The sequence below is a fragment of the Oryctolagus cuniculus genome, chromosome 15 (assembly GCF_964237555.1).
Source record: "Oryctolagus cuniculus chromosome 15, mOryCun1.1, whole genome shotgun sequence".
NCBI classification, from domain to species: Eukaryota; Metazoa; Chordata; class Mammalia; order Lagomorpha; family Leporidae; genus Oryctolagus; species Oryctolagus cuniculus.
In genome coordinates this window covers 8,011,010-8,151,095 of record NC_091446.1, presented here as the reverse complement: position 1 = coordinate 8,151,095, position 140,086 = coordinate 8,011,010, and the positions used below count along the sequence as shown (strand labels likewise).

The following is a 140,086-nucleotide window of genomic DNA, read 5'->3' as shown; positions in this document are numbered from 1 at the left end:
CCGTCTCCTGAAGGTGCGTCCATGGGGTGGGGGCTTCGGGGGGGGAGAATCTCCCGTCTCCTGAAGGTGCGTCCATGGGGTGGGGGCTGGGGGGGGGGACTTATTCTTTCCTGATAGAATCTCCTGTCTCCTGAAGGTGCGTCCATGGGGTGGGGGCTTGGGGGGGTGGGGGGTACTTGTTCTTATTTTGTTGGGTTTTTTTTAGTGAAATGGTCTCAGTCCAGCTCTGGAGGGCTGACCTTAGTAAACATGCTTAGAGGGCGGATTGTCTGTGCTCTCCTAGCTCACTGTTCAACTAAGGAAACTGCTGATTCCACGCGATTCGGATTTCCTGGAGGATTTTGTTAGGAGGAAGCACATAGCAAGGAGACTTGTGGGCTACTAGAAAGTCGGAATGAGGGACAAGAGGCTCCTCGGGGCTGGGCTGTGGTCTGCGAAGGCCATTCCCGGCTGAGCCTGGATCAGGTGTGGCTGGACGCTGGTGGATTCTCCCTAGAGCCGGCGCTGGCAGGACCCGGCTGTCAGCGGGAGACTGATAACCTGCTTTCCCCAAACGCAAGTCAGTTAGAAAAGGTCTGCGTATTCCCAGTGTTCTTAACATTTTGGGGGAAAAAATGAAGTTCCTTAGTCTCATTTAAAAAAAAAAAACATTTGTTTATTTGAGAGGCAGATTTGGGGGTGGGGGGGCCTTCCATCCACTGGTTTACTCCGCAAATGGCCGCAGTGGCCAGAGCTGGGCTGATCAGGAGCCAGGAGCTTCTTCTGGGTCTCCCACGCGGGTGCAGGGGCCCGAGCACTTGGCCCATCTTCCACTGCTTTCCCAGGCCATTAGCAAGGAGCTGGATGGGAATTGGAGCAGCCTGGACTGGAACCGGCTCCCACATGGGTGCTGGCACTACAGACAGAGGCTTAACCTACTACACCAAGGCACCAGCCCCCATAGGCTCATTAAGTATTTTCCTTAAGATGTATTTACTTGAAAGGCAGCGTGACAGAGATCTTCCAATTTCGGCTCATTCCCCAAATGGCTGCAATGGCCAGTGCTGGGGCAGACTAAAGCCCGACCTCCATCCGGGTCTCCCACGTTACCTGTCGGGGCCCGAGCACGTGAGCCATCTTCTGCTTTCCCAGGCTCGTTAGCGGGGAGCCGGGTGGGCAGCAGAGCCGTGAACGGGCACTCAGGGTATTCTGACCTCGTGGTGCCAGCTTAGCCCACAGTGCTGCCTCCTGCCAATTCCCAATTAGGTGACGAGTGATTTCTATTCCTATCAGGAAATAAACGCAAGCCCATTTGATACTTGGGGTGCGCGCCACTGCCCCGCACGCCACTGCCCGTGGAAGGTGAAGGTTTTCCCCGTGTCTGTGCCACTGCTTCCTCCTTCCTGCACCCACATTGCCATCCCTTGTCATCCACAAATGAACCCCTTTACCCGCCCCTGGGAGGCAGAGTCACGGTCTACACAGGGAAGGAAGGCTCTGTGGGACCCTTGGGACGCACCCTGGGCTGCTTGTGGCTGCGCGACAGGGCGGCTGCGTTCACTGTTGCCTGCCTCTCTCTGCCAGGTCGGGAAAAGATGTTTGACCTCAAGACCAAGGTGATGATCGGCATTGGCAGCAGCCTGCTGCTGGCCGCCGTGGTGCTGATAGGGGTTGTCATCGGCCTTTACATCAAAGTGTCCGACGCGCTGAAGTGAGTCACATGGGTGGGAGTGGACAGCGCCCCCTCACGGGGGCCCTGGGCTCGCTGCTTGGCCAGGGTCGCTGCTTGCAGCTGTGACCTCCCCCTGGCTGAGCTCACCAAGAGCAGTCGGGAGAGGCCAACGCAGGGCGGGTGGGGTCTCGGGCTGCCTCCCCCCTGACTTGGGCTCCTGAGCTCGACCATAGAGTGTCCCCCGCCGGGGGCCATGCGTCAGCGCTGCTTTGCTGTCACCAGACCTCACTGGGTCTCTGTCAGGTGATGAGCTCGGGCCATGGCCGAGCCTCCCCCGTCCTGGGCGCTGGAGCCTGAACCCTCCCTGGGGGATGCTGTGGGCGTGAGCCTCTGCTGCCTGTTCACGCAGGGGGTGGGCGAACTGACCTCTCGCCCCAGCTGGGAGCTCCCAGGGCTTCCTTGCTCACGGCCAGCGGTCCTGAGGACGGTGAGGTGGGCCCATAAGGACAGACGTCCTATAGAGGACAGCCGGAGAGGCGGTAGGTCAGCTGAGAGATGTCCAGCGTTAGGGGAGAGGAGCTTGCAGGCATGGGCGACGTTGGTTGTCGGAGCAGCCGTGTCCCGCTGCAGGGAGCCGGGTGGTGAACCCCGGAGCCCGGGCAGAGCCGTCTGCAGCACCTTCCCCTCATCCCTGCTCGCACAGCGGGCTGCCCCTGGCTGGCAACCCGCTCTCCCTTGCTTTCGGAACCTGAGTTTACCTGCACAGCATCGTAGGAGGGGAGGGGACCGAGGGAACTTGGCACAGAGGCAGAGAGCTTTAACCTAGGGCTGGTGGCGCCTGCTTGGCGGGCTGAAGCCCTGAATTCCCTGCCACCCTGAGAATTGTCGGAGAGGCTGGGGAGGAAAGAAAAATTCTGACCCCGACTTTGTGTTTGTCGTTTCCCTAGAGCTGCAAAGGAACCTGCTGTTTGTGGAACCAAGCATTCAACCAAGGTCTTCCCGGGAAAAACCAACCCCACGGATTCCTGTCGTGCGCTCCCATGCTGTGATGACTGTAACGTGTATGCGAATTTCGACCCCCTGCCACCTTGCTCCTGTGCAACCAACGAGGGACTCTGACTCGGGAAATGTGGGCACTAAAATCTTCATGAGCAGTATTTCCCTCTTATTAGAATGTCCTACTATCCAATCAGGTTCTGTAGTATTTACATTACACGATTTCTGTACAATGTTATTTTATGTGCTTTTGAGTAAATGTATGGTATTAAAGAGAACCTGTGTCTAGTGTCGCATTCGCTGTCAACATCCCTGTTCAAGAGTACGCGTTACCCACGAGGACCTGGAGCAAGGTGTTGGGGCCATTACGCTGCCAGGAAGAAGGAGAGCCCGCGAGGACAGTCCCTGTTGGTCTTGGGGCGTTTGCAGTCTGAGCCCTGGCCAACGGTGCCAGGCTGGGGTGGAGCGCCGGGCTCCTGCCCCCCACCCAGCTCCTCCCTGCAGACAGTGCTGCGTTGTCCTGAAGGGGGCGCCATGGGTTGGGCGAGACGGAGGTCAGGCAGGCAGGACATCTCTGGTGAAAATGGTCTGCCCTGGTCCTGATGGGGCTGAGCTCAGCGTCCTCAAGAGAACTCAGAAGACCTGCGATCCCTCCTGGTCACGCCTGCCTTCGCCCTGACGTGACCTGTGCTGACCTGGCCACTCGTGTCTGCAGTGTCCCGGGGACCTCCAGCCCAAGGCCAAAGCCCAGGCTCCCTTGACCACAGTGGGGGCAGTGCTTCTGCTCTGCAGCCCCCTGTGTCCTGGCTCCTTCCGCGGAGCCTCTCGGAGCACACACTGGTCAGCAGGGACAGTGGACTCCTCCTCCCCCTCCCGCTCAGGTGAGCACCTGGCGGGATGCCTGAGTGACCCGGCTGGACCCAGAGTGCCTGTGCCACCCCTGCCTCCCCAACCCTGCAGTCCTGGGACTCGAATGGCTTCCATTCTTGGAGGACTGTGGAGGCCTAAGGAGTCAGCGTCGTCACTGTCCAGGCAAAGGCTCAGTCCCGCGAACAATTTCCCAGGGCCTGCGTGGGCCAGCTGCTGGGGGTCCCCGTGCCAAGCTTTAGCTGGGCCCGGCTGCAGACCCTCCTGGAAGGGGTCAGGGACACAGACCGGCTGTTGGGGATTGTTGGTCACAGTCCAGTCTCCTGGCTGCTAGGTTCTCATGGAAGTTCGCGCCTGGGTGGCTGGAGCGGACACGTCTCCCTGCACATGGCCAGGATCTTATCTGCCCGGGTGGATATGAAACTTGGATCTGCATAAAAACCGGAGGTCCCCACGCCTCTCAGGAGTGGAGGCTGTGAGAAGGCTCTGGCTCTTTCCGTTTTTCCTAAAAGCAGATGGGTTTAAACTGCCCCAGTATACTCACACATCAATGATAGCAAGACCACAATGAAAGTACCGGAGTTGGTTTCCTAATTTAATGCAGGCTCAAATTCAGCTTCAGAGAAGGTTGCTGTCTTGTAAAAGAACAGATGCAAAGGCTTAGCCCATGTTAATCTTAACTGAAGACTGTTTCTCTAAAAAATCTTTGGGGGGCCAGCACGGTGGTGCAGTAGGTTAATCCTCTGCCTGCAGTGCCGGCATCCCATATGGGCGCTGGTTCGAATCCCACTTGCTCCTCTTCCAATCTAGCTCTCTTGTGGCCTGGGAAAGCAGTGGAAGATGGCCAAAGTCCTTGGGACCCTGGACCCGCATGGGAGACTCGGAAGAAGCTCCTTGCAGGACACTCGGCATCACCTCCTCGACATTGTTACAACTGAACCCAGAAGTTCCCTGGGCCCCCGGCCATAGGAAGCTCCCGAAATCCCCAGGAAGGAATAAATCACTAGTGATGGAAAAGCCCCTAAGCCGGCATCAGTGGGCCTCAGGTTTTTCTCCTCGACTGCAATCCTCAGCTAATACCTGACCTACTCGCCACTGCTCCTCTGCAGTGAACTTTATTTTTAAAAAAGATTTATTTAGGGGTCAGTGCTGTGGCATAGCAGGTTAAGCCGCGGCTGCGGCACGCGCATCCCATGTGAGTGCCAGTTCGAGTCCCTGATGCCCCACTTCTGATCCAGCTCCCTGCTGATGAACCTGGGGAAATCAGCACAGGGTGGCCCCAGTGCTTGAGGCCCTGCTACCCTTGTGGGAGACTGGATGAAGCTCCTGGCTCCTGGCTTTGGCCTGGCTCAGCCCTGGCCATTGTGACCATCTGGGGTTTGAACTAGCAGATGGAAGATCTCTCTCTGTCTCTTCCTCTGTGTAACTCTGACTTCCAAATAAATAAATAAACCTTAAAATAAGCAAGATTGTCCTGTCTTAAGAAAGCTTGCATTGCTCCATTTTAGAACAAGTTCTTGAATGGGATCCTGGTTTATGTTATTACTACTTTAGGCACTAAAGTACATCACTTCTAAGTCAGTTACCTGGTAATAATTTGCCTATAATACAAGGAAATAGTTAGGTATTGGTTTCAATAATAAAAACAGTACATTCCAAACCAAAAGCCACATAGCTCATGGTAAATTATCAACGTATATTATGCTTAAAGTGTGACCTTTATCACTGACTGACGGAAATAAAATTAATCTCATGTATGTTTCGTGAAAACAAAACACTTTAAAAGTGAAATCTTATTTAGGCTGATAAAAGCTTTGTTAGAAAGCCTTAAACCTGATATTCTATCATGTGTTCTTACATCATGAAATAACTATTTTCTACTTGAATTTCCTTTTTTTTTTTTTTTTTTTGACAGAGTGGACAGTGAGAGAGAGAGAGACAGAGAGAAAGGTCTTCCCTTTGCCGTTGGTTCACCCTCCAATGGCCGCCACGGCCGGTGCACCGCACTGATCCGAAGGCAGGAGCCAGGTACTTATCCTGGTCTCCTATGCGGGTACAAGGCCCAAGCACTTGGGCCATCCTCCACTGCACTCCCAGGCCATAGCAGAGAGCTGGCCTGGAAGAGGGGCAACTGGGACAGAATCCGGCACCCTGACCAGGACTAGAACCCGGTGTGCCGGCGCCGCAAGGCGGAGGATTAGCCTATTGAGCCACGGTGCCGGCTTGAATTTCCTCTTGAACATTTTATATGTGTGTGTTTTAAAAACACCTGTCTTATAACATTAATTTTTTTTTTTTACCTGGACTGGCGTGGTGTAGCAGGTAAAGCCGTCGCCTGTGACGCTGGCATCCCATCTGAACACCGGGTCAAGTCCCGGCTGCCCCACTTCTGATCCAGCTCCCTGCTAACGGCCTGGGAAGTGCTTGGGCCTCTGCACTCACAAGGGAGACCCAGAAGAGGCTCCTGGCTCCTGGCTTTGGTCTGTCCCAGCCCTGGTTCTTGTGGCTAGCAAATAAAAGTAAATCTAAAAAACCTTTTTCAAAAACCTTTCCCAGCATATTTCTGGGTTGCAGTGCTACATTTCAATACATATATACAATTGTATATACATATATACACATATATATACATATATATACATGTATACACATTGTATATACATATATATACAATGTGTCCTGATCAAACCAGGGTCATCAACACCTCCCCTTCCTTGACCTTGCTTTACGACTGCAGCCTTGACACCCTTTTTTCTATCTGCTCATAAAACAGGTTACTGTGAACTACTGTCACCCCACAAAGCTGTGTAGAACTAGGACCTTACTCCTTTGATCCATTATCCAGATTCCTTCTCACCCTCCTGCCCCTCCCAGCCTCTGGTCATCACTTCGAGTACATTCACGAGACATGAAATTGTATCAGAGAGACACCTGCTCCACCATGTTTATTCCAGCACTGTTCACAACAGCCGAGATACGGAATCAATTAGATAACTGTACACAACCAGATGAATGGATAAAGGAAATGTGGTACATACACAGGGAGATATTATGCATCCATAGAAAAGAATGAAATCCTGTCACTTTCAGCAAAACAGATAGAATCGGGAGCCATCATGTTAAGTGAAATTGATGCCATTAAAATTAAGCCAGGGCTGTTCACCACTGGACAGCAGGTTCCCCAGAGGGAAGAGCGGATGCAAGGAAACAGGTGCATTTGAAAGGCCAGCAAACTTGGAGAGAAGCAGACACTTTTAGTCTCAAAAGTACTTTTCCCAATTTGCGAGCTGGCAGGAGGGTTTTTAAAAGGAGAAGAGGGGACTGGGAGAGGCTAGGGAAGATGACGGTTCAGCTGATTCGTCAAGCAGGTTCTCAGGGGTAGTGTCCGTACTCCTCTTGATGCCAACAGGTGGAGGCTCCTTTCACATAAGTCTGGCTGTTGGGCTGGCACTGGGGTACAGTGGGTTGAGCCACAACCTGAGTTGCTAGCACCTCATATCGGGGCAGTGATCTGAATTCTGATTGCTCTGCTTCCGATCCAGCTCCCTGACAACGCGCCTGGGAAAGCAGCAGCAGACGGCCAAGCGCTTGGGCCCCTGCACCCACGTGGGACACCAGGATGGGGTTGCAGGCCAAAGCCAGGAGCCAGGAGCTTCATCTGGGTCTTCCACGTGGGTGCAGGGGCCCGCAGACTTGGGCCATCTTCCACGGCCCTCCCACGCACATCGGTAGGAAGCTGTATTGGAAGTGGAGCAGCCAGGAATCGAACCGGTGCTTGCTCCCATGGGATGCTGGCGCCACAGATAGAGGTCCAGCCCCTGGAATTCTTAAGCAATCCCCATTGATCTGTTGAGCCAACCTTCTGATTAATGACAACATCAGCAGTTAGCTTTTGTTAATTAGGATGTAAAAAGCTGCAGGGGTCCGGGGAGTCGAGGTTAGAACCTAAAAGGGGAAGGAGGATGTATTCATGATGGGTTCAGAATGTCCCAGACACAGACACACACTTCACGTTCCTCCTCTGGCTGCTAAACAACCTGAACGCAGCACAGCGCAGCGCAGCGGCTCCTCTTGAAGGTCAACCCGCTTCGAGATCAGTGGTTTCCAAAGACACAGCCAGCCTTACGTCTGTAGAAGAAATGCCTCATTCCTTCCAGAAGCAGACTGGGAGCTGTCAGGGCTGGGCCAGAAGTGGGGCAGCCAGGACAGGAGCCGGCGCCCCTACGGGCTGAGGCACTGCAGGCAGCGGCTCTACCCCACAGCACAGCCCCGATCTCGCTTCTTTTCAGAAAGTAGGGAACGTAAATTCCAGAGCGGAGGGTCAGCTTGCTCAAGGGACGACTCTACCTTGGCTCCTTTGAGTCGTTTTCTCCTCCTGATCCGAGCCTCCGGCTGGAATGCGTGGCGCTTGTTAGGTTTTTAAGGATAAGCCACAAGGAAATAAAACTCTTTACAGCAATGTATTAGGTGGAAATGATTCCGGTATAAAGAAGTTCTGTGATCCCTGACTTTATTATTTGTATGAGTAGGATTCTGGCTCGTAACACATTATTTCTATGGCAAAACCCAAACAATAATAAATGAGCCCTCAAGCCATGGAGGAAATGTAGTGCGCGCTAAGTGAGGGGAGTCAGCCTGCAAAGGGGTGTTCAGTGGGTCGGGCTGCGCAGGCGTTCGCAGTGGGTAGGGCCGTGCGCGGGTGTTTGTGGTGGGAAGGGCTGCGCGCGTGCGGGCATTCAGTAGGTCTGGCCGGGCTTCAGTGGGCTGGGCTGGGCGCCAGCGTTCAGTGGGCCGGGCTGTGCCCGGGTGGCGGCAAAGCTCATACAGGGACTCTGCACTGTTCTCTCAATTTTACTGTGAACCTAAAACTGCTCTTTCTTTAAAGAAACAAAAATGAGGGGGCGCAGCGGGTTAAGGCCCCAGCCTACTGCACTGGCATCCGATATGGACACTGGTTCGAGTCCCCACTGCTCCTCTTCCAATCCAGCACCCTGCTAATGCACCTGGGAAAGCAGCGGAAGATGGCCCAAGAGCTTGGGGCCCTGCACCTGCGTGGGAGACCTGGACAAAGCTCCTGGCTCTGGCTGTTGCAGCCATTTGGGGAGTGAACCAGCGGATGGAAGACCTCTCTCTCTGTCTCTACCTCTCTCTGTAACTCTTTCAAATAAATAAAATAAATCTTTAAAAAATAAAGAAAACAAAATTAAATTCCTATTTAATTTATATTTAATAAATTTATTATTTAATAATTATTCAATTTTATAAGCACATTCACTACAAAGGGTTATATGATGGAGTTGCAAATTTGAAAATTTGTGAGTGGATGTAATTATAGAAATTCCACAGTAGAAAACCATCTTCTTCCAACTTCAAGGAGGAAATTTTCCCAATTGACCAAACGCGTTTTACAACCATGGAAAACACCGTTAAAAATTGGGAAAAGCCTTGCTATAATACTTGAATTTCACACCTTTTCTATTTCACACCGGGGGACCAAACTAAACCGGCCACTTGAAATAGATACACTTTGGGGGACATTTTTGTCTCTGCTTTTTAGCACAAACACTAAACTAATCAACGTTCCGTCTGGTGTGCCGGCACCGTTCTGAGTATTCAATGCACGCAGTCCTCAGAGCCCGTAGGGAAACCACAGTTACCAAACCTGACAGTGCCAAACATTTCTTTGAGAAACGACTGTGCTTCCCCGCTGTGGCATGTAAGCATCGGGACACAGCAAAAGAACTCGGACTGGGTTGACGGTCTGCATTCACAGCCGTGCCTGTGGCTCGGGGAACAGGCCGCACCACAGAAGCCGTGGGGTCAGCTGACGGGGTGAGCCCTCAGCGAGACCGCCTGCTCCGGGACAAAGGATCGCCATACAGCTGTGTGCGTCACGACTGCCCAGGAACAGTGGCTCGTCAAGGGTGACCACAGTGGCTTCACGCCGATCACCTTTATGGGACAGAAATGAACAAGCAGTATGCAAATGAGGCCTGGTTTTGAAAACAAATTTGCCAGAAAATAATGTGTATGACATGCTTTTCTAAAAAATAAAACATTTTAAGCAAGAATTACCCTACAAGTGAGGCGTACGTGCATTTATTTTTCGACAAATATCTCACCTTCAACACACATGCAAGTCACGAGTTCTGAAAATGGAGTCTTCCAGGCAACTTCCTGGAATCCTACAGCTCCTCCCGCAGAGCCCGGCCGTCCCACTGTGAACACGGAGAGGAGTCCAACCTGCCGCCTCCGAGATACGACTGTGTCCATTCTGCATAACAACCCAAACCGCACGGAATTCCAACAAGGAGCAGTCCTAGGAGGGAGTGGATTCTGACTTTCACTTTCCTTTCCACAGCGACACTGCGAAGTAAGTATTAATGGCCCCGGCAGGAACTGAGTTTGCTTGTTAAACAAACTGCATCTTGGGGCCGGCGCTTGGCTCACTTGGTTAATCCTCCGTCTGCGGCACAGGCATCCCATATGGGCGCCGGGTTCTAGTCCTGGTTGCTCCTCTTCCAGTCCAGCTCTCTGCTGTGGCCCGAGAAGGCAGTGGAGGATGGCCCAAGTGCTTGGGCCCTGCACCTGCATGGGAGACCAGGAGGAAGCACCTGGATCCTGGCTTCGGGTCGGTGCAGCTCCGGCCGTAGCGGCCATTTTGGGGGGTGAACCAACAGAAGGAAGACCTTTCTCTCTGTCTCTCTCTCTCTCTGTCTAACTCTATCTGTCAAATAAAAAAAAAATGCATCTTATTCATTATCTCAGATATACAATACAAATTAAAGATTCCAACTCTTACATATCCAATTTTCCAAAAAACAATAAGAAAAAAATCAAATACTTTCAAGCTCTATTTTTCAGGTGCCTAAGACTATAAAGTAAGGTCTTTATATAAATAAGAAATTCACTTTAATCAAACACATATAGCCGGCACCGCGGCTCACTAGGCTAATCCTCCGCCTTGCAGCGCCAGCACACCAGGTTCTAGTCCCGGTCGGGGCGCCGGATTCTGTCCAGGTTGCCCCTCTTCCAGGCCAGCTCTCTGCTGTGGCCAGGGAGTGCAGTGGAGGATGGCCCAAGTGCTTGGGCCCTGCACCCCATGGGAGACCAGGAGAAGCACCTGGCTCCTGCCATCGGATCAGCGTGTTGCGCTGGCCGCTGCGCGCCAGCCGCGGCGGCCATTGGAGGGTGAACCAACGGCAAAAGGAAGACCTTTCTCTCTGTCTCTCTCTCTCACTGTCCACTCTGCCTGTCAAAAAAATAAAAAAAATAAAAATAAAAACACATATACAATGCAAACTAATGAATTACAGTAGAAATCCTTAAACACATTAAACACTTAAACATCAGAGGCATGTATAAATTCCTGTAAGAGTGAGAAATATCACACACAAACCTCCTTCATGACCGCATCGTGTGAACTCCTAGTGTACACAACTGGATTTGCAGTGACGGGCGCGGCGCAGATGGACACTGAGGTCACTTTAGGCAAGACGGCGATCCTTCAGAGGACTCTGAACACCTGCCTCTCAGGGCGCTGGGTCTGGCTTTGCAATAAATACGCAATAAATACCCCCGGGACACGGCGTGTAGGACAGCGCTCATCGCTCTCCATTGGAAAGTCTTTCCCCAGAGTCGCAGCGCGGCAGAGGCAGCCGGGCGGGCGGGGCGCTGGGGCTCTGCAGCAGCTCCACCACCACGGCCAGCTGGCGGTCCACGTGCTCCTGCAGTCTGCGCACCCGCTCGTCAATGTAGTCCATGAGTTTCTTTTCCATCAGCTCCATGTTTTTGGAAAGAATCTTCTCCAAGTAGGAGCAAACAGGCTGTGTTTCCATTCTAAAAATAAAATAAAATGAATCAATTTTCCCTAAAAGTGTGTGAAAAACCCGAGGCCATACGGACAAGCAGTCAACACACACGGCTGAGATGTGCCTGCACAACTGTTCTGTCTCCGTGTGACACCTGTCCAGGTTCCACCATGCACACACACACAACACGTAGTCTCCAACGTATTCTGATTTCCTCAATCGTTACCTCTTAGAATATGACTGAAATGAGAATATAAAAGTGAAGGTGAACCCTTACAGAACCGTCTTTACAAAGGGTCTTCCTGATTTTGAGCTCCAAACGAAAACCGGTCTTGGGCATTTTTGAGAACTCAGCATGTGTAGTACTTCCCCAAGGAACCGTACGATCTGAAGTTTCTCTTTTCTCATATAAACATCCTTACTAAAAGGGCAAATTGGAATGACAACCAGAGGCAGACCAGTTCCTAAGTTCACTAGGAGCGCGGGAACAGTGCACCTCAGAACGTGGCTCTCAGACAGTGAAGTCTAGAGGGTTGTTGTCTGGATACCATGGTGCTGCTTGACTCTTCCACACCCACTCCCATGACTCCCATGACTGAGTGGCTCTCCCAGGAGGCTCCGCCCTGTGCCGTGGACTGCTCTGCCCGCTGGCACAGTCTGCACTGTGTACTTTTCTCTAGGGTTTCCTAAGGTAGCAGGGTTAGTGCAGAGACATACACCTTCCGAGGGATTAACTGTTTGTTTTCAGTACCTCTGTGTTCTGTATTTCATTGCACATGTTGTAGTACAACAAGTATGTGCATCCAGCCAAAAGCTAACACGGATTTGCACAAAACAAAACCGTTCTCATTAACCTTTTCGTTAGAATATTAGGTTGTTCATAAACCATCATGTATGTTAATATGTAATGGACTGTGTTATTTTTAAACCAATATTTTTATGTTGTCTATATAAACAGAAGTGTTTGCAGTCCCCAGTTATTTTCTGTTAAATATTTCATTTATTTTAGATGTAGAGTTAGAGACAGAGAGGTCTTCCATCCGCTGGTCCACTCCCCAAATGGCCACTCAGCTGAAGCTGGACCGATTCCTAGGAGCCAGGAGGTTCTTCTAGGTCTCCCACACAGGTGCAGGGGCCCAAGGACTCGGACCATCTTCCATTGCTTTTCCAGGCCATTAGCAGGCAGCTGGATCGGAAGTGGAGCAGCCGGGACACGAACTGGAGCCTGTACGGGATGCCAGCACCGCAGGCGGAGGCTTAGCTGCCACGCTGTACCACCAGCCCCAGCCCCGTCGTTTTGAAGAATGTGAAGACTATCAAGACCAGGCCACTGAGGTTAGTGCAACATGTGTGGACAGCTCAGTGTCCACACGTATACACGGAAACACAAACACCATCACAGTTAAGTGCAAGAACTAATCCCTCGTGACAGAAATCTCCTTCCTGCTACCCCTTTATTATCACAAACAGTTCCCCAACACCCTCTCCCCCCAAAACTGGGCAGCACTAGTCTCTCCGTCTCTGCAGCTTCTGTCCTTCGAGAACATTAGGTAAATGGAATCACACGGTGGGTGGCCCTGGAGGTCCTCTGCACACTGGGAGGAATTTCCTCGACAGCTGAGGCCGTCCGGGGGGTGGGGGTGGGGGGCCCTCAGACAGAAGCAGCCCCCAGCTGTGGCTGGAAAGCCTGTCTCCAAAGTGGCTGGCATCTCCCCCACTTTTTGTGCTGCGTGTGTAAGTCACATTGTCGCTCCCCCTCTTCATGGAGGAACGACACTAAGCCCTGCCTAGGCTTCATATCCGAGTCACGGCACCATTATGTCGCTCCCCCTCTTCGTGGAGGAATGACACAGGACCCTGCGCTGTTCTTTTGTCTGCTCGGCCCTTCCCGGGTTGGCTACCGACCCTTCCACCTCCGTGGAAGGGCGGTTCCCCCTGCCACTTTCCCCACTTCCGCAGGGGAGCGGCACACCGCCGGCCGGCTCTCTCGGGGGCTGCACAGGTGTTCCTTCAGATAGATGTTCCCCCTTAGATGTTCCTCGTGCATGTTGTCTCTCTCCTCCTTTATAGTCCTCTTCCACCAATCCCAACTCTGCTACCCACATGCCGAGTACGCTGCTCTCCTCCAATCAGGAGCAGGTCCTACAGTTTATTGGTTGAACTGGAGGCAGCTGTGTAGAAGCTGTTTCTCCCTTCTCAGCGCCATATTGTGGGAGAGCAGATGCATAGAATAAGTCTTAATTCCAGTAACTTAGTCTAGTCCGAGTTGCTCCCCACACACATCTTCAGGGTGGGGGCAATCTTTCACCCAGAGCGGTCAGAGGAGGGGCTGGCTGTCTCTAAGAGACCCCCCCCCCCATCTGCATGAGTCCCAAGCCAACCAGCTTACATATGTGAAACCCCCGTCCAATGGGCACCCCCAATAGGATGACCCGATGAACAGACAGTAACACCTTAAACACCCGGACCCTTCCTCGGGCACTCCACCTGGTCTCCTCTCGGACCAGACACTTTTCTATCAAATAAAAGCTTCTGCCTTGGGGCCGGCACTGTGGCGTAGCAGGTAAAGCTGCCGCCTGCAGTGCCTGCATCCCATATGGGCGCCAGTTCGAGTCCTGGCTGCTCCACTTCCGATCCAGCTGTCTGCTGTGGCCTGGGAAGGCAGTAGGGGATGGCCCAAGTCCTTGGGCCCCTGCACCCACGTGGGAGACCCAGGAGAAGCTCCTGGCTTCAGATGGGTGCAGCTCCGGCCGTTGCGGCCAACTGGAGAGTGAACTAGTGGATGGAAGACCTCTCTCTCTCTCTCTCTCTCTCTCTGCCTCTCCTTCTCTCTTTGTATAACTCTTTCAGATAAATAAATAATTCTTTTTTTTTGACAGGCAGAGTTAAGACAGTGAGAGAGAGAGAGACAGAAAGGTCTTCCTTTTTCTGTTGGTTCACCCACCAAGTGGCTGCTACAGCCGGCCCACTACGGACGGCACGCTGCGCCGATTCGAAGCCAGGAGCCAGGTGCTTCCTCCTGGTCTCCCATGTGGGTGCAGGGCCCAAGCACTTGGGCCACCTTCCGCTGCCTTCCCAACATTGGCAGGAAGCTAGATCAGCAGTGGAGCAGCCGGGGCTCGAACCACTGCCCATATGGGATGACAGCGTCGCACTCAGCGGTTTCACTCGCCTTGCACAACACCAACACCAGGTTTTCAATTTTTATGGGGTCCAACATATCAATTTTTCATTGTATAGGTCGTGCTTTTGGTGTTATATCTACGAACGCTGGTCCTGGTCCTAAGTATCTAGTAAGAGTCTCTTCCATGCATTAGTAGAGAGGTTTTACAGTCCAGTATTTACATTCTAGTCTGTAACCCATTTAGAGTTAAGGATGTGAGGTTTAGGCCTGTGGATGCCCAATTACTCTGGCATCACACATGAAGACTCTAATCCTTCCTCATCCAATCACGTTTGTCAAAAACCAGGAGGTGTGCTTGTGCAGGGCTATTTGTGTGCCCTCTGTGCTGCTGATCTCCAAGTCTGTACCTCTGCCAGTGCCGCAGCCACGAATACTGTAGCTGTGTCTGAAAACCACGCAGTAGGGCTGCTGTTTGACCTGGAGGTGAAGATGCCTGCGTCCCTTTTTGGAGCACGCACCTGCTGGTTGCAGTTTGCACCCAATCGCAGCCTCCTGTAGAGGTGGCAGGTAAGAGCCAAGTACTCAGTTCCCGACATCCATGTGAGGCCAGGAGTGGTTCCTGGTTCCTCGCTTCAGCTTGTCCCAGCCCTGGCTGTTGCAGGCATTTAGGGAATGAACTAGAGGAACAGATAATCTCTCCTGCCTTTCAAATAAATGAAAAAAACCTATATACTCATATCAATGTGGGGGAATTGAAATTTCTATTATGTTGGGTCTTTCATTTCATGAGCACAGTTTGTTTCTGCACTGTTCGAATGTCTTCTTCGATTTCATTCATCAGTGTTTTATAATTCTCAGTCCATAAATCCTGTAGTAAATTTATATACTTTAATAATTTATGCACTTCATAATTATTTCTATAGGCTTGCATATTTTACACATATTTTTATGTACTTCAGTTTCTTTAGGGTAGTCTTGTTCTGGTATCAAATACCGGCTTCATAAAGTGAGGTCGAGAGTAGAGGTTTGGCACAGTGGTGAAAAAGCCCCTTAGGATTCCTATGTTCCATACTGGAGTAGCTGGGTTGAAGGCCGGCTTCCTGCTAACGCGCACCCAGGAGGCGGGGGATGGCTATGGTAGCCGGGTCCCTGCCATCCGGGCGGGAGACCCAGATTGAGCCCCCAGCCCCTGTTGTCTGCTCCATCCTCACAGACACCTGGGGGCGCAACCAGTAGACAGCAGAGCTCTGTCTTTGCCTTTCAAGTAAAATGAATAATAATGAACAAATAAATAAAATAAACTGGGAAGTCTTCCCTCCTATATTTTGGAAGTATGGAAAACTGGCGCTTTTAAATGTTTGGTGGAATTCTCCAGTGAAGTCGTCTGGGCCTGGATATTTCTTGGTCACAAGCTTTCTAGATACAAATCGAGTGTTTTCAGTGGTTACGACTACTCCAGCACTCTTTCACGTTGGCTGTTTGATAACTGGTAATTCTCCAGAAATCAATTCATTTCCTCTAATCTGTCAAACTTACGAGCATAAAATTGCTTGGAATAACCCCTTATCTTTATTTTTTTTTTAATTTACTTATTTGAAAGCAGAGAACAGACTCAGAGAGACAGCTTCCATCAGTTTCTCCCCCAAGTGCCCACAGTAGCCAGGGCTGATTCAGGGCAAACCCAGGAGCCCAGAATTCAATCCAGGTTCCCTGCGTGGCCGGCCCAGTCCCCGCCAGTCCCCCGCCGAGTCCCCGCTGCCTCCCAGGGTGCACATAAAGAGAGAGGCGGATTGGAAACGGAGCTGGACTCAAACGCCACACTGCGACATGTGCGGACATCCCAGCGGCACTCGGCCACGGTGCCTGACCCTGACCCACCCCCACTTACCAGCCTTTCGGGGGCCTCGTGCTCAGCGAGCGGGCGGGGATATCTGCGCATGCCCGATGCTGCTAATCTGCATCTCCTCTTTTCTCTTGGCAGTCTTGCTGGGAGACTACCGGTGTTTTAATTTTCACTTTCCCAGCGAGTTTTTAAGTCAAGTCAAGTCACGATTCAGGTTCCTGGGGTCTCACCTTCTACAGGCCCCTCTCAGAGGACAGAGCTGAGCCCGGGGCGGGTCCACTTCAGATCCTCGCAGGAAACGTGCCTCTGTCTCACGGTCAGCCCAGGTGCAGACCCAGGATACGTGGAGCAGGACAAACGGGCCAGGACCATGTGCACAGGGAGATCAGGGAGATGCCACGCCCTCCCCCCCCCCCCCGCCCCCGTCGAGGCCACGCCTCCTCGCAGCAACAGGAGTCCAGGAGTCCTGTGGGTAGTTCTTGCTCTGGTTCTGGCTGTCAAATGGGCAGCTGTGCAGTTCTCGATCTCCATCCTGTGTCTTCTGCCACGGTGCCGACGCCCAAGGTGCCCCTGAAGCACCGTGCAGCTCAGTGTGACCTCAGCAAACACATCAGTGTGAGACACAAAAGGGCACCAGTTAGGGCCGGCGCTGTGGTGCAGCAGTACAGCCTCCCCCTGTGGCGCCGGCATCCCATATGGGTGCCGGTTCTAGACCTGGCGGCTCCACTTCCCCTCTGGGGCTCCGTTCTGCACCCGTCCAGGGCTGCCGCGTTTTCTCCACCGTGCACCTGTGCGCTTCCCGCGGTGTCACCGGGCGCCAGTGCAGTCCCGACAGGCACAGGTGTGCATGCTGACTTGGCGGGGGCTCCCGCGGGCGCTGGGGACTGCAGCGCGCCCACATGCTGGTACCCAGGGCTCCCCAGGACCGCCTGCAGCTGCTCCCCGACGGGAATCCGGTTCTGACAAGGCAAGGAGGAAAGGCGAGCAGTGAGACTTGTGCGGCTGCTCTGGGCGACTCCCCGGGGAGGCACTGCCCGCTTGACTGGCTCAGGAAGCCAGGCACACAGCAACAGTGATCCCAGCACTCAGTGGGGGAGGCCAAGGCCAAAGGGACCCGGCCACGGCAATCAGCTTCTAAGGGACAGGGCGGGGACCGGACCTCAGGCCACCCACCCCCACGGTCAGGGCTCCTTAATCCCTTCACTGCAGTGTCTTCTAAAAATATATCCCTGGGGCCAGTGCTGTGGCGCAGTGGGTAAAGCTGCTGCCTGCAACGCCAGTATCCCATATGGGCTCCGGTTCTAGTCCCAGCTGCTCCAATTCCAAACCAGCTCTCTGCTATGGCCTGGGAAAGCAACAGAAGATGGCCCGAGTCCTTGAGGCCCTGCACCCACATGGGAGATCCAGAAGAAGCTCTTGGCTCCTGGCTTCAGCCTGGCCATTGTGGCCATTTGGGAAGTAAACCAGCAGAAGGAAGATCCTTTCTTTCTCTCTCTCTCTCTCTCTCTCTCTCTCTCTCCCCCTCCCTCCCTCCTTCCCTCTGTGTCATTCTGTCTTTTAAATAAAAAATAAAGCTTAAAAACAAATATAATACGGGGATGTAGATGGTGAGAAATGCATTAGGGACAGACAAGGATGGAAAGGGAGTAATGAGGGCCAAGGAAGTGGGGGCTGGGGAGACCCTAATGTCAAGAATCCTCTAGCTCCATTCACTGCTCCACACGCTGGACACCTGAGAAATGTTAACCTGTTGTCAATTTAACTTGTTCTACTGAATCCAAGTTTTGAATAAATTTTAAAATGCCCCTGGATAAGACAGATTATTTATTGTTAAACTTAACAATATTTGAACATCAGACAACTTTCTTTTTCCTCTAGGGGCTTTATTCAGTCATAATGGAAAGACTCATTTATTTCTCTCTGATACCTCAAACAACAACAAAAAATGTATGGTATGGCCGGTGCCGCGGCTCACTAGGCTAATCCTCCACCTAGCGGCGCCAGCACACCGGGTTCTAGTCCCGGTCGGGGCGCCGGATTCTGTCCCGGTTGCCCCTCTTCCAGTCCAGCTCTCTGCTGTGGCCAGGGAGTGCAGTGGAGGATGGCCCAAGTCCTTGGGCCCTGCACCCCATGGGAGACCAGGAGAAGTATCTGGCTTCTGCCTTTGGATCAGCGCAGTGCGCTGGCCGCGGCGGCCAATTGGAGGGTGAACCCACGGCAAAAGGAAGACCTTTCTCTCTGTCTCTCTCTCTCACTATCCACTCTGCCTGTCCAAAAAAAAAAAAAAAAAGAAAGAAAGAAAGAAAGAAAGAAAGAAATGTATGGTAGAAAATTGACAAATGGATGTAACAGGGAAAGGATGGGGAAACCCTCCCTTGTTCACTCCCCAAATACCGGGAATGGGGGGTCAAAGTCGGGAGCCAGGAACTCAATCCAGGCCTCCCACGAGGGCGGCAGACTCAGCGACCCGGGTGGTGGCCTCTGCCTCCCAGGGTCTGCATTAGCGGGAAGACGGACGCAGCAGCCAGAGTCCAGGGTGAAGCCAGAGGCTCGACGGAGACACAGACTGCAGGTCGGCACCCAGCCGTGCCCAGCCTCACTGCCAGGAAGCGCACACGTCACAGACGCACACAGCAACAAGCACACGCCCAGCACCAGCACTGCGGCCAGCTGGACACACGTGGGCACAGCCACTGAACGGGCTCACGTCCTCACTGAGCAGGCCACCCAACTCCACGGTCAGGGCTCTTTAATCCCTTCACTGTAGTGTCTTCTAAAAATATATCCCTGGGGCCTGCGCCGTGGCGTAGCAGGTACAGCTGCCTTTGAGATGCCAGCACACAATATGGGTGCTGGTTTGAGACCCGGCTGTTCGACTTGCAATACACCTCCCTGCTAATGACGTGGGAGAGCAGTAGCAGATGGCCCAAGTCCTCGGGCCCCTGCACCCATGTAGGAGACCCAGAATCAATCCCTGGCTCCTGGCTTCCCATCAGTGCAGCTTCAGCCGTTGCAGCCTTTTGGGGAGTGAACCATCACATAGAAGACCTCTCTGCCTCTGTGTAACTCTGCCTTTGAAATAAATAAATAAAACTTAAAAAGATCTAATATTTATAAACTTTTCAATATTTACTTGCATGGTTTAAATTTTTACATAATCATGTGATTTTTATGGTATTATTTAGATTTTGTACATGGGTATATATCCTTTTAAAAGTAAGAATCAGTGGCCGGCGCCATGGCACCGTAGGTAAAGCCACCTCCTGCAGAGCCAAAATCCCATATGGGCACAGGTTCGAGTCCCGGCTGCTCCGCTCTGATCCAGCTCCCGGCCAATGCACCTGGAAAAGCAGTGGAAGACGGCCCAGCGCTTGAGCCTCGCACCCTAGTGGGAGACCTGGAAGAAGCCCCTGGCTTCCGATCGGCCCAGCTCCAAGACTGCAGCCATTTGGGGAATGAACCAGCACATGGAAAAATCTCTCTCTCTGTAGCTCTGCCTCTCAAATAATTAAATCTTAAACAAAAACAAAAACAAAAAGGAGCATCACCCGCCCCAGGACGCAGGCCAGTGCGCGCCAGCAGCAGCTGCAGCCCCCGTGCGGTCAGGAACCCTCCCCTCGTGCTCCCTTCCCCCCGGTCCCTTTTCTTCCCCTGGAGGAAGGCAGTGTTCTCCACGGGGCCTCCCACCCCGCGTCAGTCCCCCCCACCCAGTCCCTGCGGCCATGCCCCTCAAACCTCCCTTCCGGCCAGCAGGGCTCACTCCCACCCCATCCCGTGTTTCCAGACGCCTGAGAACCCTTGCAATGCCGCATCATCACTCTGAAAGTCAACGACCCACAGCGAAGCTCCTCTCTCCAGGCCCCCCTCCCTCCAGAAATCAGCGGCGTGGCCGTCCTGCAAACCTCCCCGCACGGGACTGTCCTTAGCGGTCCAGGCCCAGCGGCTGTGCTGTCTGAGCCTCGCACAGCCCAGGTCAGTCCCTGACTCTCGTCTGGAGGAGGGCCCGTGGGGGTGCCCTTCTCGCAGTCCCACTGTCTTCTGATTCCACGGACACGTTCCGCGGAGCCGATCTCCAACCACAGGGAGACCTGCACACACCAGACAGCACTCAAGCTCTCACCACCTCGCTCCATCCTTTCTGCCTCCCCGTCACTTCTTCACTCAGAAATGACCTTGTACCCACGTCCTCGTCACACCCCCTTCCTCCCGCACGGGAGGCTCGAGCCCCATCTGCTGTGTCTGCTCCGCCTCCTGGCCCCTCCCTGCCTAATCCCACTCCTCTAATTCCGTCTCCTTAGTAGTCTTCCCAAGTCGTCCTCCTCCTTCCCCACGCGCAAGCTCTGGACTGGAAAAGCCTTCCACCAGGAGACTGACTGGTCACTCTGGCCCCCTCTGAGGCCCTGCTCCACGAGAGGCTGCCTACGGAGCACAGCTGAGGCCAGCCACAGGAGCCCAGACTGCGAGGACTGCAGCCTGGACGCGGGGCAGGAGGGACTTGCCCTCCTGCCCCGCATGGATTTATGTGGATTTATGTGGATTTATGCAAGCAAACGAGGTAAGCTCTTTCATCAGAGTCAAGACTTAAGGTGACGTCACGTGCTGCCTTGTTAAAGCCCCAGCTTGGGAATTTTTAACAGGCGCGGACAGAAATCCACCTGTACTCACCTGCTGCTGAAACCGAACCATATCCATCAGCTGCTGGGCACCCGGCGATAACTTGGAGCCCATGGACCGCATCATGGTTTGGACCTTGTCCAGGTCTATCCTGGACCCCAGAGCAGGAGAGCGTGTGGAGGAATTTGCCGGAACCGACCTCACGTGCACCACAACTCTACTGAGGAACACACACTGCTTCTCACCCAACGACAGCAACTGTCACAAAACAGAAATGTTCCCCGAACAGTAAGACGTTAGAACTATCATCATTTGCAGTTACTTCTCTAATTACCTTAAAAAAGTACATTAATCTCAAAACTTTTAAGAATTTTAGAGGGGCTGGCGCTGTGGCATAGCAAGTAAAGCTGCCGCCTGCAGTGCCGGTATCCCACATGGGTGCTGGTTCGAGTCCTGGCTGCTCCACTTCTGATCCAGCTCTCTGCTGTGGCCTGGGAAAGCAGTAGAAGATGGCCCAAGTCCTTGGGCCCCCACACCTGTGTGGGAGACCTGGAAGAAGCTAATGGCTCCTGGCTTCGGATTGGCGCAGCTCCTACCATTGTGGCCATCTGGGGAGTGAACCAGCGGACGGAAGACCTCTCTCTCTCTCTCTCTCTCTCTCTCTCTCTGCCTCTCCTTCTCTGTGTAACTCTGACCTTCAAATAAATAAATCTTTACAAAAAAAAGTGACTATCCTCAGTAATGAAGACAACACCCCATTACATACCCTCCTCCCAACCTCCCACTGTGCCCTTCCTTTGTAATCCTGTGGGGAGCAACTCGGACTAGACTAAGTTACTGGAATTAAGACTTATTCTATGCATCTGCTCTCCCACAATATGGCGCTGGGAGAGGAGTAAACAGCTTCTACACAGCTGCCTCTCGCCAACTTGAGTGATGACCTGCAGGAGCTGATCCTGCTCCTGATTGGAGGAGAGCAGCGTACTCGGTGTGTGGGTAGCAGAGTTGGGATTGGTGGAAGAGGACTATAAAGGAGGAGAGAGACAACATGCACCAGGAACATCTAAGGGGAACATCTAAGAGGAACACCTGTGCAGCCCCCGAGAGAGCCGGCCGGTGGTGTGCCGCTCCCCCGCGGAAGTGTGGAATGTGGCAGGGGGAACCGCCCTTCCACGGAGGTGGAAGGGTCGGTAGCCAACCCGGGAAGAACCAGCAGCAAACCCGGGGAGGGCCGAGCAGACAAAAGAACAATGCAGGATCCTTTGTCGTTCCTCCACGAAGAGGGGGAGCGACATAATCCCCCAGTCAGCACCAACTATGGCGCACATCTGATGATAAGTCTGGCACCATCACACTTGATCCACTAGAGAACAAGCCGTGAGGGCAGACGTTTCAGCTGACTTCATCAGGGTTCATTCCTATGGGCCTAGGATGGTATTTGACCTCAATAGGCACTCAAACACTTGTTGAATGAATGAAGCGCTTTATTCAAATGGCTTTAGAAGCTATCTGCATGTGAGACTTAAAACAACATTAGATCTGTGAGACTGCTGTCTGAAATCACTTATTTTTTCTTATTCTAAAAATGTTTGATAGAGGCTGGTATTGCGGTGTAGCAGGTTAAGCTGCTGCCTATGATGCCAGCATCCCATATGGGTGCCAGCTCCAGTCCTGGCTGCTCTACTTCTGGTCCAGTTCCCTGCTACTGCACCTAACAAGGCAGAAGATGGCCCAAGTCCTTGGGTCCCTGCACCCACATAGAAAACCTGGGTGAAGCTCCTGGCTCTGGACTGGCCCCAGACCCGGCCACTGCAGCCATTTGGGGAGTGTACCAGCAGACGGAAAATCTCACTCTCCTTCCGCCTCTGTAACTCTGCCTTTTCAAATCAATAAATAAAAACATTTCATAATCTTTTACAATTAATAAGCACAGAATTTTAGAGGGAAAAATAATTCAGTAATTTATTTTCTCTAGTTCCCTAATTTTACCTATGAGGTCGGTCCACACAGGTGTAAAAACTCGCCCGAGGCTGGTGTATCAGCAACAGAGCAGAGAGAGTGACTGTTAGAGTGGAACGTGTTCCCCGAGTATCCTGCCCCTGGTTCCTGACGTCACTCATTTTCATCCGCACAACCTTTCTCATGCTAAGCACAGTTACCCAAATCCCTTTAACATTTTGGTTCCTTTGTCTCAATAAATGGAGCCAAAATTGTTTATGTTTTTTTCTTTTGGGGGGGGCCAACAAAATTTTATATAAAGATTTTTGTTAAATGTTTTTAACCTCAGTTTCTAAGGCTTCAAAAATATACTACTTAAAATACATATCCCCTAGCATCTAAAAGGAGAAATTTAAAAAGAACTCACTATTAAAAAGTGTTAATTTAGAAAAGTAATTTATTATGTTTAGATGTATTAAAATTAGGGACCATCTTGGATGACTTACAATTCCAAACCAATGAAAACTATGTACATATAGTACAGAAACCAAGTTAGCTGCCAAATGACTTAAAGTTTAGCAATGACCTACCCTTATCTTACAAGCATGTGTGCATGACTCCAATTTTAGATAGTTTTTGTACAAAATAATCTTTTCATGTTCACTACAAACAAAAAGAATGAACTTTTAAAAATTTCTTACATTACCACTTTTAACAGTCACAATTTAAAAATAAATGTTCCCAGGTCAATGCTGGGTCCTGGGATCGACCCCTGCAGGCCTGCCCCTGCCCCCGCCCTGGCCAGCTACAGAGAATCTGACCAGATGGTGCAGGTGCACTCCCAGCACAGAGCTTAGGTAAAGCTCCATAAACACAGCTGTCATTTCCAACAGCTCTGGGATGCAACAGAGCTCAGAGTCTGTGCAAAAGAGACTGATCCGAACCTACGAGATCGGAAAAAAAATCACCAGTGGACAGGCGTGGCGGTCAGATTCCTACGCCATCTGTAGCTGGCTTCGTGGAAGCAAAGGTGTTCAAAGCCCCAGTACCGAGAAATCAATATCTGGGCAACAGACGCCTGTGAGTCTGAATTTCATCGCAATAAAACTGCACAGTAGCTGTGACATACTTCCGCTCCATTAGCTCAACATTTCTGCATTCAGGGGCCGGTGTCGTGGTGCAGCAGGTAAAGCCACCACCGGCAGCATCCCGTGTCCCTGCTGTCCCATTCCGATCCGGCTCCCTGCAAAGGCCTGGGAAAGCAGTGGGAGATTATCCAAACGCTGCAGCCCCTGCACCCACGTGGGAGACCTGGAAAAAGCTCCTGGCTCGGACCTGGTCCAGCCCTGGCCATTGGGGCCACCTGGGAAATCCTCTCTGTTCCTATCTGAAACCCTTTCAGATAAAAACATGAATCTTTTTTTAAAAAATTCCACAGTCCTGAAAGCTGACTAAGCCCATCTCGACTGCCCTCCAGATGCCAGGGTCTACACTTCTGTGTGCACAGGGTCTACACGGCTGTGTGCACAGCGGCAGCTTCCCCTCCCCCCACCACGGGCCAGCACCAGCGGCAGGAGGATCTACACATTCCACAAAGGTCGAGGAAACTACACCACTCGCTCAGAATATTCCAGAAGCACAGGCACAAACCTGCCCCTCGGGACGGAACCGACGCTCTCGCCCCTGCTGGTTCCACAGTACTCCTGGCCCAGGTACACCTCCATGTTTCTTGCTGAGCTCACGACGCCGACGGCCGCCACGGCGTCCCCTCCCTCAGGGTCACACAGCAGGTACAGGAAGCAGGGGGCCTTGTCCTGGCTGCACTGGCTCCTCTCCAAATGCACCAGACCCTGGCTGAGGACAAAGTCGGGAAGCCCTGCTCAGCGCGGGCTCGGGGCACTGCTCCCACCGCCCACAGGCCGCGGGCGTCTCTCAGGGAACTGCATTTTATCTGAGAGGTGGGTGGATAGAGAGGTAGACAGGTAGACAGGTATACAGATAGATGGATGACAGATGATAGATGATATAGATAGATGATGGAGATGACATAGACAGATGATGGATAGATAATAGATGATATAGACAGACGATAGAGATGACAGATGATGGATACGTAATAGATGATGATAGATGGATAGATAGAAGATAGAGATGATTGATAGAGATGATAGATGGATGATAGATGATATAGATAGGATGATAGAGATGAATAGATAATGATGGATACATAATAGATGTTATAGACAGACGATAGAGATGACAGATGATAGATACGTAGATAGACGATGATAGATGGATAGATAGAAGATAGAGATGATTGATAGGGATGATAGATGGATGACAGATGACATAGATAGATGGATGATAGGTAGCTATAATCTCACGCCTGGTTCCCTCCCCAAACGCTGGGCCAGGCTGCAGCCAGAGCCTGGAGCTCCTTCTGGTCTCCCAGGTAGGAGGCGGGGAGCCCAGCACCTGAGCCCCCAGCCCTGAGCCCGCACCTGCGGCCCGGGGCGCGCATGCGCAGGAAGCTGCCCGGGCAGCGGGCGGGGACGCGGCCCCGGCTCCCAGTGGCGTCCGCGCCCCCTGGGCCGGCGTTCCTGCCCCCGCACTGCCCGGCCCGGGCCGCCGCGGGCTGCGGCCGCACCCACGGGACACGGAGGCCGCAGACGCCGGGTTCCCGGTCCTCCCCGGCCGTCCCCGGCCTCCGCACCTGACCCTCTGCTAACTCCGTCAGTTTCCGGGGCGCCCGCAGCGCGCACGGAGGCCGGCGGAGGACGCGGCCCGGGACGAACACGCGTCTCTCCGCCACGCAGGGCAGCGGCGCCCACGCCGGGCCTCCGGGACGCACCGCGGTCGCGCGGGGGCTCGTTTGCTGGCCTCGGGTTGGACGGGTGGGTCGAGCCCCGCGGGAACGCGGTGCGCGGCGACCACGGACCGGGGGAGGCCCCGGCGTCGCCCACTCCCGCCCCCGCGCCCCGGGCCCGCACCCTCTGCCCTCGCGGCCGCCGGCTCCCCGCACGCCTCCCGCAGCAGCGCGGAGCTCCGGCCCCACCGCCGCAGCGCACCCCGGAGCCGGCGGCGCCAGCTGCTCCTCCCAGTCCGGGTCCCGGGCGTCCACGCCAGCCCGCAGGAGGACGAGGCTCTGGGTCAGGACTCCGCCGGCGGCATCCCAGGAGGCGGCCAGCGTCGGGCGGCGGCCCGGCTCCCCGGCCTCGCTGCCGGCGTCCATTCCGGAGGTGGGCGGAGGTGGTCGTGGCTGCCTCGGGCGGCCAGTGGGCGCGGGGCTGCGGCCCTCGGACACGGAGAATGTCCGTCACGAGCCACTGTCACGGGGCCGGAAGCCGCACTCCCAGCTCCGGGTGCTGCGGGTGTGACCAGCGGCTTTGCATCCCCTCAGGTGGGGGCAAGCGTCCACTCAGCGGGCAGGGAAGGGGCTGGGCCCTGGGGAGGCCGGGCAGGCTCCGAGGTCCAGGCCACGTCGTGTGACCTGGCGGCTTTAAATCGCAGCTCAGGGTGGGTGCAGTCTTAGAATCAGAGCGGGAGAGGAGGGGGCCGGCCGTCTCCAGGAGCCCTCCCTATATCTGTGAGACCCCCATCTCCAGGAGACCCCCAACTCCAGGAACTCCCATCTCCAGGAGCCCCCCATCAGGAGACTCCCATCTCCATAAGACGCCCCATCTCCACGACACCCCCAAATCCAGGAGATCCCTCATCTCCAGGAGACCCCCATCCCAGGAGACCCCCATCCCAGGAGACCCCCCATATCTATGAGACCCCCATCTCCAGGAGACCCCATCTCCATGACCCCCATTTTAATGACTCCCCATGTCCAGGAGACCCCCCACCTCCGTGAGACCCCCATCTCCAGGAGACCCCATCTCCATGAGATCCCCCATCTCCAGGAGACCCCCATCCCAGGAGACCCCCCATATCTATGAGACCCCCATCTCCAGGAGCCCCCTATCAGGAGACTCCCATCTCCATAAGACGCCCCATCTCCAGAAGACCCCCATCTCCATGACACCCCAAATCCAGGAGATCACACATCTCCATGATCTCCCCATCTCCATGACCCCATTTTAATGACTCCCCATGTCCAGGAGACCCCCCTACCTCCGTGATACCCCCCCATCTCAGGAGACCTCATCTCCATGAGACCCCCCCATCTCCATGAGACCCCCCATCTCTAGGACCCCCACCTCCAGAGCCCCCATCCACGGGCGCCCCAGTAGGATGGCCCAGTGAACAGACAGCCCCACCTTAGAACCCGCGCACTGGTGGAAGCCAGCGACCCTGCGGGCGCCCCGCCTGGGCTCCTCTCCGCTCATACTTCTTCCGCCGCGGCCAATCGAATAAAGTTTCTTTTCTTTTCTTTTTTCTTTTCTTTTTTTTGACAGGCAGAGTGGACAGTTGCCGTTGGTTCACCCTCCAATGGCCGCCGGGGCCCAAGCACTGCGGTCGGCGCACCGCGCTGACACAATGGCAGGAGCCAGGTGCTTCTCCTGGTCTCCCATGGGGTGCAGGGCCCAAGCACTTGGGCCATCCTCCACTACCTTCCCAGGCCACAACAGAGAGCTGGCCTGGAAGAGGGGCAACCGGGACAGAATCCGGCGCCCCGACCGGGACTAGAACCCGGTGTGCCGGCGCCACAACGCAGAGGATTAGCCTGTTGAGCCACGGCACCGGCCAAGTTTCTTTTCTAATAAAGATTTCTGCCTCTTAGCAAACTGTTTCCCGGCTTTTTATTCTCTACTAGCTTAGGAAAAGAACCCAGGAGACTCGCTCCGGCCACCGCCCTCCCCTCCATGACCGCTAACACTCTAATACCGCTAATATGTAATTTTTAAAAAGATTATTTGAATGAGCTACGGAGAGGGAGAGAGCAAGCAAGCAAGCTGGTTCACGTCCCAGATGGCCACCACCAGGAGCCAGGAGCTTCTTCCGGATCTTCCAGATATTTAGAATTTTCCAGCTTTCCAGCATTGATTCCAATTTAATGCCATTGTTGTCTGAGAATGTACATTGTATAATTAGGAGGGCACTTCAAAAAGCTCATGAGACAAGAAAAAGCAACTAAAAGTTTATTTTGGTGAAAAAAATTGAAATTTGGATCTGCCTTTTATTTTATTTATTTTTTTTTTTGTCTCATGAGCTTTTTGAAGTACTCTCCAAGTTTTTTTTAAAGATTTATTTATTTGAAAGAGTTACACAGTAGGCTGGCGCCATGGCTCACTAAGCTAATCCTCCACTTAGCGGCGCCGGCACACCGGGTTCTAGTCCCGGTCGGGGCGCCAGATTCTGTCCTGGTTGCCCCTCTTCCAGGCCAGCCCTCTGCTGTGGCCCGGGAGTGCAATAGAGGATGGCCCAAGTGCTTGGGCCCTGCACCCCATGGGAGACCAGGAGAAGCACCTGGCTCCTGCCTTCAGATCAGCGTGCTGCGCCGGCCGCGGCGGCCATTGGAGGGTGAACCAATGGCAAAAGGAAGACCTTTTTCTCTGTCTCTCTCTCTCACTATCCACTCTGCCTGTAAAAAAAAAAGAAAAGAAAAGAAAGAAAAAGAAAAAAAAAGAAAGTTACACAGAGAGAGGAGAGGCAGAGAGATGGAATGGTCTTCCATCTGATGGTTCACTTGCCAATTGGCCTCAACGGCTGGAGCTGCGCAGATCCGAAGCCAGGAGCCATTAACTTCTTCTGGGTCTCCCACGAGGGTGCAGGGGCCCAAGGACTTGGGCCATCCTCCACTGCTTTCCCAGGCCATAGCAGAGAGCTGGATTGGAAGTGGAGCAGCTGGGTGTCAAACTTGTGCCCAAAGGCTATGTCAGTGCTTCAGGCCAGGGCGTTAACCCGCTGCACCACAGCGTCTGTCCCATGTGCCCTCCTAATTACACAATGTTCTCAGACAACAATGGCAAGAAATTGGAAATCAATACCGGAAAATTGGCAAATCCTAAATATTGGAGGTTAAGCTACACACCGCTAAAGAACACACGGTTAAAAGAAGTTTCAAGAGAAATTTAACTATTTTGACTTAAGTGAAAATACGAGCTATAAAATGTGGGGCCCGGCGGGAGCGGTGCTTACCGTGGAATCTCACTGAGCAAGCGCAGAGGAGGAACGATCTAGAACCAGCTCTCCACGTCTGCTGCAGCAGAGACAGGCAGCGCCCCGTGTGGAAAGCAAGCAGAGCAGACAGGGAGGGAGACAGCGAGGCGCGTGGGTCTGCCGTGGCGCAGAAACCTCGCACTTCCCACACAGGCCACGCAGCCAGGGCCTGACTCCCTGCCGCGTGAGGCGAGGGTGCGCCCTGTGGGTGAGGGGCTGCAGGATCCGCCACGGCCGCTCTCCCGACTTCTCTGCCATAAACCGGGACTTCGCCTCCCACCCTGAGAGAGACCTGAGGCTTCCTGCCTGCCCTGCAGAACAAGACCAGGGCAGTGAGCCCCGTAGCTACGGCACAGCTCGCCGGCACTCATCCAGCCACTGTGTCCTGGTGCCATCCTTGGCGTTCACAACAAGGATGTTGGCACCTGCGGCTCCCCTGCCTTCCACCGTCTGTAAGTCACGGCCGTCTATCCAGAAGTGGATTGTTTAGTCTCTGCCGGTGGAATCCGTCAGGATTTATCTCGTCTTCGTGAGTGTTTGGCAGCGCCACGTTGGCTGCCGTCCTTCCAGTCAGTTTTGTGATGCACAAGATGGCACATGCGTATTTCTTCTTGCACACACGTTCTTCAGAAAAACAGTTTCAAAGCCGATGATGACGCCTCGTTTGTGATGCGGATGAACAGCAGGGAAAAGCCTGTCCACTTCCACAAGTAACCGTGGCGTGCCCATATGTGCCTGCTATGCTGCTGTTACGATGTCCTGGCGAAGAGCTTCATGTGTGGCGCTGGCTGTGAACCCGAGAGTGACTGGGGCGGAGGGAGCACTCCCTCTTCTGCGGTGCTGATAGCGAGCCGCTCACACAGCTGCTGTGTTCTCACCTGGGTCTGCGTGTGAGTGCAGCTGATGTGTTTTCCAGGAAGCCTGCAACCCCACGATTATGCAAGACCAGCGTTAGAAAAGGCTGCAGCCTTCAGAGCCACCTGGCCAGGTGCCAAGAGAGGCAGAACGGAGCCGTGCTCCTCGGCCTCTGAATTTCATCATCTGGGGTGTGTAAACCTGAAAACAGTTGAACCAGGCTCTCCAGTGGAGTCAGTTAAGTCCTGCTTCCAAAAGGCCCGAAGTCATTTTTTTCAATTCTTTAAAGATTGATTGATTGATTTTAAAGAGTTACAGAGAGAGAGGGAGAGACAGAGAGAAAGAGAGGAGAGAGATCTTCCATCCACTGGTTCATTTATCAGGTGGGCACAACAACTGGGGCTGGTCCAGGCCGAAGCCAGGAGCCAGGAGCTTCATCTGGGTCTCCCATGCAGGTGCAGGGGCTGAAGCACTTGGGCCATCCTCCACTGCTTCCCCAGGCGCATTAGTGGGGAGCTGGATCAGAAGTAGAGCAGCTGGGACTGAACTGGTTCCCATATGGGATGGCAGCATTGCAGATGGCAGCTTGACCTGGATTCTGAAGCCGGGTCTCAGCTGTTGCAGGCTTGGCCCCAGGAGAATGCAGGGACCCGGGTCGAATGCGCCTGGAGACAGGAAGCTGGGGGTACACAATCGCATGGGGGACGTGGCCGCGTGCGGGGCTGAGTGAGCCCAGGAGTGCAGTCCTGCATGTCTGCTGTGGATGTGAACTCAGACTTGAGGGCCTTCAAGCTTGGATGAGAAGTGGGGGGAGCACGTGGAACAGCTCCCACCCTCTAGAAAAGTGGGATGTCTTTGTTCCTCAGTTGTGTTTAAGGTGCAACAGTCTTTAGAAAATTAAAGTTTCTGCTAACCTATAATCCACGTGTCTGAAAAGGTTTATTTATTTGAAATGCAGAGAGGGAGACAAAAGGAGAGCTCCCATCCAGTAGTTCACTCCCTCAAAGACCACAACAGCCTGGTCTGGGCCGTGAGCCAGGACCCCCAGCCTGGTCTCCCACATGGCGGCAGGGGCCCAGGCACCAGGCTTACACCTGCCTTCCAGACACATTAGCAGGAAGCTGGATCTGAAGCAGAGCAGCCATGATCCTAATAGCAGCCTCGGGATGCGGGATGCAGTAGTGGGATGAGGATGTGGAATATGGGATGTGGATGTGGGATGTGGATGTGGATGTGGGATGTGGGATGTGGGATGTGGGATGTGGATGTGGATGTGGGATGTGGATGTGGGATGTGTATGTGGGATGTGGATGTGGGATGTGGGATGTGGGATGTGGGATGTGGATGTGGATGTGGGATGTGGATGTGGGATGTGTATGTGGGATGTGGATGTGGATGTGGGATGTGGGATGTGGATGTGGATGTGGGATGTGGATGTGGATGTGGGATGTGGATGTGGATGTGGATGTGGGATGTGGATGTGGATGTGGGATGTGGATGTGGGATGTGGATGTGGATGTGGGATGTGGGATGTGGATGTGGGATGTGGATGTGGGATGTGGATGTGGGATGTGGGATGTGGATGTGGATGTGGATGTGGATGTGGGATGTGGGATGTGGGATGTGGATGTGGGATGTGGATGTGGATGTGGGATGTGGGATGTGGGATGTGGGATGTGGGATGTGGATGTGGATGTGGGATGTGGGATGTGGATGTGGGATGTGGATGTGGGATGTGGATGTGGATGTGGATGTGGGATGTGGATGTGGATGTGGATGTGGATGTGGATGTGGATGTGGGATGTGGATGTGGGATGTGGATGTGGGATGTGGATGTGGATGTGGATGTGGGATGTGGATGTGGGATGTGGATGTGGATGTGGATGTGGGATGTGGATGTGGGATGTGGATGTGGATGTGGGATGTGGGATGTGGATGTGGATGTGGATGTGGGATGTGGATGTGGGATGTGGATGTGGATGTGGGATGTGGATGTGGATGTGGGATGTGGATGTGGGATGTGGATGTGGATGTGGGATGTGGATGTGGGATGTGGATGTGGGATGTGGATGTGGATGTGGATGTGGGATGTGGATGTGGATGTGGATGTGGATGTGGGATGTGGATGTGGGATGTGGATGTGGGGATGTGGATGTGGGATGTGGATGTGGGATGTGGATGTGGATGTGGATGTGGGATGTGGATGTGGGATGTGGATGTGGGATGTGGGATGTGGGATGTGGATGTGGGATGTGGATGTGGATGTGGGATGTGGGATGTGGATGTGGGATGTGGATGTGGGATGTGGATGTGGGATGTGGGATGTGGATGTGGGATGTGGATGTGGGATGTGGGATGTGGGATGTGGATGTGGGATGTGGATGTGGATGTGGGATGTGGATGTGGATGTGGGATGTGGATGTGGGATGTGGATGTGGATGTGGGATGTGGATGTGGGGATGTGGGATGTGGGATGTGGATGTGGATGTGGGATGTGGGATGTGGATGTGGATGTGGGATGTGGATGTGGATGTGGGATGTGGATGTGGATGTGGATGTGGGATGTGGGATGTGGATGTGGGATGTGGATGTGGGATGTGGATGTGGATGTGGGATGTGGATGTGGATGTGGGATGTGGATGTGGGATGTGGGATGTGGGATGTGGGATGTGGATGTGGATGTGGATGTGGATGTGGGATGTGGGATGTGGGATGTGGATGTGGGATGTGGATGTGGATGTGGGATGTGGGATGTGGGATGTGGGATGTGGGATGTGGATGTGGATGTGGGATGTGGGATGTGGATGTGGGATGTGGATGTGGGATGTGGGGTGTGGGATGTGGATGTGGGATGTGGATGTGGATGTGGATGTGGATGTGGATGTGGATGTGGGATGTGGGATGTGGATGTGGGATGTGGGATGTGGGATGTGGATGTGGATGTGGGATGTGGGATGTGGATGTGGATGTGGGAATGTGGATGTGGGATGTGGGATGTGGATGGGGATGTGGATGTGGGATGTGGATGTGGGATGTGGATGTGGATGTGGATGTGGGATGTGGATGTGGGATGTTGGATGTGGGATGTGGATGTGGGATGTGGATGTGGGATGTGGATGTGGGATGTGGATGTGGGATGTGGATGTGGGATGTGGGATGTGGGATGTGGGATGTGGATGTGGATGTGGGATGTGGGATGTGGATGTGGATGTGGGATGTGGGATGTGGATGTGGATGTGGGATGTGGGATGTGGATGTGGGATGTGGATGTGGATGTGGGATGTGGATGTGGATGTGGGATGTGGATGTGGGATGTGGATGTGGATGTGGATGTGGATGTGGATGTGGGATGTGGATGTGGATGTGGGATGTGGGATGTGGATGTGGATGTGGGATGTGGATGTTGGATGTGGATGTGGATGTGGGATGTGGATGTGGGATGTGGATGTGGGATGTGGATGTGGATGTGGGATGTGGATGTGGATGTGGGATGTGGGATGTGGATGTGGGATGTGGATGTGGGATGTGGATGTGGGATGTGGGATGTGGGATGCAGTATGTGGGATGTGGGATGTGGGATGTGGATGTGGGATGTGGGATGTGGATGTGGGATGTGGGATGTGGGATGTGGATGTGGATGTGGGATGTGGATGTGGATGTGGATGTGGATGTGGATGTGGATGTGGGATGTGGGATGTGGGATGTGGATGTGGGATGTGGGATGTGGGATGTGGATGTGGGATGTGGATGTGGGATGTGGATGTGGGATGTGGATGTGGGATGTGGGATGTGGATGTGGATGTGGGATGTGGGATGTGGATGTGGATGTGGATGTGGGATGTGGGATGTGGATGTGGGATGTGGGATGTGGATGTGGATGTGGATGTGGGATGTGGGATGTGGATGTGGATGTGGATGTGGGATGTGGATGTGGGATGTGGGATGTGGATGTGGATGTGGGATGTGGATGTGGGATGTGGATGTGGATGTGGGATGTGGATGTGGATGTGGATGTGGGATGTGGATGTGGATGTGGGATGTGGGATGTGGATGTGGGATGTGGATGTGGGATGTGGATGTGGATGTGGGATGTGGATGTGGATGTGGATGTGGGATGTGGGATGTGGGATGTGGGATGTGGATGTGGATGTGGGATGTGGATGTGGATGTGGGATGTGGATGTGGATGTGGGATGTGGATGTGGGATGTGGATGTGGATGTGGGATGTGGGATGTGGATGTGGATGTGGATGTGGATGTGGATGTGGGATGTGGATGTGGGATGTGGATGTGGGATGTGGATGTGGGATGTGGGATGTGGATGTGGATGTGGGATGTGGGATGTGGATGTGGGATGTGGGATGTGGATGTGGATGTGGGATGTGGATGTGGATGTGGGATGTGGATGTGGGATGTGGATGTGGATGTGGGATGTGGATGTGGATGTGGGATGTGGATGTGGATGTGGGATGTGGGATGTGGATGTGGGATGTGGGATGTGGATGTGGGATGTGATGTGGATGTGGATGTGGGATGTGGGATGTGGGATGTGGATGTGGGATGTGGATGTGGGATGTGGGATGTGGATGTGGATGTGGGATGTGGGATGTGGATGTGGATGTGGATGTGGGATGTGGATGTGGGATGTGGGATGTGGGATGCAGTATGTGGGATGTGGGATGTGGGATGTGGATGTGGGATGTGGGATGTGGATGTGGGATGTGGATGTGGGATGTGGATGTGGATGTGGGATGTGGGATGTGGATGTGGATGTGGGATGTGGATGTGGATGTGGGATGTGGATGTGGATGTGGGATGTGGATGTGGGATGTGGGATGTGGATGTGGGATGTGGATGTGGATATGGGATGTGGGATGTGGATTGGATGTGGGATGTGGATGTGGGATGTGGGATGTGGATGTGGATGTGGATGTGGATGTGGATGTGGATGTGGGATGTGGATGTGGGATGTGGGATGTGGATGTGGATGTGGATGTGGATGTGGATGTGGGATGTGGATGTGGGATGTGGGATGTGGATGTGGATGTGGGATGTGGATGTGGATGTGGATGTGGGATGTGGGATGTGGGATGGGGATGTGGATGTGGATGTGGATGTGGGATGTGGATGTGGGATGTGGATGTAGGATGTGGATGTGGATGTGGGATGTGGGATGTGGATGTGGATGTGGGATGTGGATGTGGATGTGGGATGTGGGATGTGGATGTGGATGTGGGATGTGGATGTGGGATGAGGATGTGGATTTGGGATGTGGGATGTGGATGTGGATGTGGGATGTGGATGTGGGATGTGGGATGTGGATGTGGATGTGGGATGTGGATGTGGATGTAGGATGTGGATGTGGATGTGGGATGTGGATGTGGATGTGGATGTGGGATGTGGATGTGGGATGTGGGATGTGGATGTGGATGTGGATGTGGATGTGGATGTGGGATGTGGGATGTGGATGTGGATGTGGATGTGGGATGTGGATGTGGATAGTGGATGTGGGATGTGGATGTGGATGTGGATGTGGATGTGGATGTGGGATGTGGATATGGATGTGGATGTGGGATGTGGATGTGGATGTGGGATGTGGATGTGGATGTGGATGTGGGATGTGGGATGTGGGATGTGGGATGTGGATGTGGATGTGGATGTGGGATGTGGATGTGGGATGTGGGATGTGGATGTGGGATGTGGGATGTGGATGTGGATGTGGGATGTGGATGTGGATGTGGGATGTGGATGTGGATGTGGGATGTGGATGTGGATGTGGTGTGGATGTGGATGTGGATGTGGGATGTGGATGTGGGATGTGGGATGTGGACGTGGATGTGGATGTGGATGTGGGATGTGGATGTGGAATGTGGGATGTTGGCTGTGGGATGTGGGATGTGGATGTGGATGTGGGATGTGGATGTGGATGTGGGATGTGGATGTGGATGTGGATGTGGATGTGGATGTGGGATGAGGGATGTGGGATGTGGATGTGGATGTGGGATGTGGATGTGGATGTGGGATGTGGATGTGGATGTGGGATGTGGATGTGGATGTGGATGTGGGATGTGGGATGTGGGATGTGGGATGTGGGATGTGGATGTGGATGTGGATGTGGGATGTGGATGTGGGGATGTGGGATGTGGATGTGGGATGTGGGATGTGGATGTGGGATGTGGATGTGGGATGTGGATGTGGATGTGGGATGTGGGATGTGGATGTGGATGTGGGATGTGGATGTGGATGTGGGATGTGGATGTGGGATGTGGGATGTGGATGTGGGAGTGGATGTGGGATGTGGGATGTGGATGTGGGATGTGGGATGTGGATGTGGATGTGGGATGTGGATGTGGGATGTGGATGTGGGATGTGGATGTGGGATGTGGATGTGGATGTGGATGTGGGATGTGGATGTGGGATGTGGGGATGTGGATGTGGATGTGGATGTGGATGTGGATTTGGGATGTGGATGTGGATGTGGATGTGGGATGTGGGATGTGGGATGTGGGATGTGGGATGTGGATGTGGATGTGGATGTGGGATGTGGATGTGGGATGTGGGATGTGGATGTGGGATGTGGGATGTGGATGTGGGATGTGGATGTGGATGTGGATGTGGATGTGGATGTGGGATGTGGATGTGGATGTGGGATGTGGATGTGGATGTGGGATGTGGATGTGGGATGTGGGATGTGGATGTGGGATGTGGATGTGGGATGTGTGGGATGATGGTTGATGTGGGATGTGGGATGTGGATGTGGATGTGGGATGTGGATGTGGGATGTGGATGTGGGATGTGGATGTGGATGTGGATGTGGGATGTGGATGTGGGATGTGGGATGTGGATGTGGATGTGGGATGTGGACGTGGATGTGGATGTGGATGTGGGATGTGGGATGTGGATGTGGATGTGGGATGTGGGATGTGGATGTGGATGTGGAGAGGGTGTTGGATGTGGATGTGGGATGTGGATGTGGATGTGGGATGTGGGATGTGGATGTGGGATGTGGATGTGGATGTGGGATGTGGATGTGGATGTGGGATGTGGATGTGGATGTGGGATGTGGGATGTGGGATGTGGGATGTGGATGTGGATGTGGGATGTGGATGTGGATGTGGGATGTGGATGTGGATGTGGGATGTGGGATGTGGATGTGGATGTGGATGTGGGATGTGGGATGTGGATGTGGGATGTGGATGTGGATGTGGGATGTGGATGTGGATGGGGCAGTGGGGATGTGGGATGTGGATGTGGATGTGGGATGTGGGATGTGGATGTGGGATGTGGATGTGGGATGTGGATGTGGGATGTGGGATGTGGATGTGGATGTGGGATGTGGATGTGGATGTGGGATGTGGGATGAGGATGTGGGATGTGGATGTGGATGTGGATGTGGGATGTGGGATGTGGGATGTGGATGTGGATGTGGGATGTGGGATGAGGATGTGGGATGTGGATGTGGATGTGGATGTGGGATGTGGGATTGGGATGTGGATGTGGGATGTGGATGTGGGATGTGGATGTGGATGTGGGATGTGGATGTGGGATGTGGGATGTGGATGTGGGATGTGGATGTGGATGTGGATGTGGGATGTGGATGTGGGATGTGGGATGTGGATGTGGAGTGTGGGATGTGGGATGTGGAGGTGGGATGTGGAATGTGGGATGTGGATGTGGGATGTGGGATGTGGATGTGGATGTGGGATGTGGATGTGGGATGTGGATGTGGATGTGGGATGTGGATGTGGATGTGGGATGTGGATGTGGATGTGGGATGTGGGATGTGGATGTGGATGTGGGATGTGGGATGTGGATGTGGATGTGGGATGTGGATGTGGATGTGGGATGTGGATGTGGATGTGGGATGTGGGATGTGGATGTGGGATGTGGGATGTGGATGTGGATGTGGATGTGGGATGTGGATGTGGGATGTGGGATGTGGATGTGGATGTGGGATGTGGATGTGGATGTGGGATGTGGGATGAGGATGTGGGATGTGGATGTGGATGTGGATGTGGATGTGGGATGTGGGATGTGGATGTGGATGTGGGATGTGGGATGAGGATGTGGGATGTGGGATGTGGATGTGGATGTGGGATGTGGCATTGGGGATGTGGATGTGGGATGTGGATGTGGGATGTGGATGTGGATGTGGGATGTGGATGTGGGATGTGGATGTGAGGATGTGGGATGTGGATGTGGATGTGGATGTGGGATGTGGATGTGGGATGTGGGATGTGGATGTGGATGTGGATGTGGGATGTGGATGTGGGATGTGGGATGTGGGATGTGGATGTGGATGTGGGATGTGGATGTGGGATGTGGATGTGGATGTGGGATGTGGATGTGGGATGTGGATGTGGATGTGGGATGTGGATGTGGGATGTGGATGTGGATGTGGATGTGGATGTGGATGTGGATGTGGGATGTGGATGTGGATGTGGGATGTGGATGTGGATGTGGGATGTGGATGTGGATGTGGGATGTGGATGTGGGATGTGGATGTGGGATGTGGGATGTGGATGTGGGATGTGGATGTGGGATATGGGATGTGGATGTGGGATGTGGATGTGGGATATGGGATGTGGGATGTGGGATGTTGGATGTGGGATGTGGGATGTGGATGTGGATGTGGGATGTGGGATGTGGATGTGGGCGTGGGGTGGATGTGGGATGTGGATGTGGGATGTGGATGTGGGATGTGGATGTGGGATGTGGGATGTGGATGTGGGATGTGGATGTGGATGTGGGATGTGGATGTGGGATGTGCATGTGGATGTGGGATGTGGGATGTGGATGTGGATGTGGGATGTGGATGTGGATGTGGGATGTGGATGTGGGATGTGGATGTGGGATGTGGATGTGGATGTGGATGTGGATGTGGGATGTGGGATGTGGGATGTGGATGTGGGATGTGGGATGTGGATGTGGATGTGGATGTGGGATGTGGATGTGGGATGTGGATGTGGGATGTGGATGTGGGACGTGGGATGTGGATGTGGATGTGGATGTGGGATGTGGATGTGGGATGTGGATGTGGGATGTGGGATGTGGATGTGGGATGTGGATGTGGGACGTGGGATGTGGATGTGGATGTGGATGTGGGATGTGGGATGTGGATATGGATGTTGATGTGGGATGTGGATGTGGGATGTGGATGTGGGATGTGGATGTGGGATGTGGGATGTGGATGTGGGATGTGGATGTGGGATGTGGGATGTGGATGTGGGATGTGGATGTGGGATGTGGGATGTGGATGTGGATGTGGGATGTGGATGTGGGATGTGGATGTGGGATGTGGATGTGGATGTGGGATGTGGGATGTGGATGTGGATGTGGGATGTGGATGTGGGATGTGGATGTGGATGTGGGATGTGGATGTGGATGTGGGATGTGGGATGTGGATGTGGATGTGGGATGTGGGATGTGGATGTGGGATGTGGGATGTGGATGTGGATGTGGATGTGGATGTGGATGTGGGATGTGGATGTGGGATGTGGATGTGGATGTGGGATGTGGATGTGGGATGTGGGATGTGGATGTGGATGTGGGATGTGGATGTGGATGTGGGATGTGGATGTGGGATGTGGGATGTGGATGTGGATGTGGATGTGGATGTGGGATGTGGATGTGGATGTGGATGTGGGATGTGGGATGTGGGATGTGGGATGTGGATGTGGGATGTGGGATGTGGATGTGGATGTGGGATGTGGATGTGGGATGTGGATGTGGGATGTGGATGTGGATGTGGATGTGGGATGTGGGATGTGGATGTGGATGTGGGATGTGGATGTGGGATGTGGATGTGGATGTGGGATGTGGATGTGGGATGTGGATGTGGATGTGGGATGTGGATGTGGATGTGGATGTGGATGTGGATGTGGGATGTGGATGTGGGATGTGGATGTGGGATGTGGATGTGGGATGTGGATGTGGGATGTGGATGTGGATGTGGGATGTGGATGTGGATGTGGGATGTGGATGTGGATGTGGGATGTGGGATGTGGATGTGGGATGTGGGATGTGGATGTGGATGTGGGATGTGGATGTGGATGTGGGATGTGGATGTGGGATGTGGATGTGGGATGTGGATGTGGGATGTGGATGTGGGATGTGGATGTGGGATGTGGATGTGGATGTGGGATGTGGATGTGGGATGTGGATGTGGGATGTGGGATGTGGATGTGGGATGTGGATGTGGGATGTGGATGTGGGATGTGGATGTGGGATGTGGATGTGGGATGTGGGATGTGGATGTGGATGTGGATGTGGGATGTGGATGTGGGATGTGGATGTGGGATGTGGATGTGGGATGTGGGATGTGGATGTGGGATGTGGATGTGGGATGTGGGATGTGGATGTGGATGTGGGATGTGGATGTGGGATGTGGATGTGGATGTGGATGTGGGATGTGGATGTGGGATGTGGATGTGGATGTGGATGTGGATGTGGATGTGGATGTGGGATGTGGATGTGGATGTGGATGTGGGATGTGGGATGTGGATGTGGGATGTGGATGTGGGATGTGGGATGTGGATGTGGGATGTGGATGTGGGATGTGGATGTGGGATGTGGGATGTGGATGTGGGATGTGGATGTGGATGTGGATGTGGGATGTGGGATGTGGATGTGGATGTGGGATGTGGATGTGGATGTGGGATGTGGATGTGGGATGTGGATGTGGGATGTGGATGTGGATGTGGATGTGGATGTGGGATGTGGGATGTGGGATGTGGATGTGGGATGTGGGATGTGGATGTGGATGTGGATGTGGGATGTGGATGTGGTATGTGGATGTGGGACGTGGATGTGGGACGTGGGATGTGGATGTTTATGTGGATGTGGGATGTGGATGTGGGATGTGGGATGTGGGATGTGGATGTGGGATGTGGGATGTGGATGTGGATGTGGATGTGGGATGTGGATGTGGGATGTGGATGTGGGATGTGGATGTGGGATGTGGGATGTGGATGTGGGATGTGGATGTGGGACGTGGGATGTGGATGTGGATGTGGATGTGGGATGTGGATGTGGGATGTGGATGTGGGATGTGGATGTGGGATGTGGATGTGGATGTGGGATGTGGGATGTGGATGTGGATGTGGGATGTGGATGTGGGATGTGGATGTGGATGTGGGATGTGGATGTGGATGTGGGATGTGGATGTGGATGTGGGATGTGGATGTGGATGTGGGATGTGGGATGTGGGATGTGGATGTGGATGTGGGATGTGGGATGTGGGATGTGGATGTGGATGTGGATGTGGGATGTGGGATGTGGGATGTGGATGTGGGATGTGGATGTGGGATGTGGGATGTGGATGTGGGATGTGGGATGTGGATGTGGGATGTGGATGTGGGATGTGGGATGTGGATGTGGGATGTGGATGTGGATGTGGATGTGGGATGTGGATGTGCATGTGGATGTGGGATGTGGGATGTGGATGTGGGATGTGGATGTGGGATGTGGATGTGGATGTGGGATGTGGATGTGGGATGTGGATGTGGGATGTGGATGTGGATGTGGATGTGGATGTGGATGTGGGTTGTGGATGTGGGATGTGGATGTGGGATGTGGATGTGGATGTGGGATGTGGATGTGGATGTGGGATGTGGGATGTGGGATGAGGATGTGGGATGTGGATGTGGATGTGGGATGTGGGATGTGGGATGAGGATGTGGGATGTGGATGTGGGATGTGGATGTGGATGTGGATGTGGGATGTGGATGTGGGATGTGGATGTGGGGATGTGGATGGGGTGTGGATGTGGGATGTGGATGTGGGATGTGGGATGTGGATGTGGGAGGTGGGTGGTGTGGGTGTGGGTGGGATGGGGGTGGGGATGTGGGATGGGATGTGGATGTGGGATGGGATGTGGTGTGGGTGTGGGTGATGGGGAGTGGTGGGGGGAGTGGGGATGTGGGATGTGGGATGTGGATGTGGGATAGGATGAGGATGTGGGATGTGGATGTGGGATGTGGATGTGGATGTGGGATGTGGATGTGGATGTGGGATGTGGATGTGGGATGTGGATGTGGGATGTGGATGTGGGATGTGGATGTGGGATGTGGATGTGGATGTGGGATGTGGATGTGGGATGTGGGATGTGGATGTGGGATGTGGATGTGGGATGTGGATGTGGGATGTGGATGTGGGATGTGGATGTGGATGTGGATGTGGGATGAGGATGTGGGATGTGGATGTGGGATGTGGATGTGGATGTGGATGTGGATGTGGATGTGGGATGTGGATGTGGGATGTGGATGTGGATGTGGATGTGGGATGAGGATGTGGGATGTGGATGTGGGATGTGGATGTGGATGTGGGATGTGGATGTGCATGTGGATGTGGGATGTGGGATGTGGATGTGGGATGTGGATGTGGGATGTGGATGTGGATGTGGGATGTGGATGTGGGATGTGGATGTGGGATGTGGATGTGGATGTGGATGTGGATGTGGGATGTGGGATGTGGATGTGGGATGTGGATGTGGGATGTGGATGTGGATGTGGGATGTGGATGTGGATGTGGGATGTGGATGTGGGATGTGGATGTGGATGTGGATGTGGGATGTGGATGTGGGATGTGGATGTGGATGTGGATGTGGATGTGGGATGTGGATGTGGGATGTGGATGTGGATGTGGATGTGGGATGAGGATGTGGGATGTGGATGTGGGATGTGGATGTGGATGTGGATGTGGATGTGGATGTGGGATGTGGATGTGGATGTGGGATGTGGATGTGGGATGTGGATGTGGATGTGGGATGTGGATGTGGGATGTGGATGTGGGATGTGGATGTGGATGTGGATGTGGATGTGGGATGTGGATGTGGGATGTGGATGTGGATGTGGGATGTGGATGTGGGATGTGGATGTGGATGTGGGATGTGGATGTGGATGTGGGATGTGGATGTGGGATGTGGATGTGGATGTGGGATGTGGATGTGGATGTGGATGTGGGATGTGGATGTGGATGTGGATGTGGGATGTGGATGTGGATGTGGGATGTGGATGTGGGATGTGGGTGTGGATGCAGGATGCCAGCACGCATGGAGCAGCTTAACTGTACGGGTAGAAGAGCAACGCAGAGCAGACAGAACCCAGAAGCTCCCAGCCAGCTCTAGTTTAGTAAGAAGCGAGAGGGGTCACCTCTAGCGGCCATGCATCTTGCCGCCAGGGGCTCACACAGCGTGCTGCAGTCGAAGGGTTTGGGCTAAGCGGCTGGGCAGGGTCGAGCTGGTGGGAGAATGATGCAGCTGTTTTGCATTCTTCTGGGGTCTGCTCCCAGTCCCTAGACAAGGGACTAAAATAGAAACAAGGCTTTTGCCATCCGCCATCATTAACCCTTTGCACCACAATGTTGGCCCCACATAGAATTACTTTTGTCTCAGAATTTTCTATTCTGAGTTCATGGTTCGTTGCAAATGACTTTTAAGTGTTTTAGCTTAAATTTTCATTTAATTTCATGTATTAGGACACATGCTATAGCTAAAAATGACAGCAATGACCTGTGCTGTTGTTTGCCTGTGTTCTGAGCAAGAGGATGAGCACATGTATGGTACAGGTAAACACCAGAATGCATGACGGGTGAATTCTCCAAGATTGAAAAAGACCCCCCCCCCCGATCTAACATGTACAGAAAATAAGAAATTCCTCCATTGTTAAGCTCCTAGTTGGCAGATTTTTAGTCATTTCGGTTCTATATATATTTTTTGACAGGCAGAGTGGACAGTGAGAGACAGAGAGAAAGGTCTTCCTTTTCCGTTGGTTCACCCCCTAATGGACACTGTGGCCAGCGCACCGTGCTGATCCGATGGCAGGAGCCAGGTACTCATCCTGGTCTCCAATGGGGTGCAGGGCCCAATCACCTGGGCCATCCTCCACTGTACTCCCTGGCCACAGCAGAGGGCTGACCTGGAAGAGGGGCAACCGGGACAGAATCCGGCGCCCCAACCGGGACTAGAACCCGGTGTGCCGGCGCCGCAGACGGAGGATTAGCCTAGTGAGCCGCGGCGCCAGCCATCGGTTCTCTATTTCTCGCTTCCTCTGTCTTGTTAGTGTTGATCCACTTTAACTTATGTGGACGGTCCAAAGGCAGCTGGGTTCTCCTGAGACAGTGACTTCACGAGCAAGCTCAACCACCTGGATTTTGACTTCCTTAAATAAGGTTGAATTTCTAGGAAACCAGAAAACTAGACCCTGTGGCTGCCTCTTCCTTCACTCCCACACAGCCAGTGAATCACCTCACCATCGTTTCCTTTGTATCAGGGATTCCTTTGTCTGAGTTTTGGTGAGCCAGAGAAACGGCCACAAAACGTCTCCCTGGGGCTGGGGGTTGCTTTGTGGGTCATTTGTAATAATTGGGAGTGACAGCAAAGATCAGACCAGTCTAAACACGGGCGCCAGTAGCCAACTGGGCAAAACAAGTTTGAGTTCCTTCCCTTCCCAAAGTTCCCCGAAATACCCAGGTTTTTCCTCGAAGCAGCTGGACGCTGGGGTAAAGGGAGCGCAGAGCCAGCGATGCCAGCAGGGGCCTTTCTCACTGACTCCGCGGAGTTTCCCGCAGGTGCCTGCCCAGGAGCACCAGTGCATTTACCCCGGCCCAAGTTCTGTGTCCACATTGCTGTGTGACAGGGCGGCGTTAAGTCTGAAATTTCCCCACAGGACACAGCCTGCCCGGGGGGTGGGGGTGGGGGCTGTATGCTATCCTGCTTGGGTGCTTCAGAGCAGGGACTGTTCCTTTGAGAGAAACAAGCTAGAGCATCAGTCTGCTCCTCCCGCTGTACCCGGCATAGTTCTGGCTTCTGGACCTCTGCTTGCTTGATAGATACCGGCCAAGGCCACCAGAATGTAGTTTCTGCCTTTAAGCCGCCGCCGCCCCCCCCCCCCCCACACACACACACTGGAGACTTGGGGCTGTCTTCTCTGGACCTGCTCTGGGAGACGGCAATCGCCAGCCGGCTAATACACACTCCTAATTGGACCTCAGAGTCTCGCTGTGCGCCCCACAACAGCTGTCCCTACCTGAGCTCCGGCTGTCTAAGACTGGACAGCTACAGCACACTGTCAGCTGTGGAAGGAGCGGGCTGCCCCGAGCAGGAGCAGTGCCCCGGCACTGTAGGGTAGCTGGTTTGCATTCTGCCTCTCACGGCTCAGCCGCGGTAGATTTCTAGGTAAGACACTCTGGGTCTGCCACTCCCACCCACTCACCGCATGGACAAGAGCCAAGCTTACAGATGCTAGGGGCTCTCTTCATACCTGACCCCGACCCCAGGGAGCTTCTGTTCTTCCTTTCCCAGAGGAAAGCCACGGACTCTCTGTGTATAAGGTCTGAGATGTTACTGTGGTGACAAATGCCGCAAGGACGGGGGTAACACTGTTTGCAGGTGGGGATGCAAAACGGCACAGCCACTGTGGAGACGGATCGGCAGCTTCTTATAAAAACATTCTGCCCACATGGTCAAGTAGTCATGCTCCACGTGCTTACCCAAATGAGCAGACACTGTCACATTCATAATTCAATTGTTATAATCGCTTCCCAACGGGCAGCACTTGGAGGCAACTGACATGCTCTGCGGTAGGTTAATGGAAAACTAACCCGGTACACTCACACACTGGGCATGTCCCTGCTGGTGGTACACTCACACACTGGGCATGTCCCTGCTGGTGGTACACTCACACACTGGGCGTGTCCCTGCTAGTGGTACACTCACACACTGGGCGTGTCCCCCTGCTAGTGGTGCACTCACACACTGGACGTGTCCCTGCTGGTGGTACACTCACACACTGGACGTGTCCCTGCTAGTGGTGCACTCACACACTGGGTGTGTCCCCCTGCTAGTGGTACACTCACACACTGGGCGTGTCCCTGCTAGTGGTGCACTCACACACTGGGCGTGTCCCCCTGCTAGTGGCACACTCACACACTGGGCGTGTCCCTGCTGGTGGTACACTCACACACTGGGCGTGTCCCTGCTAGTGGTACACTCACACACTGGGCGTGTCCCTGCTAGTGGTACACTCACACACTGGGCGTGTCCCTGCTGGTGGTACACTCACACACTGGGCGTGTCCCTGCTGGTGGTACACTCACACACTGGGCGTGTCCCTGCTGGTGGTACACTCACACACTGGGCGTGTCCCTGCTGGTGGTACACTCACACACTGGGCGTGTCCCTGCTAGTGGTACACTCACACACTGGGCGTGTCCCCCTGCTGGTGGTACACTCACACACTGGGCGTGTCCCTGCTAGTGGTACACTCACACACTGGGCGTGTCCCTGCTGGTGGTACACTCACACACTGGGCGTGTCCCTGCTGGTGGTACACTCACACACTGGGCGTGTCCCTGCTGGTGGTACACTCACACACTGGGCGTGTCCCTGCTGGTGGTACACTCACACACTGGGCGTGTCCCTGCTGGTGGTACACTCACACACTGGGCGTGTCCCTGCTGGTGGTACACTCACACACTGGGCGTGTCCCCCTGCTGGTGGTACACTCACACACTGGGCATGTCCCTGCTGGTGGTACACTCACACACTGGACGTGTCCCCCTGCTAGTGGTACACTCACACACTGGGACGTGTCCCCCTGCTAGTGGTACACTCACACACTGGGCGTGTCCCTGCTAGTGGTACACTCACACACTGGGCGTGTCCCTGCTAGTGGTACACTCACACACTGGGACGTGTCCCCCTGCTAGTGGTACACTCACACACTGGGCGTGTCCCTGCTGGTGGTACACTCACACACTGGGCGTGTCCCTGCTAGTGGTACACTCACACACTGGGCGTGTCCCTGCTAGTGGTACACTCACACACTGGGCGTGTCCCTGCTGGTGGTACACTCACACACTGGGCGTGTCCCCCTGCTAGTGGTACACTCACACACTGGGCGTGTCCCTGCTAGTGGCACACTCACACACTGGGCGTGTCCCCCTGCTAGTGGTACACTCACACACTGGGCGTGTCCCTGCTAGTGGTGCACTCACACACTGGGCGTGTCCCTGCTAGTGGTACACTCACACACTGGGCGTGTCCCTGCTGGTGGTACACTCACACACTGGGCGTGTCCCCTGCTAGTGGTACACTCACACACTGGGTGTGTCCCTGCTGGTGGTACACTCACACACTGGACGTGTCCCTGCTGGTGGTACACTCACACACTGGGCGTGTCCCTGCTGGTGGTACACTCACACACTGGACGTGTCCCTGCTGGTGGTACACTCACACACTGGGCGTGTCCCTGCTGGTGGTGCACTCACACACTGGGACGTGTCTCCCTGCTAGTGGTACACTCACACACTGGGCGTGTCCCTTCTAGAGATAGCTACCAAGCCATGAAGCGACACGCAGACACTGAAGTTCGTGTTACTAAGTTAATTGGGCAAACCCAACAGGGCTGGATGACCAGTTACACGATATGGAGAGGGAAAAAGTAGTGCCAGGGGATAGAGAAGCAGTAGACAGGGGATTTTAAGGGCCGTGACGTACTTCAACATACAGCAGCGGCCGTGACGTTTCCCATCATTACGGCGGGGCCGTGACGTATCCCATCTATCCCGTCATTCGGCACTGTCACGGTGGATCCATGTCGTCATAGACTGTCACAACCTCGGCTGTATGACCCCAACACTGAGCCCAGGATCGACCGTGGACTCGGTGACATCAACACCGGTCCATCGCGGGTAACAGACGCACCGCTCTGGGAGGGAACGAGAACTCTACTTCTGCTCAATCTCATGAATCGAAACTTCTAAGAAATAAAGTTAAAAACAACCAAAGGAAACCATATTAAAAAGAGAAAAGCTGCGGCCAGCGTGTGGCGTGCGGGTAAAGCCACCACCTGCAGCGCCAGCATCCCATACGGGCGCCGGTTCGAGTCCCGGCTGCTCCGCTTCCCATGCGGCTCCCTGCTGTGGCCTGGGGAAGCAGTGGAAGAAGGTCCACAACTTCGGGCCCCTGCACCCGCGGCGCGGACCCAGAGCTCCCGGCCTCAGCGGGGCCGACCCTGGCCGTTGCAGCCGTCTGGGGAGTGAGCCAGTGACAGAGCTAGCGCGTGCTCCAACTCTTTCAAATAGAAGCAGCTGCCTGGTGGGGGCAGGAGAGAAGGGAGTGGGTGTGCGCGGGGCCGGCGGTGCCCGGAGCCCCGCACCCAGGGCGAGGCCGCCTGGGCTGCGCACCTCGGAGCCCCGCACCCAGGGCGAGGCCGCCTGGGCTGTGCACCTCGGAGCCCCGCACCCAGCGCGAGGCCGCCTCGGGCTGCGCACACCCGCCCCGGCGCCGCGTGCTCCGTGTCCACCAAAGCCGCACTCATCCGTTATTTCACCAGAATTTCATTCTACTTCCTATTCCACGTACGATTTACTCGCAGACGGACTTCCAGCGACATGGCGGGAACCTATCCTCCGCCCTCACGTAATCACCCCGCAGCTGGCAGCCGGCCCAGGGGTCTCCAGCCCGAGGACGCCCGCGCGCCCACCGCCGCCCCGCTCAGCCCCGCTCGGCCCCGCGCCGCCCGCACCCGGCGAGGCCGGCGGGGGTTCGCGTCCCAGGCAGGGAGCCCCGGGGATGAGGCTCCCGTCTCTGCCCCGGCTGTCCTCTCCAAGCCGCGGCGTGTTCCCGGCAGGAAGGCCGATGCCCTCAGGCCGTCAGTCGTGGCTCCGGGACGCCGCGGACACGGGGGCGCGGCTCGGCGGCCACAGCTCGGGGGACCCGGGGCCGCGACCTCAGCACGGCGGCGCTTCCGGCCCTCCGCCGCCAGGCGGCGCCGCGGGCGCGGGGCAGGCGCTGCGCGTGCGCAGTCAGCGGCGCCGGCCGCGGGCGCGCTCCCCGGGCAGCATGAAGGCGGCTGCGGACGTCCGGGGCGCCGGAAGCGAGGGTCCACGGAAGCGAGCGCTCTGCGTTCTCTGCGGTTTGCCCGCAGCAGGCAAATCGACTTTGGCACGCGCCCTCGGCCAGCGGCTGCGGCGGGAGCGCGGCTGGGCCGTGGGCGTCGTCTCTTACGACGACGTCATGCCCGGCTTCGCCGCCGGGGCGGGCGCGCAGCCGTCGGTCAGTGCGGAAGGGGCGGGGCCTGGAGCGGGGCTGGCCGGAAGGGGCGGGTCCTCGGGGGGTGTGGCGTCGGCTGGCCCGGGGACCTCGGGCAGGGCTGGCCGGGAGGGGCGGGTCCCCTGGGGTGTGGCGTCGGCTGGCCCGGGGACCTCGGGCAGGGCTGGCCGGGAGGGGCGGGTCCCCTGGGGTGTGGCGTCGGCTGGCCTGGGGACATCGGGCAGGGCTGGCCGGAAGGGGCGGGTCCACGGGACGCCGGAAGGGGCGGGTCCACGGGGGGTGTGGCGTCGGCTGGCCCGGGGACCTGGGGCAGGGCTGGCCGGAAGGGGTGGGTCCACGGGGGGTGTGGCGTCGGCTGGCCCGGGGACCTGGGGCAGGGCTGGCCGGAAGGGGCGGGTCCACGGGGGCGCAGGGATGTGGCGTGAGCTCCTGGAGTCCGGCGCCCGCTGGCCCGGGGGCGATGCTTGGACTGGGAGAGGCCGCGAGCGGGGGCCGGCGGCCCGGGAGCCCGGGGGACGGCTGCCGTCTGGGGCGCCCAGGCCGCGGGCCCGAGGGCCGCCCTGCCGGCCGTAGCCGGACGCGAGCCGCGGTCCTGACTCGCGGGCCTTTCGTAGCCGCCTCGGTGGAGACCGCTGCGCCAGGAGCTGCTGGGGCACCTGGAGCGCTTCCTGGCGGCGGCGGCGGGCGGCCGGCCGCTGTCCGCCCCGGCCGACGGCGCCGCGGCCCTGTGGACAGCGTTCGCCGCCTGCCTGGAGGCCCAGGGTCTCCTGCTGCCCGCGGGCCCGGACCCGCAGGCCCCGCGCCCGCTGACCAGGAGCGCCGTGGCCGGGCCGCTGCTGCTGCTTCTGGATGACAACTTCTACTATCGGAGCATGCGATACGAGGTCTACCAGCTGGCTCGGAAACGTAACTAGAACTCGGCTTCGTGGGTGCGGATGCGGGCGGCTTCAGGGCTTTTACGTGGGCTTAATGACAGCGAAAAGCTGGGTGCGCGGGCTTTGCTGCTGCGGAGGATTTGCCCTGTGCGGGTGTTAGTTCTGGAGGAGCGGCCCGCGGTGATTCTGGTTTTCACCTGCGCGCGGTGAATCTGGTTTTCACCTGCACGCGGTGACTCGTGGTTTTCACCTGCGCGCGGTGAATCTGGTTTTCACCTGCGCGCGGTGAATCTGGTTTTCACCTGCACGCGGTGACTCGCGGTTTTCACCTGCACGCGGTGACTCGCGGTTTTCACCTGCACGCGGTGATTCGCGGTTTTCACCTGCACGCCGGTGATTCTGGTTTTCACCTGCACGCGGTGACTTGCGGTTTTCACCTGCACGCGGTGATTCGCGGTTTTCACCTGCGCGCGGTGATTCTGGTTTTCACCTGCGCGCGGTGACTCGTGGTTTTCACCTGCGCGCGGTGACTCGTGGTTTTCACCTGCTAGCCGGTGATTCTGGTTTTCACCTGTCCGCAGACTCCCTGGGCTTTTGCCAGCTCTTCTTAGACTGCCCCCTCGAGACCTGCCTGCGGCGGAATGGCCGGCGGCCGCAGGCCCTGCCGTCGGAGACGATCCGCCTCATGGAGACGAGGCTGGAAAGACCCGACGCTGGGACCCACGCCTGGGAGCGCCGCAGCCTCACCGTGGAGGGGCCAGCCTGCTCTGCCGAGGCCAGGTAGCCCGCCGAGGGCCGCCTCCCGGCCAGGCGCCCTGCGACGCAAGTGGAAACGAGAAATTTCTGTTTGTCGAGAGGCCCTGAACCTGCGGTAGCAAATTTGTTTGCAGATGTCCACTTTTTTCTTTTTTAGATTGCAGAGTTAGAAGGAGAGAAAGATGATTGATCTTCCATCCGCTGGGTCACTCCCCAAATGGCCGCAGTGGCTGGGGCTGGGTCAGGCCAAAGCCAGGAGCTTCTTCGGGTCTCCCATGCGGGTGCAGGGGCCCAAGCACTCAGGCCATGCTCTGCTGCTTTCCCAGGCCGTTAGCCAGGAGCTGGATGGGCAGTGGAGCAGCCGGGACCTGAACCGGCGCCCATATGGGATGCCGGCACTGCAGGCAGCGGCTTAACCTTCCTTTTTTTTTTTTTTTTTAAGATTTATTTATTTATTTGAAAGAGTTACGCAGAGAGAGAGAGAGGTCTTCCATCCACTGGTTCACTCCCCAATTGACCATAATGGCTGGAGCTGCGCCGATGCAAAGCCAGCAGCCAGGAGCCTCCTCTGAGTCTCCCACATGGGTGCAGGGTCCCAAGGACTTGGGCCGTCTTTCACTGCTTTCCTAGGTCACAGCAGAGAGCTGGATTGCAAGTGGAGCAGCCGGGACCTGAACCAGCACCCATATGGGATGCCGGCACTGCAGGTGGCAGCTTTACCCACTACGCCACAGCGCCGGCCCTAAGGAGGCTTGACCTTTATTGCACATCACTGGCCCAAATGTCCACTCTTAACTGTAGGATTACACGGCATTGCAGAGGTCGCAGCAGGGAGTCAGGTGGAGGCACGTCTGATACGCGTGCTGACATGGCCTAGTGGACGGGAGGGAGGAGGGCAGGAGTGCTCGGCCTGTGTCAGAGCTCGCCCCGCCCCCGCGGGCATGGTGCTCGTGTGTCCGGGGGCGCGCGTTGGCGCCTGCTGCTTCCTGTCTGTGATGTGTGTGCGGCACTTCTGGCAGCGACGTCACTGATATGATCCGTATTTGCACTTTACTGTAGCTGCCCGTGCACCTGTTGAGCACTTAACTGTAGCGAGTGCAGCTGAACACCTGGGGTTTCCACTGCTTTACTTTTTAACTTATTCATTCAAGAGACAGAGCTCCCCGGAGGTCCACAGCAGCCTAGGCTGGGCCAGGGCTCGATCCAGGGCCTGCGCAGGGGACAGGAGCTCGGCTGCCGGCTGCCTGCCAGCGTCTGAGCTGGGAATCGGAGGCAGGGCCAGGCGCTGAGCCCGGCTGCTCCACGGTGAACACAGGCGCCACAACTGGCACCCTCCACCCTGGCCCGAGGCCCACTGCTCATCTCGATTTTCATTCATTTAAACTTCGGCTGCTGCATTGCACACGCGGTCCTACAGCCCGCCCTCCTTACGGCCTGCTTGCTGTCCATGGGGAACAGCTGATTTTTGAAACTCCTTTCTCAAAGCATTGGGTCCCCAGGATACGGTTTCCCTGCATTTTATGAAACTGGCATCCTAGAGGCCCGCGGTGTGGCCAGGCAGGTTAAGCCACCGCCCGCAGCGCCAGCATCCCAGATGAGCACTCTGAGACCTGACTGTTGTGCTTCCAGTCCAGCGCCCTGCTAATGCACCTGAGAAAGCAAAGATGCCAGGAGCTTGGGCCCTGCCAGCCCCGTGGGGCACCTGGATGGAGCTCCAGGCTCCTAGGTTCCACTGGCCCAGCCTGGCTCTTGCAGCCAGTTGGAGAGTAAATTAGCAGATAGAAGGTCTCTCTGTAACTTTTTAAACTAAATAAATATTAAAAACAAAGCAAAAAAGGAAACACAAAAACACCCCAAACAAAAACTGACCATTTTTTGTATGGGAAGTTCGCTGGTGAAGTTCCCAGTTTTAATGTCGTGATATCCTGTCTGAGGGTGCACATCCCAGCTGCCGCTCTCTTGAGTCTTAACTCTGCTCCTTTGCAAGTAAGAGGCTGTGCAGGTACCGCGTGGTCCCGCGGGAGCAGCCGAGGTTTCTCGTTACTGCTGTGCGATCTCTGAGACCCTGTCTCGGCTGGAAGCAAGGAGAATGGGAGCGTCTCCAGGGTCACTACCAACCCTCACCTCAATCTGCAGTCCTGTCTCGGGCCTTAGGAACCCGTCGCCTGTGCTCATACTCGGAGCGGTCCCAGCATACGTGGGGGCTGTGCGAAGGCTGGGGCCTGTGCTGGAAGTTGGGTGATGATCTTGATCAATGTAACTTTTCCCGGCTCATAAACACTTCTGTGTTGTCCTGGTCTTTCCTCACAACAACTGTTTGAGGGTAAACACTATTATCCTCATTTTATGGACTAGATAACTGAGGCCCAGGTAGATAAAGTAAGTGGCAGAGTTGAGATTTGGACCCAGTGCTGTCTTACTGCAGAAACGGCTCATTCCCCAAATGGCCATGACAGCCAGGGCTGGGTCAGGCCAGAGCGTGGCAGAGGCCCACGCACTTGGGCCATCTTCCACTGCCTTCCCAGGTGCATTAGCGGGGAGCTGGATTGGAGGTTTTTGCTTTGTAATGTATTTGGAACTTCTGCGTTTGGGTTTTTGTTTTTAAAGATTTATTTATTTGAGAAGTAGTGTAACGGAGCGAGTGAACCATCCGGTGGTTCACTCCCCAAATGGCCTCAACAGCCAGAGCTGGCCCCATCTGAAGCCAGGAGCCAGGAGCTGCTTCTGTGTCTCCCACCTGGTTGTAGTGGCCCAAGCACTTGGTCCACTTTCCACTGTTTTCCCAGGCCATTAGCAGGGAGCTGGATTGGAAGTAGAGCAGCCAGGACTTGAATCGGCACCTCTATGGGATGCTCGTGTCGTAGGCAGAGGCTTAACCTACTATGCCACTGTGCCAGCCCCTGCATTTGGGTTTTGAAATGGAAGGTAGCTTCCCAGTTACTAAGTTTTTATTTTCTTAAAGGATCCTGGATTATAGCAGTTTTATTTCTCTAGAATTCACTTTAGTATCCTTAAGTACAAGTTCTTTCGAAACATGTGTTCCATAGGAGGATTCACTGTGTTTTATCTCGCTTTCTCCTAGCCTGGAAGTGACTGATTTATTACTTACTGCATTGGAAAATCCAGTAAAATATGTTGAGGAAAACATGGAACAAAAGGTAAGTCATGCAGTAGAGATTTAGCCTAAATGAGAGGGAAGAGTTTTTCCTGAGATTTTTTTTTTTAAAGATTTATTTATTTGAAAGGCAGAGTTAGAGAGAGATAGAGAGAGAGAGATGTCCATCCGCTGGTTCACTCCCCAGATGGCTGCACAGGCTGGAGCTGGGCTGATTCTGTTGCACCTGGGCGAGTGCACACGAGGGGCACCACACGCTGCTACAATCTGATGGTCCTCTACTGCCGGCGGTGGCGAGTGGGCTCGTGCCCTAACGAGCTCTCCACCCTGAAGCCCAAAGCAACAGGGTTCATAAAGGCAAAAGCCACAAAATCGGGAGGGGACTACATGGTTACTGGGGTCCAGCTGGCCTAAACGTGTGTGAAACTAGTATCAGTTATAATCTTGACAATACCAGTTACAATCTTAACAATTTTAATTTATAATCTTGACGTTAATCCAGGTACTGGTTTCAATCATAGGTAGGACATAGACATATTACGTTTTCATCATTAACCCAGGTGCAGCCTATCCACTTCCAAGCTTAAGCAATCATGCTAGGGGGTTCCTGTGCTCTGCCAAGTGGGATGCAGTGGACTGCTGATGTCTGAGTGCTTTAGATCATAGTTTCAGACCAGAGTCTCGCAGTGTGTGTGTGGAGGGGTGCTTTGTCAAGATGGAGTCTCAGGTGCCCACAGACAGCCCAACCAGACAGCTGCAATCCTCCCCCTCTTTAAATCCACACCGTACTATTGTAGGGACCCAGGGTGTCGATCTCATCTTGGATGTGGCGTGGGGAATGGCAGCCAAAACAGGGTTCTAGCAGGAGGGGGCCTTTCGAGGGGGCTGCAGTGTCAGCTTGCAGAAACTGTTTTCATCCAAGGTTTCATGTGATGGCCATCTAGAGTTGTACTGCTTTAAATCTGGAGAAAACAAATCTAACAAGTAGATTAAACACACAGGGTCTACAACAAAGGACAGAGTCATTAGAGGACCTATGAAAGGTGTTATCCAAACCAGGAGGGAGTTGTTTTTTTTTTTTTCTTTTCTTTTTTTTTTTTTTTTTTTAATTTAGATGCAAACAAACCAACATGAAGGGCTTGATAATTACATGGGGTATTGGAAGAGACATCATAAAGGAGGTGTGAATCTCCTTAGGGCAGGCACCCTGTTGACTCCCAATTCCTAGCTGGCCTGGGAGCAGAGCTGGACTGAACAGGAGGTCAGTATGGAAGAGGCAAGATCTCTAAAAGCAAACCTACAGCTCTGTCTGCAATGTTACTGACCCTATGTCCCCCTGATGGTGGGGGTCACTTTGGAAGCTGGGCAGAGCGAAGAGCTTTTCAGCTTAGAGCCAAGAAGGCCTGTGGTTCTGACCTAGGGGTCCTGCGACTCCAGAGAAACTCCGTTTCCAGTGTCCCAGCCCTGGGCTGGCAGAGCTGCCAGGGCTCTTTAGAGGCGGGCTTCTGTCGTGACTGCCGTCTGTCTGAAGCCCTGGCTTTCCACGTCGAAAACCAATGCCATTCAGGGTGGATGGCCTTGCTGGGTCTCCTTGATGGCAGATCACTGTGTACAGCCGTTATTAATTGGCTGTCACCTATCCTTACATTACTGTTGTCCATCTCACTCCTCTTCATCCCGGTCCTTGTTAAAGTAGACCACAGAGGAGACCTTTAGGATGTTAGCCAAGGGGTGCTCAATCCCATCACTAATCTTTGGTGGCCTGGGCTAGAAATGTATTGTCACAGGCATGTATAAGATCAAACATGAAGACCACTTTATCTAAACCATTTTGAACCAATTAGTAAGACTTTGTATCTCTCTATTAGTTTGATTGGAAAAGGGAGGTTTTGTCTGTTTACTGTATTTATGGCAAAATAAATCTAGCTGTTATATGTGGCCAGGCACGACGACAGAAAAATGTTAGCCATTACTTTTATAAGGTCTGAAGGTCAAACTGTATGTCCTGATGGAGAATTTAGAATAGAATCAGTTTCTCATCTTGAAGAGAATACAGGCTTTTTAGATTACTTACTGTTAATAATTTCATATTAAGTGAAAATTTAGCAAGCAGTTTTAATTGTCAAATAACTTATGAAAGTATTTACTAAGGCTGGCGCCGCGGCTCACTAGGCTAATCCTCTGCCTAGCGGCGCCGGCACACCGGGTTCTAGTCCCGGTCGGGGTGCCGGATTCTGTCCCGGTTGCCCCTCTTCCAGGCCAGCCCTCTGCTGTGGCCAGGGAGTGCAGTGGAGGATGGCCCAAGTGCTTGGGCCCTGCACCCCATGGGAGACCAGGAAAAGCACCTGGCTCCTGGCTCCTGCCATCGGATCAGCGCGGTGCGCCGGCTGCAGCGCGCTGGCCGCGGCGGCCATTGGAGGGTGAACCAACGGCAAAGGAAGACCTTTCTCTCTGTCTCGCTCTCACTGTCCACTCTGCCTGTCAAAAAAAAAAATAAAATTAAAAAAAAAAATAAAAAAAAGAAAGTATTTACTAACAAGTCTAAAGTCTTTTATAAATTATAGGAGTGTCTGTAGTTGGAAATACACTTTGAAAATCTAGCACAAGTGCAACTTGTTTGTCCAGCAAACTCAAGCATAAACATGTCAATGACTTAATCATTTTTGGTTTTTCTGTATCACTAAGTTTAAAACACCTGATACAGAGGTTTATTTAGGTCATGTGAACCAAAAATGTATTTTGGGCTAACTTAGTAGTTTGAATTTATGAGCAATCTTATATCTATAAGTTAGTTAAAACAGAGCTCTTAATACATTTTTATGTAGACATACAAAATGTACTCATATAACAACACATAACATACATTACAGGATAGAACAATAGAGCAGGCTTAGTAACAGCTTTTTAAGATCTTTAACTGTTTTTTTAGATTACTAATTAATTAGAATTGCTTTCTGTGTTTAGTAACCTGAATTAACCATACTTTTTTAGTTGGAACCTGTTAAACTTTGGCTTTATCTATTTGTAGAGCCATACAAAAGTACTGAATATGATAAAGGTAGGAAAAAGAAGTCTTTTGAAACCTAAAAGAGGACACATTTGAACACAGAACCAACAATGTTTTAATTTTTATGAGCAGTAAATCTGACGTTTAGTGTTTAGAGGAAAACACAAAACTGTGAATGACAAAAGGCTTTAAAGGACCGTGGTTAAAATTATAAAGCTTAACCAACAGGAAGAGGCACTTGTTTACCTCACACAGTATTTTAGAAAGTACCTGTAAAATTTTATTGAACGTGTATCCCTTTTTAGTCCTCTGGGCCTTTTCTTATTAAGAAAACCATTGTGACTAATATAACAACAAAATTATTAGACTTTTCTAACTTTTGGACATTTGATGAGTAGCATTGATATAGACCAGACTTTATTAGTGTTACACAGTGATCATTTAAATGCTTTAGAAAGTATATATTTAACCAGACCATCATTTTTTAATAAAAAGAATTTCAATCAATCAGAATTTAAGGAGAGACAGAGAATATCAATAGGATACAAAATTGATGTTTGTCACAAAAATGGGAAGTAAAATCCTTAAATACAAGTTAGCACATGGAATCATCCCATAACTCGGAACAATTGTAACAGAGTCAGAGCCAGGAAAGAGAAGAGAGCTTCCTGGATCTGGCTAGAAAACGGCAGAGTCAGCCATTAAATAAAACTACTAAAAGGAGATGCTGTAGTTTTTAAACAGATTTTAAAGACTATTTTAACATATATGTGTTACAAAAGCTCCATTGTTATAAGAGGATCAGATTTTAATTAACAGCTTTTGTATCCAGAAAATTTTTCTTTACCTTTTGTGACTTTCTCACACCTTTTATAACTTAAACGCGATTTTTAAACCTCTTTCTTTCTTAACCTTCCTAAGAACAGTTTTATACTTGTGACCACTTTTTATCTGCTGACTTCTTGATTTATATTGAAATAATCTTTTAAAAATCTGTAAATTAAGACAACATTTTTAAAATAAGATATCACGTCAAATTTTAACCTTAGTTATTTTTAAGCAGCCTTGAATTATTCTTTATTTATGGACTCTAATGCAAACATTTTTGTTAGACACATTCATCCCATTTACTTTCACCCAATTTATATTTAGCAGTTATACCTCGATGACTTAAGATGTTGGTATTATATCATACCTTTATCTGAATTAAGGTCAAAATTACACTTATATGGAATTTTACTTTTTATAAAACTCCAGCTAGAAATCAATGACATAAACCAGAGATTGAAAAAATCCACGTCGGGGCTGATCACCCACTGTTATTTTTCATCGAGATCTGTACAAACCAAGCCACAGAACTTCGGCAAGTTACAAGGCAGTTTTTAAGGCAGCAATCTTTTTAGATTTAAAAGAGACATTTTTGAACATACACTGGAAAGGTGTCCCTTAGACTGAGCAGAGCTCATGTTCAGGGAAGGAACAGAGACGCCAGAGACAGGGAATAACGGAGACAGGCAGGACAGGGAAAAGAATTTACCTCCCGGATCATGAATGCGGACAGTACATCGGAAGGTGGCTACGAAACAGGAACAGAAACCAGGACCTCCAGGAAAGGCCTTTCTTTAACCAGACCTAACGCTGTCATGCTTAAACGGAATGGAGACTGTATCGGTGTCTCGTCAGACCGCCAATACCCAGAAGGTGCCCCCAGAAAATAGGAGTTGAATTACCAGAGGACCTAAGGCCAATTGGTTGGTGAAGAGGTTGAGCCAAGCCTCCCAGGTTGGTGAATCAGGGCCCTGGAACATCATCGGGGCACCTCCCCTATGGCCAGAGCACCAACCTGGAAGGATTGGAGCGAGGTCTTCCAGAGGTGGAAGGTGGTCTCCATATCTTGCTGGGACCTCCAAAATGTACCTGAGCGAGTGCACACGGAGGAGCACCACACGCTGCTACAATCTGATGGTCCTCTACTGCCGGCGGTGGCGAGTGGGCTCGTGCCCTAACGAGCTCTCCACCCTGAAGCCCAAAGCAACAGGGTTTATAAAGGCAAAAGCCACAAAATCGGGAGGGGAATACATGGTTACTGGGGTCAAGCTGACCTAAACGTGTGCGAAACTAGTATCAATTATAATCTGACAATACCAGTTACAATCTTAACAATTTTAATTTATAATCTTGACATTAATCCAGGTACTGGTTTAAATCATAGGTAGGACATAGACAAATTACGTTTTCATCATTAACCTAGGTGCAGCCTATCCACATCCAAGCTTAAGCAATCATGCTAGGGGGTTCCTGTGCTCTGCCAAGTGGGATGCAGGTTGCCAGGTGGGATGCAGTGGACTGCTGTTGTCTGAGTGCTTTAGGTCATAGTTTCAGACCAGAGTCTTGCAGTGTGTGTGTGGAGGGGTGCTTTGTCAAGATGGAGTCTCAGCTGCTCCAAAATGGAGTCCCTACTGTCGAGGTGTTACTTCAGTTCGAAGCCAGGAGCCAGGAGCTTCTTCCAGGTCTCCCACATGGGTGCCGGGGCCCAAGGACTTGGGTCATCCTCTACTGCTTTCCCAGGCCATAGCAGGGAGCTGGATCAGAAGTGGAGCAGCCGGGACTTGAACCATCGCCCAAATGGGATGCCCCAGGTGGCACTCACTCTGCCACAGCACCACACCAGCCCCATTAGCTTTCAGTCACAGTTCCAACCATGTTTTCCGTTTACTCAGTTTGGTTAAATCTAACAAATCCCTTCCCCTCAGATGATCTTTGCTGGGTCACGGGCTGGCCTTTCACCAGCATTCGGCTCCTGCCCCTGGAGGCAGCGTGCACGGCAGGAGTGGGAGGCCCGAGGCGTCATGGTGGTAGCTGGAAACGCGCGAGGAGGGCAACGCCCGCCCCACGGAAGCTGACACGACCACAGGCAGGTCCGGGTCTTCTCCCTGTGTCCTTCCGGAGGGCCAGTCCCTGAACAGATGCCCCGCAGCGTGCCCTGGCCTAGGGGTTCAGTCCAGGCGGGCCTCCCCAGGCAAGGATGGCGAGCGGAAAAGCTGCCCTATCTTTCAGCCTCTTCAAATAAGTCACTTAAACTTTAGCCATTTCTTTTATAGAACTACATAGTCAGGGGCTGGCGCTGGTTCGAGTCCCGGTTGCTGCACTTCTGATCCAGCTCTCTGCTGTGGCCTGGGAAAGCAGTGGATGATGGCCCAAGTCCTTGGGCCCCTGCACCAACGTGGGAGACTTGGATGAAGCTCCTGGCTCCGGATCAGCTCAGCTCTGGCCACTGCAGCCATCTGGGGAGTGAACCATCGAATGGAAGACCCCTCTGTCTCTGTGTCTACCTCTTTCTATACAACTTTTTCAAATATTGTTTTTTAAAAAAACTACATAACTTGTAATAACAGTGTGTGTATTACACAGGAAGCAGACAGGATTATTTGTTCAGCTAATGTCCTTCATAGAGCTGATCAGACACTACGAAGAATTGTCTCTCTGACGATGAAGGAAGCAAAAGGTACGTGGAGCAGCTGCCTGCCCGAGAGCTGATGTGATTTGACTCTGTGGGTTCCTTGCTGCTCGGGTGTTTTATTAGTTTTTTTTTTTTTTTTTTTTTGGAAGATTTATTTAGGTGAGAGGCAGAGTAACAGAAAGGGAGAAGACAGGAAGAGAGATTATCCGCTGGTTCACTCCTCACATGGCCAGGAGCCTGGAACTCCATCTGGGTCTCCCATGGGGATGGCAGAGGCCTAAGTACTTAGGCTGTCAGCTGTTGCCTCCCAGGTGCGTCAGCTGCAAGCTGGACCAGCAGGGGCAGCTGGGACTGCGCTCAGATACGGGAGGCCAGCGCTGCAGCTGGGACTGTGCTGATACGGGAGGCCAGCGCTGCAGCAGGGCCTAACCAGCTGCGCCACACCAGCCCCATTAGCTTTCAGTCACAGTTCTGCCGTGTTTTCCGGTTACTCAGTTTGGTTAACTCTAACAGATTCCCCAGGAACTAGCTAACTCACCATTTACCCATCCAGTACATTTTCACTGAGTGGCTGCTCTGCACGAGGCCTTATCCTGGATGCTGGGAAGCAGCAGGATTCAGAACATCTGGAAGGAGATGAAACATGAATACACGTCAGTGCCCTGAAGAAAATTCGGGTGAGGCAGTGCAGTGTCAGGAGAACTTGTTTCAAAGGGTGATCAGGACGGCTCCTCAGCGGGGACGTTTGGACAAAGGAGGGAAACAAGGGAAGGAGAAGCTGTGCCGGCGTCAGGGTCCTTCTAGGCAGTGAGTGCACCGAATGCCAGCGCCAGAGGTGGAGTCATTTACAGTGGCTTAGAACAGAAGGTGGGGCCCAGCGTGAAGGGAAGGGGCACAGAGTCTGGACAGGGAGGACACACTGTAGACCTGCATGTATGTAGTAGCTGAAGTACATACTAACTACAGCTTTAGAGTAGTGGGTTTTGAATAGTGAAGTCTTTGGTGTATTTAAAATGCCACAGCTAACATTGCTTTACTTCCTTTTACGTGCTAAGTGCTTTAAAAACAGTTGTTTCCAGTCCTTACAGCACTGTAAGGGAACGTGTAAAGTACGTGTTCCGTACGTGTTACTCATTGTAAAGTACGTGTAACTTTACAAAGGAGGAAATAGAGCTTGCCAAGTCTGAGATCCCGGTGGGCGTTCTGTGACTGCTCTCCTGCATGGCTCGCGTGTATCCCTACCTTGACAGAACCTCAGGCAAGGCTGGTGTTGTGATGCCGCGGGTTACGCCACTGCCTGCAAGGCCGGCCTCCCTTACTGCACCGGTCTGTGTCCTGATCCAGCTGCCTGCTAATGGGTCAAGATGGCCCAAGTCCTTAAGCCCCTGCACCCACATGGGAGGCCCAGCATGGCCCAGCCTTGGACATGGCAGCCATTTGGAGAGTGAACCAGCAGATGGAAGATTTCTCTCCATCTCTAACTCTGCCTTTCAAAAAAAAAAAAAAAAAAAAAAGCCTGAGAAGCCCAATTTAGGTAGCATATAGTTACCTTTTCCAATGGCCAAAGCTGTTGCTTCTTTCCCCCAAAGGTTTTAGTTGAGGGTCTCCCACACGGGTAGCGGAGACCTAACACTTGGGCCATCTTCCACTGCTTTTCCCAGGCCATTAGCAGGGAGCTAGATCGCTGGATCGGAAGTGGAGCAGCTGGGACACGAACTGTTGCCCCTAAGGGAAGCCAGCATTGCAGGTGGTGGCTGTAACCACTACGCCACAAGGCAGGCCTCAAACTCTCGTTACAGGACTCCTGAGACGCCTTCCATCGCAGTGCAGTTTGTCACCCAGGGCACGAAACTCTCCTCATCTGTGTATGAGAAGTTTCATGAGACACCTCACTTGTTTAATAAACTACCATGTCCTGTTTTAGAAAAACACTGGTTGGCAGTCACTGACGGGTTAGAACCCAAAGGTTGAAAATGAAGACTGGAGGAGAAAGGGAGTGTCACTGGAGAGCAAAAACAGTTCCAGGAATTCCGGCAGACACGTGCCGTTCTTCAGTTCTGTCCAGAACACGGAGGGAAGGGAACAGGGTAACGCGGAGAGCCCTCACGTCATTTCCCTCCCATTTAAAGACAACACATTTTAGAGGGGAGGGGGAGGGTCTAGGGCTGTGCTTACATAAACTTAAAAATTCAGTTCCTCCCTGCCATCAAGAGAGTAAAAAATACAGTCCAGAGGGGAGGACCTGCTGCCACTCCGTGATACACAACCCAGTTTTCAAGAGACAATCAGGGTAGGCATTTGCCTGGCAGTTCAGATGCGCTTGGGATGTCTGAACCCCATATTGGAGTTCTGGGGTTCAGGTTCTGACTTCCTCCCCAGGACCAGCTTCTTGCTAGCGCAGACCCTGGGAGGCAGCAGGTCATGGCTCGAGTGGTTGGTCCCTGCCACTGCACAGGAGACTTGGACTTGAGTTCCCAGCCCTGGCCATTGTGGGCACCGGTGGATTAGCCAGTGGATGGGAGTTCTCTGTCTCCCAAATAGTTAAATAAATAAGTATGTAAATAACTCTGGGTAAAGGATCTGGAGAGATCCTTCTCCAAGGAGACAGCAGGAGCACAGAAGGCAAGTGACCACACGGGAACACTCAGCACCGTCCGTCAGGGAAGTGCAGTCGCAAGCTGAAGGAGGCAGGCGTGTCCCAGCCACTGTGCTGGGAGGAGTTAGGACGTCCCAAGTGTGGGTGAAGATGTGGGGAACCCGGAACCCTTCTGCACTGCTGGTGCGAGCGCAGAGGGGCACAGCTGCTTTGGAAAACAGCCCGACGGTCCCTCGGATGGAGACCCAGCAGTTCCACGCCAAGGGGTGTCTATCCCAGAAAAACAACGTTCACACAAAATCTCCGTACACAAATGTTTACAGCAGCATTGTTCATAAAACCAGCAGGTGGAAACAACTCCAATGTCCATAAACCAAAAAAAAACAGGAACACAAAATGCTTATACCATCGGTGCAGTATCATCTGCAGGTGGAGACACGAAGTCCTGTGACACGCTGCCACGTGAAGAACCTCGACATGAACAGCGGAAGCCGGCCACAAAGGCCACGGACGCGGGAAACGTCCAGGAGACTGGAGGTCACCTAGGTCAGGCTTAGGGACAGAGCAAGGGGTAGGACAGTGACAGCTAAAGGGCTTTGGAGAGGAGAAAAATATCTAAAAATTGACTGGGGATGGACATATATGGAAGTACACTAAAAATTGTATAATTTAGTTGAGTTAGTTGTATGTCATGAATTACCACACAATAAGGTGGTTCAACAAAACAACTCACTCTTTCAGTAGCACCACTGTGGCTGCTCTGCTGCACGGGCACACAGAACGGTCATCGGCATACGCAGCTGTACTCAGTGACTGGTCTCAGTTTGTCAGTTTCAAACCAAACTGTCTTGTGTGTGCTTTTTGCCTGTTAGGTCAGGGAGTAACTCTGTCCTGGCGCCTGTCAGGAACCCCTTCTCACAGTTTCCGCTCACATCTCATAGCGAGTTAGTCTGACTGTGTCAGTGACGGACTGCACAGGTCACTCACATGGCCTTTAGTCTGTCTCTCCCCACAACTGTTCCTCATAGAAATCTGGTTTGTCTTGATGCAATCGAATCAATTTCCTGTTGCCCAGACTGATTCGATTTCTACAAATAATTTAAACGTGTCTGTTTGTTTTAGATGAACAAGTTCTTCCTTCCAACATGAAGCTTCTAGCAGAAGAACTTAACAAGCTCAAAGCAGAGTTTCTGGAAGACCTACGACAAGGAAACAAAAAATACCTGTGCTTTCAGCAAACCACGGACTTCTCAGATGTCATTTCTGATTTCCATTATGAGAAAGATAACATTGTACAGAAGTACTTCTCAAAGCCACATTAAATTTTCTGAATTCCCAATCAAATGTCTGCTGTTGACAGAATTTTTCATTGGTTAAAGCAATTTTGTATGCTGGGCATTTTCTAGGCCAATCATGTCAACTGGCAAAGATCATTCTTTAAATAAAAGCAGTCCACTCTAAAAGATCCCGTTTGTCCTAACAGAAATCACTGTCACTTGTCAGCTGTACGATGACGACGGTGGGAAGCAGCCATCCTCACTGAGGGCAGAACCCTGGGGGCGGGGCAGGGCTGGGAGGACAGCAGCCACCTCAAATGGATCCTGACTGAAGAAGGGGACCTGGACGGAGACGAGTTGCTGATACTGGAGCCGTCCTCGTCTCTCAGTTGTAATTGATCTTTTCATGGGAGCCAGCAGGGCTATAAAATCTTATTAGCACTGTACATACTGGACAGTAAGTTAAAAAAAGGGTCTTACATTCAAAAAAAAAATCGAGGTCATTAGAAAGTGTTATTTTATTCATATTTTACAAAAGCAAAGCTCATTCCCAATATGAACTACATACTAGATAGAGTTATTTTAGCATTAAACTGCTTTCTGGAATCCCTAAACAATATAGTGTATTTAACAATAATGCAAGTTTTAATTTCGCATACAAAATATGTTCTTTACATCAAAGTCCTTATAACACAAACAAGTTCTAGAAAGCATACACTCTCTAAGACAAAGCAAAAGTCTTAGCAGGGAATCATCTTTCACAACACATTCATTTGATAAATATTTTTATAGAACTTAAAATGAGGTTTATGTCTGAGTTTTTTTCTTTTAGTAATATTCCCTTTGTCAAACAACTCTGCAGACAAATGGCAAAACACTTATTTCTAAAATGAAATAGTACTAGGAACATAAAATGGAATTTTTTCAAAGTAAAAGTCTTGCCTTTACTTTAATCTGAAGTGGTAGCTACATTAGTAAAATCTGAAATAAAATTATTCCCTGTTAATCTCTTCACAGTTTCTTAAAAAAATATCAGTGAAGATAAATTATCTACCAACTTTAAAAATCTATACTTATGTTCACTGAACAAAAATAAATTTAGTTTCACAACATTGCCTTTTAATGGCAAAGTACTATAAATAGTGCATGTTAAACTTTTCCCAACAACTCACTTCTATAAAATATTGGATTAAAAATAAAATGAGAGAAACATTCAATATGTAAGGGAAGGTACTAACATTTTTCCAAATACAGAATTTAACTCAAGGAAAATTTAAATAAAACTCTTCAAAAAGTACAATACCAAGAAAGTTTAAGGTAGATTTCCTTCGAAGTTTCAGTGCATTTACAATTGTAGCTTTTCAGAATTGATACCTTTGGAATACTAACTGTGCTCTCTCAGTAACAGGAGCTTACATTCTAGTTTATAATCATGAAAGAAAAACTTCCATATTTAAGTTAAAAAACTCAAAACATCCATCTTCAGTTGTTAGGGGAAAAAAATGCTTTTGTCACTGTCTGGCCCAAGATGTACAGTCAGTATGTCCACTTTACTGAGAGTTTTCCTCTTCGCTTAATGAATTATTTTTTCTGTTTTGGAGTATTGCTTTTATTTGAATAAAACAGAAGAAAGCAAGCTTCCAAATGACAACCTGTTTCTTGCAACCAGTAAGCACTAGAGCCAAGTTACACATCTGGAAACTGATGCACCACAACGGATCTGAGCTGTGATGTAACCACAGGGCAGGACAACTGTGCACTCAGACCCACAAGGCGTGACAGGGAAGGGAGTTCCAGTCTGGAGAGAGCGTCCTGGATGCTGCTCTCCACCCCAGCTGCGACGCAGGACCTCGTCTGCTTTCCAGCACCGGGGAAGGGTGGAGGGTCATCATCTTGGCACTTGGGTTCTATGGGCGTATACCATCAACATTTCCTTTTTATTTCCTGTAACCGTAGAGGTCCTTTTTGGTTAATAAATGCTTAATAGCTGGGATTCTCTTTAAGAAGCCAATTACTATTTTCAAGATATGAGTCAAATTTAAAACAGGTCTTTTGCAAAGTACACAGAAACCAACAGTTAATAACAGTTATTTTATTTGACCAACTTTCAAAGTAAGCTAGTTATTATACAATATAAAAACAATAGCCTCCTACTCAAAATGAGTTACCCTAGATTTATTTAGCAAGTCTTATTTTATGAACAAATCGAATACCATGTTTAAATAAATTTTATATCCACTTTCACAACTTCTCATCCTTTCCTGCTAAGGCCACAGTTCCGCTCCACACAGCACTGTCACCGCGCGTGGAGACTGGTACAGCTGCGAAGCAGCAGCAGTCTGGACTCAGCATTTTCGAAGGCTCACTCTGACGGAGATGGGAACCTCTGCGCACACAGGCTCTCCTTTCTGTACGTAGACGTCTCCGCACTTTCCCATGCATTTCCACATCCACCTTTTCTTGGAAATTATGACAATAAACGGATAGAAGGTAGAGAAAGGAAACTTCAGAGGTTTTTTTTTTTTAGGAAGGACTGCATTTAATAAGATGGTGACTTCCACTGTACCTCTTTGGTCATCAAAGAAACAGGATAACAGGTTCTCACTATAGTTATTACCCTCACCTGGACTAACGCTGTCAGAAGGATGACATGAAAGGTTCAAACGGAAAGGAAAGAGAAGGCATCTAGCACGCTCGTGTGTTTACCTGTCGTTTTAAGAATAAACTGTTAGTATTAAAAAAAATGAATAACGCCTGTGTGGTTAAACTAAATTTGAATAAACACCATTTTCAACTTATTGAGTTTTTCCTTGTAGAACTTTTGTTTCATAGTTTTATATTTCCTCTTGTAGAAAAAAGATTTACTACACTGAAATAGCTTTATTATCACTTGAAATGAAACTGATTCAACTTAAGGTTTGTGAACCAAAAAGCATTTCAGTTAGGAGCAACCTTATCAAGGGCAATTTCTCTATTAAATACTGAAATAAACTGTAACAGATCTTGTAAGAGAAAATAACTTACTCTCTAAATTTTGAAATATGGCAGAAATAGCATTTTAGCTGCAATTACATACTGAAATATCAGGAGTATGAATAAGCCCAGAGTCTTTACGGATCAGAAATGTAGGAAATTTAAATGAACACCTAATAAGGTTATGACTGCACTCCAATTCTTACATCTAAACAAAAGGAAAAAACAGACATCAATGTACTATGCTAACACATAAATGACCAAACCAGATTTCTATGGGAAAAAAATCGGGGAAAATTTTTCCATTGTCAAATTTGCAATATTCTATAAATATAATGTATGAACCTTAAATCAGCAGACATTAGAAATGACCAAACAAAACAAAAACAACCAAGGTACAAAAGACAAAAAGGCAAAACCCAATAAAACATAATGTGCTAATGTTCCAATCAGTGTTGGTTATGTTGCCCTCTTGCAAAATGACAGGCAAAATCATACTTGTTTTTGCATTTGCATCCACATATGTTGCACTGGAAAGGGTTTTCATACCCATGACATCCCATGTGGATGGTGTAAAGGATGTTGTCTGCGAAGTACATGTCACAGTGCTGGCAGTGGTGCAGAAGCTGAGGGTCCTGGACCGGCAGGGTTGGGGCTGGAGTGCTTGGCTGGCTGTTTCCTATGCTCGGAGTACTCGTATGGGCACTTGGTTCGCTGCTCGGACCGGCCACTGGACTGTAGTTCCTTTGATTATGGGATGGCCGAGGTTCAGGGCTTGTGGGAGAGGAGCTCTGGGGAATGCTTGCTGACACGGCGGAAACTACCGCCTGTGCAGAGGGCTGCTGCACCAGGAAAGGCTTCTCGTCGGGGCAGGGGACGACCTCCGGGGACTCCGGGTTTTGGTTTTCCGGTGGCAAGCTGGGCAACTGTCCCGCTAGTGTCGAGAGCTGACTCAGAGGGTTATCGACCAGGAGCTCCTGGGGGTCCCTTGGGAGGCCACCGGCTGGTGTGGTTTTCGCCATACTTTCGTAGGAGTCAGCCTGGATATTTGGGATTTCGTGGGTAAAGTCGTTAAGGTAGTCTGGTTTCTGAACCACCATGGAAGGTGGACTTAAGTTGATCAGTGCTCTTCTGCTGTACCCCAGATTGCCTGTTTTCTTCTGTAGAACCCCCCACATCTTCTTGCTGGTTAAGGAAGACCTCGTACCTTTAATTGGCACCATTTTATGCTTGCGCCTGCGGTGATGGGACAGGTTACTTCGATCGCTGCAGCGGAAGGAGCACAGTTCACACTTGTACGGTTTTTCTCCAGTATGGGAACGCATGTGGGCTTCCAGGTGGCGCTCATAGGCAGAAGCAAATGGACATAAGTGACATCTATGAGGTTTCTCTCCTGTGTAAAAAGAAAGATGTGGGAGAAACTGCAGCAGTAGCTCATTTATGGCAAGCTTCATGTCTGTCCATTCATTAGATTTGGAATCAAAAATGCTTTTCAAAAATTCACACTGCATAAGATTATTAAAATTTGTAAAGAAACCTACAAACTAAAATAAAGGTTAAGAACTCGCTAGCAACGATTTTTTTAAAAATTTATTTATTTGAGAGGTAGAGTTACAGACAGTGAGGGGGAGAGACAGAGACAGGGGTCTTCCCTCCATTGGTTCACTCCCCAGACGGCCACAACAGCTGGAGCTATGCCCAGCCAAAGCCAGGAGCCAGGTGCTTCCTCTGGTCTCCCATGTGGGCGCAGGGGCCCAAGGACTTGGGTCATCCTCCACTGCTTTCCCAGGCCACAGCAGAGAGCTGGATCGGAAGAGGAGCATCTGGGACTCGAACCGGCGCCCACATGGGATGCCAGCACCGCAGGCGGAGGATTAACCCACTATGCCACGATGCCGGCCCCACTAGCAACAATTTGAAATGCAAATATATATTCTACTAGCCAATATTGTATGAAAATTGTTGGAGCCAGTGTTGTGACCTAATAGGTTAAGCCACTACCTCCAGTGCCAGCATCCCACATGGGCACCAGTTCAAGTACTGGGTACTCCCTTTCAATCCAGCTCCCTGTTAGTGAACCTGGGAAATCAGTAGAAGATGGCCCAAGTCTTTGAGGCCCTGCACCCACATGGGAGACCCAGATGAAGCTCACGGCTCCTGGCTTTGGCTTGGTCCAGCCTTGGCTGTTTTGCAGCCATTTGAAGAGTGAACCAGAGGATGGAAAATTCTGTGTGTGTGTGTAACTTGCAAATACATTTATAAAAAAGAAAACTGCTATGGCTTTAACTGGCATTTGGGAAAAGAAATAGTACAACCGACAGCAATACTCTATAATAATCCATATACTGGCCAGTGCCGCAGCTCAATAGGCTAATCCTCCGCCTGCGGCACCTGCACACTGGGTTCTAGTCCCGGTAGGGGCGCCGGATTCTTTCCCGGTTGCCCCTCTTCCAGGCCAGCTCTCTGCTGTGGCCAGGGAGTGCAGTGGAGGATGGCCCAAGTGCTTGGGCCCTGCACCCCATGGGAGACCAGGAGAAGCACCTGGCTCCTGGCTTTGGATCAGCGCGGTGCGCCGGCCGCAGCACGCTGGCCGTGGCGACCATTGGAGGGTGGACCAACGGCAAAAAGGAAGACCTTTCTCTTTCTCTCTCACTGTCCACTCTGCCTGTCAAAAAATAAATAAATAAATAAATAAATAACCCATATACTACTACTGTAGGTGATTCCCTACATATAAATGATTTTATCAGGGGCCAGCGCTGGGATGCAGTGTTAAGCTGCCAGCTGCAATGTCAGCACCCCACGTGGGCACTGGTTCAAGTCCTGGCTGCTCCACTTCCAATCCAGCTTCCTGCAAATGGCCTGGGAAAGCAGCACAGGATGGCCTGAGTGTCTGAGCAGCTGCCGCCCACGTGCAGACCAAGACGGAGTTCCAGGCTCCTCCCTTTGGCTGTTGCGGCCACTTGAGGGGTGAAACAATGTAAGGTATGGTTATGTCTCTCCCTCTCTTTCTGAAACTCTGCTCGTCAAGTAAATAAATCAATCTTAATTATTATTTTTATCAACAGTATGTCTCAGAGTAACTTAACCATGTAAACATTTACACATAAACTCTTTTCCATACATATTTAGAGAAACAAATACGCATACCCTGTCCTCAGGAAAAAAAATAAAAGTCCTAATATGAAATAGAAAACTCAAAAATCAAAACGGGCCTCCTCATCCAAGTACGAGCCAGCGCCGTGGCTCAATAGGCTAATCCTCCGCCTTGCGGCGCTGGCACACTGGGTTCTAGTCCCAGTTGGGGCACCGGATTCGGTCCCGGTTGCCCCTCTTCCAGGCCAGCTCTCTGCTATGGCCTGGGAGTGCAGTGGAGGATGGCCCAAGTGCTTGGGCCCTGCACCTCATGGGAGACCAGGAGAAGCACCTGGCTCCTGCCTTCAGATCAGCGCGGTGCGCCGGCTGCAGCGCGCCGCGCCGGCTGCAGCGCGCCGGCCATGGCGGCCATTGGAGGGTGAACCAATGGCAAAAAGGAATGCTATAACTAGTACTCATCCAAGTATGAATGATGCAAAGTGTTCCTTCAAAACCGCCAACACTTCCATACCTTGCAACTCCTCAGCTGCCAGAACTAACAATTTTAGTTATTAGCACTGCTAGCTGAAGACTCCCAGGTATGTAAAATGCACATTTGCAACATGAGGTTTGGAGTCATTCAAGAGTGCCTGATGCCCTGTGAAGCTCTGGGGGTACATACAACGCTGGCCTCGTCACAGTCCCTGTCCCTGAGAGGTGTTCAGGCCACCACCACTGTGTCACATGTGAGCACGGGGTGCATGGGCACAGAGGATGACCCCTGGTCTGCTCTTGGGAGGGGCCGGGACGAGAGTCAGGGAGGTTTCTCAGAAGAGGGGACAGCTCTGGTGAGAACTGAGGTTAGCAGCAGTCTGCCACCGCACAGAACTTTTTCCCCTTTCTGCAACTGGAACAAGCTGGTGAGGATAAAGATAAAAACGTGACCCCTTCACACTGCCTTCAGCATTTGCCTCTCCAATCTGAGAGGCAGATGATGGGGAGAAGTTATCTGGATCGAGCCGGAGAATGGCTAAGGCAAGGAAAGCTCTCCAAGGGCCTCCCTCCCTCCCACCTGTCTGCTGTCATTCTTTGTAAAAAAAAAAGAATCACTTCTCCACGTATTCAACACTTGCACAACACACCAACCCTCTCCAGCCCTAAAGCAACGCCTCTCCAGTAGTTTCTGCATTACCTGTGTGGATTCTAATATGTTCGATGAGCCGGGCGGTTCCTTTGCTGGCATAGTTGCAGTACCGACACTTAAGCTTCCCATCAAACGTCCTTTCAAACCCGTCTACTAACATTCCTGAGTTTTCATCCAGAGAGACTTCGACAGACGGGTGATCAAGTCCATTTTGGTCACCCTCTGTTCCAGCTATAAACAAGTGTAGCAGAAGAAATTATGCATCTCAGAGTCAACTCAATTTAGCATTTTAGTCTTAAGTGGCTGAAAATCTTTGATAAACTGACAGTGCACTTCCCACAAAACGTCAATTCATAAAGCATCACACACTTTCTGAGCTGAGGCTAATTCTGTATAAAAGCAGAATTGTAGAACCTTGTACAGGGGAACCTCCAGGTACCTCTACGTAAATCCTAGCAGTCTTCAACATGCTTTTGAAGAAAACAGGTGAGGAGACAGAAAGGAATAGAGAGTCTCATTAGGAGTGATGGCACAGTCACACTCAAGTGCTGGGGACTCTAGCCATCCCTACAACTAATAACTGGCAGTCATAATCCCCCTGAAGCCCTAACTCAGTTCACTGTAGCCTAGAGTGATTCATTTTTTCACACCTCCACTGCACTACATTTAGGAGTTAAAATTCTAATTAAGCTAAAAAGAAAAACATTGTGCATGAACATTAGGATTCTAAATTCAGAGCGTCTTAGAGCCTGGTTGTTTACTTTTAATCTAATGTGGCGGCATCTTCATATAGAGACACTGAAAGGGCAGGTGCTCTGAAGGAGTCAAAGTTGTGGGGGACACCTCTGACCTCTTGAGGCCCACTCAAGGCACCCGTACACTTGGCATTAGGAAGGGAATTGTTATTCCTACAGCTTCCTGGGAAAGGACCTCCGCTTCAACCCAGGAGGCAGCAGTACTGTCCCCTAATTCAAGCCCAGCTCCACTGTTTCACCTCCCCCTCCCCAGAAGAAGACAAGTGATTCTGCTGGTTGGGTAAGTCCAATATCCAACTAGGCCACTGTACCGGCAGGACAAGGCGCCTTCCTCTCACTGCTTTCCCAAGCCCAATGAGTCTCAAATTTTGATTGTGTATGAATTATTAAAATTATGAGGATCTTATTAAAATTGATTCTGATCCACTAGATCTAGGGTGGGCCTGGTGTTCTGCACTTCTAACAAGCTCCTGGGTGATGCCTGGTCCCTATTGTCAGGGATCAGCAAGCTTCTTCTACAGAGGTGAGAAACTAAACACTTCTGGCTTTGTGTGCCATCTGGTTTCTATAACAACTACTCAGCTCTGCTGTTGTGGCATAAAAGCAGCCATAGAAAATATGTAAACCAGCAAGTATGCTGTATTCCAATAAACTTTATAGATGGAACTGAAGTTAAATTTCAATTTTCATATGTAATGGCATTATTCTTGATTTTTTTTTTCAGGCATTTTAAGATACCAAAACCACTCTTAGCTTGTAGAAAACAGCAGTCCAGATGAGGCCCATCTGTAGGCTGTAGGCTGCAGTTTGCTAATCTCTGAGTCAAGTTTAAAAATGTATTCCCAATCTGTGGGTGATTAGCAAACCAGACACACGTTACTACCCCAGCAGGCTCAAACAGGCTGCTGTTTTCTCTAACCTAGTTTCTCTCCTCAGATGGATGTACACGGTCATCCTAGAGACTCCTAGTTTGGTGTCGGGTCTAACCCACATTTCCCAATGGCTGAATCCTCGGTGTCACGAGGCTGCTGTTTGATCCCTTCTGGGTTCCTCAAGCTCACCGTTAGCTGAGACCCTTGAGGACAGGGAACCTCAACTTAGAAGCCCTGATCTGCCAGCAAGACCGGAACCCATGGCTGGACCATGATAGTCTCTCCTCCAGTCAAAAGTCAACAACAGGTTTAAAGGAGGCAGGGGGATGCCCTGTATCTCTCCAGGGAAAAAGAACAGAATGATTTCCATTAGTGAACGGTCTCCACCCTACGGATAACTAACTACACACAGCATAAGAACATGCAGAAAACGCAGACGAGAAGGGTGTAATAGCATCGAGATCAGTCTACCTCCCTGAAGAGCCTCGGCTTCTTTGTCCCCACTCACTGATCCAGAGATCATGTTCACGTGGTGGGTCTGCTGGGTCAGGTACTCCTGGAAGTCCTTCACGAAGTCCAGCGGCTCTGGTTTCTTCTCACCCATCTTTGCTCGCTTGTTTGTTTTTTTCAAGTTTACAGTTTGTTATACCTAGAAAATAAACTGAAATAATTTTATGTTATTTAGGGAGATGTAGTACATAACAAAAACAATAGCAACAGTAACAAAAACTATTTTGTGCAAGGCATTATACAGAGAAACAGAATACACCAATTCCTTTAAATATCTCATAATCTTCCTGGTAAACTAATGAAGACATGAAGACACTCACAGAATGGGACAAAGTAAACACATTTAATAATTAAACTTAGGCACAGAGGATGGATACAAATTAGAGAGAGAAAATGAGCCTAGATGAAAGAAATGAGCGTGTACAGTGAAGGAAACAGTAAAGAAACCCCACAGCCCAGTCAGGGAGATCTTCCCTGATGGTGCACACGCTGCCCATCACAGCTGCTACTTGCCACATGTAGCTACCGTGCACTTGAAAAGTGGTTTATACAAATTATTTTCAATTTTTTTCTCTTGGTTAATTAAGTTGGAATAGCCACATACAGCTAGCGACTACCATCAAAAGCTCTTAGCTCAGTGCTCACATGAATGAGCCAGCAGTCTAGAAATAGGTGGTCTAACAAGCGGGAGTGGCAACATTTTCCTCAAGGGCCAAAGGGTAAATACTTCAGGCTCTGCTGCCCGTGCCCGGCTCTGCTGCAGTGACAGACACGTTTTCAACTTTACAATGGTGCAAAAGGCACATGCGTTCAGTAGAAGGCACATTTCAAGTTCTGAGGCTGGACCTTTCCCCAGGCCATTGCTATCACTGTGAGGGTCCCTCCTGATGCTGGGTAGGGCAGTGACTACATTCCCAGAGCCCCCGATCACCAGGGGAATCGACCAATTGTCTGCAGTGCGCCGCGTTGCAAAGCCAGGAGGCTCGGTTGGCTACATGGATTAAATGCATTTTTAACTTACTGTATTTTCAATTTACAGTGAGTTTCCTGACCCAATACCATCATAAGTCAAGAAGCATTTGTGGCCATTTTCAATAAAATTATCTTTTCAAAAACAGGCAGATTTGGCCTGCAACCCATTGTGTCCCAACCCCTGCTCTAGAAGTATCCAAATCATCGCCTCTACCACCCATCATCCTACACACTCAAACTGGAAGGGGAAAAATGGAGGAAAAAAACCTCTGATACTGGTGTAGAGGGGAAAAGTCCCTTGTGAGATTTTGTAATCACACATGGTCCTCATGTAGGTTTCTGGTCCAAAATCACAAATCAAATGAACAGGAAGTTCTTCACTAAGAACAAGATGAAGGAAACTATCCCTGGGGGACAAAGATCTTTTCTTCCAGTAAAAATATCTTATGCAAATGAATATGATTCTCCTTAATTATATACTATGCTAAAATTTCCTATTTAATGAGTCATTTTCCATTTTAAAAAATGTCATCTTTATAGCCAATAATAGTCACCTAAAGTTAATGATTACACTCTTCTCAACACATATGTTTAACTTTTCTTTTAAATTTAGCATATGTCCAAAAAAAGCACATTAAGGGTGGTGCTCAATGAGTCATCACAAAGTGAACACGTCCTTGGAGTCAGCCCCATGTGTGCCCTTCCAGTCCAGCCCCTGCGGCCCTGCCAAGGGTTATCACCAACCTGCTGCTGACATTTGATCAGTTTTGTCCATTGTACACTACAAACCTCTGGCTCTGTCATTCAACATTTTGATGCTGAGAGTCATCTGTATTGTTACATGCAGCTGAAATTTGTTCATTTTCATTTCACTGAAGTATGCATGACCGTGCTACAATTAATAACACTAATTTATCCAGCTGTACTGCTCCAGAATCCCTGAACTCATTCGGCTGTTGTGAGTAAAGTTTCTATAAACCACACATCTACTGGTTAACTATGCACACATTTCTGTTGGTTGTACAGGAATGAAATGAAATTGTTGGGTCAAAGGGTACACATATATTTAGCATTAAATAATGCCAAATAATTTCTCAGTGAGTACACCAATTTATACTCCCACGGGGTGAACAGGAGTTCTGCTGTTCCATATCCTCATCAGTACTTGGGTATTTTTTGCCTTTTTGATTTTAATCATTCTAGCGGGTGAGTGTTGGAATTACACCAGTGATAATTTGTTGGTTTCTTGATTAATGAAGTTGTATACTTTTTAATATGTTAATAAGTCATTTAGACAACCTCTTTTTTAGTAACAACTGCTTAATTTATCGTTTTCTATTGGGTTGTCTTTTTCTAACACATAAGAGTTCTTTGACATTCTTGGATATGAGTTCTTTAATAGATATGTGTGTTCTAAGCATTTTCAGTACCTTCTTCCACTCTGCGGCTGCCTTCTCAATCTCAATTTTAACTTTTGATGAACAGAAGTTCTTAATATAGTTCAATCTACCCACTTTTTCTATTTAGAGTTGTGACCTAATTAAGGAATCCTTGAAGATGTTCTGTATTTTCTTTTGAAAAGTTTCAGTATGTTTTTACCTTCCATATTTTTATGTGGAATTCAGTTTTGTGTATGATGTGAGGTAGAGACAAACATTTTTTCAAGGAGATTTCCAGCTCCCAACAATGTGCATGTGACAGACAAGCCTTCTCTACTGGCTCTGTGTCACCTTTTGAAATCAGGTGGTTAGACCTGTAGCTCTATTCTGAAAACTCTGTTATTGCCTATTCTTGCAGCCATACTATACAGTTTTAATAGTAAGTCTTCCTATCTCAGTAACTTAATTCCAGCCGTGTTTTCTTTTCTCGTTCAAGCATGTCTCGACTGCTCTGGGTCCTTCTCAGCCCAAGCGTGTAAGTGACAGGACTGGGCCTGAGGAATGAGGAGTTTCCACAAAAGCACATTTCCCAGTTCACAAACACTTGATCAACTTTTAAGGAATCAAAACTTCTACTCTGACTTAGCCGGAAGTCCTCTGCAGACAGACCACCCTTTGATTACGTGGGACACCCTCAAGAACAGTGAAGGACACTGCTGTTTGTCGTTTTCTGGTCCCAGACTGGTGTGTTTGGTTTATTCTTGTCTTCCTCTCTCCTTACACGCAATCAGTTCTCTGTCCTGAACACAGTTAGGCAAGTAAGGACCTTGACTAAATTCTCACCTTAATACAGCTCTTTGGGAATAGTTCTTTACTCCCTTCTTAGAAGCCATCCAGGGGTTTTTGAAAATTATCATTATTACTGCAGCTGTCACTATTTTCTAGAAAGCTGAGACTACTGAAAGTCTGTCCTGTGAATAAACAGAATATTGTGGTGTGAGGCCAAGCTCGCCAACTTTAAGTTTTGGAACAGGAAAGGACTGCTCTCAATCTTAGTTTCCCATTTTGTAAAATGATAAAAGGAAAGCAGCAGAAGATGGTCCAGGTACTTGGACCCCTGCACCCACATGGAGACCCGGATAAAGCTCCTGGCTCCTGGCTTCAGCTTGGCCCAGCCTTTTGAGGACTGTTCTAGCCATTTGGGGAGTGAACTAGCTAATGGAAGATCTCTCTCTCTCTCCCTCTCCCTCTCCCCCTTTCCCTGTAACTCTGCCTTTAGAATAAATAAATAAATAAATCAGGTTTTTTTTTTTTAAATGGGATAATACTACCTACTGTCAATGCTATCTTAAGTTTTACAGGTAAGGGTATGTAAAGTATCTCTCATCATGAATAGCATATGGGCCGGCGCCGCGGCTCACTAGGCTAATCCTCTGCCTAGCGGCACCGGCACACTGGGTTCTAGTCCCGGTCAGGGCGCCAGATTCTGTCCCGGTTGCCCCTCTTCCAGGCCAGCTCTCTGCTGTGGCCAGGGAGTGCAGTGGAGGATGGCCCAAGTGCTTGGGCCCTGCTCCCCATGGGAGACCAGGAGAAGCACCTGGCTCCTGCCTTCGGATCAGCGCGGTGCGCCAGCCGCAGCGCACCGGCCGTGGCGGCCACTGGAGGGTGAACCAACGGCAAAGGAAGACCTTTCTCTCTGTCTCTCTCACTATCCACTCTGCCTATAAAAAAAAACAAAAACAAAACAACAACAAAAAAAACACCACCACATGGTAGGCTCTCAATGATAATTATTTTTGCAGCAAAAAAAAAAAAAGGTTATACTTCGGATTAAGGAATCCTTCAACGTCTCAAAGTATTTTTTCTTGTTCTATCAGTTCATCAGCCTGGCTGCAAAATATTCTGCGCTTCTACTTGTCCCTTTGTTACAATGAAACCATCTAAATCTCATTAATTCGTACACCCCAATTAGCAATTTCCTAAACTTGTCTCTTTTTACTTTACTTTTAGGCCAACTCTGTAAATCCCTGCTTTTGTCTGGCAGACCTTTCTCAATTTTATGGATTACTGTTAGCTTTGGATCAGTCTGTCTCATCCACCCCTCCACCTCCTGATCTTAATCTGTTTTCTTGCTGAATACCACAGACTGGTAATTCACAAGGAACAGAGGTTTCCGAGCATTCAGTTCCGAGGCTAGAAGGCCCGAGAGCACCCACTGAAGGCCTTCTTACTGCATCAGAACACGGCCAGAGCAGGCTGCTCGCTCAAGTCTCCCTTCTCACAAAACCACTAAGACCATCACTGGGCCCACCCTCAGGACCTCAGATCACTCCAATGGCCTCCCAGGGGGCTGCCTCCAAACACCATTAACACATGAATGGGGGATGAAGTTTCCAACACAGGCATTTTGGGGGGACTCATTAAAAACCACAAAACGCCCAGGTTTCCTTGAACTGATTCTGTTTCAGTTCAGAACTGATTCTGTACTGTTGTGTTGTGTGCGTATAGTTGACTCTGCTGATTACTTGTTCTTTAAATTTTGCTCTTTGGTTAGAAAACAAACTAGTCAGCTCCAGTGGAAAAGAATAAAAACCAGGAAATTATTTTTTAAATTGTAAGGCCCTACAGATTGCCTATGTTCTAATTATAAAAATTAAGAAAGAAACCACAAGACATACACTGCAACTCAGCATCACTTCTTGCCTGTCAACCATATAAAAACTCATCTGTTTCCACTGAATGTACTTGACAGGCCTCAATAAGCACAAACCTCACCACATCTTGATTAGAAGCATCACGCTGCTACAGCACAACATGTGACAGTGCAGCAAATACACTGGACTGTCAGTAAGCAAGCAGAAGAAAGTGGCATTTTTCCACATTCATCCCAAGTTTAAGAACACAAATGAACTTAATTACAGACGCTGGCTGGCATATTTTGACAGTTCCGACTATTATCACATTGTCACACTATGAGCTGCACTGTGTTCCCTGCCGTAAACTGTATGCTGGTTTTCAGTCACAGTGCATGATGGACCTGGGGAAGCAAAAAAGGGTACCAAAGAGAGAGGCACACTGGCAACACGAAGGAGGCTCAGACCAGAAACCGAAGCTGCCGACCTGGCTGACAGTCTTGAGGCACCAACTGGGTGTCGTTTCCTCTGCAAGCGTTCTAAGTGCCCGCTGACCTCTCCAGCTGCATCCCAGCTGCCCACACACAGCAAGCACACGGCCCGACAGAGCTCCAGGTGGGACAGAGCCAAGAATTCAGGAGCTGAAGTCTACGTGGACTCCTCATCTGAAAACATAGCTTTCTCCATCTCAAGTCAAACTCTGAAAGCAGATACATGGGAAAAGAACAACACATCTGAGCTGGCACCATGGCGCAGTGCGGTAGGCCTCCATCTGAGCAACGCATAGGAGTGCCGGCTCCAGCCCCGGCTGCTCCACGTCCCATCCAGCTCCCTGCTCATGTGCCTGGGAAAGCAACAGGCCCACGTGCTTGGGGCCCTGCCACCAATATGGGAGACCAGGATGGAGGTGCAGGTTGCTTCCAGCCTGGCCCAGGCCCGGTCACTGCGGCCACTGCTCTCCAAATGGGGGAGTGAGCCAGCAGATGAAAGATCTCGCTCCCCCATCTCCATTACTCTGCCTTTCAAATAAATCAATCAATCTTAAAAAAAAAAAACTAATTCTGAAACTACAGAAGACTTCTGGTTATAAAAAGGTCTTCCGTTCAAACCATTTTCCTGTCTTAGTACAGTCTCAGGACTGAAGGATAAATCGAAGAACTCCACAAATCAACTGATAGCCAAAGTTTCCTCAAAGCCACTGATAAAGCCTAAAACCCTTGTGAACACAGCATAGTTATCTACTTTAGGAAATCAGCAAACCATATTTTTTTCTCTAGTGATACTATTCTAGCCATGAATGCAATACCTTGCAGCTTGTTAGTCACAAATTACTTACACAAAATTTCAGTGTGCAAAATCGTGTCATCAGAAAAGAAACTAGCATTCTCCAGCGTCACTACAGATCTGGGTGGTGTATTCCGAGCCGGATCACTCCTTCCTGAACTAAATGTCTGTGTCCCCCAAAACGTGTATGTTGAAATCCTATCCCCCAACATGATGGTATTGGAGTGGGGTGGAGCCCTCTGCATGGGCTAAGTGCCCTGTAAGAACGAACACGGAGAACCTGCTTCCTCTCTGCCAGGGCAGACACAACCAGAAAGCCGGCGCTGACGCTGCCAGGGTCCTACACCTCCCAGTCCCAGAACCACGGGAAACGCTGGTTCACACCACACAGCCTACAGGAATTTGTTACAGCAGCCTGAATCAGGACAGACATCCAATCATCTCAACCAGACTTGGTGATCCTTAGAGTCCTTCTGGTGGGTACTGTCACTACATTAGGCTGAGTCTAGCATGGACCTCCAGGGGTGCAGGTTAAAGAGAAACTGGCTGGAGTATGCATACGTTATTTTATGCCAATAGCTCCCCACAAACCATCCATCTGAAGCTCAAAAACCATGCCTTTATAAAACAACCAGCGGCTACAGGAGGAAAAAGACTTGAGAATTAAGCTCTGATAGCCCAAAAGAACATGAAAACCTCTATACATTCAAGCAGTAATTTGAGCTACTTCCTTAGTTTCTTGTAAAGGATTTATTCTGTAAGAAGTCTTCTGATTTTTCTTTAGTCTCAAATTATGAATGGGAAGCTGTCGATCAATACAAGTATACACACACACAGAGTCTTCTTAACCAGGAGCTAACTTGCTTAGAACAGAGGCAGCAAGACGTGAACTAGAGGGCAACCACAACTATGAAAGAGAACACAACAGGGAACCGGAGAGGAGGTTTCAATCTACCCTCCTCCCACAATCCACTTTTAATAAACTATGGGAGAAATTTGAAACTGTGATGGGCAAACAGCAGACTGTGTTTCACTGACTTAGCTTTCCTTGGAAAAGTGTTTAATGGTCACGACACACGAGGACTGCTCAGCGGCTAACTTATACAGCGACTTCATGTGGGCTGAGGCAGGCCTGCATGTAGAAAGTGAGCAGAGTTCAAGAGCTGCGTTGCTTCTACAGGCGGAGAACTACAGTCACTGCCACAAATACTGTGAGCGGAGGTGAGACCCCATCTGAACGGAGTGGCATGGCCTTTCCCAGATTTCACGAGTGTCAAAAGCTCTCTGAAGACAGAAAGGAATGAGACTTTGAGAACATAATGTAAAACAGAAATAAAATCATGTTGGAAGAAATCTAAAAGAGGAGTTATACGATCTAACCTTTTCACCCCAAATCAGTTCCTTTTTCTTGCCACTCCAACATTGAGGAAATTGAAATTTACTCTGCAGATACACCAAGGGACTACAAAAGGCCGTGGAGGGAATCTGAACTAAAATCGAAAAGCCACACAGAGGTCTGCAAAGAAAAGCACACCACAAATCAAACACGCTGAAACAAAAACTCAATTAGCAGGCAGGTTTAATAAGACAATAAAATCACGTGCCAACCTTACCAGTGCTTTAGCCGAAAAGAAACCTAAGCTGACAGACAGCAAAGTCACAACTACACAGGGTCACTCGAGGCAGTTACCACCTCTCCACTGATGGTCGCCTGAGGACTTTATTCTTGGGGTTGGGGCTGTGGCGTAGCGGGTAAAGCCGCCGCCTGCAGTGCCGGCATTCCATATGGGCGCAGGTTCAAGTCCCGGCTGCTCCACTTCTGATCCCTCTCCCTGCAAAGGTGCTTGGGAAAGCAGTAGAAGATGGCCCAAGCCCTTGGGCCCCTGCACCCACGTGGGAGACCCGGAAGAAGCTCCTGGCTCCAGGTCGGCACAGTTCTGGCTGCTGCGGCCAACTGGGGAGTGAACCAGCGGATGGAACACTTCTCTCTCTCTCTCTTTGCCTCTGTCTCTCTGGAACTCTGCCCTTCAAATAAATAAATAAGTCTTTAAAAAAATCTTATTCTTGGCAAATTTTTCACGTCTTTCTGAATCCACGCATTTGTTCACAGTACTTACAAAAGGGTCAAACCGAGTCCTGCTGAACAGCCACAGTGGCATAAAAGCAATGCATCAGATTTGCATGGGAAAATATCTGTAGGAGACGGTTAAAATAAAAACCCTCCATGCACACCCAACCAGGCACGCCGGGTTCTGGTCTTTAATGTATTCTTTCTTAACGCGAAACAGGTTTTCGGGTTCACACTCGACCACTAGGGGGTAAGAACCCCTAATGCCTCAATTCAGCTCTCGGGAATATCTTCATTTCTGTCTGTGATGGAGGCTCGGCAGTCATCGAAATTAAATGGAATTTAGAACTTGTTAGTCCAAATGTTCTTTAAAAAAAAAATTTTAAGAAAGTTTTGCTTCTCTTAAACCCAATTTTCTGAGCTCTCGCAATCTAGTCGCTCCTCTTTCCGGCTCTGGTCAGCACATTAGGAGGACGCGACAGGGGCCGAGCGTTCGTGCCAGCCAGCACACGGCCAGCCGCAGACCCCGGTCCCCGGGAAGCCCCGAACGCACCGCGGCAGGTCCTGGCCCGCAAGGGCCTCCCCGGCTCCGCGTCCCCCGGCTCCGCGCGCGGTGCGGGAGCAGCGAATCAGACCGGGTCGCGGGATGAAGGCGACGCTTCCGCGAGCCCTCGCGGCCGGCAGCCCGGACCCCGTCGGGGCGGCATCCTCGCCAGGTCCGCAGCGCCGGGAGCAGGCGCCGGGCGGACCCGCGCCCCCGGGGCCCGGGAGGGCGCCCCGCACAACCACCTGTGGGAGCCGCGGGCAGCCCCCGCAGCCTCCGAGCTCCTGCCCGACCGGGCCCCGGCGGCCGCGGGCGCCGCGAACCGCCCGGGTCGTGACCCTGCCCCACTGCGGGCCACGCCCGACCTCGCCGGCTCGGGCTGAGGCTCGGGCGGGGTCCGCCGGCCCGCCGCGAACCCGGCTCTCCCGCATCCCGCCGCGCCTTCGCATCCGCCCCGCTCCGCCGCGTCGCCGCCGTCCGGGCCGCAGCCAGCTACCCACCTCCTGACCACCACACCGAGTGACCCCCACCACCTCGGTCAACGCTGCCGCCGCCGCCGCCGCCGTCGCCGTCGCCGCCGTCTTCGTCACCGTCGCCGCCATGTTTGTTGTGTCTCCGGTTCCCTTCCCGCCCCCCTGCGCCGCTCAAGTCTCGCGCGAGCCCGGCGGAGGGCGAAGCGGAGGAGGGCGCGGCATGACTCTCCGGGAGCGCCGTAGGCGATGGGGGCGGGGCCTAGGAAGGTGTGTGAGGGGCCGGCGCGCGGCGCGGGGCGGGGCGGGGCGGGGCGGGACGGAGCCACGCCCCCGGGCGCTGCGGCGAGGCCCCGAGGCGCTGGCGAGCGGAGGCCGGGCAGTCGTGCGGCTGCGATGGAGGGGTTGGCTGTCCGGCTGCTTCGCGGCAGCAGGCTGGTGAGTGCGTTCGGTGGCGAGCGCGCTGCGGGCCCGGGCGCCGGGGGCGCCCTGCTGAGGCCTGTCTCAGACCTTCCCCCCGCGGTGACGCCGACCCCCGACCCCCGAGCGGGCCTCCGGCCGAGCTGGTCTCTGCTGTCTGCATTTTTTTTTTTTTTTTTTTTTTTTTTAGGGAGGGCCGGGGGAGGCAGCTGGAGGCGAGAGGCCGGGGCTCTGGTCTGGAGGCTTCTTTGGCGAGCACTTTGCGTGGGCTCGGAGCACCACGGCGGCGAGGTGACCTTTGCAGGCGTCTGGGTCTGGGAGCCCCGCGTCCCCGGAGACGTCTCGCAGGGTTGTCACCGCTCGGACGCCCGAGCCCACCCGCGCCCGCCCTGGCACAGCTGGGTGGGAGTGCGGGGTCCCGGGGCGCCCTCCTCTCCGGCCTCCCGCCAGGCAGGCAGTGGGCTCTGCCCGTCGGTCGTGGGGGGCTCCCGCGGCCCATCCGGCCCCGCTTCCTCGAACCCGAGCCGAGCCGGCCGGCCGGGCGCGCGCGAGCCGCGCTGCTGGCAGCCTTGCGCGGGGCCGCCGGGGCCGCCTGCGCGTCCGCTGCTGCCCGGCCCTTCCTGGTCTCGGATGGCGCCCTGCCCTCCGGGCTCGCTTGGTCTCCCTGGCCGGGCCCAGCCGCCGGGCCCTGCATTTGCCTGCAGGAGTTAGGAGCGCCTCAAGCCTAATTCTCGGAGGCAGGACTAGCGGTAACTGGTGTCATCTGTTTGATGGGCCCGAAGTGTTCAGAAAAGCGGTAAACCGTGTCAGCGTGCTGTTGCGAGGGAGCAGAAATGTGTTCTTGGGTGGCTGTTCAGTGCGGTTTTGGAGTTGCTGGTTAATAAATCAGCAGTTTCACAGTTCGGCGTCCTGGATCGGTCCCTGCTGTGCGGCCGGCGCGCTCCCTTGCTTTCCACACCGTCCGGACAAGTGCAGGACCCGGGGTGACGGGGCGAGCTCAAGCGAGTAGGAGGGTGGCAGCGTCCACACTCCCGCTGACCGCGCGCTGGGCCCTCCTGCCCTGTGGCCTCCCCTCCCTAGGAGATGGGGGGCCTCTTTCCTTTGGACTTGGTTCTCTGGTGGCTCGTCATTGCGCTAGTCTCTGTCCCACTGTCACAACGAAGTGACCACAGGGAGGCTACTTTGTAAGCAAGAGTTTTGTCTTGGCTCATGGTTCTGGAGATCCGAGCTGCGGGGAGCTCACCTGATGGCGGCATTCCTGCTGGCGAGTCCCAAGAGCACACAGACCCACACGTGTGCGCATGTGTATGTGTGTCTCTGCCTCTTACGAAACCACGAGGGCTTGGTCACAGGGCTCTGCCCTGCTGACTGTAATCCCAATCATTTCCCAAAGGCCCAGCCTCGGAATGCCGTTACTGGACTAATGTCCACCCTGTTAATACCACACAATAGTTTCTACTCTCTTAATATTTTACAATGGGGATTAAATTTCAACACATGAAGCCTTGGTGGATACTCAAACCATAGCACCATTCCTTTATGTTTTTTTTTTTTTAAGATTTTTTATTTATTTATTTGACAGGTAGAGTTACAGACAGTGAGAGGAAGAGACAAGAAAGGTCTTCCTTCTGTTGGTTCATTCCCCAAATGGCTGCAACGGCCGGAGCTGCGCCGATCTGAAGCCAGGAGCCAGGAGCTTCTTCCGGGTCTCCCATGCGGGTGCAGGAGCCCAAACACTTGGGCCATCTTCTACTGCTTTCAAAACAGGCCATAGCAGAGAGCTGGATAGGAAGTGGAGCAGCTGGGACTGGAACTGGCACCTATATGGGATGCCGGCACTGCAGGTGGAGGATTAACCTACTGCGCCAGGGCGCCAGCCCCTCCTTTATGGATTTTAAGGCTCTTATGTAATTAGCTGGCATAACTGAGTGAATGCTGACTATAGCATGTTGGTTGTGAATATAGGTTCTGCAGCCACTTCCTAGAAACATAACTGTGCAGGTTGCTTAACCCTCTTTGAATCTTAGTTTCCTGGTACGTAAAATGGAAAAATAATACCTACTGCTTGGAGCCAGCAATTTGACACTTGATGGTTGCAACACTAACATCCCATGTCGGAGTTGGAGTCTTGCCTGCCCCAGTTCCAATCCAGCTCCCTGCTAATGTGCCTTGAGGTGACTCAAGTCCTGGCTCCCTGCCATCCCCATGGGAGATCTAGATGGAGTTCCAGGCTTCTGGCTTCGGCCTGACCCACCCCCAGCCACTGTGGCGGTTTAGGGAGTGAACCATTGGATGGAAGACCTCTTTTCTCTCTGTCACTCCCTTTCTTTCTCTGTCACTCTGCCTTTCAAGTAAATAAAAATCTAAACAACAGAAATGGGGCCAACATTGTGACATAGCATGTTAACCTGCCACCTGCAACCTAGCATGCTATATGAGCATGCTTTGCAGTCCTGGCTGCTCCACTTCCAGTCCAGCTCCCTGCTAATGTGCCTGGGAAAGCAATAGGAGATGGGCCAAGTACTTAGGCCCCTGCACCCATGTGGGAGACCCAGAAGAAGCTCCTGGCTTCAGCTTGGCCCAGCCTTGGCCATTGCGGCCATTTGGGGAGTGAATCAGCAGATGGGAGACCTCTCTCTCTCTCTCTCTCTCTCTCTCTCTCTCTCTCTTTCTCTTTCTCTCTCTCTACCTTTCAAATAAATAAAATAAACCTTAAAAAAAAAAAAACTAAAGTGAGGTATGTGGTACTTCAATCACATCTTCAAATGGATATTCTAAATTTAGAATTCAGTAAACTGCTTAGAAGATTCAGAATCCTTTAACTGTTTAGAAATGGAGAAGGAAATATTGCACAATTTGCTGAACAGTAGTTCTCCCCACCCTGTTCATTGGGGGAGGGGATGCATTCCAAGACCCCCAGGGAATGCCTGAAACCAGATAGTGCTAAGCTCTCTCTATATGCAGTTTTTCTCATGCATCCATACCTATGGCAAACTCTTACCTTTGCACGTGTAGGGAGCACGGTAGAGCTTTTTTTCGGCAACCCTAAATTGCCAGCATCGCACCTCGTGCACTGTGAGAAGCTTTATTAAAGAAAATGAGGGTTACCTGAAGCATCAAGGTACAACCCAGCTGATCTGATCACCAGGATCGGCAAGTGTGTTCCCTGCTGATTCTATCAGCCCTGAGGATAAGCAATAAATCCTCACTGTTCTTGAACAGAAAATGCTACTTCCTTGAGAGGCCTCTGCCAAGCACACACAGCCGGAGGCTTTTGGATAAAGTGTTCTCAGTGTGATTGTGACAGGGCCATTCCTGCCAAATCCCAACCCTGGATTCAGTATTGTAACCTGTACAACCGTCCGTATCTTCTTATGATCCTCATGCAGTTGTCAGAAGAAGACCAGAGGTCCTGCATACTCTTCATCCAGTTGACTCCAATGGGTAACACCTGTACCAGACTATAGTACAGAATTACAACCAGGAAGTTGACATGGTTATAATCTACCAATCCTTTTCAGATAGTCCCAGTTTTGAGTGTATGTGTGTGTGTATTCTGTGCAGTTTTTTTTTAAAGATTTTAATTATTTATTTGAGAGAGAGAGCTACAGACAGTGAGAGGGAGAGACAGAGAGAAAGGTCTTCCTTCCATTGGTTCACTCCCCAAATGGATGCAATGGCTGGAGCTGCGCTGATCTGAAGCCAGGAGCCAGGTGCTTCTTCCCGGTCTCCCACGTGGGTGCAGGGGCCCAAGCACTTGGGCCATCTTCTACTGCTTTCAAAACAGGCCATAGCAGAGAGCTGGATAGGAAGAGGAGCAGCTGTGAATAGAACTGATGCCCATATGGGATGCTGGCACCGCAGGTGGAGGATTAATCTGCGACACAGCGCCAGCCCCCTGTGCAGTTTTATCACAAGTATGTGTTTGTATCCACCACTCCAGTCAAGCTACAGATAATTCTAGCAGCGCTGAGTTCCCCTGTGTTGCCCTCTTTACCCACATGCCACCATCACCCCTGCCCTAGTCCTTAACACTTAGTAACCATTCATCACTTTCCATCTGTATAATTTTGACATTTCAAGATGTTAGATAAATAGAATCACACAGATTGGTGGAATGAGAAGGCCATGCCAAGATGGCCGCTGGCAAGCGAGCATCAGTTACTCAGGAATGGCTTCAAAACCACCTGGCAATGGAGCCTGCCTGGCAACAGGCTGTGATTGCTTAGGGAATAAACTGCCCCTTGACTGGATTGGCTGCCTCGGCTATATAAGCTGCTGTACCAACTGAAATAAACGAGTCTGTGGGCTGCTCACCTCTGGCCTTCTTTTACCTGATTCCTGGGGTCTGTGTGGTGACTCCGTGCCTCTTGCCCCCACTGCGCTCCTCCTCAGAATGAATCCACAGCAACAACACAGTAATTTTTTTGCTAAATAGTAAGGGGCAGGGAACTTGTCCTTTTCCCTGTTAGGTTTAGTGGCTGGAGCATGGTAATTAAGTGACAAAAGACAAATTAGCAGTAGTAGAAGGTTTATTTGCTCTATCTCTGGTTTATTAAATGATTAAAGTTAAAGGCTTATACAGTGTTCCCTCTTATCTGTGGTTTTGTTTTCCATGGTTTCAGCTACCTGCAGTCAACCATAGTCCAAAAATCTTAAATGGAAAATCCCAGAAATAAGCAATTCATGGGTTTTGGGGCAGGCATTTTGTGTGGTGATTAAGACATTGCTTGGGATGCCCACATCCCATCCCTGAGTGTCTGAGTTCCAGTCCTGACTCCACTTCCAGTTCTAACTTTTTGTTCATGCATACTCTGGGAAACAGCAAGTGATAGCCCAAGTATTTTGGTCCCTGCCACCCATGAGGGAGACCCAAGTTGGATTCCAGGCCCTTAGCTGTTGCAGGCATATGGGAAGTGACCCAGCAGAGGGAAGATCTCTGCCTTTCAAATAAATAAAAATGAATCGCACACCCGAGAAACACACCTTCCAGCTCCCTCCCCCTGGACGTGGGTCACCCTCATCCAGCATATCCACATAGTATATCCTCTTGCCTGTCTATCATTTAGAAGCTCTCTCCATTATCTGGTCAGCTGTCCTGGTGTCTCAGTGCTTGCGGTCAAGTAACCCTTATTTCATTAAGTAGTGGCCCCGAAGCAAAGAGTAATGATACGAAAGAGGCACCAGGGTGTAAACCACGTTGGGAAGGACAGATCACCTCTGGTGCCACCAGGCAATGCAGCAGGGCCTGCAGGGAAAACAGCTTCCGTGTGCGGTTTGCAGCCATCCTCAGGGTCAGGCACATCCCCCACAGGTAAGGGGGCGGCTGGGGTTGGGGGGTGAGGAGGCGTGGAAGACTACTGTTTACCTAATTTAGGGAAAAAAAGGAAGAAAGGACCATTTATGGGAAACATAAGTAGATTTCTTTAGGGAGAGATAGGTGGATTTGGGAAGTCCAGGTGGTAAGAAAATGTGATGATGTTTGCCTATATTAGCGTGAGCGGTTTTTTCCACCTTCAGGGCCATAAAACTCTCCCAAAGAGGGGATTTATGGCAGCCACATCTCCCAGAGGTTGCTGCTTTTAGTCGGGTAATGGAAACTCCTAGAAGAGTTTTTTCTCTCCAATGTCTTCAACTTAAAAGAATCATTATGTCAACTCTGGGGTGCCAAGCAGGCCCCCACACCATACGTGGATTGACTCATGAGGACAACTGGATTGTTTGCAGTTTCTGACTATCGTGAACAAAGCTGCTATGAATATTTATGTGTAGGTTTTGAAGTTAAGTTTTTATTTGTCTCAGATAAATATATCCAAATGCACAACCACTTGATCATATGGTGATTACACAGTAGTAAGAAATGCTGAACTGCTTTCAGAGTGGCTGCACCAGCAGCAGGGTATGAGATCCAGTTTCTCATCATCCTTACCAGTAGTTGATATCCATAGTTTTTTGCTATGGCTGTTCTGATAGAGTATAATTATAGCTCACTGTGTTAATATTCTTTCATTTCCAGCAAGGGTAGAAAAAATATTCTGGCTAGTTGATAATTAAAAAGTCTTTCTTTTAGATGTTATACACATTCACTTGTGTTATAAAATAAAATTATTTTACCTTTCTTTCATCTGTAATATTGAATCAATGCAAGAGGACATAGTATTTTTTTAAAAAAAGTTTCATTTATTTATTTGAAAGGCAGAGTTATAGAGAGAGATTTACATCTATCTACTGGTTCACTCCTCAAATGTCCACAATGGCCAGGCTGGGCCAGTATGAAACCAGTAGCCTAGAACTCCATGTAAGTCTCTCACGTGGATGGCAGGGGTTCAAGGATTTGGGCTGTCTTCCACTGCCTTCCTAGGCTCAGTAACAGAGAGCTGGATGAGAAGTAGAACAGCCAAGACACAAACTGGCACTCATATTGGATACCAGTGTTGCAGATAGCAGCCAAACCCACTGTGCCTGAGTGCCAGCACCAGGATGTGATTTTTTTTTTTTTTTAAGATTTATTTAGGCCAGCGCTGCGGCTCAATAGGCTAATCCTCCACCTGCGGTGCCGGCACACCGGGTTCTAGTGCTGGTCGGGCCACCAGATTCTGTCCCGGTTGCCCCTCTTCCAGTCCAGCTCTCTGCTGTGGCCAGGGAGTGCAGTGGAGGATGGCCCAAGTGCTTGGGCCCTGCACCCCATGGGAGACCAGGAGAAGCACCTGGCTCCTGCCTTCAGATCAGCGCGGTGCGATGGAGGGTGAACCAACGGCAAAGGAAGACCTTTCTCTCTGTCTCTCTCACTGTCTCACTGTCCACTCTGCCTGTCGAAAAAAAAAAAAAAAGATTTATTTACTTATTTGAAAGAGTTACAGAGAAGGAGAACTAGAGGAATCTTCCATCTGCTGGTTCACTTCCCAGATGGCTGCCACAGCCAGGCCTGGGCCAGGCCAACACCAGGGGCTTGCAGCTTGATCTGGATCTCCCGTGGGGGAGGCAGGAACCCAAACACTTGGGCCATCCTCTGCTGGTTTTCCCAGGCCATTAACAGGGAGCAGGCAGCAGCTTTACCCATAATGCCACAGTACCGGCCAGGTTGTCGTGTTTTTATATCATCAAAATATGCTTCCCAAGGATAAGCATTCTAATATTCTAGCTCTGGAATCTTAGTATGAATTGAGAAAAAAATTAAATTTGTTCTTGGCATCCATTATCTTTTGCCAGTATAAAAATGCACATTAAATGTAAGAGATGACTAATAAAAGTACTAGAAATAGATGAGCAAGTTCCCTTGTTAGAATAAGAAAGGCCATTCTAATTAAAAGCTTGGATGCACTCTCCTGAAGAAAGATTAATAATTTTGACAAAACAAAAATAGATTTCAGCTTGGCAAAACAAAACTATAAGGAAAATCAAAAAGACAAATGACAAACTGGCCAAAAGAAATTGCAATTCCTGTCAGCAAAGAGCTAATTTATTTCATTTATATAGCTTCTGGAAATCAATAGGAAAGAAAAAAAATTTAATAGGAAAATAGTCACAGGACATGAATAAACAGTAAGCAAAAGGCTCAAGTGGTCTTTCAACATGGGAAAAGGTGCTTAAAATCATGAGATGCGCAAACCTAAGAGTGCTTGCCGGCAGGTCTCTCACCTGATATTTGTGCAGAAACCCCAAAATTGGCCAGCATGTGTTCTGGCAAGGCTCGGGGGAAACACTAGCAAGTCACCAAAGTGACATGAAAGTCACTCTGAATAGAAAAATTGGGGCAGTCGGCAGCCACAGGCAGAAGCACTAACGTCACACCGGGCCTCCTCAGACACAAAGCTTGTCCTTCCTCCTGTCCATCTGTCTGTGGTCAGCTAGTTCACAGCCCCTTCACTGCCACCGCCATTTCTCTACCCAGGGAAATACACCTGTGAACGCTTCTGTGCCATTTTAACAGTTGTAGATTTTGTGTAACCACCACAATCAAGGTGTCTCCAAAATCTCTCTTGTTTTAACGTTATTTATCATTTTTTTAAAAAGGATTTCTGTTTTACCAGCTCCATCTCACTTTCTCCCAGCCAGTCTCACAAACAGTGACCTTTATTAGCTTTCTGTAATAAATCCTAAAGTGCAGACTGGTTTAAAGAAGCAAAAAGCTGCCGGCATTGACAACGCAAAAGTATCAGAGGCGAGGGGGATTTTTTTTTTTTTTTTTTTTTTTGACAGACAGAGAGTTAGACAGAGAGAGAGACAGAGAGAAAGGTCTTCCTTTTCCGTTGGTTCACCCCCAAATGGCCACCATGGCTGGTGCGCTGCGCCAGGTGCTTCCTCCTGGTCTCCCATGGGGTGCAGGGCCCAAGCACTTGGGCCATCCTCCACTGCCTTCCCGGGCCACAGCAGAGAGCTGGCCTGGAAGAGGAGCAGAATGTGGCGCCCCAGCTGGGACTAGAACCCGGGGTGCCGGTGCCGCAGGCGGAAGATTAGCTAAGTGACCCATGGCGCTGGTCCAACAAGGGGGATTTTTGATGAAGGCAGGCCTGGGTGAGCACCTGAGGGGCAGTGGGCCTGAGCAGAGCGTGAGGATGACGGCTCTCAACAAGTACTTAGGTGGGCTAGAAGGTTCCGGAGCCTGACTACAGGTTGGCCAAGCAAAGAATCTGTCAGTAAGCCACAGATTTCAGCCCATGCTGCACATTAGGGTCACCTGGGGGAGCTTGATAGCAACAAGGAAGTCCAGGCCCAAGTCTCTTGAATAATAATCCAAATGGCAGAGCTGAGAGAACTCTTTTTTTTGTTTTAAGCTCCTCAGATGACAGGGGTATGCAGCCAGAAATGGTAACCCCTCATGTAATCCCCAGGGGCGCTTATGTCACGAACACTAACAGTGCCTCGCAAATGTCCCCAGGAAAAGCCAGTTTCTTTAATTACGTGTACCTCTTCAGCAGTGAGTTTCTTAAGAAATCCATAAACTGTTCTGTAGCTTCATGCTGAGTACAGTATCTAAAACCTGCTTCTAGCATATTAAAGCCGAGTCGACTTTGAAATCCCAAAGCATACATGTTTCTGGCAGTTAAACATACTTTTAGAAATCAGTTTGAAAGCTATCTGTATAATTTCCAGAAAGGCATAGGAGCTGATATAACTGGCATCCATATTTACACAACTTATTTTTGCTACAGATTTTTTTAACCACAATCCTGAAGCTGCTGCGAATGCTTCCTGTTCCTTCATTTTTTAAGGCTTATACTACAGCTGTGTGTACTCATTAGAAAATATACTATCATTTGGTGTATTTTTAGTTGACATAAATACTACTGTTCTGAACAAGGCCTTTTGCAGATTGCTTTCTTTATTTATTATTTTGTTTTCAAGATTCATTTTTATTGATACATGTAGTTCCCTAGTTCACTTTAACTGCGTAAAATACTCTGTGGAATCAGTATGCCACAACGTACGCATCCCTTTGTTGACAGACAATTGGATTTGGAATGTGTTACCTTTACAGACATCGCGGCATCCTTTGCACGTGTCTTCGTGTGCGTGTGAATTCAGGTGGCATTGCTGGTCCTTAGTGTGAATTGACTTAGTCCATTTTGTGCTGCTATAATAGAATACCTAGTATGGGTACTTGTAAAGAACCAAAATTTGTTTCTCATGTTCTGGATGCTGGAAAGTTCGAGTTCAAGGTGCTGGTGGACGCGGTGTCTGGTGAGGGCTTGAGGACTGCCGAATGCTCACATGGCAGACCCCAAGAGGGCACGCAAACAATGTTTCCTGAAGCCTCTTCTATAGGGGCTCCCCCCACTCTTGAGGGGGGAGCGCTCCTGGCTTCATCACCTCTTAGAGGCTCTGTCTCTTCACACTGTTACATTAACCATTAAGTGTCAACACCTGAATTCTGGAGGATACGCATTCAAACTGTAGCATTTGTCTCCATCTTTACTGTCAGTGATGTGTGCACTCAAACTCTGGAATGTAAGAGTGTCTCCTCTCCCCTGTCCCTTTCCTAACCCATATGAGTTAAGCCATAGCAGCAGAGCCGCAGCCTGAGAAAGACTGAGCTGGAAAGAATGGGAGGAAAGCAAGAGCGAAGCAAAGTCATGGGATTTGGGAATAAGAGCATTTGGAGGTAGGAGGATGTGCTGGACCAAAGGAAAGCTGCCAGGGCAAGTGAGTCGAAGCCTAGAAGGCACAGAGATGCCTGCGGGCGGTCCTGGGAGAGAGTGCTACCAGTGAGGGGAAAGTCGTCTTGGGAGGGCTGAGGAGTGGGTGAGGGAGGGGATGAAGTTGCAGGTACAGCAGGTAAGACCACTCAGGCAGGGTCTGGCTGCAGAGGGGAGGAGGGGAAAGGTGGCAGCTGGAGGTGGAAGCGAGGTCAGAGATGGTTCACCCAGCAAGAGTCGGCGCTTCTCCAGGCAGAGGGGGACGACGGGTGCAAATTCACGATGATTTACGGCTTCGGTGCAGAAAGGTGAAGGTGTTCTTGTTGCTGCTTGTTTTCCCTTTACAGGAGAGGCCATCCCTGGCAGTGAGGGATGGGCGTTTGAGGACAGTGTGGGGCCATCCCTGGCAGTGAGGGAAGGGCGTTTGAGGAGAATGTGGGGCCATCCCTGGCAGTGAGGGATGGGCGTTTGAGGACAATTTGGGGCCATCCCTGGCAGTGAGGGATGGGCGTTTGAGGAGAATGTGGGGCCATCCCTGGCAGTGAGGGATGGGCGTTTGAGGACAGTGTGGGGCCATCCCTGGCAGTGAGGGGTGGGCGTTTGAGGACAGTATGGGGCCATCCCTGGCAGTGAGCGGTGGGCGTTTGAGGAGAATGTGGGGCCATCCCTGGCAGTGAGGGGTGGGCGTTTGAGGAGAATGTGGGGCCATCCCTGGCAGTGAGGGGTGGGCATTTGAGGACAGTATGGAGTTTGAGGTGAGCGTTTCAGAGCGTGGGAAAGGGACCGACTGCGAAACTGGAAAGCCAGACATCCAAGCACCAGGTTGGGTTGGCGGCTGTGAATTTGTAGTTGTACGAGACTCGCTCTGTGTGAGGTCACGGTCATGACTGGATAAACGCTCAAATAAGGTGCCGACCATCAGGGAAGCTAGGTGAGGGGTCCGTGGGAACTGCTGTTACTTTTACAACTCTTCTGTAAGGCGAACATCTCAGCATAAAAATTTCAAAAGAAGAAACCTGCGTAAGAATGTTTGGGATATTGTGATGTGAGTGCTTGCGAAGAGCACCATGGAACCTAAGTGGGTCTGAGAGTAATGGAAGCGGGAGCCCGAGGGGGAGACAGGAACTAGAGGCTGGAAGGTGGGGAAAACTGGTAGTGTCTGGAAAAGTTAATGACAGTTTAGTGGGCAAACCAGGGATGTGTCCTGAGGAAGAGCCATGTGATGCAGAGACTTGACTATGGAGGACTGACTTGGGGTGGATGACCCGTCAAACCGTGTGGCCCTGGACAGTCACTGGAGCACAAGGGTTCAAGCCCGGTGTCGCCTGAGCTGCTCTCCTGGACTCTGAACTCCGCTAGGACACTGGGGAAGGTGTTTGTGAGCGAGGTCCAGTAAACACGAGGAATTGGCAGGGGGGCAGGAGAGCCAGCCACCCAGTGTGGGAAAGGGCGTGACTGGAAGCCGGCCCGAGCCTCCGGGGAAATGGGCTGTTTGTTCTTGAAGCTTCGCTGTGGAGTCAGGAGTCAATGGACTCACTCTCAGAAGGTTTATTGAGAAAGAAGAAACAGTTTGTACTCACGAGAACCTCGGGGAAAGTATGAGCTCTAGGAAAGCAAAGTTGCCGTTCAGGAGAGGGAAAGCCACATTCTGAGGTGTTGAGGAGGGGGAGCCTTGGGCTGGGGTCTGTGATGATGAGCGTCCTGGCCAGCAGTCAGCAGCTGGGATACGCAGGAGCTCTGGAACCATCTCAGAGGAAAGAGCAGGAAGGCACATTTGGGAGGGAAGCAGTGAGCAGGGAGTCAGGGTGAGGCACCACGAGGGCTCTGATGCATCTCCCCTGGCCTTTCAGACTGGGAAAGCCTCCGGTAGGAAGCACTTGACGAACATCTGGACCAAGAAGCTGGCACAATATGTAGAAGGGGTGATAACTAAAGTAGAGGCTACACTTAATGAGGTTAGCAAAAGATTTACCAGAACATTCTGCAGTCCGGAGTTCTTAAGTTTGTGCTGTAAATGAAATATATACAGACATGAAGTTTATAGACCTTTTCTCAAAATGTGTAAAATGCGTAAAGTACAGAGACTCATGAAGAAAATCAGTAATAAAATAGTGATAAAGTATTTTCAGATTGTAATGCAGTATTATGTGCTTCTTAATTAAATAAGATCTGGCAGTGGTTCTGGTAACTTATAATTTTGAAGTAGTGATGAACACAAACAATATTTGAAGATATTCGCACCAACTCAGTGTGATTTAAAAATATCTGTGATCTCTTTTTGTGACAGAGTTGCAGATACTGCTCATTCTACTGTAACTTGTTGCCCACCTTTATAATCAAAAGAAGTTTTAGCAAGAAGTTAATGAAACAGAGATGTCATTTCCTCTGTCGAGGTTCGTGGACTTGATTATTCTGTTCACAGGCGGTGTGGGCCTCGGTCTAACCATCGGCACTTCTGAGTTTAGCAGAACTCTGGTCAGTGGGTAGCAAACAGATCAGACTTGCGCTCTGAGAAGTATTTGGCAAGGCATAAATCACCATCATTCCATTCAAGGAGCAATTGCTGCTCTGTACAAAAAAATGTGATGATGTGGTGCGGTGGGTTATAACTGTGGGAAATCATTTTGATGGCGTGGACAGCACTGGAGAGCAGGCGATGTTAGGAAATCAGCACCGAAACCAGGGCTGTGCAGTTAAAGGCAAGGAAGACCAAGTTCCATTGTTAAAAAAACCGCCACAGTACGTGGAAAGCGTTTCCTGCCAGAAAGGTAACACCCAGTGCTTTGGCTGAAACTGGATTCCATTCAGCGCCCAGCGTCTAGTCAGCTGTGTTTTACCACGCGCCTTCTCATTAATCTCACCCTGCGACTGTGTACATTTTCAGAAGTACATTTGCCTCTGCTGTCTGTGACTCTAAAATAACGGCTGTGTGCAGAGCGCTCCTGGGCTTTGTCATGCCTCGTCGTGGGGCTCATGGTGGCGTCAGCGGGGAAATCGGGTCTCACTGGAAGAGCCGCTGGCTTCTTCAGTGTCTCGGCAGTGGGCTTTCTTAAAAGATAATCTCGGGGTAAAGGTGATGAGTTGACTGAGATTCACAGAGAATTCTGTAGTGGGTTTCATTAACGATGAAAACAGCCTCTGCTAGAAATAAGAAATGTGGGCAGCGTGGTGCCGATGGGAAGTAAGGCACGCTTCCTGAGCGTGTCGTGAGGAGACTGGTTGGCTCCCGGGGACATCATCCGTGACCACGCCCGGCCCTGTGCAAGGTGGTCCCCATACTTGCCTCTCCTCCTTCTCCCCGGATGCTGCCGCTCCCTCTGCCTGCCCCCGCCCTCCCGCTTCGAGCCCCTGTGCACTCCGGTGCTTACCTGCCCTCCCCTAAGGCTTTTTAATTCTTCCTGGCTCAGCGGACCTCACGTGTCTCCCTTCCCTCTTGCTAGTCCAAAGTGTTCCTGTCCTAACCCTTAAAGAGTAAAAGGTGTTCCTTGCAGCCTTGCCCTGAACTAGCTAATCCTGAAAACAAACGAAAAATTCACAGACACCTACAGTTTTCTTGTGGCTGTCAGTGTCCTTTTTCTGAGGAGTTATGCCTGCTCCTAGGCACAGACTGCAAAGATGGGCTGATACGCAGCGAAGATGGACAACTCTTATTTCTTTCTTCTCTTTCTCTCGGCTTTCCAGTATATGACCTAAACTACTGGGAAAACATACGTCAGGGCGTTACCCACATTTGTTAAAGGATTTGGAACACACTGTTAGCAACAAATAAGAGCTGACAGTGTGACCCTGTTATTACTACTGCGTCTCTTATGATCATTGCTGGTTCTTAGAAGTTGTAATCGAGATAGTCAGTAACACTGATTGAGCCCTTGCTATTTGATAGGTACTGTGCTAAACCCTTTATATGGACTGTTTCAGTAATCCTCAAAAACCCAAGAGGTTTTACTATCTGCCTTTTACAGGTAAGGAAACATTCTGGGAGGTTTAAATGAGAGGTTAAAAGTCACTTGCCAGGACCGGCGCTGTGGTGTAGCGGGTAAAGCTGCTGCCTGCAGTGCCGGCATCCCATTTAGGTGCCATTTCAAGTCCCAACTCCACTTCTGATCCAGCTCTCTGCTATGGCCTGGAAAAGTAGAAGATGGCCCAAGTCCTTGGGTCCCTGCACCCACATGGGAGACCCAGAAGAAGCTCCTGGCTTCTGGCTTCAGATTGGCCCAGCTTTGGCCGTTGCGGCCATTTGGGGAGTGAGCCAGTGGATGGAAGACTTTCTCACTCTCTCTGCCTCTCTGTAGATCTGCCTTTCAAATAAATAAATCTTAAAAAGGGAGAAAAAAAAGATGAAAGAAAGAAAAGAAACAGAGCTGAGCCTGGAACCTAGGCACTCTGGTGTGGCATCCTAATCACTTGTCCAAGATCACATAGCCATAAATATCAGATGCTAGAATCTGAAATTACTTCTTCCAGACTCCAGAGTCTGTTTTTCTTCAACCCTGTACTGCACTATCTCACTAGTGAGAGGCTGGAAAAAAAAAAAAAAAAAGCCATTCATGGAAGGGGTCAATTGTAGATGGGACTACTGTTATATTCTAGTTTCCCTGCCTAAGAAGTCAATGAAGTATAAAATACATTTTTAAAAGGATTTTATTTTTATTTGTTTGAGAGGTAGATTTACAGACAGTGAAAGGGAAAGACAGAGTGAGAGGTCTTCCATTCGCTGGTTCACTCCCCAAATGGCCACAATGGCTGGAGCTGAGCTGATTGACCCGAAGCCAGGAACCAAGAACCAGGAACTTCTTCCGGGTTTCCTACACAGGTGCAGGGGCCCAAGGACGTGGGCCATTTTCTACTGCTTTCCCAGGCAATAGCAGAGAGCTGGATCAGAAGAGGTGCAGCTGGGACTAGAACAGGTGCCCATATGGGATGCTGGCACCACAGACGGAGGATTAACCTACAGCGCCACAGCGCTGGCCCCTAAAATACATTTGGAGAGTGAGTTCCGTAAGGGACAGAGATGTCAGGTTTCTTTTTAAATTATAATACCAACCAAACTCTGAATGTGTTAAAGTTGATTATCAAAGAATAGAATGGACAACTTTAATTCCAGTGCCTTCAAATGAGTCTATGCTGTCTTTATTTATTGCCCAGTTAAAAAATAAGATTGGTAGAACTGTGAGTTCTACAAGTCTGTCCAGAGACCAACAAATTAGACAAGACCCTCTGTAGTTAAGTAGGTCCCACTTGTGTTCATCTGCCTGGGCTGGTTTGTGATGCTTCATTGAGAGTGGTCCTTGTTTTCTGCTCGCTGTTGGACAATCCACTTGTCATGCTTTAGAAGTTCTGTTCAGACAAGTTAGACAAAATAACACAAATAAATAGATCTTTGCAATGGGCTAAAAAACTGTGTGGTGTTCCCCTCTCCCCCACTGCCAAAAGGAGCTTGGATCTAGGTTGTATATTTTCTTAGGTAGATGGAACCCTGAATTTGGAGCTGTGTTCCTCCATTTGCCACGCTGTTTGTCTGTGGACAAATTACTGAACTGTTCTGTGCTTCCTTGATATCACCTAATGAATAATGGCAAACTAGCCTACAGTTCCCTTAGAAAAGTGTAGACAAGATAGGTCATGTGCAGATTTTGCTTTGTATCTACTAAGTGAAACTTTCTGGATGAGATATATATTGACAATAAAGGAAAGTTTTAAAGAACAAAAAAAAAAAAAAAAAGAGAGAGAGAGTGAGTTCCATCTAGAAAGTTCTGTTTCCTGGCAAAAGTTAATTATCTGGGAAGTTTATTTACTTAGAACAACTCATTGCTCAATATAAGGAGATATATAAACTAATTTGTGTTCCAAAGGCAGTGAGTTTAAATGTGCTAGGTTAGGGTCTCTAGTTTTGGTGTTAGGTCATCCCTCAGTATCCTTGGGGAACTGGTTCCCTGACCCCCCTCAAATACCAAAGCCTACAGACGCTCAAGTCCCTGGTGTAAAATGGTGTATTACCTGTTTAACCCATGTACATCCTACTGTGTACTTCCAGTGGTCTTTAGGCTTGTACCTAACACAGTGTAAATGCTATGAGGTTGCTGTTTAGAGGACAATGACAGGAATAACGTTCACTGCAGACTTGTTTTTCCACTGTTTTTGATCTGTGACTGCCTGAGTCCACAGACGGGGCACCTGTGGGTACTGCGGGCTGCCTGGTGAAGACAGATAATGAAGTCAATCCCAAAGCCACTGACACTCTTGCTCTTGCGTGTGTTCCTTCTTCAACGGGCTGTTCCCGCAGCTGAGAAGAAACTTCCCAAGCTGCCTGTCTTCCTGGAAAATCCCGCCTCGTGTCCTCAAGTCCTCCCAGTCGGAAGCTCTGCTTGATACAACAAATAATGGACTGCCCTTCGCTCCACTGCAAACATTCACAGATGAAGAAATGATGATCAAGAGCTCAGGTGTGTGACTTTCTCACCTCATCCTGGTATTGCTCTGGCGATAGGAACTCTTGACATGATTCGGGAGGTTTGCTCAGCTCAGGTTGCCAATGGAGGGGTTTCTGGTGTAAAAAAAGTTTTTGAAAAAAAGTAATAGATATCTAAGATTTTAAAAGCAGCAGCAGAACAAAAGACTGTGGTTAAAGGTTAAGTCTTTCCCACTCCTGTTCTCTGGCTCCCTACTTTTCAGAAGCCATCTTGTTAGCATTTTCTTATGTGGACTTGCAGAGTTAGGAGTGCATATATGGGACAGGTGTCATGGCATAGCAAGTAAAGCTGCTGCCTGCAGCCTGGCATCCTGTGTGGGCACCAGTTGAGTCCCGGCTGCTCCATTTCTGATCCAGCTCCCTGCTAATGTGCCTGAGCAAGCAGCAGAAGGTGGCTCCAGTCTTTGAACCCCTGCACCCATGGTTAGGGACCCAGAAGAAGCTCCTGGATCCTGGGTTTGGACTAGTCTAGCTCTGGCCATTGTGGCCATATGGGTAGTGAATCAGCAGATGGAAGATCTCTCTCTCTCTCTCTTTCTGTCTCCCTCCCTTTTCCCCCCAACCACCTCCATAAACTCTGCGTTTCAAGTAAATAAATAAATCTTTAAAAAAAGTCTGTATATTTTCCCCTTTTTTTAGACAGTGGGGTTTTCATGCTTTAAATGGAGTTTAAGATGTGCGTTTATCTGTGAAATGCCTGTGGTGGGAACTGGGTGTCTGAATCAAGACGCAGAAGTTGTTTGCCTTTATACCTTTCATCAGTTTACCTTCATTTATTTATGTGAATGGATTTGTGTGTGTGTGTGTGTGTGTGTGTAAGATTCATATATACCTGAGAATCTGTAGCACCAGGTCAGAACTGTGGTTCCTAGGGCATATGAGTAGTGAGTGTACTAGATCTCTTTTGCTGTGTAACAAAGTACACAAAGTTGGTGGGGTAAACAACATTTAGCAGTTCCCAGTTCTGTAGGCTCGAAGTCCAGGAGTTCAGGGTCTCACAGGGCTGACCTCACTGTGTCAGCCAGGCGCTGTTTCCACCCGGAGCCGAGTCCTCACGTGGTGGCGTGAGGATTCAGTCCCTCACAGCTATAGGCCCGAGGTCTGATTGCGTCTTAGCTGGCTGTCAGCCTGGGTTGCTCTCAGCCTCTCACGGCCTCTTTTTGCTGCCACACGGCACCCTCCATGTTCAAAGTCAACAGTACCTCCCTTGCATCAGTTCCCTCTTATGCTTAACATCCGTCTCATCAGGAAAAGCCTCATGCTTTCTAAGAGCTCACCTATTTAGGCCAGGCCCACCAACAGCCATCTGCCTGTTTTCAGGTCGGCTGATTTGGGGCCTTAATTTTACCTGTAAAACTCTTCACAGTAGCACTTAGGTTCGTGTCCAAATAATCAAAGACACGACGTGTACCTCGGGGCTGGGAATCTGGAGCCTCCTTAGAATTCTGCCTACCACAATGAGTAAATTCCTTTTTCTTTATTCCCCTCAGCTTTTAGTATGATCTCTGAAGGAGGTGAGTTTCAGGTAGTAGGGAAGAAACAGGGTAAGAGGTCAGATATTGTATGTAAGTCAAGAGAATTTGCGTTCAGTACCTTGATTCTCCATCCTGGATCGCTCGTGTATTTAGCACCCACCTTGTCTGCGCACAGAAGCAGCAGAGCTAGGTAGGAGACGCACCACGATTTTCCAGGGACTTGTAGTCCACTGCAGAGACCGTCAAGTGAAACGGAGATTTCAAGACCCTAGGATAAATGTCACTGGAAAAAGCAGAGAGCATGTAGGGAGCGGAGCAGAGAGCACCTCAAACTTAGCAGGAGTGGCGGGGAGAGGGCAGGAAGCGGTCAGCAGAAGCTTCTAGAGACCTAGAGACTGCAGGACCTACGCTGAACCTGCACGCATGAGGGAAGTTTGCCTGCTGGACAAGGGAGGGCAGGGCGCAGTGGACGGGGAATATGGACGAGCAAGCCGGCTTGCGTGGAACTCCGGTTCCGCCTGGTTGTCTCCTCTGCCCACCCGCAGCACTTGATATTATGAGGGCAGTAAAGTTAACAAGGTATTTTCATGCCAGTGAATTCCAGATGTGTGGAAGACTTAAGCATAAAAATTGAAAACTAAATTAAAAGAAAATGAAACCTTAAAGGTTTGGAAACATGGTTTTCATCTGGTAGCAAGACATTTTTGGTTGTCACAAAGTAGGGGCTGGGGGTGCTACTGGCACCTAGCAGGTAGAGGCCAAGGATGCCGCTCAACAGCCGAGGTGTGTAGAACAGCCCCCCTAACAAACACGTGCCCCAGCGCCCCTGGTGCCAGGGTGGAGAAATGCTGTCCGTGTGACAGTGCTGGTATTAAAGGGACCGTGTGAGATAGGATCGGCTGGCGTGCAAGGAGGTAAGTAGGAGAGGAAAAGCGAGGCACAGTTGACTTGTATTTTGTGATTCCTTTGTGTAAAATATTTACATACACATATATAATGTATGTGTCTATTTAGGTAGACATTGATTTTCAAAGAAAATTTTCAGAAAAAATACATAATAAAATTAGGTACCTTTGGGGAGAGAAACTGGAGGGCCAGTATAGGAAGTAAGGCTTTCATTTTCCATTTTATGCTTTGTACATTGTTTATATTTTTTGAACCATATGTATATATTATTCATTTTTGACGACCTAAAAGATTATCAAGGGAGGTGGGGAATCTATACTTTTTGTAATAAAAAATAACTTAAATTCTGTTTTAAAAGAATAAGTGTAATAGTGTGTATTTTAATTTTTAAAAAAGATTTATTTACATATTTTAAAGAGTGAGGGTGTGAGAGAGAGAGAGATCTTCAACCCACTGGTTCACTCCCCAAATAGCTGTAATGGCTAGAGCTGAGCCAGGACAAAGTCAGGAACCCAGCGCTCTATCCAGGTCTTGCCGTGGGTGGCAGGACGCAGGCACCTAGACAATCTTCTACTGTTTTCCAAGCACAAAGGCCTGGAGCAGGAGCAGAAGCAGAAGCAGAGCAGCTGTGACTCAGATCAGTGCTTTGATGTGGGTGTTGGCATTGCAAGGGGCAGCTTAGCTCACTGTCCACACTAGCCCTATTTTCATGTATTTTAGAAAGTAAAGTTTTGTCATCAAACTATGCTGTAAGTGAACCGTTATAATCTTTATTAATATGGGTGCCACTTAAACCTACACTTATCACTAATTCTTTTTTTACTGCAGTTAAAAAATTTGCAGAAGAACAGATTGCTCCTTTGGTTTCCAGCATGGATGAAAATGCAAAAATGGAGAATTCAGTAATACAAGGATTATTTCAACAAGGGGTATGTATTCCATAACCCTTCAAGTTTCAAACTTTTATAAATATATCATATTAAAATGCATACACACTTCTAAATTTTGGAACTTTAATGATAGCATAATGAACTCTTCATTTCCTGGTCAAAATTATCTGTGTTCTCGTTTAGGTTGAGGTCTTAGTTAATATTTATTTACTTAAAGTTGTCTTTAAATTAACATAATATTAGAAATTAGAAATACTGGGCTTTTATTTATTTTTTTTTTTTTAAGAAAAGGCTAGAAGTGAGAGTAGGATGTCTTTAGACCAGTGGTTCTCAATCAGGGGCCGTTTGGCCCTCCAGGGGATACTCGGCACTCTCTGGAGACATTTTTGGTGGGCGCAGTGGGGGCATGCTGCTGAGTTCCAGTGGAGAAGAAGCAAGGGGCGCAGGGGGTGATGACCATAACAAGGAGTCCCGCAGCCCCTAATGCTGTAAAGGGACCCCGCTTTGCATCACACACTCCAGTGTAGTCTCTGCTCTTCCTGAATCTCTATGTATTTGGTAAACTTAGAAGCAGAGGTGAAATCTGAATTCCACTTTGACCAGGGCCACAGATTTCCAACTTTTTATGTCATATAGTCTTGTACTGGAAGTATAACATATAAAACAGAAAAAAGTAGAACTCCCCTGCCTGTGGGTAGAAGAGGCTAGCAGTGTGGGGCCACCAAGGAGAAAGATTTAAAAGTCACTGTGTTCACTCTTTCATTTTTCTCTTCTCCTTAAGTATGAAGTGCTCTTTTTTTTTAATTTAAAATTTATTTACTGGGGCTGGCTCTGTGGTATAGCAGGTAAAGCCGCTGCCTGCAGTGCCAGCATCCCATATGGGTGCCAGTTCGAGTCCTGGCTGCTCCACTTCTGTTCCAGCTCTCTGCTGTGGCCTGGGAAAGCAGTGGAAGGTGGCACAGACCCTTAGGCCCCTATACCCACGTGGGAGATATGGAGGAGGCTCCTGGCTCCTGGCTTTGGACAGCCCAGCTCCAGGCGTTGCGGCTACTTGGAAAGTGAACCAGCGGATGGAAGACTCTCTCTCTCTCTCTCTCTCTCCCTCCCTCTCCCTCTCCCTCTCCCTCTCCCTCTCCCTCTCCCTCTCCCTCTCTCCCTCCCTCCCTCCCTCCTCTGCCTCTCTGTAGCTCTGCATTTCAAATCAATAAATAAATCTTTTAAAAAATTATTTATTTACTTATTTGGAAGGCAGAGAGACAAAAACAGAAGTCTCCCATCTTCTGGTTTACTTCCCAAATGCCTGCCACAGCCACGGGAGGGCCAGGCCGCAGCCAGGAGCTCAGAACTCCATCCAGGTCTCCCACATGGAGAGCCTCCCAGGGTGCGGGATAACAGGAAGCTGGAACGGAGGGCGGGGCTGGAATGGGGGGGGCGGAGCTGGAATGCAGGGCGGGGCTGGAAATCTAACCCTGTACTCTGATCTGAGATGTAGATTGCCCCCAGACCCCCACACATTCCAAACACACATCCCAGAAATCTATTCCTTTTAGTTTTAAATATTAAGGACACCCAGAACTGGTGACTGTTACCCAGAACCACTGGCTCAATTCATCTGTCATCCTGTTTGAAAAATGACCTCTGCCACTCATTTTACTTCTTCTTGTTCTAAGATGGCCAGCTTTTCTTATGCCATGTATAGTGGTGATTTTCCCAACTTTTTTTTTTTTCTTTTGACGATGAAACTCTTGGGCAAGGGGAATCTTCTGTGGAGCCACATTGGATCAAACAGAAGTCCAGTGTGTAAGTTTAGACTCGAGTCCGTTCCCCAGCCATGTTTCACTGTCGTTTCCCGGCCCTGTAGACTCTGAGAAGACTTGTGGTCTCCTGAGACCTGAGGCAGTAGTTCTGCAGTCAGGGCTGTTGGCGGGGGGATTCATGCCTGCACCTGCTACCCATCTCCACGAACTGCTCTTGCTTAGAGTAACCCCTGCCCCCGGTTACCCCAGCTCTTTGGTCACCTGCCATAGTAGCTAATACAAGTGACTCTCACACAAGGACTGTTGTAGAGAAGCAGTGTCTCCGCCTAGTGTTCAGGATGTCAGAGCAGAAGGTATCAAGCCGTCCTTGGTCTTCAGACACGCCCGGGGCCTTCAGTTCTTTCCCCGGGGCACCAGTTCTGGATCACTGTCTGGATCCTCCCACTTTGTGGTTCTGCCATCACACCAGCTGCATTTTCCTTCAGCCTAGAACTCCACACCCACGACTGACTTCCATGTGGTGAGGATTCCAAGAGTGTGGAGGCAGGAGGCACAGTGTCCTTTTACTGCGAATAGCCTGGGTCCTGAGTTCCTCGTCCATGAATCATGAAGACAGTTGGACACGGAGGCCTGGAGACGTCCGTGCTCCAGTGCTGCGGAGATTTCGTGCCTGCGGGCAGCAGCTGCTGAACTTGCTCCGGGCTGCCGACGAGTCTGGGCCAGCGTTTGGTCGTGCTTCCCGGGTACCTTGCCGTGCCTTCTCCAGTGTGGCAGTAGTCAGTGCTGCAAAGGACACCTAGTGACAATCCTGGACTTCCTCAAATGGCCCAAAGACAATGACCGTCCAGTGACTTTGCCAGCTGAAAAATTCAAGATGGAGGAGCCTGATTATGCCCGGTGACACTGGACATCCACGCAGAGCTTCCCTATTACAGTCAAGCCAGTGTTGAGGGGCCCATGCCGAAAAGCCAGACCACTCTCCGCGGCTTGAGCAGGCCGCAGTTCCTAGCGAGAAAGGCAGCAGAGTATATGTATAGTATGTGTTTTTTCCATCCCATTCAATTACCCTTCAAAGCATTTTACTACTCCTATTTTCTTTCTTTGAATCCAAAAGAAAACAAATAATAGCATGTAATTTCACCCTCTTCAAATATTTATAGTTTCCATTACAGGCTTTTTTTGTTACTTACAGCAAAATAGCCATACAAAATTAAAATATACATGCAAAATTTTGAAAATAGGAAAACACAAGGTTATAATTTATTTGTATTTTTGAGCTTCTAAGAAAGTTCTCTTGTAAAAGTGGCTTTCTGAATCTGCGTCCTTCTTCCTTCAGCTGATGGGTATTGAAGTGGACACAAAGTACGGAGGAACAGGAGCTTCCTTTTTTTCCACGGTCCTGGTGATTGAGGAGTTGGCCAGAGTCGACGCCTCTGTGGCTATTGTGTGCGACATCCAGAACACGATCATTAACAAGCTGATTAAGAAACATGGGACAGAAGAACAGAAGGCCACCTATTTTCCCAAGCTGATCACGGAAAAAGTGAGTGGTCTGATGTTTTCCAAGTTTGCATCATAAGGAGCTACAAAGCAGACTTTACTACCCAAAACCTCAATGCAGCTCCATTAATTAAGCAATACTCCATAAATTAAGAAGAGTGCCCTCTGCCTGTCACCTATCACCTACCATTCAGTAATGTGGAGGCTAATCATTAGACAATAAAATTATTTCATTTTTGCTCCAATTATGTTTTCCAATACCTTTGTTGATGGTTGCATTAACTTGAGAAGCCTTTCTATTATAATTATTAGAATCAGTTTAAAGAAACTTAAGTATGCATTGTTAAGTTTTTAAATTTGTCTGAGATAAATGTGTTTTGGAAAATACTGCCAGAATACCATTTCTATTTTGATCAGTACGTGCTTTAAAGGATAGCTAAAGGTTTGATTTACCTGTGTTTATTTTGCCATATTTATAATACAGAATACAGTATTAATCTGGATTTCTGTTTTCTCGTGTGTGCAGTTAGGAAGCTTCTGCCTTTCCGAGGCTGGAGCCGGCAGTGACTCGTTTTCTTTGAAGACCACAGCTGAGAAGAAGGGAAACTACTACGTCCTCAACGGGTCCAAGATGTGGATCAGCAACGCGGGACAAGCAGACCTCTTCCTGGTGATGGCCAATGTAGACCCTGCGCTTGTAAGTGTCCCTTTTCACCTCCATTTTTTCTTTCTTTTCCTCTTTTCTTTTCCTTTTTAGGACTTGGTCTTAAATTATTTCTTCTCCTTGGTTCTGGAATTGAGCTATCATCTTTTCACCCTCTTTTTATGAATCTCCCCAAATAAATATTGTTCACAAGTGTTAATTGCATGGAGGACCATTTATTACTTACTTCCTAATATGTTATTTAGGAAGCTAGTCTTTAGTTTTGCAGCAAGTTCAAGTTTTCTGTTTAATAAAGAAGAATTTAAATATCTATTTAGAACATCTGGTTTAAAGAATATTTTAATCAGATGTAATATAGACATATGACGGTACTTCAAAAAAATTGTGGAAGACGGAATTATAACTTTATTCTGGTGCAAAAAAACTTTTGAAATCCATGAATATAAGGGCCCTTCAGAAAATTCATTTTAAAAAGTTAATGAAAATGCAGATTGTAAAGAAGTTATGCATGAATTTCAAAGTTTTGCATCAAAGATATCTTTTAACTGCATTTTTCTGCATACTTTTTGAAGCACCCTCATATAGCAAAATGGACATAATATTTTCTCTTTGATCTTTTCACTGATGTACAGTTATTTAAATTAAGTTGTAAAAATTTAAAGTGCTTAGTAAAACCAAATTCAAAAACATGGAATTCTCCTGATCATATAATACCTTAATATGACAGTAATCTTAATATCTGGGATGCTTCATGAGAAAATGTAAAGGCCAAGTTCTTGATTTGGGGCCTAGTGTCCTCTAATCATTTTTGTTTCCTAATGTAGATGTTTGGTAGTTACCATTAAAGTTCATTTTTAGTTTTCTTTTAGTTGGAACTCTGGAAGCAAAGGTTTTAGTAAGTATGAAGTAATCACATTTTAAATCTTCTTTTTAGGGGTATAAAGGAATCACCTCCTTCTTAGTGGATCGTGACACTGAAGGCTTTCACATAGGAAAACCAGAAAATAAACTGGGGCTAAGGGCCTCTTCCACTTGCCCGTTAACATTTGAAAATGTCAAGGTGCGTGTGTTGGTATTATCAGTAGAAGACTGATGTGAACTAAGCTTTGCTTGGAGCCATAGATGATATACAAAAGAAGTGTCAGATATTAAGCGGGTTTGAGTGTTATGAAACTCATGAACGGGGAGTGCCCTTAGGTGGCGTCACAACTCAAACGGGAATTTAGGCTGAGTGGGAGCCCTCCTGCCCAGCGCTGGCCTCAGGAGCAAATACCAACAGTTAACTTCAGTCATGTGGTGTAACTTAGACACTTCTGAACCAGTTTATACTTGGGAAGCGCAGTTCTTCGGTTGGAAGCCTGGTGTCAGTGTCCCAAAGGCCACAAGATGGGGACATTGCTCAGCGAGAGCAGCGAACTAGCCAGCAGTAGAAAAGCAGACCAGAGCCTGTGCTTGGGCATTCGAGCTTTGCGAGGCAGAACAGGTGCTGATGGGCTTTCTGCCACTCTTTAAAAAAAATTATTTATTTGAAAGGCAGAATTACAGAGAGGCAGAGGCAGAGACACAGCAAAAGAGAGAGAGGGAGAGAGAGAGAGATCTTCCATCTGCTGTTTCACTCCCCAGATGGCCGCAGTGGCCAGAGATGTGCTGATCCAAAGCCAGGAGCCAGGTGCTTCTTCCGGGTCTCCCAGTAGCCATCTTCCGCTGCTTCCCAGGCCGTAGCAGAGAGCTGGATTAGAAGTGGAGCAACTAGGGACTGGCACCATAGCACAGTAGGTTAATCCTCTGCTTGCGGTGCCAGCGTCCCATATGGGTGCCAGTCTAGTCCCGGCTGCTCCTCTTCCAATCCAGCTCTGTGCTGTGGCCTGGGAAAGCAGTAGAAGATGGCTCAAGTCCTTGGGCCCCTGCACCCGCGTGGGAGACCGGGAAGAAGCACCTGGCTCCTGGCTTCAGATCGGTGCAGCCCTGGCCATTGTGGCTATTTGAGGAGTGAACCAGCAGAGGGAGGACCTTTCTCTCTGTCTCTCCCTCTCACTGTCTGTAACTCTACCTCTCAAATAAATAAAATATTTGAAAAAAAAAAGAAGAAGAAGTGGAGCAGCCAGACTCGAACTGGCACCCATATGGGATGCCGACACTACAGGCGGCAGATTTAGCCGCTACACAACAGTGCCGGCTCCTTTCTACCACTCTGTCAGAGCTTGGTCTTGTGTGTGGCTGGCTGTGGGGGCTGGAGGAGGCCTGCTCAGACGTCATTCCTCCTGCCCATCCTCCTCCCTTCTCCTTTCCCTTCTCTGCCTTCCGTCTCCCCTGCCCCTGTCCTAACTGTCCACCTTGTAAACTAACTGTATTTTGTGTTGTTCCTAGTGTGAATTTTTTTGATTATAAAGAAGTATTTTAGTCTGTTTCGTGTCCCCTCACCCCTCACTCTTATGCAGATCTAGGCACACGCAGTTGATCATTGTGTGGATGACTACTCTTGCTTTTGCAGATACTTGCATATTTTTGTAGTTCCTGATGTGTTATCTCACACTCAAGCATACACATAAAGAAGAATCTGGGAAATTTTCATTCATTCATTCGTTCAACAGATTGTGCTGGGCTCTGGAAGATGCTCTAGCCTGGGGAAACATGGGAGGAGCCAGCAGAGTCTCACGGGAGTTTGAGTCCTGTGATAGAGTGACATACCGCACAGATTGAGTGGGCAGTCTAAAACATATAATCAAAATGAACTGTGTCAAATTAAATTGAGAAGTAATGTACGTATGTATTTGCAGGTTCCAGAATCTAACATCTTGGGACAAGTTGGCCATGGCTATAAGTACGCCATAGGGATTCTTAATGAAGGTAGAATAGGAATCGCTGCACAGGTAAGTCAAATGTTTGCTCTCCATGATGTGAGTCAATGAAAATAGAAAAAGAAAAAAAAAAAAAATGCGCCAAGACCAAGGAGTTTGTGAACACAAGATGGCACCCTTCCCTTACCTGAGGTGAAAGATCGGCTTCCCATTATTTCTTTCACATCCCACTTTGATCAGTTATGTAAGTGTCTAGAAAACCAAACAAGGCTTAGCGGTAAGTTTTTCTGCTTTGAGAACATTAAGTATCATCCAGCACTTGAACTGATGACTTGGAAAATGTGTTGTAACTTACATATGACATTTTATTAAAAGCAGCTTTGTAGAGCATGAAATTCATTCTGGAAGAAAATTCTTAAATCAAAAATAGGTAATATTCTACTATATCGTAAAGGCCTCTAATCTGTAGATAATGAAATATTTACTCATGTTTTGCATGGGATTTTCTGGCCGCTTGTGTGTGTGTGTGTGTGTGTGTGTGGCACCAGAAATAAAATAACCACAATGAAATGGATGGATGAGATGAGAACTACTGTATACCTTTAAAATGCATATTACATTTTTATATTAAGTGATAGCACTTATTTTTTGGATTGACAAAATGAATAAGATCTTTGGCTTTACCATAAATAATGTCATTTGTGTAGAGTGCGTTGGTTTATTTTTAATCAGTGAGTATCCACAATTCAAGAATTCACATCTTTTAGACTTTGAAGAGACTGCCTGTATATTAGCTATTGAATAGCTAAGTTTTGAATTCTTACTGTAGACTTTTTTGCTGCTGCTGCCGCTCTGCTAACCACTCTTAGATCCAAACTTAACCCAGGTTTCCCACAAAGCTAGACAATAGGTTACTAAAGAGAATCGGCTCGTCTCTTCCTTTTAAAGTTTTTCTGTGACTGCTCTTTGTCGCTTTGGCATTCAAAACTACAGTTCTGCATCTCGCTGTTCCCAGACACATAAATAATATAGGTCTTCCGGCCGTAAAGCACAAGGCCTAGGTTGCCATCTAATTACCGCAAGTTATCTTATAACCTAATTAAAAGTTAAGGTCAGGTAGTCATTATGCCTTGGTGGAAGCCTCTTAGAGGAAAAGGCACATAGCAGAACGGGAGCTGAAGGCATCGCTCTGGAAACCCTGCACTGGCGAGAATTCAGTTCCTCAGCATTTGCGATGGAAGCCTTTTCCTGCGACGGGAAAGGCTCTCTGGTGGACAACTGACAGTTTCAACGTAGGACGCTATTCACATGCTTCAACCTCCAGGCGTAAGGCTACAGTGACATCATCTTTTAGCCAAAAGTGCATTGAACCCGCTGCCTCCTTTTGATTTGGGAGTTTGTGGGGGTTTTGTCCTTTTAATTTTTAATACCAGATTCTATTTTCCAGAGAGTCAAAAATAAAAGGCTAAAAGAAAATGTGAATGAACGCTAATGAAATATTGATAAGCTCGCGGGCGTTTCCCCCCAAGCTTTACCTATTGACTTTTCTCCTTTTTCTAAAGCCTACACAGTTTGACATAATTAGATAGTGATTTAATGGCTGCCTAATGTTGAAATTTAGCAACCATTTCTGAGTTTGAATTGTTCAATACATATGGAAATTGGTTAGCAATGAGGCAGTTAGCTGAAATTGTCACCATGTCCTGATTTGTCCTTGTAAATTCACATTTTTGCCAGGTACTATCAGTTGTTCTCAATCCCAGCTGTGATTATTCCTCCTAAAGGGTTTTGAAGAGGATGGCACGTGGGCCAAGACTGGGCTATAATCGCTAGTGCTCAGTGTCGGTATCTTGTTTGACCAAGTTCCCCAGACGGCTGTGACGTGCAGCCAGCGCTCAGAATCCCTGCTCTGTCGTGTTCCCCTGCCTCTTCTGCTGCAGCGCCTGTGAATCCTAGTCATGCACAAAGTGGACAGACAGGGAAACAGACAGTTAAGAAGTGGCTTTCCACGTTTGACTTCTGCAACGACTGCAGGGACTGCCATACAAGCTGCGAGGCCAGTGCTGAGCAAAACTTGTGTGGCTCTCGCTGTAGCTGCAGAACGAGAGCTGAAAGGAAGGTTGTGGGAATGCAGCATGCTGGGAGATCTCCCTCAGTGCTGGAAGGAAGGGTACTGGCATGCGCGTGAAGGCACTCCGACCCCCCCCCCCCCCCCCCGGGCACCGGCAGTTCAGCCCTGTGAACACTGTCGGTCAAGATGCGCTATCAACACACACCTCGCAGCTCCAGTTCTTTCCCTGGTTTATAGGGCCGGTGCTGGGGCAGGGTCAGCCACGCCCGCTATCCCAGCATCCCTTAGCAGAGAGCTGGCTCAAGCCCAGCTGCTCCACTTCCCATCTCATGCCCTGCCAATCACCTGGGAAAGCAGCAGAAGAGGGACCGAATGCTTGAGCCCTGCCACTCACGTGAGAGACCAGGGTGGAGTTCCTGGATCCTGGCTGCAGCCTGGCCCAGCTCCAGCTAATGTGGCCATCAATAAATAAGTCTTAAATTTTTGTTTTATTTTGTTTTAAAAAGGAATTTCAACTGGGATGATTGAAAGCATTAATTTGTAATAAAATAAGAATGCTGTTTTGTTTTTTTTTAACAGATGTTGGGACTGGCCCAGGGATGTTTTGACTACACTATTCCGTATATCAAAGAAAGGAAGCAGTTTGGCAAAAGACTATTTGATTTTCAGGTATGTGATTAGCAGACTCTTCCCGCTAATGAAGAGCTGTGTCAAAAGCCACAGAGGGACTCCCTCATATATGGGAGGGGGGCAGAAGAGAGAGGACTAGGCCTCAGGAAGTGCACTGGTGCACATTAGTCTTTTCTAAGGGCAGAACCATAGTCCTTGAGGCCTGGCTGTGGGGTCACTCGAGATGTCTCCGTGAGCAACATAGTGTTGTCACCTACAAGTTGCAAGTCTGGAGTCAGACTTCCGGGTTCAAGTCCTGATTCTTCCACTTCCTAGTTTGTGGGCAACTTATCTTACTTCTTTAAGGCTTATCTATCAAATAAGGATAAGACTGTGTACCCTATTTTAAGTTAAAATGTGTTGAAAGTGTTTAGCATGGCTTAAAAACTCCAGTAAATGGTAACATCTGTCATGAGACCCTGTTCAGACCAGACCCAGGTGCTGGCGCCCAGAGGAGCTCTGACACATACATCCGTAGAAGATAACACTTGGCTGCAGTAAACACAGACGAGACTCTTGGCCGAGACGCTGCTTGCCTGTTCCAAGGAGTGGCTTCTCAGAGCTCCCTAGTCGGGGACTCCCTGTAGCCAGGGTATTCTTCCTGTTCACACTGAGGTCTTGCCAGAGTGGGGCCAGCCTGGAGGAGCAGCACACTGAGCCTTTCGGGCAGCCTGCACCATATCACCTAAAATTCCAGGACAGTGAAAATGATTGCCAAGCCTCCCTGTAAGCAGCTCCGGGCTCCTAGTACTCTACCAGCTTCACCAGGCCACGTTGTCTCCAGGTTGTTAACAATGGACAGACATGAAGCATACACACTCACATTGCATGTGTGTAGAGACAGACCAGGCTATGAGCAGGTGCAGTCATTCCAAGACCCAGAAGGATCAGCACACAGGTCTGCCCAGTGCCTGCCACAGCCTGTGGTATCCCCGTCTCTACACGGGAAACTGAGCCATGTGGAAGGTGAGCTCCCAAGGACAGACGGCTGGTGTGGGGCCAATGTTAGACTTTTGTCTTGACTCCTGGTCTAATTTTCATTTCATTATACTAGAGTAATGTCTCAGAGCCACCTATCAGTTGGATTCTAACAAAAGGGATGGAAAAAGAAGACAGGTTTGATCTCTGTCCATAGGAAAAACTGTTTCCATGTAAAGAGGGGAAGAGATGAGGTCTAGTAATAGTACGATGATAATTGATGTTTTCAGAGAAGCCTGGTCTGGATAGTTCAAGGAAAACTTAGAAACTGCATCTTAAAAAGTAACATTATTAACTATGTGCCTAAAGCTAATAGGGTTTTTTAACTGCTTTATCTCATTGGAATGATTTATTTTTTGCTTTACGTATGTGAGGACTGTAAGATCCTTGAGGGTAGGGACCAGGCCTGTTCAATCTTATTTCTTTGAATTGTTCATTGCGTTGAGATTGACTGAGCAGGCCTGCCTGCCTTACGTCTGCAGTGTAGTCAGAGAACCAGTACTCAGCTGTGGTGAGTTCTTGTGGGGCAGGAAGCAGGCCACAGTCATGTGTCTGGGTCCCATTATCCCCAGCGTTGAGTGGTAGCTGTGGGTTAATTCCTCTGGATGTACTTGACAGAAGCAATCGATCTGATTAAAAAGACATAGAACATTTCTAGAACAGCGATGTTCTTAACATCCACCACACTTACGGAATTATTTGTCCTTCTTGCTGGACTACACAAATCACGAGACCGTGGAGCTCCGACCTCGGCGTTGATGCGATGCCTCCATTGCTCAGCGCATGTGGTGGGCGCCCAGGGAATGTCTGGGCGGCTGCATGGCTAAGAGGAAGCGCTTCAGTCTGTAAGAACCACTGTGCCTGTATTTTCAGGACATTATAGCTATGTATACATTCAGACTCAGATTATCACTCACTCACTAAGTCACTCATTTCTTTCCTTGAAAGAAGTGAATGTGGGCTTAACAGCCTTTAAAATTGCAGAATGGTAGTAATTTCTCTAGGTGGCCTGTAAGCAGTTCCCTTTCTGTTTTCTGCAGCCTTAAGGAACTGATCCCCGTTCATGGACACTGTGGTGAAGTCGTGTTAGGAAAGTGACTTGAAAGATGAAAATCGGTGCTGCCAGTGTCCCTTCGTTCCCTGCAGCTAACAGCTTCTAATGTGCTGAGGCCGCGTGCAAAATCAGAAGTGTCTTAATTCAAGCAAATAAAGAATGTGTATATTCAAAGCTTTGCTGTCCTAGGACTTAGTTTAAGCTCAGTTTTGATCATACAAAGGATTGGAACTAAGTGTTAAATATAACAGTCAAGTTCTTGAACCTAACTTTATGATAATTTATGAATGTTTAAATCTTGACAACTGTAAAGAATTATATGAACTCTGAAAGTTTTCTGTAGAAGAGAAGATTTAACAGTACTTACAGTGTCATTTTATTTTAGATAGCACTTTTAAACTATCTGAAAGAAATGCATGCGACTTTCCTTTGGGTGTATTTTGAATCTGTCAGTGTTGCGTATCCAGGCAAGACTGAGGGTGCGTTGTGTGTTCCGCTGTCCTCCTTCTCTAACGTGGGTCTGGACGTTACAGGGGCTCCAACACCAAGTGGCCCATGTGGCCACCCAGCTGGAAGCTGCACGGCTGCTAACCTACAACGCTGCCAGGCTTCTAGAGGCTGGAAGGCCGTTCATAAAGGAGGCGTCTATGGCCAAATACTATGCATCCGAGGTAAAGGGGGAAGAAACAGGACTTCAGCCTAGTCCTCTGATTTCAAAGATAAGAGCTTGTTAACCTTTCATTTAGGAATGTTGGCTGTTTGTTGAGATGACACAGAACTTCCAGTTCCTACAGTAGAAAAGCAAACAAAGTAAAGCTGCCATTGGGATGGAGTTTAACTCTGTGGAGCCTTGGTGCTTTCCTCAGTAGCCCAGTACAGGCAGACCTCCTGCCGTAGATCAGCCGATGGCCTTGCTCTGAATGGGGGTGTCCTGCCCGTGGTTTCCAGCTGGGGCAGAGTGGATGCCATGGGCAAGAATTCATGATAGGAACAAATGAGATTAAAAACACCAGGACAAGATTGTGTTTTCTGTACTTTCTGCTCATGCATATGCATCATCTATTTAACACGTGAGACTTCGGCTACAGAATTTAGCAAATCATCGGACAGCTGTTTCCTAGCCTCGGTAGTACGTCTTACTCATTCCGTAGTGTTAAATACTCAGTTAGCTTCTGCAGCCCCTAAGTTTGATCTCCTACCTCATCCTCCCTTCTGAATCCGAGCCACTTCTGCCTGACCTGTCCCCAGGCACCGGTCAGAAACCTACATGTCTTTCCCTTGTCCCCCACCTCGACTCCATCATCAGTTCCTGTGGATTCTGTCCTCAGAAGATTTCTTGAAATTCTGTGTCTCTGCCTCCCCACTGCCACCTGTCTGGGCCAAGCAGTGGCATTTCTTGACCAAAGTCACCTCCCTGGTCTCTTGGACCTGTTGCTTCCTTCAAGCCCGTGTTTCTCCCTCCTCAAGTGTCCATGAAGTTGTGTCAGACTCCAGCTTTACACCTTTCTGTGGCTTCTCATGGCGAATGGGCAACATTTACACCAGTTACAACCACTGCTGTCCCAAGTTATCAGCACAGAGCGGCCTAAACCAGTGCAGCTTTGTAACCTCTCACTTCTGGAGGTCAGAAGTCTGACGCAGGTCTCGCCGGGATGAAGTCAAGGTGTCGATCGGCAGGGGAGACTCCATGTCCACCTTCCGGACATGGCTCACCTGCTGTCACTCACAGCCCCTTCCTCCGTCTTCGTTGGAGATCCTTCCAAGCTGCTGCCTGTCTCCAGGCTCACATCGCCCCCCGTGGCTGCCTCTCCTGCTTCCCCCCTTTCCTTGTAAAGACCCTGCGATGGCATTAGTCCCAGCCTGTAATGCAGGGCTCTCTCCCCATTCCCGAGATCCTTAACTTGCTCACATCTGCAGCATCCCTGTCACCATGTGGGGACATAGTCACAGTTTCTGGGGATGAGGATGTGGACATCTCTGAGGCGCCCTTGCACTATTCAAACTGACCATCCTGCAAGGCCTCTCTCCCCCTCCGCTCTCTTTCCCAGGTCCATCCTGATCCTAGGCTCCCAGGTCCCTGAGGTTGACGAGCCCATTCCCCCCTCGAGCCTCTCTCCACGTTGGCTTCCTCTTCAAATGCCTCTAATTCTTCCTTTATGTCTCAGCTAAGTCACATCAGCGTCCAAGCAAGCTTGAACTTTGCCCCACGCAGCTTCTCGGTTTCTGTGCTTGTTGGTGTAGTGTCTGTCTCTAAAAGACCAGCCGGAACCAACAGGCCAGTGCCAGTCACCCGCACTGCTGTCTGCTTGGGCTGGCACAGCGTGCAGGATGAAGGCCCTCCGTGAGCATTTGCTGCGCCTGCCGGTGCCTGTTGGCAAGCATGAGTGTGAACAATCCTCTGACACTCTTAGGAAAAAGTAGGAGTTCTGCGGATTCAGAGGATGTCTTATGGGAATGACCTGGAGAATGAGACTAGGAAGACAAGACTAGTTTATGACTTCAGTCCTTCCAACTGCCAGTAACAGGAAGTCTTTGTTGCTAAAGATGCCGCCCAGAAGTGTTTGTAGTGCGTCATCTGTGCGATGCTGATGTGTGCTGCTTTGTTCTGGCAGATTGCAGGGCTCACCACCAGCAAATGTATCGAGTGGATGGGAGGAGTGGGCTACACCAAAGATTACCCTGTAGAAAAATACTTCCGAGACTCAAAGATCGGTAAGTAGGTTGTTTTGGATTTTGTTTCGTGGTATTTGCCTCTGTAGGTATGTGGGCTATTGTGTTTCCTGACTTACATTACTGGCACCCAGGCAAAGGCAATTTTAATCTCTTCACTATATAACTCTCTTGATTTCTTGTAGCTGGGTGTTTTTCTACCTCTTCCTAAAAAACAGATGCATATTTGTAGACATCAAATTGCTTTTTAAAATGACTTAACAGGTTTTAGTCAAATTGCCAGCAAAATGCCCAGTGTTAATAGTTCTTTCACTAAAAACGTTAATACTATTTCTGATGACCGTAGTTCCAGGCTGTCTTTGAAGCATCGCTGTAATTGCATGCGCTAAGCGTGTAATCGCGGCTGCGCAGTCCAGCGCTCCCCCACCTCAGAGGAAAAGGAACACTGCGGCTTCCCAAGACCACCCGAGCCTGGCTCGAGAGTCTAGGAGCCAGATCTGCTGTTTAAAACTGATTCTGGGCATCTAAACCAAATGAAAAATCGCTCTCTCTTAGAACTGCTTTGTCAAATGGTGCCATGATCGGGGACAGGGGGTTCCAGTACCAGTTTTATGGAAAACGCAGGGGTCATGTTTACAGAACTGCTTCTTGTGCGGATTCCTAACTGTGGGTCCACTCTGAGCTGTTGCTTTTGCTCCCTGTCGTTTAAGGTGTAATCTATGAAGGAGCTTCCAATATCCAGCTGAACACCATCGCCAAGGTCATCGACACAGAGTACTGACCTTGCCGGAGTGGGCCCTCCAGTGCCGCTGGGTAATCCGTGTGCCTTCCGGGGGAGCAAACCTCCCGGCGACCGCGTGCTTTACTGAGGCCCCCAGCCGTGGCCTGCGCTAGGCCTGTTCTCTTCCAGGCTGCTTAAGTTAGGCACAGGGGGCCGTTTTTTAAATTGGAAATAAATGCACTCATATTTTCTCTGAAACTGTTTTTAAAGTTCTATACATATTTATATTATCATTCTAGTTTCAGAATATGCAGAGGTTTTACTCCATCTGCATTTGCCAAAAACAGACATTCGAAGTATCACTTCTAGAAATGGTTACTTTGTATTCCCAGTAAATCTTTATCTTGTGGCATCAGTCAGAGAAACGCTGCTTTAGCAGCAATTTTTAATTAATACTTTATAGTTTCAGTTCTAAATTGCCAAGTGAGATAGAAACTGATAAAAAATTTTTGTTTAGAAGAGTCTAAGAATTCTACTTCTAAATATCTGAGAATGAGTGGAAAATAGGGGTATAACTTACTTGTAGGCTATCTAGTTAGAGAAAGAACTATTTTAAGAACGTAAAGCAATGTAATTTGCAACTCTAAAAGATGTGTTTCCTGATAGTTTCTTCAGATCATTTTAAAAACAAGTCTCTGCATTAGTTTTCAAGGATAAAGTTTGAATAGTTGGAATAATAATCAGAAAATACTCAATATATTAATATTCTTTTCATCTTTTACTATTTCTCAGTAGCACAATTTTTTTTTTTTTTGCTGAATTTTAATTGAATGTGGTTTTCTTAAACTTGGTTACAGAACTTTATCCTGAATAGAAATTCAGAAATTGGTTTTGGTTGAGAGATTCTCAAGAGAGATCATGGACCCGTGAAGGATGTATCAACATCTTATAAGAATGGGAAGCAGAGGAGGGCTGTGGCACTGGAACAAGTGTATTTGGTGTCAGTGTTAGGATAATTAAATATTTGTGAAGGCAAAAGTAGATCTATTGCTTTACAGTACAAATTATCGCCAGGCAGAGCTCAACCGAAGAGATGGCCGGTGATACCGAAGAGATGGCCGGTGATACCACCTCCTCAGTGTTAGGGTGCCTGGCCAGCAGCAGAGACCCCCAAGTACAGATCTTGAGTTCCAGGGAAGGCAGACAACAGAGGAGAGCTTCATGTTTTCTAAGGAAAAAAGCTCATATGGTTGCTTAAAATAATCATTACTGTAAGGGGCAGCATTTTAGCACTTAATGAAAAGTTACTGTTTATTAAGAAAGCCTGACATTTTCAATTTTGCTCTGCACATTCATGTTTATTGAATTGGATTAATTTCTACCATGCAAATCACAGCTAAACGTTCAAATTGTATAAATAAAGTTGAGATAGGAATTACATTAAAATATTAGGGAGAAATAAGGGCAAATTTAGACCTTGAATCCAAAGAGATAAAGTCTACTTTCAGATAGGGAGTGATGAAAACCCTCAGAACAATGGCAGCGAAACTCACTTTCAGAACATAAACTAATCTGTCAGGGAAAATAGAGGCTGGAAATGCCCGAAAGGGGGCCCAGACATCTTTAGTTTCTGTGACTATGTCAAAGAGGCGGACTTTACAAATAATAGAGTAGAAGCCAAAATTAGTAAAAAAAAAAAAAAAGAAGAAGAAGAAGAAGAAGAAGATCCCAGCTTCTTCCTGTAGAGGTACAAGCGGTGGAAGGCTGAGAACCCCCAGGTTCAAGTCTGCAGCCCAGCGGCCCCCACGTACGTCTGGACCTTGACTTCATTTGGTATTGATAAAGTCCTGATGGATGGATGTATTCTGTGCACGCTCACAGACACAGTAACTGTGTTGTATGTGACAGTTCACATGTGTACTGCCCTTCTGATGTTAGCAAGTCATTGTGTTCTTTCACCGAGCGAGCTGATGTAGGTTTTCCCTGAAGTTCTTCCGTTATAGCTTCTCTTCTGGTGGCCGTCGCTCTGGGGGGTCTCAGACTCCTGAGTGTGTGTCTGGTAGGGAATCAGCTCTTTAGCTCCTGAAGCTGTCAGTGTTTATTGTCTGCTAATTTGAGACTGGGCTGCCACGGAGCTCAGAGGTCTATAACTGACCAGATTTGTGGGGGCAGAGCTGGACTCAGACCAATTGCCAAGTTAGTATTGTTAGAGATTTCATTTTACAGTGCAAAAATGAATCTGTCAAGGATTTTAGAATCATGGAAAGTTAAAAAGTGAAGGATTCATAGCCTAGATTACTTTCCCAGGCCATCCACCCAGCGTTAAAAATCCAAATGTACTAACTCCCAATCCAGTGTTCTTCCTGTTAAACGTTGTCTCAAACAAATTTTGGATTTCATCCTTGTTATATTTTATTGATTTATTTTAGGCTTAGCTGATAATGAACACTTAAAAAATACTGTGATTGATTAGTGTCATTGCTTACCTGTGTCAATCACTTGCCAAAGACATTGGCTTTTGGCGAGCTCTCTCTGATGGTAGCTGGCACGTCAGATTTATAGTGTGTGATCATTTCGTTTAATTTTTAAGGTGAATTTTAGTAAATGCACTGGCTATATCCTTGCTGGTGTATTTTTGCTGATTTTCCATAAAGTGAAAGTTGTTTTAATGGTGTATATCAGCCTGTATTCTGTGTTACAAAATCAATATTTTATGGAGAATGAAAAAATAAAGTGCTAAATTAACTGGCGACGTTGGCTGCTCTGAGAAAGCAGGACTGCTAACCACGTGCAGATGAAGTCAGAAAGCAAGGCCGCCACCTGCAGGACAGACACAGCCCCTCTGCCCACCTCCCCCGCGGTGGGCCTCTCGCCCAAGCCCATCCTGTTTCCACGGGAGAGGTCTTGTAACACAGACCACGTTTAAATCCATGGTGCTAAAGAAAATGGCACCAGACGGCCTCTTTTTCCCACTGGCAAAATGCACAGCTGCTCACTGGAGCCCACGGCCTTGGAGCACAGCCTCGCACTCAGGTGTTTCCTGGGCTGCGCGTGCCCGTGCGCGATAGGATTACTCGTGGGGCTTCTGTTACTGCTTTGTCACTCAGCAACACGCCGAGCCTACAGCCACAGCGATTTCAGCTGATCTCTGCCCCGCTACTTCCTGCGTTATTTTAGAGATCTCAATATCAGTTTGTTTTTTTTCCCCTTTGTCGATCAGCAGCATGCACTGAGTGGTTGCGGCAGCCCCTTGGTTAGCCACGTGCCCGTGTGGCCCAGGCGCCGTGGACACTGAGCCGCCGAGCCAGAGCAGCCCTTGGTTAGACGCATGCCCGTCGCAGCTGTCTGCTTTCATTCGCGGATCCTCACAAAAGACTGAAAACATCACGCTCAACCGCTGCGAACGTGTTTCTTCAGCTGGAAACACGGCGGTGGGTGCTGACGTCGCCTGAGCTCTTACCACGTCCAGTCACTGCGCTGTGCTCTTCCTGCACGTTAATTCACAACAGCCCGATGGGGGGGGGGGCGGTGAGCTTGTCCCACTTTACAGCAAGGAGACGGAGGCCTGGAGAGGTTAAATGTGATTCTGTGGTGCGTGGCAGAAGTGAAGTCACACCAGCGGTCTGGCTGATCGAGGCCCTCCCTGATCCGTCCTCTGGGCCTTCAAGGCTCCTTCATCTGCAGGAGTCTCCAGTACAATGCCACTGCCATGTGCTAGCTGATTACGCTTGGATGAGTTTCAGATCTTTTCAAGCAGAGAAGCCAGCTGAGGACAGGACCCAGGAGACGAATCAGAGAGGTGGGAGCTTCAGTGTTCCGGGAAAGCACTGGGGCGGGGGGCGGCGGACAGGGCTGCAGCAAGATGCAGCTGGAGGGAGGAGAACACGGACAAGGCGGCCTCTCCCGCAGAAGTCCACGCGCCTGGACGCGCTGTGCACCGCCTTCCACTCATCTGCAGAAGCCTAAGGAAGTAACTGAAAGCCACCCTGGGGTGGGGAGAATGACAAAGCATGGCAAAACGCGGTCGTGGCCACAGGGTGTCCCATTTGTATAGTTGCCCGCAATCAAAGGAAAAACCTAATTTTACATTTTTAGAAGATTTATTTATTTATTTGAAAGGCAGAGTTACAGAGAGGCAGAGAGAAAGATAGAGCGGTCTTCCATCCACTGGTTCACTCCCCAAACGGCCGCAACAGCTGGAGCTGGGCTGATTTGAAGCCAAGAGCCAGAAGCTTTCTCCAGGTCTCCCACGTGGGTGCAGGGGCCCAAGCACTTGGGCCATCTTCTACTGCTCTCCCAGGCCATAGCAGAGAGCTGCATCGGAAGTGGAGCAGCCGGGACTCAAACCAGTGCCCATATGGGATACCGGCACTGCAGGCAGCAGCTTTACCTGCTAAGCCACAGCATTGGCTACATTTTTTAAAAAACCCTAATAGGCCGGCGCCGCGGCTCACTAGGCTAATCCTCCGCCTTGCGGCGCCGGCACACCGGGTTCTAGTCCCGGTCGGGGCGCCAGATTCTGTCCCTGTTGCTCCTCTTCCAGTCCAGCTCTCTGCTGTGGCCAGGGAGTGCGGTGGAGGATGGCCCAAGAGCTTGGGCCCTGCACCCCATGGGAGACCAGGAGAAGCACCTGGCTCCTGCCATCGGATCAGCGCGGTGCGCTGGCCGCAGCGTGCCAGCTGGGGCGGCCATTGGAGGGTGAACCAACGGCAAAGGAAGACCTTTCTCTCTGTCTCTCTCTCTCACTGTCCACTCTGCCTGTCAAAACAAAAACAAAAACAAAAACAAAAAAACCCTAATAAATGCAAAACAAGTAGGAACATGGCCAAACAGTTGTACCTGTAGATGGGTTAAACTTATCTATTCAAAATAAAGTGTTCGGCTGGCGCCGCGGCTCACTAGGCTAATCCTCCGCCTTGCGGCGCTGGCACACTGGGTTCTAGTCCCAGTCGGGGCACTGGATTCTGTCCCGGTTTGCCCCTCTTCCAGGCCAGCTCTCTGCTGTGGCCTGGGCGTGCAGTGGAGGATGGCCCAAGTGCTTGGGCCCTGCACCCCATGGGAGACCAGGAGGAAGTACCTGGCTCCTGCCATCGGATCGGCGCGGTGCGCTGGTTGCAGCGCGCCGGCCGCGGCGGCCATTGGAGGGTGAACCAACGGCAAAGGAAGACCTTTCTCTCTGTCTCTCTCTCTCACTGTCCACTCCTGCCTGTCAAAAAAATAATAATAAAAAAAATAAATAAAGTGTTCAAATAAGGCAAAAGAAAAATGGATATCCCAGGTGCAGAAAATCGGGAACACCCGAAACAAACAGCACAGGAAAGTTGGAAAACGCCGTGCAAGTTCTACCAAGAAGAAAGTAGGAGTAACTGTGTTAACATCTAACAACGCTGAATTGAAGAGTAAAATAAAGACCATCTCATAAAAAGGAAGAGTTCCCCGAGAAGATGCAACAAAACTTTATGTCCCCAACAACATACCTGGGAATGATGTGGAACAAAGCAAACAGAAATACAATGAAAGCAATTGACAGAACCATAATCATAGTAGCCAACTTAGAAATCATCCAAACAGGAAAAGGTAAGAGCAGATACTACAGAGGATTTGGAAAACATAATTAACAAGTTTGATACAGAGGACTTCGTTTCTTTCCAAAGGCTATTCATTAGAACTTTCCTGAAGAAATTTTTTACAAATCCCAGAAAGAAAGAACGCTACAGGCAGCAGTCACTACATACAAGAAGTAATAAATGCGGCCGGCGCAGTGGGTGAAAGCCCTGGCTGCGGCGCCGGCATCCCACATGGGCGCCGGTTCGAGTCCCGGCTGCTCCGCTTCCAGTGCAGCTCTCTGCTAAGGTGCCTGGGAAAGCAGCTTGGGCCCCTGCGCCCGTGTGGGAGAGAGTGCTTCGGATTGGCTCAGCTCCAGCCATTGCAGCCATTTGGGGAGTGAACCAGTGGATGGAAGACCTCTGTCTCTCTCTACCTCTCTCTAACTCTTTCAAATAAATAAAATGAATCTTCAAAAAATTAAGTAATAAATAAACAAAAAGATAGGATGTAGAAAGTCAACCGTAACTTAACCTGGATCAGTTAGAATACAAAGACGGTTGAGACGGTGGGTAGTCAGTCTGGGTGTCACACTCAAGAGAGCCTCCCCTCGGACCTTGGGCCATTATTCCTCACGATTTCATGTGCAGCCTCCCAGGCCCTACGGCCTCCCCCACCCCCTTCAACCTGCGAGGGCTCTTCAAAAAGTTCATAGAAAAGGGAATAAGTAAAAGATTAAGTTGCCTCCTCCGATAGCGGCACCCCACCTTGGAGCACCTACTCCAGTCTCAGCTTCTCTGCTTCGCATCCAGCTCCCTGCTGCCGCACCTGGAAAAGCCGTAGAAGATGGCCAAGTGCTTGGGGCCCTGCCAGCCTTGTGGGAGACCCGGATGGAGTGTCTGGCTCCTGGCTTCAGTGCGGCCAATGTGGTCCATCGTGGGAGTAAACCAGAAGCTGGAACGGCTCTCTTTCTGTAACTTCCTTCCAAATAAATATTTTTTAAAAGATAAAAGATACATTCAGGTGGACATTTGAGCTAGTGGTTAAGACACCCAGGTCCATGTCCGTGTCTGGGTTCTCCGCCTGCTCTAGCTGCTGGCTGCAGCTGCTCGCTGGTGCCGACAGCTGGGGGAAGTGGCGAGGGCTCAGGCTGTGGGTTCCTGCCATCCCCGTGCGAGACCTGGGTTGTGTTCCCTGCTTCTGGCTTGGCCCTGGCCCCAGCCCAGCCCCAGCTGTGGCAGGCATTTGGGAATCAGCCATCAGATGGCATCTGTCTCACAAATAAATTAAGAAAAAAGATGTTTATTGTGACACAAAAAAATTCTGAAACCTAATTCAGTTTTTTTCAATTGGCCATTTGCATAAACTTTTTGAAGACCCATTTATTTGTGAAATTCAAAAATTTTGCACCAAAATATTTTAAGTCCACTTTTCAAGTGTTTTAATTTTTTTTATAATTTTGTTTATCTGAGAGGCAGAGAGAGAGAGAGACACATACACATAGATCCCATCTGCTGGCTGACTCGCCAGATTCCCACAGCTAATGGGGCTGGGCTGGACCAGAGCTGGGAGCCGGGAGTGCAGTCCAGGTCTCCCACGTGGGCGCAGGACAGTTACTGTCCCTTCCATGTTGTCCCCTAAGGTCTGCATTAGTTGGAAGCTGGGGTCAGGAGCCAGAGGCCAAGTGCTGAACCAGGCTCTGCCGTGTGGGCGCGGGAGTTTTAACCTCTAGGCTGAACACCTGCACTGCCGTAGACTTGCTGAATGCATCCACATCTTCCCATCCTTCAAAGATGTCTCCCAGGAGCCTCTGCTCCGCGTGATGGAGGATGGGCACCGGGGCTCTCACGCAGCCGCTCCGAAGCCTCCAGGCCGCTGCTTGCTGTTCACTTTTGAAGGGGGATTTGAACAATGTTCTCGAAAGTCATCTTTCCCGTTCAGTCGGTGGCTTGAGACCCCCCTCTTCTTCCTGGGGCTCTTGCTTCTTTGACAAAGCACTTCCTCTTTTTGATTGACTCGTCCTTGCTGTCTTTTTCCTTAATGTTTATTTATTTATTTATTTTTGACAGGCAGAGTTAGACAGTGAGAGAGACAGAGAGAAAGGTCTTCCTTTTCCGTTGGTTCGCCCCCCAAATGGCCACTGCGGCCAGTGTGCTGCGCCGATCCGAAGCCAGGAGCCAGGTGCTTCCTCCTGGTCTCCACTTTTTCCTTAATGTTTATCTAGATTCTTCCATGCTACCTGTTCTATTCTCTCAACCAGCGGTTCTCAAACTTCTGTGCTTTAGGGTAACTTGGAGAGCCTCACAGGTGCAGGCTGTGAAAAGCCTTGCTCAAGGTGTCCTAGCCCCCGGGTGCAGGGTTTACTTTCCATTCGGTCCGCACAGGCTGTGCTGGAGGCTTTGGAAGGCTACGTCCGAGGGGCCGGGGGAGGATTAGGGTGAGAGGTAGAGTCGGGGAGTCTTACCTGGCCACGGCGTGAAGTCAGATGAAGTCGTCAGGCAGAGGGGAACGATGGGCTGTCTCCTGGGCTTTCTGTCCCCAGATGACCCGGGGCCCCTTCTCATTTCCTGACCTACACGTCTTGCTGCTGAGCCTGGAACCTGGGAATCTGAGTGGAGAAATCCCTTCCCCAACGTCCATGTTCTTTTTCAACTTCTCCCTGGCGCCCCAAGACCAAGCACGAATGCCCTAGAGCTCCCTGAAGCCCCACCCGTGCTGGGTAGGGAAGACGTGGAAGGAGGAGCAGGCTGGTGGGTTCCCCTTCACCCTGCAGGGTTGAGCTCCTGTACAGACCCCCCATTCATGCCTCTAACATGCTGCTGGGAAGCCAGAGCCACTCCCACCCCTGAACAGGAGCCCCAGGGGGGCTTGCAATACTAAAATGTCGACCTGTGTTAGCCAGACAGTTAATGAAGAAACTGCCAATAAAATAAATCACCTTGGGATCGGTATTTTTCAATCTGACCATGGAACTATTTTCCTTTTGGAGATGCCAACCAATGAAGTGGCACCGGGGTTGTAAGGTTTTGCAGCCGTTGGGGGCCAGGGAGTCTGAAAGGAGCCGTGAGTTGAGTGGACAGCCCTTCGAGCTCACCTTATGTGACAGTCATGTAACAGAAGCCCAGTGTTGCACAGTGTATGGACAGTTCCTTCACACAGTAACGCTGCATCTTTCCAGGCCAATTAATTATTTTTTTAGATTTATTTACTTGAAAGGCAGAGTTACAGAGACAGAGCAAGGGAGAAAGATACAGAGAGGGAGGTCTTCCATCTGCTGGTTCATTCTCAAAAAGGCTGCAACCACTGGAGCTGGGCCAGCCAGGAGCCAGGAGCCTCCTCCAGGTCCCCCACGTGGTGCAGGGGCCCAAGCACCTGGGCATCTTCCACTGCTTCCCCAGGCCACAGCAGGGAGCTGCATCAGAAGTGTAGCAGCAGGGACTTGAACCGGTGCCCCTATGGGATAACGGGACTGCAGGCTTCGGATCGGCCCAACTCCAACTGTTGTCATTTTGGGGAGTGAACCAGCAGATGGAAGATTCTCTCTCTCTCTCTCTCTCTCTCTGCCTCTCCTCTCTCTGTGTAACTCTGACTTTCAAATAAATAAATCTTAATAAAAGAAGGTACGGTCTCAATGCTGTCTGTTACGACTAGGCTGTATAGATAATGGAATTTCAGAGTGACGTGCACCTGCAACTCAGCAAGTGTCGCTCGGCCACCACGTGAAGCTGCTTTGCAACACTGGACGTGGTGGGAGCCTCCGGAACCGCCCACTGGAGAAGCCAGAGGGCAGAAAGGGAGCTCGGGCCGTGGGAAGTGATCGGCGGCTCTGCAAGAATCCTGTCCGAGAGGAAGGGTTTGACACGTCTGTCAAGTTGTCTCCTGCAGAAGCAAGTCCTCCGCACCTCCAGATTAGCACCTCTCGCTGACCTTGTCTTTCCTTGCAATCGGCCACATTTAGGGGTAAGGCTCCTTCTGTACCACACACTCAGGCCAAGGGAGAAGAACCAGGCTCCCAAGGCTTGAAAGGTGTTAATTTGAGAGGGGCTGTGCCAGCGCTGAGTGGCGGATGTCAGGGACCCTCCCCCCCCCCCCCCCCCCGGTTACTGTGTGTGTGCGACACAAGTCCCAAGGCAGCCTGAGGCCTGGATTCTCACCCAGGTGCAAGGACAGTGCTAACATGGAGATCAGCTGGGTGGAACACGTGGGGAGACGTATGCTTCACCCGCCCCAGACAGTAAACAGTAAATGGAGCAAAGGCCTAAATGTACCACATGGAACCAGAAAGCCTCTGGAAGACAACATAGCGAAGACCTAGATGGCCTTGGGTTTGCTGATGGCTTTTTAGATGACACCAAAGGCACGGCCCCTGCCATGACGAATGGGTAAGCGGGGCTTTCGCTCTGCACACCACAGAACGGGAGGCAGCATTTGCGAGGGGAAAGCCGAGCCTACCGTAGAGAATGAGGCTTGAGCAGAGATGTCCCCCAGCTGAAGGGCGACCCCTCCAGGTTGGAGGGGAGAGAGGCCTTGAGGAGCAGCCAAGGGGAGGAGGGCGGGCTCTGGGAGGCCGCGGGAGGCTGCGTCCTGGCCGGAGCTCCAGCCTTGAGGAAGCACATCCCAGACGCCAGCCCTGGGGTCGGGAGAGTGCAGCTCCCCCATGGAGGTGAGGGGCGCAGCAGACGGCCAGGGCTCAGAGGGCCACCTCTACACCTGGGCTCTGGGCAAAGCCCCAGAACACAGCGGAACTGCTGAGGAGAGGAGCCCCACGTGGAGGGGGAGACCCGGGCAGCGGCTGGGCTGGGCGCCGGGGGCTGCTGTGAGAGGACGCAGGGGGTGGCCTCGCCCCTGTGCAGGACCACGGCCGCTTGTGGATTCACTGGGGCCGGAAGTCTCAGTTTGCCTGGACAGTCCCAGCGCGCTGTCCCAAAGGCTCGCTGGCTCCCCCTCTTCTTAGGCGGAGGGGATCTGAGCCCGGAGCAGCCAAGGCCCTGGCCCCCAAATTCCCACCACAGAAGACCCAGACCCTCGACTTGATACCCTACAGCTAGAGCTTGCAATCTGCACCGCCTGGGGTGCGCGTCGGGGTGCGTGCGCGCAGGCGTCCGTAACCGGTACCTGAGACAGAGTTCTGGATGCAGGGGCCCTGGGACCAGGGCGCTGGGCGATTCGGCGTCAGGCGAGGGCTCGCTCAGCTTTGCACTGCGTGCTGCTCCATGGCCGAAGGGGCCAGCAAGGTCCCTCAGGCGTCCTTTCTAAGGGAACCCATCCCACCCATGAGGGACCCGACGACCTCCCAGAGGCCCCTCCTGACTCCACGCTGGAAATTCTGGGCGACTCAGACCTGCGGACGCTCTGTGTGCCATGTTGCTGCTAAGGCCTGCCTGGAAGACTTGCTGTGAGGAGCGAGTCACACGACGTGTGCGAACCCCCAGCCGGGCACTGAGCATCCGGCAAGCCATTCGGGGAACGCTGGCTCCCCCGGCCAGCGGGGACCACGAGCTGGGGCCCCAGGCCCCTGGTCCAGTGCTCTTGTCTCACAAAGCCAAGCCGACCACTCACCACAGGGGAGAAAGTAACGTGCAGAGACTTCTGAAACCCTGCGTTTTCTCCATGCACAGCTGTCCCTTGGGGAGCAAAGTGTCCTGGCCGCCTGGTTTGAGGCTGGCCATCGAGGCCGCTGCGGCGCCCAGGGTGCCGCCAGCAGCAGGGCGGGGCCTGTTCAAGCTCCGCGGCTCCCACTCCAAGACGGTCCACGTGGCATTTGGGTCAATCGATCTGAAGATAATGATGGCTGCTGCCGGGCTGTGCACGTCCAGGCACGGAGAGGGGTCCCCAATCGATTTTCGCAGACTGCGTTCATTTTCTCGGAAAGCTTTTCGGGTCAAAATCGGCAGTGGCCAGGGTGCTGATCGGAGGTGGCATGTTTCCGGCCCCTCTGCCCGGGCGTGTCCAGCTCTCGTCATGCTCTGTTGAACAAACGGGAACCATTGAGCCCTTCGAGCCATTGCAAGGACATTTATAAAACAGGACTTTCAATCCCCGGGGGGAGAAACCAGAGCGCCTACCTGCAGGAGACACACGTGTGTGTACACGCGTGCTCACACACACACAAACACAGGCATGCAGTGAGATTCTGGAATCTGGGTCCAGGAAGCGGGGCTGTGCTCTGGTGTCGATGCTAAGGTGCCGCTTGCCGGACCACGACCGCAGCCCACGTCGGAGAGCCTGGGTTCCTGTTCAGCTCCTGCTTCTTGCTAATGAGCACCCTTGGAGGCAGTGGGTGACAACGCAAGTCCTTGAGTCACTGCCGCCCACCTGAGAGCCCTGGGAGGGGTCCCAGCTCCCGGCAGACGCTCCTCCACCGTTGCTGAGGAAGTAAACCAGCGATGGGAGAGACTTCTTCCTCTGTCTCTGTTTATCAAATAAATACTAATAAATAAGTAAAAGCGAGCCAAAAAACTCTGCGGGGCTGTTTTCTGTGCTACTTTTCTGTCTCAATGCACGGATGTCACTTACACCATCCAGAAAATCACAGTATAAGGAAGTGAGGGGTAACTGCAATCAGGCAACTGGCTTCGTTTCTTTCCCAAACTGGTTGATTTATGCCTTGTTGTGCTTTTTTTTTTTTTTTTTTTTGACAACACAAAACTATTAATTATGTGTGAAAAGAACAGTGAATTAATCCCAAAGAGTCCAGCAGCCTTTACAGACCTGAATCCTATGTTGAGCCCCTTTAAGACTAGCATAGGAAATCAAGGCAGAATAAAGCCCTTTAATTTGAAAAGCGCATCTATAGCATCCCTAGGATGTCCGCGGGGTCGTCATTCCGAAAGGTTAAGGAGGACTTTATTTTTTTATATTCACGACGTATTTCCCAGTTACAGCTCACCATGGTGCATTTCAACTTATAAAGAGAAGGAGATAAAAAGGGGGGAGGGGAGCTTTTTATTCACTTTCCACTTAATTTCCTCGCCGCCACGCCAGTCCCAGCTTAATGAATGTAATTGCTACCTTTGATGAAAATACTATTATCAAGATCACACATTACATTGGAAAACAGTTTTTCTTTAAACACAGCTACTGCAGCCTCTAATTATGCATGTAACAAGTGTCTCTCGGACAAAAGAGCATGTTGTCTACAATTGCTAGGAATTGGAGCAAGGCAAATTCGAACAAAGGACAGATTAGACTTGCTCCTCGCTCCACAAAGCCTATCCCTCTGATTAATTTCCTGCAAAAACTAAAACAATTCTCTCAAAAGGCGCTCACCCCCTTTTCCAGAATGATCCATATGCCATTTGGGTCTTTCTATAGGATGATAATGGCCCCCGGTTTGAACCCTTGTTAGAAAATAAGAAAGGGCTTTTATGAATTTCCTTTTTCATATGCAAATGAGCAACACAAGATCTTGAGGGATAATGAGCCCCCCAAAAAGTGACTTCTCGGTGGCTATGAAAGAGCTCGGGGGTGGGGGAAGTCTGCCGTGAGCACCGTCAACCCAATTATTTTATTAGCTTCAGGAAACGGGGCGCCCTGGAAAACAGCTCTGAGCCGGCAGGGGTGGCCTTTGGTAAGAGACACCGTCCTGACTTCTGCGTGGAGGTCGTCAGCTGGGCTCGTGCGCAGACAGAGCACGCTTGGCAAGCGTTTGGCAGGACACGGGTTCCAGTTGCTGCGGCTGCTGACGGGCAGGCTGCAGTGGGCAGTTATTGGCGAGAGCTGCCTGGTCTCCACTTCATCACTGCCCGCGTGTGGGAGTGGGGCTGAATGAGCCTGAACACGCGGCTGCTCCACAGCTCTCCGCCACGCCAGAGGAGGAAGCCACCTCTTCGTGCGCGATCCGGGCTCCGCTGTGAGCACGCGGTGCGGTCGGCTGCGAGTTCAAATCCCCGCTCGCAGTGTGTCTCGGATGAAGACTGTCCTGTGTCTGTATCTCCCCAGTGTTAGAATGAGGGCACCCGGAGGGTAGTAAGGACGGAACGATGTTTGGGAAATGTTCACAGTAAGGCCTGGCACGGGGCGAGCACTCAGGGAATTGTTCTCAGCGCTGGTATCAGGGAAGACCTGGAAGACTGCTGGGTGCCCCTTGTGTCCTGGGGAAATGGTGACCTCACAGGCTGAACCTGACTCCTGTCCAGAGGTGAGACGGCCACCAGAAACCAGCTTAAGGAGGGCACGGGTAGGTCTGGTGCCCCTTCTGGTGGCGCTCCGCATGTCCTCTCTCAGGACGGCTCTCTCGGGTACGGTCCAGAAGGGACCAGCAGACAGCACAGAACAACGCCCGCACCTTCCCGCTCTGCCTTGCGGGAGGAAGACCTGGGTACCGAGGAGAGCCGCCACGCTCGCAGCCCCTCGTCTCCCGGGACTCACCACCTGTGTCCTCAGGTCCCCGGCGTGGGCAGCGCACGGCATCACAACGCGGTGTTCACAGAACAACTGACGTCTTTGGGTAGCAGCAGCCCCTGGACCGCGCCCTCAGCTGGATGCTGGCCTCTCGGACTGCGCCATTGCATCGTCTTCATCATCTGTCTCACGCGTGGTCGGACGCCCCCAAGGACGTGCTGCAAAGCCCCTGTAAGCGGCCTGCAGGATAGAGCTGCAGCTCGTGCCACGGTTGCAGGATTTCGGGGCACTGGGAAAGTGATGCAAACCCATCGGCAAATGGGAAACTGACCGTCCTGGAGTTGAACGAAAAAAAAAAATGGGCCAGAGGGATGACACAGGAGACACTCAGGCTGATTTGGGTGTCACGGATTAAAGACACCATCCTGAAAATGCAGGAAGCCCCTGGATACATCTGCCAAAACGGCACTCTCCGAACCACGCTGTGAAAATCACCCACAAAGACCAGCCCACGGCGTGCGCCATCACGCAGTCTTCGCAGAAAAACGCACGCCCCAGGTTAACGCTCTGTTCATCCCTTGCTGGGTCCAAGATGACAGATGCAGCGACAGCCTGAACGTGAAAAGTAAATTGGCCACCATTCATTTGAGGAGGGACTGCAAGGGGTTTTTTTTGAACCTTAAGTTTTAAGACAAATTCTGCATCAAGCCTCTTTTGTGGCCTTTTTTTTTTTTTTTAAGGGAAGAGGGTCCCTGTTTTAAACAGATCTGTTTAAAGCAGGATTTTTTTTTTTCAGCATCCATTCTGCAGGATGACCTTGTGACCTTGTGGAGGTATTCCCGGGCATCCCCAGGACGCAGTCCATATATTCTTACATCAGCGGCTCAGCACCGTAGAGCGCAGTCACTTACCGGACCCTCAGCCGGCATGAGTGGGAGACTCACACACACACACACACACACCACACACACACACATGCACACACATGCGGGTGTGCGGGGTCACCAGGTCTGTTACCCTGGTGGGGAGGGCTTTGCCTACAGGCAGGACAAGGGTCCAGGACTGGTGGCCAGAAGGGCAGGGGCCAGGGCGTTGACTCAAGTCCAAGGCTTGGACGTAAGCGGGACTGAGGGCAGCCAGGGAGGCTGCCCCAGGATGGCCTCAGGCCCATCCCAGACCAGCGCAGCTGAACCTGCCCACACGGTCAGGGCCACCCTTAGGCACCATGCTGTGAGCAATGGCGGGGGGTGGGGCAGGGCAGAGTGCAGAAAAGCCAGGGCGCACCCCCAGCTGTTCTGTTCCCTTCCCGAGCCTTCCGCCCTTCAAGCAGCCCCTCACCCCACCCAGCCTAGCTACAGCCCGGAGGAGGCCCACGCAGCACAGAGCAGCCACGGAGCCACGGAGGGCTCCCCAAAGCCCCGCCTGTCCCAAGCTGCCTGCAGCTCTGCAGGGGACAGCACGAGAGACACACGCGCTCCGAGGCGGCGGCTCCGAGCCTTGATGGCAGTGCAAATGACCGGCCATTTCCTGGTCCGCTGGTTAGGGAATGAGCACAGTGCGGCGGGCCGGCCCATCTGTCTTCCGTGCTCTTCACCGCCAGCGGCAAGGTGGAATCGGCACCTAACCTTTGAGTCCATGAAGGGGAATGCCCCAAACACTGCGGGGAGGCTCGCGCCTTGCGGTGGCCGCCGCGTGGAGGGCTCGCGGGCCCGGCCTGACCGGACAGCAGCCAAGGGAGGGACGCCCACGAGGACGGGGCGCAGGTGCGCAAGGGGCAAGCGGTGGAGGAGGGAGCCCTGGACGAGAGTGCCGGGCGCGGCTTCGCTGCTGGTTCTGTGCCCCATTGCAGGAACAGATTTGTTTATTTATTTGAAAGGCAGAGTGACAGAGAGAGGGGGAGAGACAGAAGGAGACAGATCTTCCATCCACTGGTTCACTCCCCATAGAGCCGCAACAGCCTGGGCTGGGCCAGACCGATGCCAGGAGCCTGGAGCTCCATCCGGGTCTCCCACGCGGGTGCAGGGGCCCGAGGACTTGGGCCATCTTGGCTGTTTTCCAGACACATGAGCAGGGAGCTACAACAGATGCAGAGCAGGCAGGATTGAACCACCCTCTGATATGGGAGCTGGCATCGCAGGTGGCAGCCAGACCTTCTGTGCCACGTGCAGGCCACACAGAGCATGTCTCATCAAGGTTTGCTGAATGGGGCTTGCGTTGTGGCGTAGTGGGTAAGGCTGCCGCCTGTGACGCCAGCATCCCATATGGGTGCCAGTTCTAGTCCCGGCTGCTCCTCTTCCCATCCAGCTCTCTGCTATGGCCTGGGAAAGCAGCAGAAGATGGCCCAAGTGCTTGGGCCCCTGCACCTATGTGGGAGACCTGGAAGAAGCTCCTGGCCCCTGGCTTTGGCCTGGTCCAGCACTGGCCACTACGGCCGTCTGGGGAGTGAACCAGCAGATGGAAGATCTCTCTCTCTCTCTCCTTCTCTCTCTGTCTCTCCTCCCTCTCTGTCACTCTGCCTTTCAAATAAATAAATAAATCTTAAAAAAAAAAAAAAAAGATTTGTTGACTGAGCGCATGAGTGAGCAGGCAGCTGTGGGGGCGGTGTCCCAGGGAGCGAGGCACTGCAGGCAGTCGGGTGGCCCAGGGTTCGGGGGCCGCAGTGTGGGTGGGTGCAGCAGCACCTAGCACCCCTACCTACTCAGCCCACAGGACCTTGGGCCTTCTCCCTAGCAGCTGTAACAGTCACTGGACTGTGACCCCAGAAGCCCGTTTGACTTTCCCACGGGTTTGTTTGAGACCTAGCACATCATAGGGGTGTAGCGAATGCTCCCAGCAAGGACTGATTAGATAAGGTGGGCGGTGGGGCGGGGGGGTGCAGCTCCAGAGGCCCAGCCCCTCCCAAGGCTGCCACACAGAACACAGGCGCTCAGTTAAGCTTGAATTTCAGGTAAACAACAGTACTTTTTTTTTTTTTTTTGACAGGGTTAGACAGTGAGAGACAGAGAGAGAGAGAGAGGTCTTCCATCCACTGGTTCACTCCCCAGATGGCCACAATAGCCAGAGCTGCACCAATCCGAAGCCAGGAGCCAGACACTTCCTCCTGGTCTGCCATGCAGGTGCAGGACCCAAGCACTTGGGCCATCCTCCACTGCTTTCCCGGGCCACAGCAGTGAGCTGGACTGGAAGAGGAGCAACCGGGACTAGAACCCGGCGCCCATATGGGATGCTGGCACCTCAGGAGGAGGATTAACCAAGTGAGCCACAGCGCCGGCCTCCAACAAGTGCTTTTTAAGTCAGTGTGTCCCAAATATTGCACAGCACATACTTACACTGAAACAATTGTTTTTCTTAAATTCAAATTAAGCTGATGTTTTGAGTGTTTTTGCTTATTTGTGAATTTTCTTTGATTTTTCCATCTTTTTTTGTTAATTTAGGGTTTTTTTGTTTGTTTGTTTGCTAATCTGGCATCCTCCCTTCCCTCTTTCTTCTTTGCCATATTTATCCATAATTTTTAGCATCAAGATGACCTCCGAGTCCCAAGATGGCTGCTGCTGCTCCGGCCTTCATATTTTTGACTTAGGAAAACAGAAAGATAAAGGGAGGAGTGACAAAAAGACACCTGCCTCCCACCTCAGTCAGCCTCTCTGAGAGGGATTTTCTGTATGAAATACGGGCGGGGTCTTTGATAGCAAGGAATGGCTTATTTTTGTTAGGTGTGATAGTTATTTAAAAAGATTTCCCTATTTATTTTTTTATTTTTTGGAGATCCATCCTAAAATATTTTGAGATGTCATGATGTAATTTATTTTTAATTGCTTGGAGGTGGAGGGGGAGAGCAAATATGGCAAAATGTGAACAAGCATTAAGTGTGGGAGACCGGCAGAGACGGGCACCCGTGCCCCTCATCCTGCTCCGAAGTTTCCTAACAAAACTTTCCATTTCTTTCAAGTCCCAGGGAATCTTTGCCCAACACTTGCCTCCTCCCCATTGGCCACCCCCGGCAGAAAGGGATGCTGGGAACTGTAGTCTTTGAGCCACACACCCTGAGACTGGGGTTCAGCCCCGCACCCCCTACCCAGGCCCCTCTCTGGAGGCCCCTGCACAGCACACAGAGGAGCGGGGGGCACGGCGGGGCACCCCAACACCGCCTGCCGTCCCTGCTCGCCTGCCCCCTCCGACTGGGACGCTGGGTCGGCCTCTCGCCCAAGCCGCTGAGCCCCACGCTCTGCCCCCTCTGTTAGCTCCTTGCCGGGGTGCAGGGCTGTGGCCGCTGCTCGGAGGGGGAAGACGCAGCCCTGCCCCTCCCCTGTCTCCCGGCTCTCGGGGCTGAGCCCACGGTGTGCTGCACACACCCTGGCTGGAGGCCACGTGCCGCGCTGTGGGCCCACAGAAGACAACGGGGCACCTTGCTTTGCCTTGCTGTCCCAGCTGTCACCCAGCCCGTGCACGGGACAGGACCCGGCCAGGGACACAGCGGGCTTTGCCACTCCGCCTGCCCGGCACCCCGTGGGCCCGCTGTGAGGGTTCTGCAGGGCCAGGAGGCGGGAGGGCACAGGCGCCCCAGAAAGGAACAAAGCAGGAATCCCTGCTCCAACAAGGGCCAGCCCTGAGTAGAAAGTGTCTTTCTGAAACGATAAAAATATTCTAAAACTGACTGTGGTGGCGGTTCTGTACACGTCTGCGAGAACCCTGAGACCCTTGCGCTGCACACTGTCAGTGGCGGACCACGTGGGAATCATGTGGATATGAGAATTACACCTCAACAAAGCTGTTTGCCAGGGCTGGCCCGTGGCATAGCCGGCTAAGCCCCACTGCAGTGCTAGCATCCCGCAGGGGTCCCAGTGCCGGCTGCTCCACCTCCATCCAGCTCCCTGTGATGGCCTGGGAAAGCAGCAGCAGGTGGCCTAAGTGCTTGGGCCCCTGCACCCACAGAGAAGACCCGGATGGAGCTCCTGGCCCAAGCCTGGCCCAAGCCTGGCTGATGAGACCATTCGGGAGTGAACCAGCAGATGGAAGCTCACTCTCGCTCTCGCTCTCTCTCTCTTCCCTCCCCCTACCCCCCTAGCTCTGCCTTTCAAATTCCTTTCAAATAAATAAATAAATCTTTTTTAAAAAGAAAGAAACCTATTTTTATAGTAAAAAAAAAAAAAGCACCCTGAACGCGGGAGAGGTTTTTATCACAGCAAAACACTCTTAACAAGACGTTGACTCGGGTCTCAGCGTGTGCGTGTGTGTGCGTGTGTGTGTGTGTTGGGGAGCGGGGGCAGGGGGCCGAGGGAGCCCTAGCGGAAGATTCCCAGGAGGCCTGGGCATCCCAGAAGCCGAGTGCGGTGGGATCGGCGCGGTGGGGAGGCCCCGGGGAGCAGGGGGCTGAGCTAACGCAGTCACTTACACACGCTGATCGCCTCCTCCCAGGGCTCCCGGCGCGAGATCTATGAGTCAGGAGGAAGGCAAAGGAGTTGAGGTTTAAACTCTTATCACTAAAGTGAGTCTCCCTGTACATTAAAAACTATCCGGGCCCCGTGGCAGGAATGGACTCTGTTCTTGGGGCATAAATTTGTGTGTGTGGAAAAAAGACTTATTGGTGAATTTCGCAGTATTTTTCGTTGAACTGGCAGTTGCTAACCATTACACCAGTATTTATTTGATTCTTAAAGAGTACAAAACCATGGACCACAAATAAAGAAGATGGAGTAATAGTTTGTGGCTGGGCCACTAGCTTTCAACTTGAAATGAAGTGTCCAGTTTTGAGTTACTGTGTCCAAGCACCATTTGTACAGCTTGAAAAGTGGGGGCATTTTTCCCGGCTGTCAGTGTGACTGTAGCTCATTCCTGTGAATGATATCGCTGAAGGACCAGTTGTTCTGCTGGAGCACCTCACTCATGACCAGAATATATTAAATGTATTAATCTGTGCCCGGCAGCGTAATTTAGGGAGACCCTCTATTTGACACATTCCCGCTCATCCTTGTTTTATTGCTTGCTCCTGCAGGTTACAATGTCTCAAAAGTCTCGCTCCTCAATGAAGTTAAAATTACTTGTCACCCCATAGCATATGCAGTTGCGGGGCTTATTTTGCTGTCAAAATTACCGCCCTGCAACAACACGAGACGGTAATGGGGACGCGGCGTGATTTACCGCCCCGGGGGGCTCGGGGCTGGGCGGCCACGTGGCTGGGGGAGCCGCGGCTGCCTGTCAGGCCGGGTCTGTGTCACCGCACACACGTGAGGTGACACGGGGCGACTGGGGACGCTCGGCCACAGCGAGGCTGAGCTGGTTTGAGGTGGTAGGGGCGGGGCAGGTGGGTGAGCCCCACCAGGCAGCGTGGTGACTGCTGTCTGCCAACACGTTGCCCGGCGCTGGCTGCGGAAATGTCTAATTTTCAGGCTAATGGGAGCGGCCTTGATTTACAATTTGATGCGCTATTGTTCTGCCCTGCCGAGCCAGCGGCTTGAATGTTTATGATCGCGGCTAACAAGAGAAGGCTGTGCGTGGTGACGCAGTGACGGATGCCGGGCCAGGGAGAGCGGCCGTCCGGGGAGGCTTGCACCCCGTGGGAGCCTGGGCCGGGGGCCGCGTTCGGTTATTCTTGGGTTCCAGGTGCCTTTGCCTTCGTGGGCCCTTTCTAAGGCCAAGTACACTTTCTGGTTGCATTGGTACTGACACACAGTCTAGGCTGCATCCTTCAAGGCCGTTTACTCAACAGGACTCTGCTTTCTTTCAATCTTCAGAGAAAGGGAAATTATATTTCCACGAGCCCTGGGCCTACTGTGTGTGTGTGTTTTTTTTTTTTTTGGGGGGGGGTGGGGTTGGGAGGGAGCGGGCCCTGGCCAGGGCTGCAGGAGCCACGCTTCCAATCTGCTGCCCGGAAGGCCAGGCCAGTCGGCCAAGGCTGCTGCGGGGGGACTTGGTGACTTGGGTGACGTCCACCCTTCTTCCTCCCCTCCGTGTATTTGTCTTCATTTTAAATAAATAGGCCAGGGCCTGTGCTCTGCTTGGCCCGGTGCATTTGAGAGCTGGGGCCGATTCACGAGGGCCGGAGCAGAGGCTGCACCTGTGGGTGCGGTGGGGCAGGCGGAGGCTGGGAAAGGGCGGCAATGATGGCCGCGGCTGAGCCCAGCGACCCAGCACCGCCTCTCCCCCGCCCAGCCTGTGCCGCCGGCAAGGCTGCAGAGCAGTTGAAAGGGCAGCCCTGTCCCCGGTCAAGCAGCGGCCATTAATAATGTCTTCATCTGTGACAGTGACAAACCTGCGGTAGTTGAGGGGAGTTTATTAAGGTCACTCTATAAATAAGAATTAAAATTTTTATAAAATGGGTTGACATAGATGAACAGACGGACGAATTAAGGGACTGGGAGAAACAAGAAATATGAGCGTGGACGACGATCGCCCAGAGTCGGGACGCTAGCCCCGCCACGCCGCCTCCGGCCTCGCTCCGGGTTCAAATTTCAAGGAGTGGCTTCAGAACTTGTAAGTTTCCTCCAGATAGGCCCTGGCTAATATTTTATCTTTTAATGCCTGCTCTCTCCACTGATAAAAAGAATCGCAGCCATTTCTCTGTGTCAAGCCTGTAACTTGGAGCTGGTAAAATTCAAATGTCTTGACTGTCCTGGGGCTGCGTGCGCGGCCTCCCTGGGGGACTGGGAGGACTCGGCGCCAGGCCTGGGGCCCGGGGCAGTGCTGCTTGGTTCCACCCACGGGGCTCTCCAGCAGTTGGGTTGTTTTTGCAGCTGCTCTGTGTCTGTGGGTTCAGGAGGACTCAGGCAGGTTCGTCTGTCTCCACTCACAGGACACGTGGCGTGCAGCCGGGCGAGGCTGGCCGGTGGTCACGCAACAGAGACAAGCAGAACTGGCCACTTCCTACTCACCGATCGATCGATCGTGGGGAGAAGGCAGTGGGCAGACAGTCCCCGCCCTGCAGGAAATGGCGTTGCTGTTCCACCCACCCGCAAGGCCCCGCGCGAAACGGAGCTCAGCGCGGCTTCCGTCTCAACAGGGAGCGTCCTGGTGGCCCTGCGGAGCCCGCTGAGCCTTCAGTGTTGGGATTTGGGCCTGGTGGGGGCTTCATGCCAAAGAAAAGAGTAAGCGTCACCTCTTTCTGAAAGGACACTTAGGCAGACTTCCCGGGGCGGATAATTCTCAGTTCGGCGGCGTCATCAACAAATCAGAACGGCCTGGCTGGAAGCAGGCAACAGCCAGGCTGCGGAGTCCTCCTGCGGCCTCTGTTGGCTCTCACGGTCAAGGTTCAAGCTGCAGCATCTCGGGCCGCAACACAGGCCATCCCGCGTGGGCGCCAGTTCCAGTCCCAGCTGCTACACTTCCCCCTGCTAGCCCCCTGCTAATGCACCTGGGAAAGTGGCAGAAGACGGCCCAGCTGCTTGCTCTCTGCACCCATGTGG

The 140,086-nt window shown here is 50.7% G+C and overlaps 5 protein-coding genes across 18 annotated transcripts in view; 3 read left to right on the top strand and 2 right to left on the bottom strand.

The window, feature by feature from the left end:
• Nucleotides 1–2,925, top strand: part of LOC138845465 (protein FAM24A-like) — a 4,147-nt gene extending 1,222 nt beyond the window's left edge. The window contains exons 1-3 of one of the 2 annotated variants that reach the window (XM_070058299.1): nucleotides 51–66; nucleotides 1,564–1,690; nucleotides 2,599–2,925. In XM_070058299.1, coding sequence (XP_069914400.1) covers nucleotides 1,575–1,690; nucleotides 2,599–2,770 — 288 coding nt within the window. In that variant the 5' untranslated portion in view covers nucleotides 51–66; nucleotides 1,564–1,574 and the 3' untranslated portion in view covers nucleotides 2,771–2,925. Of the gene's footprint in view, nucleotides 1–50; nucleotides 67–1,563; nucleotides 1,691–2,598 lie in introns of those variants that run through there. The other variant, XM_070058298.1, reaches the window with a different exon arrangement.
• A 5,900-nt stretch (nucleotides 2,926–8,825) lies between these two features.
• On the bottom strand, nucleotides 8,826–26,180 carry LOC100354141 (ATPase PAAT). The gene is made up of 6 exons (XM_070058318.1): nucleotides 25,913–26,180; nucleotides 24,495–24,698; nucleotides 23,435–23,507; nucleotides 20,958–21,164; nucleotides 16,890–17,251; nucleotides 8,826–11,353 (listed from the first exon to the last, which is right to left on the bottom strand). Exons 1-6 carry the CDS (start codon nucleotides 26,074–26,076, stop codon nucleotides 11,119–11,121), a joined length of 1,245 nt encoding a protein of 414 aa, XP_069914419.1. The 5' UTR covers nucleotides 26,077–26,180; the 3' UTR covers nucleotides 8,826–11,118.
• Nucleotides 26,181–48,576: 22,396 nt separating this feature from the next.
• PSTK (phosphoseryl-tRNA kinase) lies at nucleotides 48,577–64,129 on the top strand. 9 transcript variants are annotated; one of them, XM_070057095.1, is made up of 7 exons: nucleotides 48,585–48,860; nucleotides 49,472–49,763; nucleotides 50,314–50,512; nucleotides 53,571–53,646; nucleotides 60,022–60,115; nucleotides 60,639–60,747; nucleotides 61,995–62,134. In XM_070057095.1, exons 1-6 carry the CDS (start codon nucleotides 48,648–48,650, stop codon nucleotides 60,734–60,736), a joined length of 972 nt encoding a protein of 323 aa, XP_069913196.1. In that variant the 5' UTR covers nucleotides 48,585–48,647; the 3' UTR covers nucleotides 60,737–60,747; nucleotides 61,995–62,134. The 9 variants fall into 9 exon arrangements, 8 of the variants coding, with proteins under 8 accessions (XP_069913199.1, XP_069913198.1, XP_069913197.1 ...); XM_070057094.1 differs by lacking the exon at nucleotides 61,995–62,134 and adding an exon at nucleotides 63,789–64,129 and having other exon boundaries at nucleotides 48,586–48,860; XR_011382199.1 differs by lacking the exon at nucleotides 61,995–62,134 and adding an exon at nucleotides 63,789–64,129 and having other exon boundaries at nucleotides 48,589–48,860; nucleotides 60,624–60,747.
• A 314-nt stretch (nucleotides 64,130–64,443) lies between these two features.
• Nucleotides 64,444–82,864, bottom strand: IKZF5 (IKAROS family zinc finger 5). Of its 4 annotated transcripts, XM_070057101.1 has the most exons (6): nucleotides 81,658–81,974; nucleotides 81,154–81,565; nucleotides 80,921–81,056; nucleotides 73,234–73,423; nucleotides 71,184–71,366; nucleotides 64,444–68,309 (listed from the first exon to the last, which is right to left on the bottom strand). In XM_070057101.1, exons 4-6 carry the CDS (start codon nucleotides 73,364–73,366, stop codon nucleotides 67,366–67,368), a joined length of 1,260 nt encoding a protein of 419 aa, XP_069913202.1. In that variant the 5' UTR covers nucleotides 73,367–73,423; nucleotides 80,921–81,056; nucleotides 81,154–81,565; nucleotides 81,658–81,974; the 3' UTR covers nucleotides 64,444–67,365. The 4 variants fall into 4 exon arrangements, with proteins under 4 accessions (XP_069913202.1, XP_008248471.2, XP_008248470.2 ...); XM_008250249.4 differs by lacking the exons at nucleotides 81,154–81,565; nucleotides 81,658–81,974 and adding an exon at nucleotides 82,653–82,854; XM_008250248.4 differs by lacking the exons at nucleotides 80,921–81,056; nucleotides 81,154–81,565; nucleotides 81,658–81,974 and adding an exon at nucleotides 82,653–82,864.
• Nucleotides 82,760–118,058, top strand: ACADSB (acyl-CoA dehydrogenase short/branched chain). 2 transcript variants are annotated; one of them, XM_051837330.2, is made up of 11 exons: nucleotides 82,760–82,892; nucleotides 99,462–99,621; nucleotides 102,857–102,957; nucleotides 106,012–106,218; nucleotides 106,702–106,872; nucleotides 107,774–107,899; nucleotides 109,617–109,709; nucleotides 112,288–112,377; nucleotides 114,943–115,080; nucleotides 117,022–117,121; nucleotides 117,790–118,058. In XM_051837330.2, exons 1-11 carry the CDS (start codon nucleotides 82,872–82,874, stop codon nucleotides 117,858–117,860), a joined length of 1,278 nt encoding a protein of 425 aa, XP_051693290.2. In that variant the 5' UTR covers nucleotides 82,760–82,871; the 3' UTR covers nucleotides 117,861–118,058. The 2 variants fall into 2 exon arrangements, with proteins under 2 accessions (XP_051693290.2, XP_002722640.3); XM_002722594.5 differs by lacking the exon at nucleotides 82,760–82,892 and adding an exon at nucleotides 82,932–83,060.
• Nucleotides 118,059–140,086: the final 22,028 nt, after the last annotated feature.

What these genes read in the sequence shown, in the direction of transcription:
- LOC100354141 (XM_070058318.1), bottom strand. Translation starts at nt 26,076, where the DNA reads ATGGACGCCGGCAGCGAGGCCGGGGAGCCGGGCCGCCGCCCGACGCTG. An exon ending in CTGGCGCCGCCGGCTCCGGG is followed by an intron (nt 24,699 to 25,912) that starts GTGCGCTGCGGC and finishes CTTTGTCCTCAG; the next exon opens with CCAGGGTCTGGTGCATTTGG. An exon ending in TGGTTCGGTTTCAGCAGCAG is followed by an intron (nt 17,252 to 20,957) that starts GTGAGTACAGGT and finishes TTGCCTTGTCAG; the next exon opens with AACCGGATTCCCGTCGGGGA.
- ACADSB (XM_002722594.5), top strand. Translation starts at nt 83,019, where the DNA reads ATGGAGGGGTTGGCTGTCCGGCTGCTTCGCGGCAGCAGGCTG. An exon ending in TGCTTCGCGGCAGCAGGCTG is followed by an intron (nt 83,061 to 99,461) that starts GTGAGTGCGTTC and finishes CTGTTCCCGCAG; the next exon opens with CTGAGAAGAAACTTCCCAAG. An exon ending in CCAAGCTGATCACGGAAAAA is followed by an intron (nt 106,219 to 106,701) that starts GTGAGTGGTCTG and finishes TCGTGTGTGCAG; the next exon opens with TTAGGAAGCTTCTGCCTTTC.
- IKZF5 (XM_008250248.4), bottom strand. Translation starts at nt 73,366, where the DNA reads ATGGGTGAGAAGAAACCAGAGCCGCTGGACTTCGTGAAGGACTTCCAG. An exon ending in AGCCGAGGCTCTTCAGGGAG is followed by an intron (nt 71,367 to 73,233) that starts GTAGACTGATCT and finishes ACTTGTTTATAG; the next exon opens with CTGGAACAGAGGGTGACCAA. An exon ending in ACATATTAGAATCCACACAG is followed by an intron (nt 68,310 to 71,183) that starts GTAATGCAGAAA and finishes CTTTTTACACAG; the next exon opens with GAGAGAAACCTCATAGATGT.
- PSTK (XM_070057093.1), top strand. Translation starts at nt 48,648, where the DNA reads ATGAAGGCGGCTGCGGACGTCCGGGGCGCCGGAAGCGAGGGTCCACGG. An exon ending in GGGCGGGCGCGCAGCCGTCG is followed by an intron (nt 48,861 to 49,471) that starts GTCAGTGCGGAA and finishes GGCCTTTCGTAG; the next exon opens with CCGCCTCGGTGGAGACCGCT. An exon ending in GACGATGAAGGAAGCAAAAG is followed by an intron (nt 60,116 to 63,788) that starts GTACGTGGAGCA and finishes TGTTTGTTTTAG; the next exon opens with ATGAACAAGTTCTTCCTTCC.